General features: G+C 35.4%; 5 protein-coding genes and 1 long non-coding RNA gene across 12 annotated transcripts in view; 4 read left to right on the forward strand and 2 right to left on the reverse strand.

Moving 5' to 3' along the window:
• Window positions 1–5,710: 5,710 nt before the first annotated feature.
• LOC125664060 (heat shock 70 kDa protein 12B-like) lies at window positions 5,711–20,406 on the reverse strand. Its single transcript, XM_048896570.2, has 9 exons — window positions 20,275–20,406; window positions 20,053–20,167; window positions 19,687–19,866; window positions 18,178–18,369; window positions 18,007–18,080; window positions 9,184–9,481; window positions 8,134–8,352; window positions 7,818–7,974; window positions 5,711–7,226 (listed from the first exon to the last, which is right to left on the reverse strand). The coding sequence occupies exons 2-9, from the start codon at window positions 20,125–20,127 to the stop codon at window positions 6,247–6,249; spliced, it is 2,175 nt and encodes a 724-aa protein (XP_048752527.2). The 5' UTR covers window positions 20,128–20,167; window positions 20,275–20,406; the 3' UTR covers window positions 5,711–6,246.
• LOC130051212 (uncharacterized) lies at window positions 18,575–20,855 on the forward strand. The gene is made up of 2 exons (XR_008799617.1): window positions 18,575–18,720; window positions 20,293–20,855. It is a non-coding gene; the product is annotated as an uncharacterized LOC130051212 (long non-coding RNA).
• A 14,367-nt stretch (window positions 20,856–35,222) lies between these two features.
• LOC125664056 (heat shock 70 kDa protein 12B-like) lies at window positions 35,223–52,364 on the forward strand. Of its 5 annotated transcripts, none has more exons than XM_048896561.2 (9): window positions 35,223–35,491; window positions 40,787–40,880; window positions 45,324–45,418; window positions 45,518–45,625; window positions 46,100–46,134; window positions 46,553–46,856; window positions 48,105–48,326; window positions 50,759–50,915; window positions 51,162–52,364. In XM_048896561.2, exons 3-9 carry the CDS (start codon window positions 45,359–45,361, stop codon window positions 52,145–52,147), a joined length of 1,872 nt encoding a protein of 623 aa, XP_048752518.2. In that variant the 5' UTR covers window positions 35,223–35,491; window positions 40,787–40,880; window positions 45,324–45,358; the 3' UTR covers window positions 52,148–52,364. The 5 variants fall into 5 exon arrangements, with proteins under 5 accessions (XP_048752518.2, XP_048752517.2, XP_056008676.1 ...); XM_056152701.1 differs by having other exon boundaries at window positions 35,234–35,491; window positions 45,518–45,991; XM_048896560.2 differs by lacking the exon at window positions 40,787–40,880.
• Window positions 52,365–61,019: 8,655 nt separating this feature from the next.
• LOC125664055 (cartilage matrix protein-like) lies at window positions 61,020–67,955 on the forward strand. Of its 2 annotated transcripts, none has more exons than XM_048896559.2 (9): window positions 61,020–61,253; window positions 61,534–61,558; window positions 63,077–63,658; window positions 63,897–63,959; window positions 65,231–65,284; window positions 65,381–65,935; window positions 66,062–66,094; window positions 66,450–67,013; window positions 67,419–67,955. In XM_048896559.2, exons 1-9 carry the CDS (start codon window positions 61,203–61,205, stop codon window positions 67,424–67,426), a joined length of 1,935 nt encoding a protein of 644 aa, XP_048752516.2. In that variant the 5' UTR covers window positions 61,020–61,202; the 3' UTR covers window positions 67,427–67,955. The 2 variants fall into 2 exon arrangements, with proteins under 2 accessions (XP_048752516.2, XP_056008677.1); XM_056152702.1 differs by having other exon boundaries at window positions 63,897–63,935.
• Window positions 67,956–91,001: 23,046 nt separating this feature from the next.
• On the reverse strand, window positions 91,002–118,031 carry LOC125664054 (uncharacterized). 2 transcript variants are annotated; one of them, XM_056152704.1, is made up of 12 exons: window positions 117,869–118,031; window positions 117,275–117,323; window positions 116,714–116,844; window positions 112,674–112,838; window positions 111,987–112,033; window positions 96,364–96,388; window positions 95,677–96,258; window positions 93,297–94,259; window positions 92,647–93,207; window positions 92,514–92,549; window positions 91,817–92,392; window positions 91,002–91,666 (listed from the first exon to the last, which is right to left on the reverse strand). In XM_056152704.1, exons 2-12 carry the CDS (start codon window positions 117,316–117,318, stop codon window positions 91,659–91,661), a joined length of 3,138 nt encoding a protein of 1,045 aa, XP_056008679.1. In that variant the 5' UTR covers window positions 117,319–117,323; window positions 117,869–118,031; the 3' UTR covers window positions 91,002–91,658. The 2 variants fall into 2 exon arrangements, with proteins under 2 accessions (XP_056008679.1, XP_056008678.1); XM_056152703.1 differs by lacking the exons at window positions 111,987–112,033; window positions 112,674–112,838; window positions 116,714–116,844; window positions 117,275–117,323; window positions 117,869–118,031 and adding an exon at window positions 102,123–102,389.
• Window positions 118,032–127,636: 9,605 nt separating this feature from the next.
• LOC125664052 (uncharacterized) overlaps window positions 127,637–144,179 on the forward strand; it is an 18,030-nt gene continuing 1,487 nt past the window's right edge. Inside the window, exons 1-3 of the mRNA XM_048896556.2 lie at window positions 127,637–127,688; window positions 129,017–129,106; window positions 144,041–144,179. The exon at window positions 144,041–144,179 is cut by the window's right edge and continues 1,487 nt beyond it. Coding sequence (XP_048752513.2) covers window positions 129,019–129,106; window positions 144,041–144,179 — 227 coding nt within the window. The 5' untranslated portion in view covers window positions 127,637–127,688; window positions 129,017–129,018. The remainder of the gene's footprint in view (window positions 127,689–129,016; window positions 129,107–144,040) is intronic.

Here is a 144,179-nt window from a genome sequence, read left to right on the forward strand (position 1 = left end):
GGCCTCAGAAGTATAGAGAAAATGGCGGATACAATGACCATGTGCGCAATATTGTGACCAATTACTGTGCTTCAACATCAGCAGATTTATCTTTTAAATACACGATGCCCAAGGCATGTATCAACTTCGCAGTACTGGACCATGATTACTTGGACCTGCCATTTACAGAGTATTGTATAGATGCAGCTCAGAAGGTAAGCTAATTATGAAATGTACAAAATCTATTTAAATTTTACAATTCTAGTACATATTCTTAAAATTACTGAAATTCTTTATTATGATAAATGCGACCTGAAAACGTATTTGGTGTGTACAATTTTTTATTTATTTATTTATTTTTGAGCAGGTGTCACAGAGGGATATTGCCCGCATTGAGCAAACAACTACGAAACAGAACCTATCAAAAGTCTGGCACCAAGAGAGAGAATGACGTTTGACTGCATCCAGGTTTGGAGATATTTGCAGAGCTACTGATCGCCGCAACAAGCTGAAGCTAGTATTTTTAAACCTGAGAAACTGAAAACACCGGCTGTGTTACATGGCCAACACTATGAAGCTGTAGCTAGACAGACATTTAAGACAAAAATGGGTTTTAATGTTCAAACTTGTGGTCTCTTCATAAACTCTGAAAACAATTATTTGGCTGCTTCTCCAGATGCTATTGTTGGAGAAAATGCTATTGTTGAAATCAAATGTCCATTTAAAGGCAGAGATCGTAAGATTGCTGCAGACAGTTTTTTGTTTTTTTTGTTTTTTTTTTTGTTTTGTTTTTTTTTTTTTACATTTTTGCTGGAGGATGGTGACAATTCCTTACACTTAAAACAGAATCATAGTTATCATCATAGTTATTATCATAGTTATTATCATAGTTATCATTATAGTTATTATTATAGTTATCATCATAGTTATTATCATAGTTATCATCATAGTTATTATCATAGTTATCATCATAGTTATTATCATAGTTATCATCATAGTTATCATCATAGTTATCATCATAGTTATTATCATAGTTATCATCATAGTTATCATCATAGTTATCATCATAGTTATTATTATAGTTATTATCATAGTTATTATTATAGTTATTATCATTACCATAGTTATTATCATAGGTATCATCATAATTATCATCATAGTTATCATCATAGTTATTATTATAGTTATCACCATAGTTATTATCATAGTTATCATCATAGTTATTATTATAGTTATTATTATAGTTATTATCATAGTTATCATCATAGTTATTATTATAGTTATCATCATAGTTATCATCATAGTTATTATTATAGTTATTATCATAGTTATTATTATAGTTATTATTATAGTTATCATCATAGTTATTATTATAGTTATTATCATAGTTATTATCATAGTTATCATCATAGTTATTATCATAGTTATCATCATAGTTATCATCATAGTTATCATCATAGTTATCATCATAGTTATTATCATAGTTATCATCATAGTTATTATTATAGTTATTATCATAGTTATTATCATAGTTATCATCATAGTTATCATCATAGTTATTATCATCAGTTATTATCATAGTTATTATCATAGTTATCATCACAGTTATTATCATAGTTATCATCATAGTTATCATCATAGTTATTATCATAGTTATCATCATAGTTATCATCATAGTTATTATCATAGTTATCATCATAGTTATCATCATAGTTATCATTATAGTTATTATCATAGTTATCATCATAGTTATTATTATAGTTATCATCATAGTTATCATCATAGTTATCATCATAGTTATTATCATAGTTATCATCATAGTTATTATCATAGTTATTATCATAGTTATCATCATAGTTATCATCATAGTTATCATCATAGTTTTTATCATAGTTATCATCATAGTTATCATCATAGTTATTATCATAGTTATCATCATAGTTATCATCATAGTTATTATCATAGTTATCATCATAGTTATTATTATAGTTATTATTATAGTTATTATCATAGTTATCATCATAGTTATTATCATAGTTATCATCATAGTTATTATCATAGTTATCATCATAGTTATTATTATAGTTATCATCATAGTTATTATCATAGTTATTATCATAGTTATCATCATAGTTATCATCATAGTTATTATTATAGTTATCATCATAGTTATCATCATAGTTATTATTATAGTTATCATCATAGTTATCATCATAGTTATCATCATAGTTTTTATCATAGTTATCATCATAGTTATCATCATAGTTATTATCATAGTTATCATCATAGTTATTATCATAGTTATCATCATAGTTATTATTATAGTTATTATTATAGTTATTATCATAGTTATCATCATAGTTATTATCATAGTTATCATCATAGTTATTATCATAGTTATCATCATAGTTATTATCATAGTTATCATCATAGTTATTATTATAGTTATTATTATAGTTATTATCATAGTTATCATCATAGTTATTATCATAGTTATCATCATAGTTATTATCATAGTTATCATCATAGTTATCATCATAGTTATTATTATAGTTGTTATCATAGTTATTATTATAGTTATTATTATAGTTATTATCATAGTTATCATCATAGTTATTATTATAGTTATCATCATAGTTATCATCATAGTTATCATCATAGTTATCATTATAGTTATTATCATAGTTATCATCATAGTTATGATCATAGTTATCATTATAGTTATCATCATAGTTATCATCATAGTTATCATCATAGTTATCATCATAGTTATCATCATAGTTATCATCATAGTTATTATTATAGTTATCATTATAGTCATCATCATCATAGTTATCATTATAGTTATTATCATAGTTATCATCATAGTTATCATTATAGTTATCATTATAGTTATTATCATAGTTATCATCATAGTTATCATTATAGTTATCATTATAGTTATTATCATAGTTATCATTATAGTTATCATTATAGTTTTTATCATAGTTATCATCATAGTTATCATTATAGTTATTATCATAGTTATCATCATAGTTATCATCATAGTTATCATCATAGTTATTATCATAGTTATCATCATAGTTATCATTATAGTTATCATTATAGTTATTATCATAGTTATCATCATAGTTATCATCATAGTTATTATCATAGTTATCATTATTGTTTTTATCATAGTTATCATCATAGTTATCATCATAGTTATTATCATAGTTATCATCATAGTTATTATCATAGTTATCATCATAGTTATCATCATAGTTATTATCATAGTTATCATCATAGTTATCATTATAGTTTTTATCATAGTTATCATCATAGTTATTATTATAGTTATCATCATAGTTATTATCATAGTTATTATCATAGTTATCATCATAGTTATTATCATAGTTATTATCATAGTTATCATCATAGTTATTATCATAGTTATTATTATAGTTATCATCATAGTTATCATCATAGTTATCATTATAGTTATTATCATAGTTATCATCATAGTTATCATCATAGTTATCATTATAGTTATCATCATAGTTATCATCATAGTTATTATCATAGTTATTATCATAGTTATTATCATAGTTATCATCATAGTTATCATCATAGTTATTATATGCAGATTGAAGGCCAGCTTAAAGTGTGTAAGAAAGAGAGAAGTGTTTCTTTGTTGTATTTACATTTGTTGACATTGTTGTGGAAGAATTCAATGTTGAAAGAAATTATTGGTATGGATAAATGTTACCAAAACTAGAGTTGTTTTATGAGAATCACTACAGAAAATTTCTTGCTGAAAAATTGTTACTTGTGTCTGCATGGTAGTAAGGAATCTTTAGAGGTTACATTAGATGACCTTAAAGATTTTAAAGAGATGTCTGGTCTAACTGTCAATTATAGTAAAAGTCACGTGGTATGGATTGGTAGTGAAAGGTATTCAGTAAAAAGATTAGTGGAAGATAAAGAATCGATATGGAACAATAATAAATTCCAAGGTCGTGAAATAGAATTTGATGTTGATTTAGGTGAGACAGTAAAAATAAATTTTGATAAAAAAAATATTGCTATTCAAAATCTTTTGATACATTGGGAAAGAAGGAATCTTACTCCTAATTGCCGTATTACAGTGATTAAATCCTTAGCTATTTCAAACCTGGTACACTTGTTTATTTCACTACCAAATCCATCTAAAGATATCATAAAGTTAAATCAAACATTCTTCAACTTTTCATGAAAACGCCTGTCGCAAGTTAAAAAATCAGTCGTCACACAAGAATATAAGAAAGGAAAATTAAATGAAAAGTGAAGATAACGACCAATGATTAATCTCATAACTCCTGTAAGCAATACAAAATAGATAGTTGGGCAAACACGGATCCCTGGACACACCAGAGGTGGGATCAGGTGCCTAGGAGGAGTAAGCACAGTGAGTGTAACCGGTCGAAAAAGGATGATTAGTTCTCCTAGGCACCGGATCACTCATCTGGTATGTCGAATGACCCCTGTTTGCCCAACTCTTTTTTGTATTCCTTATGGGAGTTGTGAGATTGATCACTGTTCGTTATCTTCACCTTTCACAAGTTGCATGTATATACGACAGACAAGTTTGTTTTTCATAGCAGTTGACTTCTGACCTATGTGTTAACAATTAAATAAAAGTTTTATAATATGGGAAAATGTTTCCAAAATGATATAAAGCTTTGTATTTTATTTAGCAATTGATGCAGGTTTGTATCCTCTAATTTACAACAAGTTTCACATTCTGTTTCCGTAGTATTTCTCAGGAATTTGTCAAAGGTAAATTGGTAAAGTTCAGACTGAGATTTTTGGCAGTTTCGACTGTGTTGACTGATTACTGACTTCGGTACTTTGGTATTTTGTTGACTGATTACTGACTTCGGTACTTTGGTATTTTGTTTACTGATTACTGACTTCGGTACTTTGGTATTTTGGTTCACTTATTTGTTGACGGTGTACAGTCATCCTATGCTGTAAGTTTTCTCCACAACCAGCGCAAGTTTTTACATACAAGATGTTGGAAAGGGTGCATGTAATGGATGATATCACTGTAAATTGACTAAAGATTTTGATCCAGGTGTTATATAAGGACACGTGGCGCACCTTGTTTTATTATATTTGCTGACGTTAGGGATTTCATTGTTGCTAAAAGTATTGGAAAACATGATCTGGTGAACGGATGGGGAAAATATCTGGTCAAACACTCAAACGGATGGTTCGTTCCGAGTTACTTCTCATATTCCCTCCCACATTTTGAAATTGTCGACAACAGGTCTAGTTAAACACAAGATATGGAATACTAGATTTACATTATAATTTTTTCTTCATAGTTAACTCTTACATGTATAGTTTTCTTCACATCAAATAAATCTTAAGAATATAATTATTCATGCAGAAAAATGGTATATTGGTAAACCTATGGATTAATTTATGAACAGAATTGTTACTGAGGTGTCAGCAGTAAATAGTCTTCATATAACCTTCCATTCCATTTCTATTTAATGTGTATTATGAGATGTTTCAGTCATTATTTGACCAGGTTCGCATAAAGTACAGAGTTATTTGAGTAGGAACACACACCCCAGCTTTCTATAGACCTGACCTTCTACGGACCTGTCTCCATACAATGACACAATATATATTAAAGCATCGTTATTAATCCAAGGCAACACTGCAGCTATCTTTGTTTCCATTAAATCGTAACAAAAACATGTCCAGTGTTAAAGCTTATCATTTATTTGAATTGTCGGAAACATGCGAGTCCTAAAGATAAATGCAGAAACGAATGAATTGACTAGGAATGCAAGATATTAATTTAAAAGCGTTCATCCAACCGTCGCTACAAAACACAAATTGCGATAAAATACAATTTGTATCTTTACTAGAAACAAATATCGTGCATAATTTTAAAAAATGATTACAAATAACATAACAAATATTAGAATACACACAGGGATTATCATAACAATAATTGTTTAACTGCTTAGAAAACATAGGTCAGTTTCAACAAAACATAAAAATACTGCTAGTGCGACCTTTACATTTGATGAGTTCGCATAGAATACGTTTTCTCTTTCAAAATATATATTGAGACCTATATTTCGATATTGGATTTCGAAATTCGAATTCCAAATCTCGAAATTCTCATCTGGTATTTTTAATCTCGAATGCTCAATGGGCTTTCATATATAATTCAAATATTTCAACGTCAATATTTTCATCATAGAACAGTTTAGAAATATGTCAATGTCATTTAACTTGAATAACATTTTTTGTTGGACAGAGTATTAGGGTTACAAAAGACGAATATTCTAGCTCCGTTCCTTTGAATTTCACGATAATTCTCAGAATCCTCTTCATGTTGCCTTGGTACACAGGCACTGGAACACGAAGTGAGTGCTCTGATTCCACACCTCTTGCGTCCTCAACATTTACCGGCATTTCATCACCAGAGAAACTCACTTGTTTCACATTGATAACATCGCCTTCAAATGAGTCCGTGATGTAAAATTTATGCTGCAATTTATCTCCAATTTTTATTGGTTGACCCTTTTTAATCACAGGATAGAAGTTGCCTTCATTTAATGTTTCTATAGGAGTAAATTCTGGCTGTATCTGAATACCATACCAGAGTTTACTAATCCTGGATGAAATGACGGCCGGGTTGTGTCCAAAGATGACTGCACCTTTCACAACGACTAAATCAGGATCATGGGGACAGACCAAGCGCTGTTTAGGATAAGTTTTCCTAACAATGCATTGGATTTCCTTACACCCTGCATAGCCACCCACCAGTAATATCGAATTAATGTCATCCGTGACTACCTCGCGAAGGCAACTGAGAATGATTGATACCGAGGACGCAAAAAAAGTTTGAAAAATTTCCATAGGAAATTTGAGTTTGTCTCGCACAAGAGTTATACTAAATTTACTTAATTTCTCGGGTATAATTTTCTGGGCTATGATAGATGGTATTTGAAGCATGACGTATTGTGATTTTTGAGGATCAACTTGCCTCTTCTTGATTTCGAAGCTTCTCCACAAGTCGTTCATTTCAGTCCGGTATGTTTTGTTCAAAAGTTCGAAATCTTTGTGAACAATGCCTTCTATAAACTCTCGGAAACGTTTATTCACATATGTTCCACCACAGTCACTTCCTCTGCAACACTTCAGTTCCCGGATCATACCATTTGGCACAACTTCATTGGTCGTGATATCCACAGTGCCACCTGATGGAATAATAGTGTACATGAAAACAAATCCATAATTCCTACAATATATACATGTAGAAAAGAAGAAAATATATGACTGGACCGATAATTGAACCTGGGACCTCTACATTACTAGTCAGGTGCTTTGAACACTGAGCTACCCAGGCCGATATCCACGATCCATATAGCCCTAGCCATATTTGTTTCCTTCCGCAAACTATCTTTGCCCTTAAAGACACACACTCCTTTCTATTTTGGCCCCTGGCATGACTGCCTACAAGCACAGGTATGGTCAACGGCACCACATGCAATATATAGAAAAGTAAAAAATATATGGCTGGATCGGGAATCGAACCTAGAACTCTTGCATTATTAGTCAGGTGTTCTAACTACTGAGCTACCCAGACCGATACCCACGGTCCATATAGCCCTACCTACCATTACACAAAGACGGAAATGACTAAATTTCCAAATAATAGCGTTTAGAATCTGTCACACTGTTTTAAATAAAGTTCAGATCTTAATTACAGAAGAATAAAATTATGAAAATACAAGGATTCTGAATGGTGAATTTTACCTCCTAGATCAACTACGACGAATTTTACTGACCTCCGAGATCAACTACGACGAATTTTGACCCCAACATGAATGCCATCACTCCGTCAGATTTTGTGTCAATATAATTTTGAACTTTTAACTCTTTACACATCACTGCAGCAGCTTCCGGTTCCAAGCAGAGAAAAAGATCATCTGCGTGTATTCCAGCCTATGACAAAAAATTAAAACAAAACAAAACCAATATATATCTTGTCTCTATCAGAGCGGGTCAGTCAACAATATATTGGGCTACCTTGTTTAATCAGCAACTAATTTCTTTTCTCAAATGTTCAAACACGCATTATAATGTAAATATGTAATGTCAAACCTTAACAGAAGCTTTGATCATGAACTTTCTCGCCTCATCGTTCCATATTGCGGGCACTGTGACCACCCAACGAACATCATCATCAATGACGTCAGATTTTAATTGTCGAATGTGTTCAATGATGCTTCGTTTCAGGTATCTGATGACGTCAGAAAATATAATCAATGCTGGCATAGATCCTCCCTCGTCAGCCTCAAGCATCATGTGTTCAAGGGGTCCCTATAAATTGAACATGGGTAGCTCATTTAGTGCAAGATTAATTTGCAGATACTTCTTTGAAACAAATACGTTAAATATTTTTTGCATTGATTATGCCAGAGTTTTACATTCAGATACTCAAATTCATAGATAAAACATGTTTAGTGTCTGAGAAATAACGATTATATGATGTAATAACTTTCCACTTCTCAAATTCATAGATAAAACATGTTTAGTGTCTGAGAAATAACGATTGCAATATGTAATAACTTTCCACTTTTCTTTACATCTGCATGGTATGTATGCGGCATCGCTTGAAAAGTTTATGCATAAAAGTACTCCGTTAATTTGCGATTCCAACAAATGCCCACGTTTGCCGAATTTAAGTATATATAGCAAATGACTTTTATCACCTATAAAACTTTTCTTCATCGGGGTATATTTATGGAGGATTAGGGTTTCGAAATTATAAAGTACTTATAAAAATGATGACTTTTGAAATAGAAATACAAATAATTTCAATTCAAACGCATCCTGGACCCAAAGTAGTACATTTGAATATTAATCACACAATCAATAAACACATATAATAATTAGATAACAGGTTGTGCTTCATATAACTTTGAAAACACTTTATATTGTTGACTATTTGGAAAATATATACGAAATGCCTATAGTGGTGGTCGTTGTGATGTCATTATGTACAAAGTAATGTAAACAAATACGTCATCAACATTGCCCTTCTAAAATATTCTGTGCGTCGAAATGTGAATATAATTAACTTTTTTATATTTCAGAGGAACAAATAAGACCCTCTGTGAGTAATATCCTCTATGCTATCGTAATACACACCTTTGCATCATATAATTTCATTTTGAAATGTGTGAACTTTAACCAGTGTTCCAGTACGTCTGGGTCGTTCATGGACATTTCGTAATACTTGTTGTCTGCCTCAAATCCAAATGAATCCAGTTGTCCATGGGCATTGTACAGCACACAGGTGGACGTTTTCAGGGACAGGAACGTGCCGTCGTTCCAGTTTGGACTGATGATATCTATCGGATTTCTGTCAAAATGCTCACGACTTGAAAAGGCGTACCCCGAATAAGCAGTCCCTACATCAATAGCAGCAACGTATTGATACTCTCTCCTGTAAATACACAACAGTGTGATATGTGAATTAGAAATGCTCTAGCGCAGTTAAGAAACACCCATACGGATTTTCGATTTAACCTATTATCTCTAACACAGGTATCCAGTAAGCATATTAACCATCTGAAATTCCACTATTGTGTGTTTTCCATTAAGTATCAGTTTTCGCTACGTTAGGGATCCATTATTTGCTAATCAAAAATATGTTTGGGCAACCAAAATGAAATATCCATAAAAGTATTGTGTTCAGAGATCGTTTACACTATTTTCATTTCAGGGCACCATCCCTTGTTTGCCATTGTTGAATTTTAAAAGCAAAGTGCTCATTGATAACGTCTGCAAAGTGAGTGATGTTTTCTAAAACCAAAGAATTTCGTGTCTAAAAATTTAAAGTTGTGTAATGATGTATAATTCTGTTGAATTACGGAATGAAATTAATGTTGGGGCATATCAAAATATAGTCTTCATTCTGTAGTTTTCGCAAGGTCATAATATGATGAAACACTCACAGTGATGTCACAATGCAAGGGAAATTTCCGTGACTGATAGATTTAACAAAGATATCAACACCTATATCTTTCCTTTGAGGTGTACAAAACTTATCAAATTCTACTAGAAGCCACATATCAATAGTCCTAGTAGATTCTATAAAAACCCAGAATTTTATTTTGTTTCGCAGAGAATGAACAGAAAACGTTCACATTCAACAAAACTTGCCAAGGAAAGAAAGTCAATATAAGTGAAAGAATAGTATTTATTCCGACGATGGGATAATTCGTAATTATGGGTTGAATTAGACAACTATGTATCGTTTGAATTTCCCCGATGCAAAATATTCCTGTATAATTTCTAATAACTCTTAATTATTTTCGAAAGGGGTGTTTCCGGATGTACGTTTATATTTCCGTGCTAATAAAATCCAAGAATTTCACTGTTTTGCGGGAAATTGCATAATGATTTATGTGTGTATTAACCCGTAAATTTAACACTTCTATGGAAAAACATGCGTGGAAGATAGAACCGGGAGAAACCCGTAACCTGGGGATGTAGAGTATGCGTAACCAGAAGACATAGCTGTCAAATAATTAAATACGACAATAAAAAAATAGCCGTGACGAAGGAATCCGTAAGTGAGGAAATCACTGATGACGTCCGTGCAAATGTTGAATCCGTATAGGTTACACTCACGGATAAATCTCTTGGTCGAATAAACGGAATTAAAAATAACGGATGGTTCGATGATTCCGTGATTGACACAGTCCAGACATCTTAAAATTATTTCTATATGTATATATTGCGGACTTTCAACCACGTGTTTATGCTGAAAATCCTTCCTTTCTCCCAGTTATGGACAATTTTATCCAGATAGTCAATATACATCCCAAGAGTGATGGTCTACACTGGGTCATGTTCACAACTTCCATATCTTCATCTGTAAAAGTTCATAACAGCGTAATGTCGAATTCAATCCCTTCCGTTGTTCAAATGGGTATTGTAAATATAATGCATTCTCTGGAACAAATCACTACTGTTCACGGAAATATTCATATCTATTGATCGGTCATCCAAAACAATACTTTGTTAAACACCACTCTGATTCCACTCACATGTACTCTGAAGTTGAAATAAAAAATATACTGGAGTTCCTCATTGACAATATCTTTGTTAGGCGATCAGGTCTTCCAACAGTCTGTTGGAATTCCAATGGGCACGAATTGTGTTCCTTTGTTAGCTGACCTGTTTTTATATTTCTATGAAGCAGCATTTATTCAAAAACTTCTACGTGAGAAGAAACAATCTCTTGTTGTGGGTTTGAATTCGACATTTAGTTATATCGACGATGTTTTATGCATTAACAATGATAATTTTAATTCATATGTTGATTCGATATATCCCTGTGAACTCGAAATAAAAGACACCACAGAGTCGCCTACTTCTGCTTCATACTTAGATATTTTATTGAAAGTAGATATCAACGGCAAACTAACAACTCAACTTTATGACAAACTGGATGATTTCAGTTTCTCCATCTTCAACTTCCCATATTTATGTAGCAATATTCCATTATCACCTGCATATGGTGTTTATATCTCTCAACTGATTCGATACGCAAGAGCTTGTTCTTTTTAATCGAGGCAGGCTACTGACAAACAAGTTGATGGTACAGAGGTTTCAAAAGCCTCGTTTAAAGTCAGCATTTTGCCAATTCTATGGTCGTTAACGATCTAGATTGTCAATACAACCTATCATTGGGTCAAGTGCTGTCTGACTTGTTTCGTACCGATTTTTAGGCCGTTCTTGGCACACTTATTGTTACTACGGATAACTCCGTTTACATGATGTAGGGCCCACGGCGGGTGTGACCGGTCGACAGGGGGTGCAAACTCCTCCTGGGCACCTGATCCCACCTCTGGTGTGTCCAGGGGTCCGTGTTTGACCAACTCTCTATTTTGTATTGCTTATAGGAGTTAAGAGATTGATCACTGTTCGTTATCTTCACCTTTCCTTAATGAAGTCTGGTGTACAGGAAAATGGAAATGACTGGTGATCATGTAATTGTAAAATCCTTGGAGTTATGATTTGGTGGACTTACAGAAAAAATACATTTGATACGAAAGCAATGAGACCACAATTAATGGATTGTATAAGCAACACAAGTTTCCATGAACTCCCTTCATCTCCTAGTAAGTGTCAACAGTCAGTAGATGTTATTTAGATACAATTGTTTTATACTTGCAGAATGCCTGACTATGGATTCATGTTTAATTGTAGAAAATGTTGCCAATGGTTTCATCCATGATCGTACAATTTAACGCTTACTAGTATTAAAGAAATTAGGAGTCTCAAACAATCAAATATATAGTTTAAAAGAGTTGGAAAATGATATCATTATGTAATTAAATTTCTTGTAATTCTTTACGTGCATTTTGTGGTCTTTTTCCGGGTATAATAAATCCGTACACATGGATTTTAGTGTATCACGTATAATATATCGCACGGACTGCACTATTTATACTTTTCAAGTTTTTAAATTCACAGAAATGTCCGGAAAAGTTTTTTCACCCATGCAAAACCAATCCGTAATTTGTGCTACTTTTTATATTTCCATATATCCATCTGTCCATGTTTTGTAAATGGCGCGAATCTTACCCCTCGGTGAAATTTCCCAATCCCACCGTGTATAATACAACATGCGGGGACCGTGATCAGTGTAGCGCGGGAATGTGAATTCCAAGCGAAGAAAGTAGGTCAATAAGTATTCAAAGACTGATTGTGTTTAATCCAAATAAATCTAGCTAGATAAAAGTATTGGACGGAAGACAGTGGTTTTTGGCAAGATAGCACTAGTAATTGGGGAGTCTAGAACTCTTTGAAAATACTGAAACATTTCGACAATCTACAAGTAGGGTAGGCGCAGGGTATATTTTTCGGTATATTTAATGAGAAGTCTTCATTTCTACCCATAAAGTCGAAAGTTTTTTTTTACCAGAAACATTTCCTTTGAATGGGAACTCAATATTTGACTGAGGAAACCAACACAAAATCATGACATACCGAGTATTTGACTGAAAACCCCGTGTGGAGTAGAGGGTGAAAATGTTGTGGCTTTGGGAGGGCCGAGACTCCCTTTGTGGCAGAGTTTGTTACCAAAATCCACATCTTAAACACAATGAATATATAAATATCAAATTCAAACTTGTTCAAGGTTCTCTGATATTCGTACGATAAACCGACAATTATGTGTGCGACTTTCTATGCCATTAGATTTTCGTTAAAAAACATTCTCTAAAATATATTACCACAATACCAGATGATTAAGACAGTTTCATATTTTAATGAAATTGACATGAACAATTCATAATTTCAGATAATGCAAGACCAGAAAAAAAATCTTAGGTTAAATAAACACAGACACCTGAAGTATGGATACAACTTAGCCCCCCCCCCCCCCCCCCCCCCACCTTGATATTTTTTTGCACGATAATTTCTCCGAAATGTGTGGATTCCCTATCTATCTCACACTAATATTGATTTATGTACAATCGTTTCACCTTTTTGTAAGCTTTAGAGATTTACATTCTACTGGTATAATAAAATAACAATCTTTAAAGCTTACAAAAAGTATGAAACGATTACATGAATAGAAATTAGAATGAGATAGACAGGGAATCCACAAATTTCGGAAAATTGTCGCCTAAAAAAAATCAAGGGGGTTGGGGTTAAGTAGTATCCTTACTTCAGGTGCCTATGTAAATAAACCAAAACGAGTAGTCGAGTAACACTGGTAAAAAAGAGGATTTAGAAACACTACCTAAATGCGTTACTCCAAAAAGATACAACAATCCTTCTTGATCCATTGAGCGAAAATCCCTTTCAAGAAACTTTACGACCGAAACGTCAACGAATTTTCTATATTTTTGCAGTTACTGCCCTTTCACAGGAAATTGAAGGCGTGCTTAATACTGCGTATCGATGCAGTCCTAAGCTTAAGATAAAATACATGTAGTATTAACAAAGCTTACGGTACCAAAATATTTTTTATGCTGAGCTAATGGTAATAATAATAATAATAATAAAGCCTTTATTTATCCAGGATTACATATTTAGTGATCACACTAGTTTTCAATATGGTCCTGCATATAACATACATTCAGACAGATATTAGTAAAATAAACACAGATTAAAAGAAGTAGAATACATATAAACTTAAGAAATAATTATGAATGTAAGATAAATAGGAACAAAATGAAGCTTAAAAAGTATGGTGATAATCTCTAATATAATTTCTCTTAAAACACGCAACGCTTGTTGGGTTTCTTATATTTTGACTCAAGGCATTCCACACTGTGCTCCCTGAAATGCTGAAAGATCTTCTATAATATTCTGTTTTTGCCCTGGGTATATACAATATATTTGAATAAGAATTTCTAGTTTGCCTCTGAATGACTTCTGATACATATTTAAAAACATTTAAATAATCTGGCATTGAACCATGTAAAACTTTATACACTAAAATGACTTTTCTATAGACAAAGTAATCTGATTGGGGCAACCAGTTAAGTTCTGTAAACATGACATTAGATGGTGTTTCAAAATTTCTGATGTCAAGAATTACCAAGAATTATGGTTGTATCATATCTCTGAAAATACCAAGTTCTAGTTTCTTCGAAGTTATGGATAACACTGTTTACGAAGTACATTTCATCAAATTGAATGAATGGATGGCGGAAGAGGGGGGGGGGGGGGGGGGGGGGGGGGGTCAGTCGTGTCTAATGTTTAATTCTGTCAAAGTTATGATACAATTACATGTAATACCCAGAATTTCAGGAATATCCAGAAATAAAGCAAGATAAAAGCATGTGATGTAAATGTTTTCAGGCACGTAGGATGGTTGTTTTTTTGTTTTTTTTTTTAAAGAGGGGGGGGGGGTAGGAGGTATGGAAAAGTTGACCTCACAAGAGTATGAAAATTCTTGAAAAACAAAAACGAAACAAATATAACAAAATCCAGTTTAAATCCTTAATAGCGGGGGGGGGGGGGGGATTGATCGGTTCCTTAAATTTTACAATTCAAATATTTTAATAAATGGAGGTAGTTTATAGATCAAACTTTGTTCGGAAAATTAACTATGCATGTACACACAAAAAAATCTCTGGCACCCCCTTCTATTGCTACGTTTTTGATAATTATTTATGTGTATATTTGAGTAAGATGATTTACACTCACATTGGTTTTAAAAAGAATGAATTAAACATATTTCAATGAAAAGATTGTATTAGAGACGCGTGTTCGATATAATCAACATTTTCCGGTCATTGACACCTGCTATTTTTGTCCACAGTGTGAAATGATTACAAGATAATAATTACATGCTTTGTTTGCACATGTAATTTCTGAAAAGTAATAATGAATAATTGATGATATTTTAAAGACATCCTTACCCTGATATAAAAATGCTGGGGACTGCGAAAAATTACACAATGGAAACATCAATATAATCAACGACTAAAAGTATTGTACATTAATATTATTTGTCAGTAATTACATTATTCCTTAACTGGCACTTATTTACATGTACAATCAGAAATAGTACATCCTTATAAAGATGCAATGAATTGAGGACCGCAACCAAACTATGCCCAGAGTTCATTCTAGCATGGACCGCAAGCATTCGCTCACCAGAGGGTGCGTTACGCAAGCTTCGGAATCCCTTACGTCTCTGTCAACGCTTGGAATCACGTGACAATATAACCACATGATATAAACAGCCATTCTCGTGTCCTTTCCTTTTAAAAGTTCTGGTAACAGGTGATACATCAGGCTCTTTCATAGCCCACTGGCACTTTGATATGTACATTTTTACCTTTAAGCTGTTTGCCTCTTTTTTCTTACTTTTGATTCCATGTTTACGTTAAATCTCTACCACGTGAATGACCTACATTCAAACGCATATTACGAAGTAGTTCCAAATTTAGGATCAGAAAACCGCGATTTTAAACAATTTACAGTAAGCACCAATTTAATTCCACCAAAAGCATTTCATAATATGACTAAATATTTTACAACATGTAGTCCAAAACATAAATATTTGATATTAAACACTTTTTACAGGATTTCTTTTTAAAAAGCCGATGGCAGAGGTCTAGTGCTCGTAGCGCACGGAACTCTGAGTAAAGAATAGCACCACAGCGTGTTATTCAGGGGGAAATAACTGTGAAAAATGTCGTAAGTTTGATTTTGACGCATATAATATTTCCCGCATAAATCGTATATGTCTGAACAGGGTTCGAAATTACCTCATGTCCGTAAGTCCGAGACTAGTAAAAAAACATGTCGGACTAGTAAACTCTCTATTGCAACGATGCGTACGGACAAGTGAAAATCCAGAAATCAATCTTGAATTGGGTAAGATTTTAGCAAATTTGTCTGAGTCTCTTAGATGTTTGAAGTTATAATCGATTACCTGCATGGTAAAGTGTTTGCGTGACAACAATGATATGTTGATCTTCCAAACACATGGAGTGCGTTCGAGACCGCCGTTCTTCGCACGAGTACAAATTCCTGCCGATTCCGAACACCGAGTACGCATCACGAGAACGGGTTCAAGCTGCAAGAACTCACACCACCTCTGTAAGTAGTGTGGTCGAAGAACACGTTTGTGCGCACGTTCTCGTCATTAGCGACTCTAACACAGGAGTTCATAAAATATAACACTATAGCTCATGACTTGGTCAATCGAGTGAATTTTATTGACTTTATTGATAAAATTTTGAACTCCTGTGACTCTAAGAACTGAGCACGAGAACAACGGGAACGTCGATCTCGAACGCACTTATGGACGTTTATAAAAGGGGTTACGGGATTAATTCGGAGGTTAATGCATGCTTCTGAAGATCGTGAATGCAAAATAAAGCATGGTGGTCTGAATTGTTTGCAAATGTGATGAGTTTGGTTTGATTAAATACTACTCAATAAAATTAAGATAATTTCATATGATATACTGGACGGACTATTGAAATGCTTTGAGGACTAGGGAACATCAATAGTCATTAGTCCGTACGGACTAGTGTTTGAAAAAGTTAATTTCGAACCTATGTGCTGGGTTGGTTGGGATTCCATCATTTTCTCTACATGCTATCAATTTTACTCTGCAAAGCACATAAGTCTAAACATATAGATAACCGTCAACCATGCACTGTGATTTTACTTGGATTCCCATTGAACAAAATGATTTAAGAATTTTCAATATGATTTTGCTGAAGATGTGTATTTTAGTGAGAAACTTTGCTTACGTTAAAAGGATTCCCGGTCCCCCTACGCCACAAAATATTCATCCCCTACGCCACAAAATATTCACCCCCTACGCCACAAAATATTCACCCCCTACGCCACACAGGGTTTTCAGTCAAATACTCAGTATGTCATTGTTTTGTGTTGGTTTCCTCAGTCGAATATTGAGTTCCCATTAAAAGGAAATGTTTCTGGTAAAAATAACTTTATGCAGTAGGAATGAACATTTCTAATCAAATACACTGGAAAATATACCCGGCGCCTACCCTACTTGCATATTGTCGAAGTGTTTGAGTATTTCCAAAGAGTTCTAGACTCCCCAATTGCTAGTGCTAGCTTGTCAATAAACAATGTCTTCCGTGCAATACTTTTGGCTATCTATATTTATTTTGATTGAACACAATCAGTCTTTGAATACTTATTGACTTACTTTCTTCGTTCGAATCTCATAACTCCTACAAGCAATACAAAATAGATGGTTGGGCAAACACGGACCCCTGGACACACCAGAGGTGGGATCAGGTGCCTAGGAGGAGTAAGCATCCCCTGTCGACCGGTCACACCCGCCGTGAGCCCTATATCCTGTTAATCTATCGCGCAGTTCGTTGTAACATATTCGTCTTACCTGTCAATGAAACATAATCTATCGCGCAGTTACTTGTAACATATTCGTCTTAACCTGTCAATGAAACATAATCTATCGCGCAGTTCCTTGTAACATATTTGTCTTACTTGATGTCAGTTCTCTCGTCATCTATCTCTGTGTACACATCCTCTTTTATGTCTTTCTTTTCTGTTTCATTACTCTAAAAAATATGAAATATACATGTAATATACTGTTGACATTCTTGAAATAACATCGTAATAAAGTTTATAGTATCGGAGGTTCATTAAATCCCCTACCTTCGTTTTAAATACTCTGGGTTTTGGAATGGGTCGTTTAACACTCATCTCACGTTCACCATCATCAGATGAGAGGACAGATTTAAATTTGCTCGTTGTTTGCGCTTGAGTAAATCTTGGTTTTGTGTCGGAACGTTGATTCTCAAATTGAGAAATTTTGTCCCTCACAGAAGGACGTAGGCATCCCACCTCCTGTTATAGATAATGACTTGTTTTTCATTGTTCTAACCAGCAAAGGCTTTATACATGTATATTAGGGCTGTGCAATAATATCAATATTCTGGTGTATTGCGATTTGTTGTTAAAAAAAAAAATCGTATTGTGATACGTTTTTCAAATACCGTTATACCGGCAAAAATGCTCGGGCTCGGAATTAAGTTACGAGCTCGGGATTCATAAAATTAAATACAGTAAAGATGTCAGAGGAAACGTTGGTCAACTTTGTAATCGTGCCAAATAAACGTGCGAAAGCTGATGCATGGTTGCATTTTGGGTTCAAGAAAGACAAAAAAAAAAAAAAAAAACCCACAACGAAATAGACAGGTCTGTAGCCATTTGCAGATTATGTAACGCAGAAGTCAAATCAGTAGGGGGACAGTCGGACCCGGACAACGAATCTGTTGCATCACATGTAGATAAAATATTCTATCGTTAAAGTGATAATGTCGTACGGACCCCAGTTTAACGATAAAATGCATCCCATTTACCAGCAATGTAGCAAAATAAAACTTGCACTCAGTACATGTCTTGGTAAAATCAAGTCACCACTGATATACAACCAAAAAATTACCTTTACAACTGACTTGCCATTAATTCCATTTTAATTAGAGTAGAAATAGAACTAAAACCAACGAGTTTGAATTTCGCTGTGTGCAGCTTCTATTTTACCGGAACTTATTGCGTAGGCGAACAGCTTCCAAATATTGAGATATGACCTTTTATTTCTTGTAGTTGTCATTACATTCCATGTTTTTGTTTCAATTTAGGAAAACGTGTCATTATAAGTCAACTGCCAAAGTGCAGATCATGTATAATCACAGGCACCTGAATTTATGTCAATAAGTCGCTCAATAAACCCAAAGATCGAAAATCCTACCCCCTATTTAACTTTTGCTCGAACAATACAATGTTCATGAATCTTCATTTTTGTTCATGTTTATTTTCAATGAAAACTGGTTAACATGCAAGAACTTTTGTTATTTATCAATAGGTACATGCATGTACATTCTGTATGAAAAAGTGAAGATAACAAACAGTGATGAATATAATGGAAGCCTTCAAGGTGGATAAAATACTACATCTCCAATTATTATTGAAAATATTGCAATACACCAATATTTATTGCAATACAATTTAAAATATTGCAATATATCGCAATACGCCAGCCAATACCCAGCCCTAATGTATATCCATTCAAATGTTCGGCCCAAACACTTCAAATTCACATTGCCTTTTCATGAAATACTTTGTATGTCAGATATAAGAAGGGAGAGCACTCGGTTGGCTGACCTTATTTTTGTTGCCACGTTTTTGGTCATCCCCACGGCACGTCCCGCCTGTGTGTGACGTGTCTGGTTCTTCTACCTTCATTTGTGTGATCTTCTGTAGAACTGGCTCACAATTTGAAGGCCATAATGTATCATACTCGTCTGATGTTTGACACTCTTCGCCTGTCAGGTCAAGAGTTCTCTTCAAAGCAAAAAAAAAAAAAAATCAGTGGATTTAGTAGCTACGATATGGATGCAAACGTCAACATTTTTTTCTGATCAATAAAGAATAATTACAGCGTTACATGTCTTCTGCCATTTAAATACCTTGCTTGTGTGGGTTTCGTTTTTACAAGTTTTGACTTGACTACATCTACATGGTAGTTACCTTTGATGCAAACGTTCTTCGAGGTTTAGGAGGTGGGGTCGGATAAGAATTTCTCTTTCTGTCGGACCCTGACATCCTTGTTAAGTTTTAACTTCCCGTCCTTCTCAATCCAATGCTATCAAAAATTCAATAATTGCTCAACATTGAATTGTCAGTAATTTTACATATATTTTTTGAGATTTTATGCGCACAATACTATAATATAATGGTGTTTTTACTTACATGTCGATCTGCAAACAGGGACTGGCCTAAGTTGTACAGATGACTGGTATGTTTACAGACAACACACTTCGTAACAGAATACCGTATAACGCATTGTCTAGGAGTCACCAGGGTGTAGCTACCACGGATCTCGCACAGATAAAAGCCGAGACGTTTTTGGAAAATGCTTCTGACATTTAAATGCAATTGTTATCTTCGAGCTGTATGTTTAACATGTTTTTGTATGGATATTTTTATACCCCCGTAATTTGAAGGGGGGCATATATAATTTTTGGTCAGTCTGTCTGTCAGTAAGACCTTTCACCTTAGCCAAAACGTTTGAGTGGATGGTGAAGGGGCTTTCCGATTTCTCATGTGTATACCTTGTGACAACACCTTTTTTCAACGGAAAAACCCTAACCGTGGCGATTATCAACTTTGCTGCCTTTTGAAGGCATCGGTGTTTCACATATCTTTTTGTATCATTTAATGTTGTTTGTTTGTTTTTCATTCTGTGTTTTTTTTTTCTTCCTTCCTTTTGATTTAAACAGGAAATGTGTAAAATAAATGAAATTTCAAATGTTAGATAAAACGAAACAAAACTAGGACCACTGGTTAGAGTTTGGAAAAGTATGTCCATGATATAGATATATATGAAAACAATTGGTACTGCGTCACCTTTATGAATAACCCCTACCCCACCCATCCATCCTAAAAAGATTTAAATCATTGTGCATAGATCAATTGGAAACAATTGAAATTACCGAAAAAAGAAAATAATACCCAATAGAGGGGTCAAATATAAAATACAAGGTAGTCTCGTATAGATATGCATGTTTACATAATTATTCCCCCAAATTTATAACTTTGATTAAATTTTTTGGAATTATAGACGAATTCTTATCCGAACTTATGATTTGCGCATACTTTATTGTATATACACACGATCTGAAAACTTACTAGGATCTCACCTTAAATCATAACTACATTGAAGTCTTCAATATAATCATATAATTCTTATTGCATACATAAACCTCAATAATAATCAACTAAATATACATGTAATAGAAGCTTGAATATGTTTTTGACAAATGAAAAAAAAGAAGTTCTGTTTTAACTCGATACTTTAAGATTAATCACCCCCAAACAGGTATATGGCAATCAATGCTAACTGAATAAAATGAAGTAGAGTTTTGAAAACGTAATTTTTTGCATGATAATATTTATTATTATACTTTCATGTAAAATACTCGAACCTGATTGGTCGAGAAGCATTTGAAAAAACATATTGTTACCCTCTGAAAACAGAAAACACGCGACCCAGGGTGATAGTATCAAGCAACGGGTAACAGTACTTGACAACGGGTGATATAAAAAATTATCACATGCGTCAAATTTATGCGCGTACGGTTCGCCGCAGATTGCTAGACGACGTCGTTTGAGCGTTTGTAATGAGTACTGGCATCGAAATACGAAATGTCGCACGACAGTGATTGATCAAATGTCAACAGACGTAAGTTTTTCTGCTTTCCAGTTTACATAACATTCAGTATAATAAAACAAATATTGCATGTATTTGAGGGAAACATTGAAATTTTCACCCCTCGAGAAACCATTGTCAACCTCGGCTACGCCTCGGTTGACAATGGTTTTCTCGGGGTGAAAATTTTCAATGTTACCCTCAAATACATGCAATATTTATATATTACGTATTCTGGGTTGAATGTTTTCCTGTATGTTTATACCAATCGTTAGACCGTTCTTTATCCACTGATTTTGACTACAGATTACTCCCCATATATCTGATCAAGATATATGGCTCACAGTGGGTGTTACCAATCAACAGCGGATAGAATTAATCCTCCTAGGCACCTGATCCCACCTCTGATGTATCCAGGGGTCCATGTTTGCCCATCTCTCTATTTTGTATTGCTTATAGGAGTGCCTTAGTTGGTTGTATATTGTTTAACGTCCCACACGAAAAATTTTCATTCATATGGAGACGTCACCTTTGCCGGTGAAGAGCTGCAAAATTTAGACCTATGCTCGGCGCTTACGGTCTTTGATCAGGGAGTGATCTTTTTCGTGGCACACCCTCTGTGACACAGAGCCTCGGATTTTGCGGTCTCATCCGAGGAACCGCCCCATTTAGTCGCATCTTACGCCAAGCAAGGGCTACTGAGGACCTATTCTAACCCGGATCTCCACAGGACAGGTGTCGTGGAGAAGTACAAATACCCTGCCGATCGGTCCCACCCGCCGTATGTCTTATATATCGATCGGGTAAACGGAGTAATCCGTAGTCGGAATCAGTGGGTAAAGAACGGCATCATTGGTATGAAACACATGTCCGACAGGATTTTACCCAATGACAGGTTGTACTGGTAATTTAGATAATTATAACGATCATAACATTTGCGACATGTTGACTTATAGCGAGACTGTTGAAACCCCTGTAACATCAGACTTATTTTTCAGTAGCCTACCTCCATTCAAAAATGACCATACCCCAAAACAACCTCTTGTGTATCACAGGTGATAATGGGGCATTGCTACTTAAATATGGAAGTTGACGATGGAGAAACTGAAGTCGTCATAACGAGGGGTTGTTAGGTTGCTGTTAACATCTAACTAAAAAAAAACATCTAGATATGAAGCAGGAAGTGGATGACTCTGTGGTGTCTTTTATTGTGAGTTCAATGGGATTTATCCAATAGACATATGAATGAAAATGATTATTGTTCATACATAAAACGTCGTCGGTATCTCTTAATGTCGAGTTGAAGGCCACAGCAAGAGATTATTTCTTTTCATGTAGAATGTTTGGAATAAATTCTGCCCCGTAAGATTATAAAACCAGTGAGCATGTTCATGAAGCTATCTTAAGACTGCGATATGTTTCAGAACACTCTTAGGACACATCTTAGTCCTAAAATAGTTTCTTGAACTTATCCTAACTGACGATACATTTTAAAAATTGTTTTAAACTTAAAACAGTATAAAAGCTGTCTTATCTTAACTTGCGAGTGTATGCTCTGGGCAAGAGAGTCTCAAGAAATTTTGAAAACAAAAATTTTGACCAATGCTTTACAAATATCTTAAAGTTATTAAAACTGAAAAGGTTATTTTAAAAAATACGAAAAAATCAAATATTCAGAATTTATTCTTCGTAAAAAAAAAATTACAGAGAAAAATGTTGATAACTTGTAGCTACTTTAAAAAAAAAAAAAAACTTTTTGTTTATCCTCTCTCGACTGTGTTTAAACTTTGGATTGATAGGAAAGGGGAAATTAACTTCAAGGTGGTGTATAAAAATTATTTGAAAGGATATGTTTTATCAAATAGAAAATGAATCGGCTAACAACTATATATATTTTTTTAAATGATTCGGTCTAGAGAGGGCAAACAAACATTGTTTTAAAATACAATCTATTTGAAATGACAGAATTCATATTACAACATACGGATTTTAAGAAGAAAAAAAATAATATTAATAATACATGCAAAAAGAAGAAAATATATATTATAACGCAGTCAATACGACAGCTTATTTGGGAGTTTTCGCTGTCGAGGTGAGCGGCGGAGCTGTTTGGGCTGGGGTGGAGGCGGTGTAGGTTGTTGGAATGGGCGAAGGTCTTCATTCACTTTTCTTCATCGTCTTAGAAGCTTCCCCAAAACGTACGCACATGAAAAAAGTTAATCAGTTTAAAAATCCCGCATTACCGCCGCGTGAAATTCAGTTATGGGCTGGGACTCGTTATCAATAGCAATGCCATTTCCCCGACACTTTCTTCTAATCTTACAGGAAATGAATACCATTGAAGCACTTGCAAATGTCTATGTTAAAATGACCCAGACGGTATAATATCAAAGCAAAATATCACGACAGGGAGTTTTCTGTTATTCATTTACATACATTTAGTTTAAAAAGAGAAACCTTTAATAATTGATGTTCAATATTGTTTCTTCTTTTACATCAACTTATTATTTGGTTTTGGGTTTTTTTAAAATGTAGAATGGTGTCCCAACAACATCAAACATAACACAACCAAATCAAGACAACAAATATGTAACTTAGAACAATGCCCCAACAACATCGAACGCAGCAACATAACAAATTCAAGGCGACAGATCCAAAGTAAAAAAAAAAAAATCTTGAATGCATTTCGTGAATTTGATTGTCTTAGCAAGGTCATGTATCAATCTCCCTGGTGAAACTCTCTCTCTCTCTCTCTCTCTCTCTCTCTCTCTCTCTCTCCATGACATTATCATTAGTTTTTCCTAATTATCGTTTTAGGACGCTCTTTTGGGGGTATTCGTGTCGCTCCTGTCATCAAAGATTTGACTATTGACGAACATTGCACATGCATAAGATGAATGAGCTTAGAATAAACCAAGAATATTGAATCATTTCAAAGCTCCCACCACTGATGCAAATGGCGTTGGTTTGACAAATTTACCACTACATAGCATCTTTGCGGACACTAGTCTATAGTAGACTTCAGTATCACAGCTGGGAACAAACTACCCCTACAAGTGGACATTAGTCTACAGCACACTCTGGACAGTGGCACAGCTGGGAACAAACTATCCCTACAAATGGACATTAGTCTACAGCACACTCTGGACAGTGACACAGCTGGGAACAAACTATCCCTACAAGCCCTACATCGAAACCTTGCTGGCTACATCCGCCGAAAACTACGAAGTGCGTCAATCTCAACTCTACTTTAAAGACACCTCCGATCCCGACGATATGGGCTCGATCAAGGGGGTTAACATTGGTCTGTATCAGCGGTATCAATTCACTAAAGGGGGGATAGTATAGTGGATTAGGAGGTCCCTTAGTCGTAGATAATTTTCAACAGGATCGCACTTTCCCTGAAACTATGGCCCAGTAAGGATCTATTTCAATAAAAGATCGTTACAGGTGAAGAAGATTACAAGAAACAAATTGTTGATGCCAGTTTCAAACTATGCCCACACAGACCCAACCTCGCTCTCACCATGGCGCATGTAAAAGTGCAAGACAAATCCCCTGCCGTGTATCCCTACCTGTTTTCTAATTCTACAACTACTTCCATCGCAAAGGGGGGGGGGGGGCAGTTTGACCATATATGATGTATTTCAAGGAGAAGTTCCATCTTATTCTGGAAATGGTGTCCAGTATTGCTTTAACAGAGATTATAAGAAATCACCGTATAATGTCCGGCATCTCATTTGTAACTTTGTAGCTTTTTATGTGCATGGACAGTCACTTCCATCCAAACCACTACAGCCAAAGAACTGCGAGCGATAGTATTGTTTCGCCACCTACCTTTTCAATTTTTGAAAGTTATCATTTTAAAAATGATTTTTCATGTCAATATATTAGATATTTATATGGATTTACAGAAAAGTTGATTTAATTGACAAAAAAGGAGAGATAACTCTATGATTTGATTAAAATCACGTATTCCACTGTAGAAATCAAAGAAAAGGGAAAATATTTTTGAACACACCCCCCCCCCCCCCCCTGTGAAACACAAATTACTTTTCACGTGTTTTATACATTGTCAAATTTACACCAACATTTTTGTTGTTTCATGGGGGAGAATATATGTTTACAACCCAAACAAAAAGACGGTGAAAATGATCAACTCTGCAAATGAGGTTAATTAAACTATGAAAACTGACGATTAACCATATTTTACTCAATAATGTAAAGTAATTTGACAAATTAAATGGTTATTTATTCATATCAATAAGCATTTTAGAATATATGACATTTTAAAGTCTGATTTGAAGGAACATATTTTTCTACCCCCTAATCAAAAAGAGTTGTAATTAAGAGCAATTGATTCATTAGCACTGGCATTAAAGTTAATAATCAATTACTAATTCATTCTACTAATAATCTCATTAGCAAAATTGCAAAGCTTTTTAAAATATAAAAGTTAAAAATGTAAGAGGGAATCCAGAGTTAATTTGCGTAGTTCTCACAAAGCCGATACGTACTTACAAAATGGAGATTTTTACCAAACCCTTGCACTGGGTACAAAACATGTTGACGTAGAGCAGGGTGAAAATCCCGTCGGAGATGTATATAAAAATAAAATTGAATCTCGCTCTCCTTTGGTAGATATAGTCGAGTAAAAGTTAAAAACTCGTTGATTTCTGAGAAACTTCTGATAATAAAACGTTCGTGTGTTTTGAATATTCACTTACAACACTCAAAATTATCTTAGAAAAGGCGAGATTATCGCTAAGATGATTGTTCAATTTATTTCTGTTGTGAACATCGCATAAAATCGCTGAGAGTAAATTATATTATTTATATAATTACTTTTCCCAAAACAGCGTTTTAAATCTTAGACCCGGTTCTCAGTATCTGAATACCCGGCGTGAAGAAAGACGAACACAAATTTTGAGTATACACAGCCAAGCTCTTCCTACCTTTCGGGGGGGGGGGGGGGGGGGGGCATCCCTTTACGGTCAAAAGGTAGCCGGTGATCAGCAAATTGATTCTGCATAAAATCACGTAGACCACCCAACAATATGTACAGCCTAGCAGTACCGCAACACACCCTGCCATCTCCACCAACCATCTGTCAAAGATGTTTTCTAAAAAAAAATCATAGGCACTACGATATACATGTAGATTAAGAAATAATCGAAAAGTTACTTTAGCTGTATGTGCTCGATCGGCGAAAAATCGGGGAAAACAGCTGGCCGAGGCAAGATATCGACATTCAGTTGAACAAAAAAATCCCTGACTACACGTGCAACAAGTGGCCTTGCGTTGTCTTGCTGCAGAGTGATGTGATTTTGCTGTCTCTGTATGAAGGGTATCACAAGGCGCTGAATAATTTTGTCTCGATAGCATACGCCGGTGAGATTTCCATTGACAATTTGTAGAGGGGTCCATCCACGTGTTGTTATTCCATCCCACACCATAACGCTTCCTTCACCGAATTGTCGACGTTGCACAACACAAGCGTCCTCGTACCGCTCCTCAACACGACGATACACTCTACAACGGCCGTCACTGCTATCCAAATAAAATCGGGATTCATCAGTGAACAGAATATTGGCCCAGTCCTGTATTCTGAATCGCAGATGTCGTCTGTACCACGCTAGTATAGCGATACGATGACGAAGCAGTATTGGGCGAACCACTGGATGTCTTGGTCTGATGTTGTGCTCGCGTGTGTTTGAGAAAAGTAACTACTTTCATTCAAAGTATGGGACATATTCTGTTTCTTCTGTGCGTTCCGTGCGGTATATGTTAGACAAAGAAAACTCTCATTTATGTTGTTTTTGAGAAAAATAAATCGATCGATCGCTTCAAAAATCTAGATACCCTGCGTTACTGAATCTTTTCACTATGGTCACGATGGTCCACGGTGAATTATCAATGAATCAGAAAATAGACTAGAAAACTGACACGGTCAGCAAGGGCCCGCTGAGGGTTATTAGAGGAAATTGACATCTGTATTTGATATAGCAATGTTTGGGGCTGGTATATATGTTAGAATTAATAATATATAATAAAACATTGGAATGCAAATTTGTGAAAAAGGAATCATGAAGCATATTTATGAGAGACTGGTGCAATTTTAATTACTTCTGATTGACACACACGTATCCATTCAAACACAACAGAGTGCAACTAAATCCCATTGTAATAGGGGATTCAAAATGGATAACTGGTACAAAATATGGTAAATACTATTCGAAAAGGATTATGAATTTGACATATTGATGTCTTGGAAAAGAAAATTCTGACATCGGGGCTCTAAGCGTTTTAAAACACATTGTCATTTATTTGATAAAAGTGTTCAGAATCTACATTTTTAAAGATAGAGATTAATAGAATATGTCTTTACATACATTGGTGAGAAAGTTTCCATTATTCCTAGCCGAGACATACCATGTATGCGCTAAAAAAATTCATAAGCAAATATCAAAATACTCACGAAGAAAATGTGGACCGTACCGTCAACAAGCGCAGTGCATCACGCCATTTCGAGATTTTTACCGATGAAAGCTCGGTAACAGTAATGAATAAGGTACACTCATTTTGTACCTACTTCCTTTATTAAAAGAAAGTGTTCTCTAAGGTGTAACGTGCAATTACTACTAAATTCAATATCTTGAAGCAATTTCCCTTTGCAATCGGATATAAGAAATTTTATTTCGTAATCCGATCCCGATTGAAAGTTGTTGACTGGGAATAACGTGTTTATTCTATATGCATGTAACATCAAGCATTTTTTTTTATATCACATTAATATATATATATATACACTAACACACACACACACAATGTTGTAGATTTAAAATTTTCATATATCAATACAATGCATATCATAATTCAAATTGAACTATCTCCCTTAGACAGTGGTAAATAGATACGGTCATTATAAGAAAGGTGGTGACATTCAAACAGACAGACAAAGTTACATGACTCCAAAATCTATAGGTGTCTTCCTCTTATTGTAAAGTATTTCTGTACAAAATTTGAAAACTGTACAATGAAAACTGTTCGAGTTATCGTGTTACCAAGAAAAAGTTCATAATAACAAAGATGATGACACACATACAGACAAACAGACAAAGTGACATGACCCCAGAATCTATAGGTGTCCTCCTCTTTTTGTAAAGTATTTCTGTACAAAATCTGAAAACTGTTTGAGTTATTGTGTCACAAAGAAAGTGTTCATAATAACAAAGATCATGCCATACAGACAGACAGACAAAGTGAAATGACCCCAAAATCTATAGGCTTTTTCCTCTTATATTAAATTATTTCTGTACAAAATTTGAAAACTGTACAATAAAAACTGTTTGAGTCATCGTGACACAGAAAGTGTTGATGGACATACGGACGGACGGACAATGTGATTACTATAGGGCTTCCCGCATTTCATGCGGGGCCCTAAATATCACAAGTCCGATAATCACCAGGTGTTCAATATCACCTTCAGTCACCTCTCCGTCACGGAGATTATCCCATCAAACAAACGGTCAGGAAAAATATAACAATGATTTGTATGATTTAATATTCATCCCAAAAGAAACATTATGAACATGCATTCAAACAACATTGTTAATAATTCCGAACAAAGTAGAAATGATATTGATGCAATATTGATTATCAGAAATGTTGTGTATTTTCGTTGCCTGAAATAATCGCCTTTTCTGTAAATGAATATTTGGCATTAAAGTTATTCATTTCCTAAATCTTTCGGTAAGGAAATATACCACAAATGAAATGTGAAAATAACTAGATGTATACGTTATGCAATATTTTGCCAACTTTGATATCTTAATTTAACTTCCAGAAATTATCCTAGTTTTCCTTCAAAGCTGATGAAATAATTTCAAATCTAAAGTTAAAGCATTATACATATATTTTTCTTCAGTTATCTGGTGGCGCCCAGTTTTTATTGGTGGAAGAGAGAACCCAGATACAATGTACATGTACCTGGGAAGAGACCACCGACCCCTTCTTTCGAAAAATTCGACAACTAGACTAAGTACTCCCTTACACGACAGATTACACCTTAGTGCAGTGTTATTTACGAGCCGTTAACGTGATAACTGGTTTTTTTGTCGATTAAATTTAATCTGTTTATGAAATGGCTAATAGATGTTTTCAAACCCGAGGGCGCATATGACGTCTCACATAATGACGCGTAAAATAGCGAAAGTAAATATGCATATCGCAAGATTTGAATTTCATCGCTTTCAAACTCGAAAACTACGCAAAATCTTTCATTAAAACACATGTAAAGAACTTTTAGGCATGAACATAATTAATTTTGCTGAAAAAATGAAAAAGTTTAGAAACATGCGTTGTGTCCTTTAAAGTCGATCTTTAGAGACAGCGAAACACACATTGCATGCATATCCTACACATAGCTTGACAAACCTTAAACTTCACCTTCAATAACTACGTTTACAATAGTTTGATAAACAGGCTCAGTATTGTTATGAAATACATTGTATGTGTTTGGCCTGTACCTGATATCGGAGGAAATTCAGATTAAACTTAACCTAGTTCCATTCTACCATGTTACCATTGAATGATCGTTACGACAGGTAAAACTGTCATGATATTTAATTATTTGTTATTCCATTTAGAATATCATTTACAAAAAATTGTAATACTTAAGAAATGAAACATATAATTCTTTATTTGATGCGTGTTTCATACCGATTGTTAAGCCGTTCTTGGCACACTGATTTTGATTGCGGATAACTCCGTTTACCTGATCAGGATATAGGGCTCACGGCGGGTGTGACCGGTCAACAGGGGATGCTTACTCCTCCTAAGCACCTGATCCCACCTCTGATGTGTCCAGGGGTCCGTGTTTGCCCAACTATCTATTTTGTATTGCTTGTAGGAGTTATGAGATTGATCACTGTTCGTTATCTTCACCTTGCATGTATCAAACGAAAAATTGGACGGTAAACTTCATCAATGCGCGTAGTTTTATTTCTTATCATTTAATTATATTTTTGAAATAGAACAACAAATAGTTTCTCTCATCAAAAAGCTTGAATTAACGATTTTGAAATGGTGCGTAGGAATACCTATACGTAACAATGAAAACAACAACAAAACTGGCTGTGCGTTCGGGTCGGGTGAGGTAGAGTTACTGTGCAGAATTAAATTGATTATACACCAAATTAAAGGTGCAATGGATAAAAGCTGAAATAAATATAAAGGAAGAGAACAAGTGGTGACTGGATGTATGCCGCATTGCATTCGAGAAGTTGAACACTGGTCGTATCGTAGGAACGGTGGGGATGCGACTCAGCTCGGCTCCATTTCAATATCAAGTAAAAAGCTCAACAACTCTTCATTTGAATTGCCCTCGTTGACTGACCCCACATTTCATTAATACTTACCAGATCAAAAGTTGCTGCTTGCTCCGTCATGTTATCGAACTCGTAAAGCAGACGTTACATAGCCTACCGTAATCTGTCTACTTCTACCAGTCAGTGCCCTACGTCATCAAGTTGACTATTATGCTAGGCCTATATGCGTTGTTTCTTTAAATTGATTTGTATTTTATTCACATCTTGGTTGTGTTTATTTTTTGTAGCATTTCGTTTTAAATACAATGCATGTGTGGAAATTCCCGTTCTATAAATATCGCTAAAATTAGAACGGCCGTTAATGGGGAAGATGCATTCCAGAGAAAAGTAGTACCTCGTGCTTAGTTTTTTGACACAGAAATCAAACGATTATTTCATCCAATCAGCATCGTTGTTAAGTCATCACTTTAAAAGTTATCAAATGATAAGCAAATTTACCATGTGTTGAAAATGCAAACACCGGATGTAGTTTGTTTACATTCGATCCGGAGGTCGTCTCCCACCTTTTACAACGAGCCATGTTAATAAAAACACGCCTAAGCATATAAGTATGCTTACCTATGTCTCTAATATGGATTTTCAGTGTTTTCTTGCCTTTGTTTTGTATAAAGAACTCCGTGTGTTCCTTTTCCCCTTCATACTTCGGGTTGAGTCTACCGCGTGCTACCTTTTTAGTAAACTGATTTCTGATTGGTCAGCGTGATATTTATAAACAGAGAGACGCTGAGAAAGTGAAATGGTTAGAGGAGTTACCTCCCGTTACTTGTTTATGTATTAATACTTAATAATTGTAAATATTGTAATTAATAGGTCAATTGTAAATAGAAATTAGCAAGTAACATTAATAAATGATATCAAGTTAGATGATAAGCATTTTCTTGTCTACAGAGGGCCAGTTTGTCGTAATTCTATCATACATTAGTTGGAAACTTGACTATATTGAAGAAAGTGGAGTATATGGAACATTACAACCAAGTGTTGGGAGATGTGTTAAATGCCATAGTCTATGATTGAGATTTCTGTGTACCCTGTTGAAGTCTAATGGAATTGTCACGTTAGATTCTGGATGTAGACTGTTTAAGTATATCTAGTATTCATAGAGAAATCAGTATATCTACTGTGGTAGTATAGCCACTTGGTAAAGGTACAGTTGCAAGGGATAGGCAACTGGTTGAAAGGCAACTGGCTAACAGTAAGACACCAGGCAAGTGTCGCATATTATTGAATGCTTATTGTCAACAGATGCCAGGCAGGCGTCGGCTGACTGTATATAGACAGTTGTCACTGGGTAATTGCAATAAGGCACCAGGCAGGTGCCATCATTAAAACACATAGGTCACTTGATTCAAAGACACCAGGCAGGTGTCGCACTATCTGTATATTTTGCATAATCAAACCTTCAGTAAACTCAGTAATCTGAGCACGGACCTACTGACCGATAAGGTCCGACACGTTACAAAAGTAAGTAGTTCGGAGTTCTGTCTGTTAGATCCACCATGTCCCAAAAGCAATTGCTGCAGGATCCAGCGAAGGTGCAGAAGGTGATTAATTCTTGATTTGTTAAGGTGTATTTTAAATATTGGAATCCGCACCTTCTCCAGTACCAACCATTCCCTTGTCTGGTGTTGTAACAGGTTGCTCCGCTCCTTCGTATTATTGTTTACATTAGTTACGGTACATACGCACCTTCTCGCCCCAGTGCACTTTCTCTTAATTCATCGAATACAAGGTGGTGCATACACTTACACCTTTACCAGAAACCAACTACGGGATATTTTCCTATTCCTTAGGTCCATTTAAAGTGTTTTTATATTCATTTTACACATTATTCCTGACGGATATATTGCTCCTTTAATCTACCGCACCAGCTGCCGACCAGGAAGTTACCTGTTCGTTTTACATACGTTGTCCAATTAATACAATACATTTGTGTGTAATTAAAATAATTAAAAGGGACTTTGTTGTCTTCTCAACTGATAAAGGTACAGAGCCCACATATCATTTATAACGAAATGCTGTAGAATACAGTAAAAGTCATTACTCATACCAGGTTTTAATGCAAGTATTTAGATACGGTATTTTTCGTTACAGTATAACAAAGATGGTTGCCTTCAGAGCTAGACGTTTCGTCGTGGTTGCTAAGTGAATCATTGCGCGGCTCAGTTGACTTGTATGTTTAAGAATTTATTTCCATTTTGATAAACGAAGGTTAGTACCTTTGTCTTTTGGATTAAAACATAAGGAATTACTTATATTTTAATGCAAGAGACAAAGTTACTAACCTTTGTTAAAGGTTGGGAAAAGTGAAGAGAAAAGCATTGTAAAGTATCGTGAATTTGTCAGTTTTCTTACACTTTGACAAGAGCTCGGTCAATCTGTGACAAAGGTCTCGTGGCCAGTAGATATATTGAATATCATAGATGTACAATTTCATGTGATTATTTTAGACGAAGTTTGATAAATCCCTCATCGCCATAATTAAGCTGCATCTGTCGTCATTCTCTTTTTCTTGCAGGAGACAGTTAGTTCCTGAATTCGGTTACCGAACTGACAAGTGAAACAAACAAAACAGGTTTCTGAACTTTTGGTTTCGGATGACTTCAAATTATAGCAAACATTGTAAAGGGCAGTAACTGATTAAAGTCAGCTCGTGTCCAAAGCATGTCTGATAAGCATTACAAATGTAATGCTTTGGTACCGGTCTTCAGTGGGAAAAGGGTACTTAATCTCCACTGCTGCAACAACTCGTCGAGAATCAATCGGGTCACATTCCTTGTCAAACGGTACCATACTAACGAATGCCCCCCACCCCCCTTGGTGATACCACACTAAGAACTCCTGGCTTAATGTACATGTAACATTAACCTTCTGTATAATTACATCCCAGGAAAAGCACAGACATTATTCTACCGACCAATGCTCCAAACGCGTGATTTTCATTTTCCTTCTTCAGTTCATTCTTTAATACCACCTTCATACTCACGGATTTTTCTTAAGAGTCCTTACGGATCTCCGGCTCGTAGTCAATCGCAAGCATTCGTAAATCACTCGTCGGTATACGTTAATAACTCGTCACAACTCGCACACTCGTAAGGATCCGTGAAAGTAGGGGCTAATTTTTTGACATGTCAAAAAACATTTCACGATTGTCCATGGATTTTATTTTCCTTAAATAACCCGCAAATAACTTGTAACAATCCGTAAGTATCGTAAACTGGTCGCAAGAACATGTAGACTGCTCGTAAGAATCCGTAAAACACTCGTAAAAAGGTCTTATGGTGTGTTTTTTTTTTTTACGAATCTTTGCGGTTAGTTTACGATATGTTACGGATAGTTTACGAGTTGTTTACGGATTATTACGAATGCCTAAGTGATATTTACGATTTCATTCACGTCGGGTTACAATCGCGTTACGGATTGTTCAGTCATTATGAGCGCTTTACGTATAAACACAATTACTTTACGAGTTCATACTTAAACTTTACGATTAAGGAAAGGTATAAAATACGCAAAATCTGCCAGTTTCTTTCAGTAGTTATCAAGAAATCTTGCATGCAATATACATACATACTATTACAAGTAATGTCAGTTGTCTAATTATGATACAAAGCCAAATGCGAACATTTTTGAGTCAAAAACGTAAACAATCGTAACTAACTCCTAACTATTCGTAACACCACGTTATCAACACGTTAACAGGTTGTGGTTTACAAGTAAAAGCTAAACTAAATCGTAAATTTCCGAAATATACTCGTAAAAATCCTTAAAAAGCTCCTAAAATGTCGTAAATTGCTCGTATTTATCAGTGTTCACTCGGAACAAATCGTAAATGTTTTCCGCAAATGCATCGCAAGAACTCGTAATAAACCGTAAATGGCCAGTAAATACTCTTAAAACGTTCTTAAACAGCTCTTTAAAGTGTTTAAATCGTAACATCCGTGTACTTTTACGGATTTGTGGAAAACGTAAGGATTAGTAAGAAAAATCCGTGAGTGTTAAAGTACCGTTACTCATCTGTAATTCAGTTCGTGGTTTTGTTGACGAACTCATCAGGGTATCTCTTTTGCGATTTCAAATCCTAATGCATTATGAGAGTAGTGCCCGACACTTTAGTAGAATCACGACGACGTCTTTATCTGTTCGCTGGTTTTTGTTTTTTTTAAATAGTCTTTCTTTTGTTCATTGTTTACTATCTGAGGATTGTTGAATCTAGCGGATGGATCTTGCATGCTTGACAGTGTACGTTGTCGTTTGTTATCTCGCTCTTCAGGTGATCCTGTCTTTTTCTGAGTAATCTACAATCTATACTTGCATATATCTTGACTGATAAACTAGAGAATTCTGTGTCTAAGGAGGATACATCTTTACGGTCAGTATCAATATTATCCTATATAAAATTCATTTCCAAAATCTTACCTTAAGCTATTTTTTCAAATCAAAAGAATATGATGCTGATATTTATCAGAGGGTCACTAGACCAAACATAATTCAAAAGCTATTTTTGATTAAAATCGTGAGCAATTTCTGAGCTGGGGATGTTCAAGTTTAATTGGATGCGAATCAAAACCACATCATTTAAAGACAATTGATGTATTTCAATTCGCATATCCTCTTTGACATACACATGTACACAGGACCGTAAATTAACCTTCAATTTGGAGGAGGCAGGAAATTAGGCGGGGGTCTGGGCACATTTTGTGCACACTGAACACGTTTCGTGCAAAATCCTTGATTCTAGGGCCTTCTAAGATGTTACTTGACGAACTCATTCTAAAAGAAAGATTTGGAATGCTTTTTAAGGGAGGTATCATGTTCTTAGTTGTTGGAAACAACATAAATTCTAATGAACTTTAAATTTTAATTTTTTTCTGGCTCAAAAGTTGGAGGAGGCAGCTGCCACCTCCGCTCCATGTAATTTACGGCCCTGGTACACGTATTTATAAAAGTATTAGAAAAACCGGTTTGGCTCTTTCGGATGACCTTAAATCGTGTCACGGCAGGCGTTGGCACGTTAAAGATCCCTCAATGCTACGCCGTAAGCGCTAAGCTTTGTGGTATATGTACCTCACATACCGTTGGTGATGTCTCGATATCAGTTAAAAATTTTCGATAAGGGGGGATGGTAAACAAACAACCAGCCCATCAGTAATGGCGTACTTTAAAAATGTCATTGTACATATAATCAGTTACATTTTAATACCGTACAACGAGTTGTTTGCGATAATCCAATTTTCGCTTTCTTTGTGAGTATTTTTAAATCGCAAACAATTAAATTTGCATATCATTTTCATCAATTGTTTACCATATCTTACAAGATGCGTGTAACTCGGTGAGTAGAAACTCCCCACCGCAGGTGTAGTACTAACTATCTTAAACGGTGGTCAGGTGTTAACACTCTCTATACGCAACTATTAACTTGTTGTGTGACAACACACGTAACAGTAATATCTGTTTTGTTCAAATTGAAACCTGTCAATTAATTTTAACTCTAAAATTCCACTCTAAGAAAATCGCAAATAAAGAACTACGCAAATATAAAATAACAGTGTTTTGGGGTAGTTTTGCAAAATTTGTGATACGCAAAAAAAAAAAAAAAAACCAAAAAAAAAAAAAACCCGTTATACGGTGAATCTCTAAAAAGTAATTGGATGTATTTGTAATTGACTTTGCTACAACTGATTGAATGCATTTTAATAGTTTTTGTTACATTCCAAAATAGGCAAGTATTTTCAATTACGTTTCCATTACTTTAAAATTACATTATTTATTCCAACTAAAAACCTTTTTTTAAAATGGTGGAATGAAAGTGTCTAATAATAATGGTGTTAGACTGTTTCCCAGTTTGCCATGGAGTGTCTATGCCTTAATTAAATGTCTCTTTATGTCTATATACATGATGTGGCATGGCTACGGAGTCCAGTGTTTTACATCAAGGCCTACTTTTGTTCAGGTGTGAACCCCTCTCGGTGTGTTCTCATACCTGAGAACAAAAGCAAGGGTACATGTAGATATAAAACCTAAGTAAGAGTTCAATACATTCAGATATATTCAGAACTAAGGTTCCCCTCTGAACTTAAGTATTCCGCTTGACAGTTTGTGTATCTAAACAGTATGAGACAGCGCCTAATTAGCAACAATCACACCTTACCGGATAACGCTAACCGATGTCCAACGGCTAACAAAATTGTCAATCCGTTCGTCTCCGTTCCTTTGCGCTTCTTGTCCGGCGAAGTCCGGTCTATCCGGCGGAAACGACTTTCATCAACGGACAGCATTATGTCACAATTCTTTTAATCTGTGCCACGTCCGTTTATGCCATCCGGTACGGTGTGACTATTCCTTTAATTAAGGTACATGGCAAAGTCCACATAATGATGTGCATGAGAATTTACAATATATATGATGATTGATGATAATATCTAGATATAAACGATTGATTAATTGTATGAAAGGTGAAGATAACGAACAGTGATCAATCTCATAATTACTGTAAGCAATACAAAATAGAAAGTTAGGCAAACACGGACCCCTGCACACACCAGAGGTGGGATCAGGTGCCCAGGAGGAGTAAGCATCTCCTGTCGACCGGTCACACCCGCCGTGAGCCCTATATCCTGATCAGGTAAACGGGGTTTTCCGTAGTCAAAATCAGTGTGCCAAGGACTATCTAACAATCGGTATGAAACACGTCAGACAGCATTTGACCCAATATATATCATTTAACGTCCCTCTCCAGAATTTTTCACTCATATGGAGCCGTCACCATTGCCGGCGAAGGGATGAAAAATTTAGGCCAATGCTCGGCCTTTAAGTAGGAAGGGATCTTGATCGTACCACACCTACCTCGGTTTTTGCGGTCTCAACCGAAGGCCAGCCACATTTAGTCACCTCTTACGACATGCACGGGGCACTGGGGATCTATTCTAACCCAGATCCCCACGGGCCCAATATCAGATTAATTGCATATTGTTTAACTTCCCGCTTGAGAATCTTTCATTCATATGGAGACGTCACCATTGCCGGTGAAAAGCTGCAAAATTTAGGCTTATGCTCTGCGCTTACGGCCTTTAAGCAGAGGGGATCTTAGCGTGTCATGCCTGCTGTGGCACGTGGCCTCGGTTTTTGCGGTCTCATCCGAAGGACCGCCCCATTTAGTTGCCTCTTACGAAAAACAAAGGGTACTGTGGGCCTATTCTAGACCGCATCTCCACGAGTTAAGTTAAAAGGTAATATATCATTCAAAGAATTATGGTAATATAAGGAGCATGATTACTTGATGCATAATAAGCTAACAAATGAGAAATGAGGGTTAATGGGAACTAAGAGGGACATGCAAAAGAAAAAAGATCAAATAAATTAAACATAATGTAAGAAAATCAATAATGTACAAAAGAGGGTACCAACTCAACAGGATAAGATCAGGCATACAAAACAGACGCACCTAATGGTACATGTATTTGATGCATTTTTTTCAAAATCTTTTGCTTTCCAGACTGTACTTCTGAACATATTCAAAAAATTTTATGGTGACCTCAATCGCCGTGGTGGTCTAAAGGTAGAGCGTTCGCCCTGCATGCGGAATAAATAAACCTTATATAATTACCTTTGTCAAGACTCAAAATAATATACTTATAGTATTGTATATTTCAACAAGTTGGCTTGTTGTTGAGTCACCTGGTTGGGACCTAGACTGATATGTGTAGATAATGTTATTGTCTAGGACATAGCTGTGAAGAGGCTTAAATGATGTTTTACAGTAATTTACAGAGAGCTGATATGACTGGTATTGGCCTATAGTTGTTTACGTCTTCTGCACTACCTTTATGTTTATAAATAGGTGTAATATGAGCTATCTTTCATAATCTTGGAAGTTTGCCAAGGGACAATGATAGATTAAATAATTTTGTAAATGTTTGAATTCAAGGTCAGTAGTTGATCGGGTACTTCTTGTTCAGATACAGCGATGCCCCGTATCACAGCAGGTGTTACAGCGAGGCCCCGTGTCACAGCAGGTGTGGCATGCTAAAACTCCCTCCCTGCTCAAAGGCCGTAATTCGAGCGCCGAGCATAGGTTAAAATTTTGCAGCCTTTCACCGGCAATGGTGTCGTTTCTATATGAGTGAAAAGTTCTCGGGAGGTGGGTTAAATAATATACAACCAATCAATCTTCCCGATATGTAGGCCGTTAACAACAGTCCGCCAGAGTTCTCAGTCCCGGGCTGCCCTCTCTAGCTGTTTCAAGGTGTACCCCATCTCCTTGCTGTCTGCCTTAAGGTCGCATCGCCAGGTGTTTGATAATCGTCCTCTCTTCCGTTTTCCCTGGAGATTCCATTAACATACCTGATTCTATCGATCCAGGTTAACACACTTGATTGTGAATCGGAATTGCGCATGCATCTCGCCGGGTAAGCCAATTGAGCCGGAAAATTTTGATAGGCGAAGGCGGCTTCAAGCTGGCGTCCATGGAGACCGTAGTAACGAGAGTTGCTTATTCTAAGACATAATGTTCTAAAAAAAAAAAAAAAAATTACGCTGGTGAAATAACATGATTTGTAAATATGTTGATCATTTCTATGCCGAATAATGTCTATGCAATAGAAGGTCAACATTTTCAATACTGTATTGTAGCCGGGTCACTGGATTCTTAGCGCGTCGCTGGGTATACCCGGCTTAGTTCGATTCGGCCGGATTTTTATGAGAATCATGTATGGTATATGACAGCGCTTGTCTCACAATTTTATTGGCTATTATTAAAAGTAACTGCGAGTAATTAATTTCATTGGTTAAAATCAATGTAACTGACAAAATTATCAATGTAATTGAAATCTCTGTGTTTTTATTTCTCATATTTTTGAGATTGTCTGTTGTTCTTCGTAATTGTTCTTCTGCTACCTCTTATAACGTATTACTATTATGTTTATTTATACATACAGTGTATATTATGTTCCCCAATGGTATCTAAGAAAGTTGCATTGTTCCATATATGAACCTCTGACGATTTTTTTCTTGCATGTATTATGTTTCCTGTACCTCATGTACCGTGTAACATGGTTTGAGCGAATAAATTGAATTGAATAGTATTTAATTACATTTTTAATGTAATTGATCCCAACCCTGCAATTCATTACAAAGCTTTATACACGTACACACCCGACAGTATTTATTTTCGTTAATTTGTTGCTTTCATATCCTCCTCCACTGTACAGACAGATCTTATAAAATCACCCCTGCCCTTTTCAAAATATATATTTAAACATCCGGTATTATATTCTTTTCCTTTATTATTTCTGTGTGCACTCTATATACATCCATATGGAAAAACTCCGAAAAAAGAAGATAATGATGTAGAAACAGTTATATTCTGCAGATATTTCAAGTCCCAAATAAGATTGGTCGAATAACAATTATCACAGATCAGGGACTTTACCTTTAATATTTCACAATAATGTCTGTCAGGTTAATATCTCCTGGGGGTTTTACCTGATGAGGCAATCCCCTGTATTTCGTTATCATTCAATCCCTAACAATGCTAACAGGAAATTTAGCATCCTTTCATCAGAATTGAGGTGGAAATTTTGCCTTTCGCGTAGCACCATTCCTACAGAAGTAAAGTATTTAATTTCGAAAAGGAACAGGGAAATAAATATTGCATCCCACTTTGTAGATCGAGATCTTTATTATACTGTTAACATCCACCCTGTTACGCCGAGTGTTTGAAAATTTGACAAGGAGAGAAAATTATTCCATTCATACCGAAGGTATTGAAATTTATTTATTTTTTTGTTTTTGTCTTTTTATCATTGCTCAGTGTTTCATTGTATACAATGCAGCACTATATGCAGCATTTATTTGACAATTTAATATACATTGTACGAACAAGTCGCAGTGAATCGTACATCAAACGAAATAAATATACAATTTACAATTACTGTTTGATGATTATACGAGTTGTGAAGTGGTTAGCGTCTGGTAATTTGAATGTAGGGTAGTTTGAGTGCGTGATAGTTTGAGTGTGTGATAGTTTGAGTGTGTATAGTTTGAGTGTGTGATAGTTTGAGTGCGTGATAGTTTGAGTGCGTGATAGTTTGAGTCTGAGATAGTTTGAGTGTGTGATAGTTTGATTGTGTGATAGTTTGAGTGTGTGATAGTTTGAGTGCGTGATAGTTTGAGTGTGAGATAGTTTGAGTGTGTGATAGTTTGATTGCGTGGTTGGTTGTTAGTTTGTTTAATTTGAGTCGTCATCGTCTGTAGGTGAAAACGTACCAACGCCTGCCGTGATGCGGGATCTCCGTTTGCAGGTCATATCCGAAAAAAACCTGTTATTGGCGATGGAGTAATCACTACTTATGTTTCACGGGGCTCGAACTCATGACCTCGATCGGATTACGAAGCCGCGACCACTTTGATTGTTAGGTAGTTTGATTGCCTGTTGGTTGTGCGTAGTAATTTGAATCTTGATTGGGTGGTAATTATGTTAGTTTGATGTGTGATAGTTTGAGTGCCTGGTAGTTTTAGTGTTTGGTAGTTTGATTGCGTGTTAGTTTAAGTGTGTGGTAGTTTTAGTGCGTGATAGTTTGAGTGTGTGATAGTTTGAGTGTGTATAGTTTGAGTGTGTGGTAGTTTTAGTGTGTTAGTTTAAGTGTGTTGTAGTTTTAATGTGTTAGTTTAAGTGTGTGGTAGTTTTAGTGTGTTAGTTTAAGTGTGTGGTAGTTTTAATGTGTTAGTTTAAATGTGTGGTAGTTTTAGTGTGTTAGTTTAAGTGTGTGGTAGTTTTAGTGTGTTAGTTTAAGTGTGTTGTAGTTTTAATGTGTTAGTTTAAGTGTGTGGTAGTTTTAGTGTGTTAGTTTAAGTGTGTTAGTTTAAGTGTGTTGTAGTTTTAATGTGTTAGTTTAAGTGTGTGGTAGTTTTAGTGTGTTAGTTTAAGTGTGTTAGTTTAAGTGTGTTGTAGTTTTAATGTGTTAGTTTAAGTGTGTTGTAGTTTTAGTGTGTTAGTTTAAGTGTGTGGTAGTTTTAGTGTGTTAGTTTAAGTGTGTGGTAGTTTTAGTGTGTTAGTTTAAGTGTGTGGTAGTTTTAGTGTGTTAGTTTGAGTGTGTGGTAGTTTTAGTGTGTTAGTTTAAGTGTGTGGTAGTTTTAATGTGTTAGTTTAAGTGTGTGGTAGTTTTAGTGTGTTAGTTTAAGTGTGTGGTAGTTTTAGTGTGTTAGTTTAAGTGTGTGGTAGTTTTAGTGTGTTAGTTTGAGTGTGTGGTAGTTTTAGTGTGTTAATTTGAGTGTGTGGTAGTTTTAGTGTGTTAGTTTAAGTGTGTGGTAGTTTTAGTGTGTTAGTTTAAGTGTGTTGTAGTTTTAATGTGTTAGTTTAAGTGTGTGGTAGTTTTAGTGTGTTAGTTTGAGTGTGTGGTAGTTTTAGTGTGTTAGTTTGAGTGTGTGGTAGTTTTAGTGTGTTAGTTTAAGTGTGTGGTAGTTTTAATGTGTTAGTTTAAGTGTGTGGTAGTTTTAGTGTGTTAGTTTAAGTGTGTTGTAGTTTTAATGTGTTAGTTTAAGTGTGTGGTAGTTTTAGTGTGTTAGTTTGAGTGTGTGGTAGTTTTAGTGTGTTAGTTTAAGTGTGTGGTAGTTTTAGTATGTTAGTTTAAGTGTGTGGTAGTTTTAGTGTGTTAGTTTAAGTGTGTTGTAGTTTTAATGTGTTAGTTTAAGTGTGTGGAAGTTTTAGTGTGTTAGTTTGAGTGTGTGGTAGTTTTAGTGTGTTAGTTTGAGTGTGTGGTAGTTTTAGTGTGTTAGTTTGAGTGTGTGGTAGTTTTAGTGTGTTAGTTTAAGTGTGTGGTAGTTTTAGTGTGTTAGTTTAAGTGTGTTGTAGTTTTAATGTGTTAGTTTAAGTGTGTGGTAGTTTTAGTGTGTTAGTTTGAGTGTGTGGTAGTTTTAGTGTGGTAGTTTGAGTGTGTGGTAGTTTTAGTGTGTTAGTTTAAGTGTGTGGTAGTTTTAGTGTGTTAGTTTAAGTGTGTTGTAGTTTTAATGTGTTAGTTTAAGTGTGTGGTAGTTTTAGTGTGTTAGTTTGAGTGTGTGGTAGTTTTAGTGTGGTAGTTTGAGTATGTGGTAGTTTTAGTGTGCTAGTTTAAGTGTGTGGTAGTTTTAGTATGTTAGTTTGAGTATGTGGAAGTTTAAGTGGGTGGTAGTTCGAGCGTGTGGGAGTTTGAGTGTGTGGTATTTCAAATGTGTAGTAATTTGAGTGTGTGGTATTTTGAATGTACAGAAGTTTGAGTGGGTGGTAGTTTGCGTTTGTGGTAGTTTGAGTGTGTTATAGCTCAAGTGTGTAGTAATTTGAGTGCGTGATAAGTCGAGTGTGTGGTAGCTTAAATTTGGTAGTTTGCGTGTGTGATAGTTTGCGCATGTGGTGCTTTGAGTGTGTGGTACTGGGAGGACGTGGTAGTTTGAGTGTGTGGACTGGTAGATTGAATACCGTATAGCGGGGTTTTTTTCTGCGGGGTGATCATTTTGGCGACTAAATAGCTTTCCATCAAAATTTCATTTGCCAAATATGCTCCCAATTGCGACTTCAGTATTTACAAGATAGATAACTTTTCCTTATCCGCCAAAATTTATTCCGTTAAAATTATTAGCATTATCCCATACCTGAAAGTCAGGAAATCGTCAAATTTTAGACCCACGAAGAAAACAACCGCTATACGGTATGTGGTAGTTTGAGTGTGTTTTAGTTTGAGTGTGTGATATTTTTAGTTGATTGACTGCATTTTCTTTAACGTCCCACTCCAGAATTCATCTCTCATATTGAGACGTCACCATTGTCGGTGAAGGACTGCAAAATTGAGACCTATGCTCAGCGCTTACAGTATTTGAGCAGGAGGATCTTTATCGTGCCATACCTGCAGCGACACGGGACCTCGGTTTTGCGGTTTCATCCGAAGGATCGCCCTATTTAGTTACCTATTACGACCTATTCTAACCCGGATCCCCACGGAAAATGATAGTTTGGACGTGTGGTAGTTTGATTGTGTGGTAGTTTAAGTACGTGGTAGTTTGGCTGCGTGGTATTTTGTGGTAGTGGGGGTGGTATTTTGAGTGCGTGGTAGTTTAAATATGTGGTTTTTTTTGGGTGTCTGATGATTGTCGGTCATTGATCGGGAGTAGGTTTTTTTTTAGCAATGGTTGAACTGAAGAAAATTGTCGTACGTCAAAAAAAGCATCTAACATTTGCCCAAACGACGGCCAATGATCTTAAGAAGATCTGTAGAATTTCACAAGAAAAGTCCAATTAGCCCTAAAATCAGTCAGCTACAGATCGTTTTTGAAAATGTGACCTAAGCATTACAATTTGAACACCAGAAAAAAGATTCGTAATTTGACCAATTAGACATAAATTTGAACCCAGGTAAATTCCTCTGTCATACCTAGGGGGATAAATAAAGAAACAAATAAAAATAGGTTAGGATTATTACCCTAAATTATGCAATAACAAGAGGTCTTGTGAGCAATGCTCACTAAGAATACCCCCGCTTACCCCAATCTCCCAAAGGGTGTTGTTAATAGGTATACATTACATCTTTCCCGATTGAAAAAAAAGAAAAGGCATCACAAAACCTTGGGTAGTCTCTTCTCTGGGAGTGCGCTTGACCTTTTGACCCCAAAATCGATAGGGAACATCTTCGTCCCATGGGCAGTCCATAAGTATGATATGGTGACTGTAGATGGAAAGGGTAACGCTTTAAAGCCGGGAAACCATATTGCTACTTCGATGTCCAGTGCGCTTGACCTTTTGACCCCAAAATCGATAGGGAACATCTTCGTGGCATATGTAGTTCATATTTATGATATGGTGACGGTAGGTGGAAAGGATAACGCTTTAAAGTCCGGAAACCATATTGCTACTTCGATGCCCAGTGCGCTTGACCTTTTGATCCCAAAATCGATAGGGAACATCTTCGTCCCATGGGTAGTCCATATGTATGATATGGTGACTGTAGGTGGAAAGGATAACGCTTAAGAGCCAGGAAACCATTGCGTCTATAAACGGACAGACACACGGACAATCCGATTCCAGTATACCCCCCCCCCCAACTTTATTGTGGGGGTATAATAATACCATAAAGAAAACCCTCTATATTATTGTTAAATTACCACCAACATTGTATATAGTACGATAATCACGTATAAAAATCAAATGAGTAAATACTAATGTATAAGTATTTTGTCAGGACTGTTCAAGCCAGACTAGTTGTGGTTGACGTTGATGAGAGATACGATTGGGATGGCTGATGTTGAGAATTCACGTACAATTGATCTAAGTGAGGTAAGTTGGGTTTTTTTTTGTAGAAATGGAGACTGAAGCGCCTATTTAACACACTATTACTGTTTTCCTCTATATTTTTCATTGTGTATTTGATAATAGATCAAAGAACTAAAGAGGGTGTATTGTGGGATCCAAAAATTTGAAAAAGCGTCAGAAGTAAAAAATGAATTAAAGACAGATGAAGACGTTCAACGTGAACAGGATGAGGTACATCAGGGGGTATAACTCGTGTATTACAGAAATAAATATACAACGTGAACAGGATGAGGTACATCAGGGGGTATAACTCGTGTATTACAGAAATAAATGTACAACGTGAACAGGATGAGGTACATCAGGGGGTATAACTCGTGTATTACAGAAATAAATGTACAACGTGAACAGGATGAGGTACATCAGGGGGTTTAACTCGTGTATTACAGAAATAAATGTACAACGTGAACAGGATGAGGTACATCAGGGGGTATAACTCGTGTATTACAGAAATAAATGTACAACGTGAACAGGATGAGGTACATCAGGGGGTATAACTCGTGTATTACAGAAATAAATGTACAACGTGAACAGGATGAGGTACATCAGGGGGTATAACTCGTGTATTACAGAAATAAATGCACAACTGTATTAATCTAAAATAACATTTTCATTTTACTTTGAATTTGTTCATATTTATGTTTACAGGGTGAAGATTTAGAAATAAATCAAAGTTTTAAAGAGTAAGTAACTGTTGTTCAGGTGATTTATGTGAGTTTAGTCAACGACTTTGTCGGAGATAACTCGCTGTAAGCTACGGAAGACTGACATATTTTCAAGATATTTTTGACCGATGCAGATTAGCAAAGAACAAAGGTGAAATGTTTGTAATATCCGAAAGGTCTCATCTCGAGGTAATTTCGAAAGCTAAAATTTAAGATACTATCTCAAAATTGAACATTAACAAATTGCAATCAATATAGAATTAATGATCCAGAATGAAAATGATACATATTGGGTCGGTATTTACTTAGTCTTTGTATCATAGCGAAACGCATCACTGTCCTATCTCAATATATGAAAAAAGTAAGTACTTCAAGGTTTTTTGTTTTAAAAAATTAGCAAAGTACTAGATTGTAAACACATTGTATTTTTGTTTAGGAAAGATCATCATTATCTATATGTCGCAGCAATTGACATAGGAACAACATACTCCGGTTTTGCATTCTCCAGTCACAAGGACTTCATGAAGGACCCCCTAAAAGTGTACTCCCCCATCTGGAACAGTGGTCACAATATCTCCCAAAAGACTGCAACGTTCATCCTCTATGACGCAGACGACAATTTTCATTCATTTGGATATGAGGCAGAGAACACGTACTTAGAGCTGTTGGAGCATTCTGAAGAAGAGGCTTTGAATTGGCGGGCTTTTTACAACTTTAAGATGAAGCTGTATGAGCACGAGGTATATACAGGGTGTTCTATATTATTTGATACTATTATATATTTTATGACACCCAGTGAGTTATGCAAGTTCCTCCTCCTTTGAAAAATGGCTGAGGTATTGCAAGTACCAGTAAGCTCTGCTATCGATTATATACATGTAGTCTTTGAAATATATGATGTCAGGATATACACCAAAATTACACCAAGTCATTCCCGAATACATACGAACTTAGCGGAAGCATGACAGAAATAAAGAAGTTGTTACGTCGAGTTAATTGCATGATGTATTCAAACAACCCATCAATCTTTATTTAAATATAATTATTCACTTTTAATTATTCCTCTCTCTCTCTCTCTCTCTCTCTCTCTCTCTCTCTCTCTCTCTCTCTCTCCATCTCTCTCTCTCTCTCTCTCCTACCACCGTAAGTTTTGTTGCGGTTGATAATTACTTGGTTTGAAAGAAGAAGAAAACGCAGCGAAGCTAAATATGACGTCACAATACAAAGTTTACATCAACTGAGGTATGAAAGGTGAAGATAAAGAACAGTGATCTATCTCATAACTCCTATAACGAATGCAAATTAGAAAGTTGGGCAAACACGGACCCTTGGATATACCAGAGGTGGGATCAGGTGCCTAGGGAGGAGTAAACATCCCCTGTCGACCGGTCACACCCATCGTGAGCCTGATCATATTTCGTCTGCGTTATATCTCCCGCGTTAAATGAATAGGCGGATCAAATGTCTAAAGTCGAGTTGCAAGATGTTACGGTTCTTCGCTCGTCTCCAGTCACACCGTAAAACATATTTCCTGTTTTGTTGAACGTTGCTAAGATGAATATATTGTAATGTAACTATGTATAAATGAATAGACTGTTCACCATAACTTTAATCGTTTTTGCTAAGAACACTAAAATTCTTTTTTCACAAACCATAGAGAACAATCTGGGTTTTTTTTAATTACCTTGACAGCTGCTTATGAAACAATATCAATACCCGATTACCTTTCACTCAATGTGTACCGTCACGTGCTACCCTGATGAAATAAAGGTAGAGTCATCAAGCTAACGTTTTTTCATAGCAGCCGGTGAAAATATACACTTGTGCATGCGGAAGCTGACTTTCCCCATAGCATCCGATTTATTTCCTGCGTGGACCTCAGTTGAATGTTGATCAGGTTTCTCTTCCCTGGGGTATGCAAGGTAGTGAATTCTTATCAACATTACAAGTACGTTCTTGACAAATTGGGTTTGATATTCACATTTCAGATTGATGATCTAGAAGAGCTCAATTTAAAAGACGACCAAGGAAAAACAAAGCCTGCGGTGACCATTTTTGCCGATTCCATCCGTTATCTCAAAAATGAGATGTTAGCAGAATTCAAGAAGCAAGGGTTGAGCACTTTGTTAGACGAAGTGCGATTTGTTGTTACTGTTCCTGCAATATGGGATGATAGATCACGTGGTTTCATGATTAGTGCGGCCGTTGAGGTGAGCTGGCTCTATAACCATAAACTGAGAATACACTCAAGTCAGAAACACGAATACTATAGCATGTCAAACGTTGCAATATTTGATCTTTTCCATTTGTATTGTATAATTTTCCATTTGTATTCTATATTTTCCATTTGTATTGTATAATTTTCCATTTGTATTCTATATTTTCCATTTGTATTATATATTTTTTCGTTTGCATTGTATAATTTCCATTTGCATTGCAAAATCTTTCATTTGTATTGCACCCGAGGGATTGTTTATTTTGATTTGTTACGAAGGATTTGATTAGTTTAGGTCCCACTTATATTTAGCCGTCACCAGCTGCAGGTGACGTACCACAAATATACTTACTATGCTACAGGTATGGGCACAGTGACATAGCATTGGGGGTACTTTAACATGTCAACGCCTGTCGATATTTACGTCTAAGGTTTGATGCAGCCATGACACGAGTAGAACTCGAACATGCAACTTCACGGTTACGAACCAAAGGGCATATCACTGAACTACCGCGATGCCCTGGTAGGGGTCCAGGGGGCGAAGTCCCCGGAAGTTCCTTGATTTTACAGATTTCATAGGGCTTGAAATATGTCATTTTCAATAAAGTGAAATTAGTAAAATGACGCAAATTTTTAAGGGTTTCTGGAAAAATTAAGTTCTCTCAATAAAGTACTTCAAGAAATCAAAAGATTTTGTCATTTATTTCTCCGGGAATGGAAGAAATTATTGCTTCTTTTATTGTTGAATACATTTTTCTAAACAATAATTTGGAAATTTTGAGGGGGGGACGCCGGCTGCGCCCCCCTTAAATCCGCCACTGACTTCGCCCTCCCCCTGCAACCCCCCCCCCCCCTCCTCCACCAAGGCGTTGCACTGGACTCACTAAGGATCTTAAGACAGTCCCCAGACATCTAGCAGTTTGCTGCATCCTTTCTTTCAGAATTATCTAGATCAGCCAGTGGTTAAATAGGAGACTAGTTTGAATATGCATTAGACGCATAAAAGCGATCAATTAAGGGGGGGGTACGCCATTACACTTAGCAAATACGGTACATTCCTTCGAAACGTGGCTCCTGAACTTTACCTCTTCAACATCTCACGCATTACCAAATTCGATAAACGATAACTTAAGATTAATCCATTGCATAGTTGTAACAAACCAAACTAGATGTTAACAATTGGTGTGGACCCAAGGGCCGAATTAAGTCCCCCGAATCTACTGAATTCTGACTAAATAAAAATGTGCATGCTTTTCTTGACAATTCTATTTTCATTTATTTTTTTTAAATGATCGGGGGGGGGGGGGGGGGTCGTTATTACTAGAGCTAGCTACGTATTTTAAAAAATAAGTAGTCCAGAACCTGGTCGAGGTAGCTCAGTAATATATCGCTTGGTTTGTGGGCGAGAGGTCGTGAGTTCGAAAACCGTTACTGTCATTGCCGTATCAAACCTAAGACATAAAGACAGTGATTGCTCCTTTGCCAAACACTCGGCATTTAAAAGTGAGAATCACAGGTCTTTCCGTAATGACCTTAAAAACAGATATTCCGTATCGCTGCACAGGCGTTGGCACGATAAAGAACCGTCATTGCTACGGCCCTGTCATCGTCGGTTACCCACGGGTGCTTCTATTCGAGCGTGAGTGGACTCAAAACCGTGGTTTGCGACGATGCGGCCCTGTGTGCTAAGCACATCTACAGATGTGGTATATCAGTGATGTTAACTAATGAAATCCTTCGTAACAAATCAAAATAAACATTCCCTGGATACAATACAAATGGAAAATTATACAATACGAATGGAAAATATAGAATACAAATGGAAAATTATACAATACAAATGGAAATTATACAATGCAAATGTAAAATTATACAATGCAAATGGAAAATATAGAATACAAATGGAAAATTATACAATACAAATGGAAAAGATCAAATATTGCAACGTTTGACATGCTATAGAATACGTATATGTCTTTGCCTTGTTAAAATAATCGCGAATATTGTATTGTCATTTTGAATCAAATTTAAAATATCATCTCAAAATGAATTTCATTGACTTATGAATATCAATATTTTATAAATCAAATGAATTTGAAAATTGGACGTACGTATTTGCTCAGTCTATGTCATTGGGGCCTAATATTTAAGAAAATGTCCGAAACTTGTTCCAAACAAATTGTATTACATACATTGTTATATATCTAGAAGATTTTCCAACCTCCATCATACAGACAATGCTTATTTGACCGTAATACTCCGAGTATATTACACTTACAAATTTGATTTCGAGTTTAAATCAAATACACCAACGAAATTTTCAGTAATTTTTGAATTCATTATCATATTACAATTTTTAGCTTGAAATTACAAATATTGGGAAATCTATTCATGGACTGATTATACGTGTATGTTAATACTGAACAGGCTGGAATTCAGCAGGACCATCTCATGCTTTCCCTGGAACCAGAAGCTGCAGCTGTACTCTGCAAAGAACACCACGTGGCTGCATATCACGAAACAAATTGTGAAGACATTCTCAACTTTGACTTTGGATCCGAGTTTGTTGTTGTCGATCTTGGAGGTAAGTGTAGAAAATTCTCTCCCTCGTTCTTTTTTGTTTTCTCTCTCTCTCTCTCTCTCTCTCTCTCTCTCTCTCTCTCTCTCTCTCTCTCTGTTTACATACCATAGTGAAGTAAATGAGATATGTTATTTCCGATGACATCAGAAAAAACCTTCATGGATTGTCTCACGGCAAATTTTCACGTATTTGAAAAAGCAATATTGTCCATCAAACGATGCGTATTATTCATGTATATTGTATTTTAAGGTGGAACTGTAGATATAACAACAAACAAGGTTTTGCCCTGCGGGAGTCTGAAAGAATTGAAGAGTGCCCGAGGTGGAGACTGTGGTGGAACTACTGTTGATAAAAGATTCTTCGATTTCTTGAAGAGTTGCATCGGAACAGATGATGAATATGAAGTATTTAAGCAGGAAAACCTATCTGATTTTCACGAACTTCGACAAGTCCTTGAAGTAAAAAAGAGGCGAACAGGAAAATATAGTTCAAAATTTGTTAGCCTCACAATTTCACCCGCGTTTGCACAGAAGATGGATCCGTCGAAAATGAAAGAATACGATAATCGCATATCAATATCCAGAGGGAAATTACAATTGCCCATCACGTTTTTCCTTTCCTTCTTCGAGCAACCAATACAGGATGTATTGAAGTGTCTTGATGAAGCAGTTACAGACGAAATAAAGTCCATCCTGCTCGTCGGTGGATTTGCCAACTCTGAAATACTTTTCCAGGCTGTAAAAGAAAGGTATCAACACCAACATGTCTATTGCCCTCCTGATTCCGACCTCTCTGTCCTGAAAGGAGCCGTCATTTACGGACACAACACCGATCTCGTGGCCAGTAGAATTTGCAGAGCTTGGTATGGAATTATTCCCGATGATGATTTTTTCCCAAAGAATTCAGAATCCATGCGACACAATTTCTATCCGCTTACACAGAAAGGTCAACCTGTAACTGTTGATGCAAGAACCATTCATCGTTTCATCATCAACGAGAGATGCGACAAAGACTCATTGTTTCTGTCTGTTTTTTCCACTACGAGCGATAGCATACCTACTTCAGATTCCAAGGATTTAAAACGCACAATTACCTTTGAATTGGGAATACCGCCACGCACAAATGCACAGAAAAGGGTGATTGAATTAGCCGTAAAACTTAATGGAACCGAATTTGAATTCAAAGCAAGAGTAAAATCAAGGAGTCTGGCGGCTGCAGTTTCGATCAAGAGTTGATATTGATAAACACCTTGTTTGTTTAGGTTATTCTTGATAACAATAGCTTTAATAAGCAGCGAGAAAGTGTACGTTGTACAGCCATAGTCCCAGATTGGCAGCCGCAAGAGAAAAATGACCTCGAATTTAAATAATAGTTCTTTCGCACTCTTATTGTGACAATGCCTTTGCAAGAAATAAAGATGTGTAATTAAGGAATAAATTCTATTTCACAAATTTTAACAGTCGGAATTATACTTACATGCAAATTCATTATAGGTAATCGAGCCTGAGTTCAAAATATTCTTAATAAACACATTTAAGGTGGCTCACTACACCCAAAAATAGTTTCTCAAATCAGTAGAATTGATTTAATTATAAAATATATGATGATATACAATGAATATATATGCCAAAAAATATACAAATTTGGAGGAAAACATGATTTTCAAGAAAACTATTTCAACAGATATGAATAAAAGACTCTGGGGATTTGAACTCGAGATCTGCGGTTCACCTGCCCAATGCTTTAACCAATGCACTACGATGGGAGACAAACAAATTGATCGATACAAATAATTTCACAAAACATTCAAATCGTCATCTTGTGACGTGGTGTCATACAGAGTAGCTTTAGAGTAGTGAGCTACCTTAATCTTTTCAAAAACTATATAGGATAATATGACGAAAGACACATATCAACAGTGACGAAAACAGATAGGCACAATTTCTCTTCTGAATTGTAAGCATTAATTAAGCCCCGTATATACCGTTGCAAAGTACGAAATTTCAGCATTCTGCAAATTCTATTGTCGTTACAGTATAATGATCGACTTTGCCAATACATGTTGTCACTGGGTCAAATGTTGCCTGACGTTTTTCATACCAATTGTTAGACCGTTCTTTACATACTGGTTTTGACTACGGATTACTCCGTTAACTTTATCAAGATAAAGGGCTCACGGCGGGTGTGACCGGTCAACAGGGATGCTTACTCCTCCGAGACATTTGTTCCCACATCTGGTGTGTCCAGGGGTCTGTGTTTGCCGTTTTCTTAATTTTGTATTCTCGTATTATTAGATTGAACACTATTCATTATTGTCATTTATTTATTAAGTTCATTTATAAACAAAACACCTCATTAGTATGTGATCCCGTTGGGAACCGGGTTAGAATAGGTCCTAAGTACCCCTTGCTTGTCGTAAGAGGCGACTACATGCAGGTGTGTCACGATACGATAAAGATCCCTCCCTACTTAAAGGGGGTAAGCGCCGAGCATAGGCCTAACTTTTGCAGCCCTTCAATGACAATGGTGATGTCTCCATATGAGTGAAAAATTCTCGAGCGGAACAGTAAACATCATGCAACTAATCAACCTCATTCTTGTGTAATTCAAAGTATCAAAACGATAATTATTTCCCCTTATCTTTTTATCTTATTGCACTGATTATGAAATTCTGTGTAATTTGTAGAAATATTCTCTTGTTAACAAAGGAACTATATGACGTCGGTAGGTTATGCTACTTCTGGAGGTGCACTCCGGCTGTTTACATACAAGTGAAAAGCACATGGATTTGAGAGATTTATTTGCTCGTGAAAATAAAGTGTCCAGGTGTTGCTCTTCCGGTGTCGGTAGAGGTGACATTTTTCATTGAACTTTTCCGCAGAGTTATTTAGCATCAATTTCATAACAAATTTAATGATCTTTTTCTTGTATAGGAAAATGATTATCTGTGTGGTGCCTTGTAATAACACACGACCGCCCTGCCTTCACGAAGTCCTCGGCATACGGAAAACATCCGGTGTGGACGGAAATCTTTAAGTTTCCCGAAGACGCAGCCCTGTCCTCTGTATTGTTTGAGCAGTCAATGTTGTAGAGAAATAATAATTATATTGTTTTTGATCAACTTTAAAAATAGTTTTGGCCCTTTCTTAATAATTATATAGGTGGTACTTGGATATACCAAACATTTTTTTCTTCTTGAAGGAGTTATTCATAGTTTATGTCTAATTGCTACTAAATGGGTACTAAGAACTGACGAAACGAGGACATGGATATCTTATACATGTAAGGTGAAGATAATGAACAGTGATCAATCTCATAACTCCTATAAGCAATACAAAATAGATAGTTGGGCAAACACGATCTCAGGTGTTTTTTTTACCTCAAACATTTGCAAAATGATCATGATTCCATTGTACAAACTAGCACTTGTCATCAATACATGTAAATCTATAAAGTGTTCACTGTCAGATGAATGCGATTAAATAGTACGGCAAACGCATCATTCTGGTACATGGAAAGGTGGACATAACTAACGGTGATCAATCTCCTAACTTCTATAATACAAATATAGAGAGTTAAACTAGGCACACGCAGACCCCTGGGTGTAACAGAGGTGGGATCAGGTGCCAAGGAGGTGTAAGCATCCCCTGTCGACCGATCATATCTGCCGTGAGGTTAAGACTGATTGAATAATGTTTAACGTCCCTCTCGGGAATTTTTCACTCATGGAGACGTCACCATTGCCGGTGAAGGACTGCATAATATTCAGGCCTATGCTCGGCGCTTAAGGCCTTGAGAAGGAATGGATCTTTATCGTGCCACACCTGATGTGACACAGGAGCTCGTTGTTATATGCTTTTTGTTGTTTTGTTGGTGTTGTTGTTCTTTGTTGTTGTTGTTTTTTTTGTTGTTTTTTTTTGGTGTTTTTTGGGGGGTTTTTTTTGCGGTCTGAAGGACCGTAAGCTTAAGAGGAAAACAGGTACAGCAAAATATCACGACGGTACATGTAAAAGGAGAGCAGCTTTGGATCGAGTTTTCCGTTGGTTGAGAAACAGATGACAGTTGGTCTACAATGCCCGAATGAACGAGGGATCACACAATCGCTTCCTTCACCAGATGACAATCTATCATAGGTAATTACCCTTAATAATCCCAACATTCGTATCTGTAAAGTTTATTTCCTCTTTCAGCTGAATCTATGCATCTGCTACTATGTACATTTCAGTCTCTCCGAGTTTTCTGTACCGCTACAGCTTACCTATATCAGTTTGCAATGTATTGGAAATCCCACTGTCAGGATACATGGAATAAGATGCGAATATGAAGAGAGACAACATTGCAAATTGGTGAATATTGATTTATCAACATAATACGAGTTGCTTCCCTTACATCGATAATCTACTGAAGATGCTTTCGAACATTGCTGTCACTTTGTTAAATGGAAATGTACTGAAACGATATGCGTTACAGGTACGTGAACGTTCAGCTGCTGTTAGATGCGAAGAACTTCAAAATAATGCTTCCGTGTGGTAAACAACTATTTTCTATAGTATTACATCTTCCAATGAATTTCCTTAAAATCCTCATGTTGCATGTTAATTCATTTTATCATGAAAAATCTTTTTTCCTTCCAAACCAAAGCAGCAAGCTTGTTTGAAGCGGTATATGTTCATACTCCTACGCTTCAAAATGCACTATCTGTATAACTTAATAACACCCATTCAATGGTAGGGCGACATAAACAGTTAGAAAATGTTTCAGGCTTCGTATACAAGGGCTGGGGTTCAAAAAGTCAGACTTGTGTGAATATAAACGGACAAAAAGTCTACCTCTTGATCTGTTTTAATACTTAACATGTTATTGTGATTCTTTTAATACAATTAGATTAGTGATCAAGTCTTTGTGTTGTGTTACAAGATGTAATATATTTAGTTATAGGCAGGCATCAAAATTTAACGTGCTACACGGGTGAATTACCCGCGGTGAGAAGAAGCACTGAATTTTGTACCGAGATTCCGAGAACGATTATTATCGGATATCAAATGTGTCATTATTTCATGTCAATGACCGGGGAAACGTTTATCATAAATACTTAACATGTACTAACAGTTTGAGTAATGATTCATGTTCTAGGGGTTTTGGGGGAGTTGGGTTGGGGGTTTTTTGGGTTTTTTTGGTGTTTTTTTTTTCGTTTTCTTTTTCTCTTTTTTTTTTTTTTTTGGTCTCCAGAACATGTTGTGGAATAAAACAGATGCCGGTTTGTTCTTCCGCGTGTCCGTGAGTCTACCCAAAGTTAAAATCTCTTTCACTTCCTCATAGACATTTGGACAATATTTGCATATGATCGAACTTTCGGACAGCTGTTTTATTTGGGTTTATGTTTAGGGCCTAATTATAGGGTATGGTTGGTTGCCTTCACTAATCAATCCGTTGATCTGAATGAATCGTAGTTAACAAAGTTGTTTCTTTTCATGAAAGATGAAGATAACGAACAGTGATCAATTTCAAAACTCCTATGTATGATTAAAATGAGTAGACACAATGCTAAACGCTACACAGGTGGTAGAACATTCGTTTAGTAAGCGGGAGGTCCTAAGTTCGATCCTCGCTCGTGCCATGGTCGCGTCACATTTAGGACGTAAACGTTGGGTAGTGATTGCTGCTTCGCCAAACACTCGACATTTAGAAGTGAGAATCACGGGTCTTTCGGATATGACCTTAAAAACGGAGGTCCCATGTCGCGGCAGGCGTTGGCATGTTACGACGCTAAGATGCTTTACAACTGTTGACGTCTCAATGTGAATGAAAAATTCTCGACGGAACGTAAACAAACAACCAACCAACTAATCTCACTAAAATAACCCTAAAAAGAGAGTATAGAATGCCTGGTATATTTTTTTCTGAATCGAAAAATCTGGGTTGTTTAAACCTTGGTCAAAATCAACCACTGACAAGGCTGACCGAGAGTTTAAGCAATCCAGTCCTGATCTTTGATGTACATGTGGGTGTGTTGTACATATTGAAGGTTTTCAGTCATTTTACATAGCAATGACCCTTCTCAACCAAAAAAAACAAAAAACAAAAAAACCCACTGCTGGACAGTTGTTATCATCCACCACCTCGTCTATCATCTTCGCGCTTGCGCGCTTATACACATACCTATTGATATTGTGTTTCCACTACTTCTTGTAACATTATTAAATGTATTTCAAATTCAATTTCTTGGGTTGTTTTAAATTATCATTTGTATTCTTAATAATCAACTTGGTGGTTTTTTTTTTTTTTTTTTTTTTGGGGGGGGGGGGGGTCTTCATTTTTTCATGAATTGTTTTTTAAATCATTATTTCTATTTCTAATAATCAGCGTGTTGTGTTGGGGGGGGGGGGGGGTCTTGAATTCTTCAAAATAAATCATTATTTCTATTTTTAACAATCAGCGTGATTTTTTTCACCTTGAATTGTTTTAAAACATTATTTCTATTTTTAACACACAACGTCAATTCACGGTACATTACGGTCGCCCGATATAAAGATTTGGTACATCTAGATAACCTTCTCAATTTGTTAAATGTGTGCCAGAAACATTCATCTGTTTTGCTTATGATGTCAATTGTGTTGTCTCCTAAGCAGGGTGATGTGGAGTTCCAAGACATAACGAGCATGACATGTTTTATTATTTCAAACCTGCGATTTTACAGACAGTAAATCTAGGGTAGATAAAAAGTCCCGATATTAACCACAAATAGTGTAAAAACGTCTCTGGGAGCGACATAATTTTTCAAAAAAGTTCAAAGTTTCAAACATGTCACGGGTTTTAAATCAAGCTCTATATCTACATATTTAACCATTAAACAGTGTGTGGTACTCCAGAAAATGTGATGAATTAATCAAACCTAGCCAGCCCTCTCACTTTATCCATTTGCAAAAAAAAGAGCGATATCTTTATACACAATTAACTGCGCATGGTATGCGGTTTACGAGAATATTTCTATGATTTCGATATATTTATTATGTTATTCAAAGAATTTGATGGATGAATTGAAAATTAGAAAATTAACTTGATATTCCAATAACTGTATTGTGGTGACATCCCATTATATTAATGTACATTAAATTCAGAAACTGGGTGAGCATGTTAACTACTTAATTGCAGACACTTTTTGCTGGAATTTAATCTAATGATTGGAATATTCCGAAGCTAAATATCAGCATCAGAATATTTCAATACTTTCAACCATGCAAACAATTTTGAGAGGAAAGTCAAACCCGAAAATAAGCAATATTTTTTTTAAATCATTATAGCTGAAAACATGTCTAAGAATAGTTGTATGATGAAACCTTTGTATGTAGAAAATATATAGAAAAACTTTGACGACAGGTGACAATCAATAATAACACAACAAGCAGACACATTTCTCCACACAATAAGGGATGTTAATGGCATCTGTTTCAATAAAGTATAAATACACATTATCTATAAAAAACATTATTATGGATTCCTTGACATACTTCATTACGTAAACACTGTATCTGGGATAACATCCCCCTATTTAACAAATATCCATTTGTCATCTACGGATTTATTTTAATCAATGTATTTTTTTATGCCATGTGGTACAGCTGTAAAGTTTGCTTTGCAACACGTCAGCCATACCCGCATGGCATAAAGCAGGAAGGAAGTTTTTCTACCATATCTTGCATTTTAGATGTTTTTCTTGTTTACGTAACTGTACTTTTTCAAGAATGTGTTACATAAAGCTCTAGAATATGTTTGTTCATATCTATCTCTAATCTAAGGCAGAAAGAGAGCATTTCATATCTATCTCTAATCTAAGGCAGAAAGAGAGCATTTCATATCTATCTCTAATCTAAGGCAGAAAGAGAGCATTTCATATCTATCTCTAATCTAAGGCAGAAAGAGAGCATTTCATATCTATCTCTAATCTAAGGCAGAAAGAGAGCATTTCATATCTATCTCTAATCTAAGGCAGAAAGAGAGCATTTCATATCTTGAAAAGGTTTCAATACGACAAAAACACAGTAGCAGCTTGAAATAATATTTATGCGTGACGATTGTCTTGGATACAGAAAACCTCAGAAAAACCGAGAACCTTGCGTACAGTACCTGTGACACAAAATGAAATTGTGTGAACTTTACTTTTCTTGTCATATATATCCCGTGGGGATCCGTGTTGGAATAGGTCCTCGGTTTCCCATTCTTGTCGTATGAGGCGACTAAAGGGGGCGGTCTTTCGGGTGAGACCACAAAAACCGAGGTCCCGTGTCACAGCAGGTATGGCACGATGAAGATTCCTCCCTGTTCAAAGTCCGTAAGCGGCGAGCATAGGCCTAAATTTTGCAGCCCTTTACCAGCAATAGTGACGTCTCCATATGGGTGAAAATTCTCGAGAGGGACTTTAAACAATATAAAATCAGTCTTGTCATATAAAGCTGTCTAAGATTTAATGTCGGGTACCTGTTGCTACATGTTCTTGTAATGATACAATTTAAGTGGTTTGTTGTTCATTATGTCGCCCCGGATGTTTTCATAATTAAAGAAGTATATGCATTCTTGTCATAGTTTAATAAGGGGCCTGTCTCATGTAGTTTGATTTAATATTCCAGGTGTTCCAACACCTTAAACAATCAACTGTGAAATAATCTGGGGGTGTGAATAAAGATCACCCCCATGAGTGCCGCAGCTCTAAATAATTCGATGCATCATAAATTTATCATTAATGTATAACATCCCAGGAATCTACCTCTTTAAAAATATCCCCAAACGAATATAATGTCTCGAAAAATACCCGGATGACTAAGAATTCCTGTAAGAAATTAGTTAATGGCAGCATTGAAAATATCAGTATTGTGAAAATCACTACCAACAGTAGCATGGGTAAAAATATTAATTAGATTACAATATAAACGACTTTTCTCCTTAGATATACTCTATTTTTACTTTCATATTCCCAGTTAGTCATTTCTACAAACTGTATTGATTATTTATGTTTGGAAGAAATTATAAAGCATAGAAAAGGCGGTTTTTTTGGCATCGCTGACTTTTAACAAATTTCATTAAAACTCTAACTTAATGCAGAATTGTATGTGCACTTTTAACATGGAGGTGAAGACGAAGTTAGACATTCTTTTGCTAGAAGTAAAAAATTGCTTAAATGAATTACAATACATTAACCACTTTGTTTCTTGCCTTTATAATAGAAGATTGTCACTCTTGGCACTTCATATTCCACATTATTTTTAAGCCCCCGCTATCGGAGATTCGAGGGCATATAGTTTTGGGTTTGTCCGTCTGTCTTTCTGTCCGCAGAAACTTTAACCTTGTTCAAATCTTTTGAACGGATGGTGACAGGGCTTTCATATTTCACATGTGTATTTTTTGTGACAATGCCTTTCTTCAGGTAGCTAATAATTTGACCTTGTTACCTTGACATGGGAGTTTGACCTATTTTGAAGAAATGTACCTACGCCGTAACTTTTGCACGGTTAGAGTTAGGGCTTTCATATTTCATATGTGTATTTTCTAGAACACGACCTTTCTTTTGGTACCAAAATGTTTAATCTCTTGACCTTGGAGTTTGACCTACTTTTGAAAACCTTTAACCTTGGCTATAACTTTCGATTGCTTAGTGATGAGGCGTCCGTACTTCGCATGTGTATTCCTGGTGAAAAGACTTTTCTTTGCGCTCTCTCTCTCTCTCTCTCTCTCTCTCTCTCTCTCTCTCTCTCTCCTGCCTAAAATCTATGAAAAACAAATGTTGATACTATATTACATTAGTTAATCGTATTACTTCATTAGTAATGATTTTCTGATCTGTTCGCGTTGAATCCTAAGTATTCCAAGCATGCATTTTCGATAAACAAGTTAATTTTTCGGAAAGAAAATACATTGAAGATAGTTATGTTTGCGTTAATTTTTCCGGAAAGACAACATATAAATAAGAAGGTGAGTAATGAGTTTAGAATTAGACCCTTCTTATCGCTGCAATCACAATGAGTGGGAGTCACATCTCATCCAGAAAGCTTTAGACCTCTTCATACGATTATGTGCCTTCCTGTCAAAAATAGCAATTTTCGTCAAATAGTTTGTCAATGACATAACAATGTTGACTCTTTACTAGAAGTTGAAGGTTGACTGTAAATCACGTAAGGCTGGATCGTAAGACCGCCCCCCTGCAAGAGAATATTCACCAGGAAAGTATATTTAAAACCCATTCAAGCATTGTCGTTTACAACAAGAAGCGACGATACATCAGCGAATACAACAATCACGATGAACATGGGGTTTATATATTTGGTTTTTACTTTAGCAATATTTGCAAAAGTAAGTATTTCGTATTTTGTTGTGTAAATTTAAATCAAACTTTATTTTACATTCATGATCATTTCAATGGTTGCAACACGTTGCAGAAACCGAGAAGCGTTTATCAAAATAATTTTCATATGCAAAATTAGACGCTCGATGCAATGTTAAAGTACACCAACAATTATTTTTACTCCAATTCGAACTACGACTTCTATGTGGAAATGAAATTATGTTATATTTAGCTTAATCTGGATACTATCATTATCTGATGCTAATTTCTCTTTTCAATGTTTTTCAGGAAAGTTTGGCCCAGACTCTTCACGGTAAGTATCATTAGTACTGATAATTAGTCACATAAGTTCTCTTTTTCTGTGATTGTGAGATCAGAAAATACAGTGTTTTAAACGTACAAACTCCTGTAATACAACTTTTAACGTCACATTGTTCCACTTCCTTATTTCTACAATAGCATGCATACGAGTACTTTTATAACATTGACTTGCGATCAGATCTACATGCAGAAATACCTGATTTTGATCCACCGCTGCCGTGAATAATTTTTGGAATGTAGTGCGATTTCTACATGAAATGCTGGGAATTTTATATCATTTCGTGGATTTCATCCATTTGTTGAAAAATCGCAATACGTAATTAAAGCAAAAACAAATTAAGTGAAGTATTAAAAATATACATCGTCATTCTTCATGGAAGCGTGTATTGTTCTTTGTACATGGAATTACATCACTTTGATTTTCTCAGTAATAGAGTGAATTTATTGAAGATTTTCATCATGGAACTTTCATATCTTATAAACATAGCTCTAGGTCATTTAACGATTGAATTGTTTCTTTATGTTGATCATTTTCCCGGTCCATGCATACATAAAAAACATTTAATTGGACATTGTCTCAATGCTTTACAATTTGGGGTAGAAATATTTTCATTTTTTGGGATTAAAACATTTCCTTAACATGTAAAATACACACAAAGACTATTTATAAACTTTGCTGTGAATCCTCAGCTTCAACTTGTCACAAGCTTGTAATGCTGACAATTTATATTCCTACTGTTTCATATTTCACTTGATATGAAGAACTATGTACATATATTCATATTCTTCTTCATTCTGTTGGCTTCTCGTTCTCTGATAATGTCAAACAGTACTCTGTACTGTGAGATGGAAAGCAGACCCAGAAGTTATGGACTCCAACAAAATTCCTTTCCTGATCGAATTGTTATTAAAATGGTAATTTTATGACTGCAGATGCAATTAAATATGTACTTCTGTTGTGTCTGCAAATCGTCGAAATAAGAGTTAAACAATTCGTCCGTCTGTAAAGATAATGCAAATAAAGAGATGAAAACACCTTCTAATTCATCAGATTTCTAACTGCAATTTTTTAATGACGGGTTGGGACAGCTTAGATTCAAAGGTTAACTGACAGACTGTGTGAAAATTTACAGAGAAAACTTTCTTCTTTCAGCAGAAAAACCTTTATATGCAGCATGATAAATGTTCTTGTAAACTGCGTCCCGTTTTGATTTATTTAAAGTTGCATCTTCAATGGTATCATATTATCTCTCCACTAACAACCTAATAATATCTCATTAAATCTTACGTGCGGCCAAGCTTCTGAATTATGTTTAGCAGAGATAGGGACGTAGCAATCCCGAGCCTTAATTGACAATATTTAGCTTATAGTATAGTAAGTTCATGTCACTGAACTTTGCACAGGTTATATCAACAAACAAGCCACCCATGGTTTTTTTTATATTCTTTGTACCTTTAAACTTCACTGTATAGGATATCAATTTAGTTAAGTACATGCTCATTATTGCAGGCAATGAATACTACTGCGGAAATAAGCCGGCAGATGTAGTTTTTCTACTGGATTCCTCCAACAGCATTTGGGGACCTCACTTCCGGAAGCAACTTCAGTTTGTCAAAGATGTGGTTTCAATGTTTGAGATCGAAGAAAACACCACCAGGATCGGTGTGGTGACCTACGGATCGAACATCCGCCGAGAATTCTATCTAAACGAGTTCAGTACAAAGTCTGGTGTTTTATCGGCCATCAACAGAATTAGACAGATGCGGGGTTACGCGACCCATACAAACAAGGCATTAAAATTCATGAGGGAGAGAATGTTTTCAGCCACCCATGGAGCAAGAGAAAACGTGGCGCGGATCGGGATCGTGCTGACGGACGGACAATCCAGTAATATGCTGATGACAGTATGGGAGGCATCCAAGGCTAAGAAAGTCCATATCAATTTATTTTCCATCGGGATCGGTTCCAGAATCAACACAAGAGAATTAAAAATGATGGCAAGTCGACCAGCCAGGGAGCACTTCTTTAAAGTTACCGATTTCAATGCACTTCAGAACATAAAAAACATATTAGCTGTCAGAACATGTAGAGGTAAAGCTACATCAATTTTAATACTTTTGTTTATCCGGTGCTAAAGATTCGTCGACGTATGTCATCATTATTAGTTTCCTTTCATTCCGAATTCCTTAACAGCTTAAAATTACAAACCCAATGTGGATGTCGACAAAATAGTTTCGATTTTTAGTACTTTCAGAATATTACAAGTGAACAAATGGGTTTTACATGTTTTATTAATTTTTAATATTAGTTGTTCAATTTATTTCTTCAGTCACACCAAAACCAACAACAACAACGACAACAACAACAACAACAACAACTACAACAACAACAAGTAAGGTTTTCTCAACACTAGAGTGCTCTGTGAAAGATAATTAATACATCACGTGACAGTCTCTCAAATCGCTAGCCTACGCGGTGTAACAAATAAGCATTGGTTCTTTGTGACTGCGCGAAGTGCTTGCATATTTCTTAGGGGCGATGAATAGATTCGTGAATGTCTCCATGCCTTGGAATCAACGGAATTCATGGTGTCATTTTACAATATTACCGAAACCCTTTCAGCAGCCGTCGTAACTTTAACATTTCCAATTTTTTTTAACGAAACGAAAAATATCTTCACAAACTCAACACTGAGACGGGCTGACTATGATAGCAGACAAAGGAGTTGGTAAAAATGTATATGCCTCTTTGATCTATGGAAAATATTTCCCGTATGCTTCACAATAACACTAGAAATATAAAATTAATTTGACACCTACACAGTATGTAAATCTAGATTAACAAATGACTGTTATGTACATTTTTAAATGTAACACGACCACAGTTAATACAAATTATTGGGATAAGATGAGATATGACTCAAAACGACTAAAATTATTGCATTGTAGACTGCATACTGTAAACCGGATTTAAGTTGCAATATTGCATAGGAATTTAAAATTTACAGACTGTATAATTTGTGTTGAATATGATTTGCATTCTGTGTACACAAACGACCGTCAATGATCACGGTGAAGGACGTACAATTAATACCATTGATCGAAGTTAAATAGATCTCTATCGAGTAATATACATTTCAATATATTGGTTGCTGCAGCGAGATAACTTTTAATTTGAATTCTTTTCTCCCATACATTCCATGTTAGGTAAATTATCTATAGAAAAACTGCCCCTCCGGTATTGTCACATGAAATGATAACACTGGGCGATACCATGCACAGGTGGGATACGTTAGGTAAAGGGGATCACACCTTTAACCCCAGCGCACTATTAATTCTATTAAATCATCTTAAGCTCGCGTAAATGAACTAGAAACCTGGATTAATGGTGTATTTTATCCATTCAATAAACAGTGTAATAAAACAGTCAAAACACCGGGCCTGGTTCAAGGAAGAAAGGAAGCTGCAGATCTCCATAAATCCTTTAATTTGCTGTCATTTGTTGATTTATATAAACTAACGGTCTGCAGTATATAGGGGAGATATACATGTAGGACACTCGATTAGAACGACAGGCAAACAAATCCCTCCTTTTCTCTACCATGGTTTATACGTACGTCCTTGTAAAAACGGGAATGTTGAGAGGGTCTTTTTTATTTTATAGCCACCACAACACCGGCCCCAACTACGACATCTTTACTTGAAGTGGCACAAAGAGGTAATCTTTTGTACAGTTTATCTGAAACCTTATATCACCCCATCTAAATCAAAATTTATTCTTTTGTAACGAAAACATCTTATTTGTTTTATGCAGTGTGTAAAGATGGAGTCAGTGACGTCATATTTGCGTTGGATTCTACAACATCTGTCTCTGATGCCGACATCGAAAATCAACTGTCCTTCGCAAAAGAAATTGTTAACTCCCTGAATGTACAGGAAAATGGAACAAGAGTAGGTGCGATCCTATATAGTGACCAGGTAGTCAATGCTTTGGACATGAATGATCTCTATGACCGCAATGACGTCATAGCAACTTTAGAAAAAACCAAGAGGACCGCAGGAAGTAACAGATTAGATTTAGCCATTAAACACATCCGCACCAAAAGCTTCCGTCGAGGTCTAGCTAGACGAAATTCCGCGCAGCTTGCCGTTGTCATCACGGGATCCCCATCGACGTACAAACAATATACAAGCCAGGAGGCCAAGAAGGCCGAAGAATCTGACATCACAATTATTCCAATTGGAGTGGGAAATTTTGATCTAGAAGAGGTAAAGTCTATCACAAGAAAAGGCGATGGGTTCTACCAGGTGCCCTCTTTTAAAGAATTACCGTCCTTGATTGCAGAGGTCACTCTGGAGGCATGTAGAGGTTAGTCCTACTTTGTTCGATTTAATAGCATTGAATAATGAAGTAAAAACTTGATGATTTATTGGCAATTCCAATCTTATCCATATACATAATTCTTATAATTCATATTTCACTTAATGTTTTCAGTTCCTAAAGCTCAGACGCCTATACAAGACCAAGGTAGGATTTCACTTCGTAAAGTGCACTCAAATAGTCACTGTGTCTAAATAGTTTGGCATCAACATCAAATTCCGTAAAACCTTGCTCTACATTTATCTTTCTGATTCATAGATACATTTTTATCTTGTTTTAATATGGGATAGGCTTAATCAGCTTCAGCGGCTGTATGCATTCCATGATTATAATTAAGCAAAATTTGTAATGATCAGAAACCATTGCAACAATGTTATTATAGCGAGGATGTATAGTTCATATCTGATTAGTAACAAAATACTGCAATAAACATGGACGTTATTCAACAATAAAGATATAAATATATGATGATTATAACATATATATCTCTCTCTTTTTGCAGCATGTGGCTCTCGTCAGGAAGCAGATATAATGTTTATATTAGACAGCATCAACGCCGGTCGTAAAAATACCAAACGGGCTTTGGCTTTCATAAAGGACCTAACAGAGGAACTCGCCGTGGACAGTGACAAAATCCAGGTCGGACTAATGTCCGCCGAATGCCAAGAGGATAACCCAGGGTTTTCATTGAACTCCAACAAAAACAAAGACGGAGTGAAAGATGCTCTTACAAAGGTCAAGACTGTGGACTTTTCAGCTGTGATAAAACAGATGCGACACGGAGCATTTAGTCAAAGCCGTGGAGGAAGGCGCGGGGCTAAAAAGGTGGCGGTACTCGTGATCGATGGGAGTTTAGAGAAACCTCTTCGAGCTCTCACAGAGGCACAAAGAGCGAAACTTCATGGAGTGGAGGTCATTGTGGTTCAGGTGGGAGAGGAGAAGCCGCAAGAGGAGGTCCTAATGATGTGTGACTCGCCTTCAAATGAAAAGGAAATGTTCTTTAAAGTATCAGATTACAGCCAACTTTCTGCAGTTAAACAGAAAATCTGGGACAGTTTATGTGACGGTAAGTGAAGGATTATCTCAAAGCGTGATGCAATGTATTACTGTCTGTCCACGGTTAGTGTTACATTTAGATGTTGGATCCGCTCGCATGCACTGTTATGTATGCAGATCTAACGTCTAATTCCAATTAGATTGGTTCGTTCTCGGCGTTGAAGGAATCAATCGCTCGCAACATAGAAGTGATTTTAGTTTACATAAGCAGCGAATTCAGGGTCAACATACCAATTTCAGTTATGCCTTGATCAATGTATGTGGTAGGAGCGATCAAAACATTGTATACTTTTAACGAGCAAAAGATGCTCTAGATCCGGACGGGCAGTAACACAGTAAATTGTTTCTTTGCTTTCGATCGTGAAATGTTACCAAATATCACATGTTTAATAGATAAATGTGTATTATTTTGCAGAACTTTGAATTTGATTGAATGGCTTCACCAGAAATCCAGAGAGAATGCTTCGCAGAGCTACAGTCTAAATGCGACTCTTTTGATGAACGAGTGCTAATGACGACTCCCGAGTCCCGTTATGATTTGTGAGAAACGCGTGTGAAAGAATGGTTAACATTTTGTAGCAAATCTTACTAACACCAAGTGAGTTGTCAAATGAAAACAAGAATCTCAATCTATCAAAAAGTATTTTGTATAGTTTACCGGGTATACAATGTTGCTCCATTTAAAGTTTGACATCGGTATTGCATAATACCGTAATTTATTGTTACGGCTTTGATTCCCCGACAAAATAAAATGTTAAAAATCTAATGACATAGCATCATTACCAATTCATGAATCACGTCTTACATTTTCTCTTGTCCAGCATCATCCGATGTGGTTGTTGATTATCCTTTAATGCCATGTTATATATTTTTGTACAATTGTTGTTTATATATTTATTGTTTATATATTTATATTTGAATGGTTATTCGATTAAACTATAAGAAAATCCTATTGACAAAAGTTTCGTCTTTTTTTCGAGATATTCTGTTTGGTCTCACTGATGTCAAATACATGTATTTCACTTCGAGAGCTGTGGTTAGGCTATTCAGGAACATATGCTAAGAATTCGACAACGATTCTGTAGTAATGATTTAATATCAATTCTGCAATTGAAGTTATTTCCCTTTTATGAAAGCAGCGTAGAAAGATGATAATTATTTACATATTGATCAACGCTGATAACGGGGATAATGATTTGAGTGTATGTGGTACATAGTCACGTAAAATTGGAAGGCCAAGTCGTAATTAGATAATTGTTCTAGTAACACACTGATATGACCAGAACTTTGCGGCCCAGTAAATCAATATCAAATCCGGGGTCTCAGTTTCTGCGGTCTCATTCGAAAGACCGCCCCACTTAGTAGCCTCTTACGGCAAGCAAGGGGTACTGAGGACCTATTCTAACCCCGGGGGGGGGGGGGTACTGAGGACCTATTCTAACCCGGGTCCCCACGCGATTACCTCCATACTGAGCTAACAAATTGCAGCTTTTGTGTTTTGCAGTCAATCATGTTTTATTTTTTTGTTCACAACGAAGATATTAGGGTAAACTGCCTGCGGAGTTATCATTACATTCCTCACCAAAGATTTTAAAATAGTTCACCTGCATATTCCTATGAGAGTTTCAGCCCACTTCATTTGATGATCTCATTGTGAGTCATGGGCTATAATATAATGTATCATCTGAACAAACTCGAATCTACATTTTATGATGATGCCTCAGCGTAAACTTAATTTTTTTTTTTAGATCCGATGGTTCAAGGGAAGAAGAGTTTTAACCAAGTCCAATGGCTCATTCTCGTAGCGAGTTTTAACGATTAGGACAGAGAAAATTCGAGCTACATCCAAATACTATTCGACGTCGAAAAGAAACTTCCATATTCCTTGCGACTGACATTGTTTATCTTGTAAAGATCTCAAGAGTACGAACTTACGTGGATTAACTCAATATATGGAAATAAGTATAACGAAATGTGATATCGTTCGTAGATCAAATGGTCCTTTGACACCTTGGCCAGCAAATAAGTCTTACAAAAATCAAGAATTGAGATTTAAAAACCTGTATTCACCAATAGGTTTGAAGTCACCGTTTTTCTTTGAGGTCATTATACAGATGATATAGTGAAAATCTAATTCAAGCGATTGTTTTGTGCAACAGAAAATACAACTTAAGCTACATGTATGGGTTTTCTTCATCTGAACATAGCAGACTCTGACGTTTCCAGTTTGAACTCCTTGGCTTGCCTGATAATGGGAAACATGGTCACTATCCCCATCACGGCTGCAGAGTTAGAATAACATACATGTGCACGCATAAGATGAAATTCAACCTTGGCGCTTACTATGACAGAAAAATTATATTCAAAAAATGTGAACTGTACGATTGATATTAAATGATCGTGTTCAGTTTGATTGGTTTAGAATGGATTTCAATGTATCATTACCACAACAGGGATCTAACATGTAGACGCGCGATTCTACATTCGTTTACTGTATTGAAATAATTAATCATTGTGTTAAAGGATTTTGTTCAGTGTGGTATTGTTCTAATTTGCTCTTCAAAGAAAACATAAATGCTACACGGGAATTAGTATATAAAATTTCAGGATTTTACCGCCTTGCTATTAAATACAAATTCTTCCATATTTCTTTTGTTCTGTTGTGCAATCGTCATTACACTACAAATCGTCTCCGTTTTCTTTTGAATAGAATATAGTATCTGACTTCCATTGGTAGAGGCTATGTCAGGCGCGCATATAGAAATGGAATGGACAGGGGGTCCGAACCCACTAACCCCCACCCCCACGAGCTTACTAGAAAATGGTAAATATTTGCCTATCTTTATGCACTTCTAGTCGTAACATATTAAGTGTTAGTCCCTAGTTTCGATTGGGTCCTTGAAAAATATTGCATGGGGTGGAACCCACTCCCCTAGAGAAAATATTTCTGGATCCGCGCATGTAGCTGTAGTTGCTCGAACGGTAACACCATCAACGTACTACGTATATTTGGTGTGTGACGAACTATCAAGCAAAGCAAAATATAGATAATAGAGGAAATATTAGCCACACATTTAGATGTTAGATGTATATTATTTATAACAGGATATCGTAAATTTCAATCCCATTTGATTTCCATTCTAAAAACTGTGAAAATTTTAACAAATACTTATCTTGCCCATTATCATAAAACCTACGCTAGTGATTGACGTAAATGTAGAATATATTCAAGTCAGTCTCCTAATCTTATTAAAAGGCTGTTGACATCATATGCAAAGTGCTGTTACTTTACAAGATAATGTGCTTTTTGTAATGTATATAAATAAGGTACTGCATTGTCCCCAAACCACCCACTGCAAACTGTGTAATTTTTCTTATTCGAACCAATTCATGAATTCATATCGTTACATCTGCAATCACAATGACGTTCTAATATACGCATCAAAATTCAAGAATATTGCTGTGATATAATCAGTATTTACATTTCCAATATATTTGCTTTCGGTATCTTTACCAACTTTAATGATAGCCATTTCCTCATGAATGCAAAGCAGGTGCGCGTATGAATCTTGGTAAATATAGTATGTCTATTTTAACGACCGGGGATTGCGACAGAAATGAAAGTAGAATGTAAATATCAAAGATAAATTTCATTTTTGAAAATGCATGAGAGTATGAACTCCAAAGCTTCAAGCCGGCATAATTTTCATGAAGCGCACATGCGCTTCGTGAAGGATGATAGCGTGAGGCGTCGTAGTACTAGTTAATGCCCTCTTGTAATTTTAAAAATGAAATTTATTTCTTAAATGTCAGAATGTGTCTTGTCCTACCTGCACATCGGAAAACTGCAGATGTACGGCATTGGGAGCCCCCCCCCCCCCTCCATCAGCAGAAATTCACATTTCGCGGCGTCTGAGGGATTCTAATACAATGACAGCTATGATGGAACATAGTCAGTCACCCTCAGTTTAGAATTTAGATCAGATTCATTACCGATATATCCATGCCGGAAACTTGTCGTAATCTATGTCGTAACTGGTTAACCATTTTGTAACGCAACTTCTCTATAGTTTGATAACACCGGGCTAGTACATCAATTGAAACCTATGTGAATTAGATAAATCACAGTCAACGGTTATTTTACAATAAAAATTTGAAATCCGAATTTCTACGAGTATCTAAATAATTTAATTAGGTTTATTTGTATGTAAATTTATATTCAGTTAATTATTTTTGCAGTAATTAGTTATTTTGATGGATGAAGTTATAATTTGCATAATATAGATACTACTTTACCAGGTATCCGTTGTCGGTCACTCACCCCCACCCTCCCTCCAGCTTCTACATATTTTCTACGTTTGCTAAATCTAAGATAAATATGCAAATATTCAAATGTAATTTTCTTTTTATGTCTGATCATCGTTTTACAGCAAAATTGTAAAATAAATAATATGCAGAATTATTTGTAGTTTTCTAGTATGTGAAAATACTTTAAATTTTCTATCCCAATTCATTCCTCCACAACACTATTTTATGTGACATCAACAGTCTATAGGAGTTAAAATAGTTTCAGTATTCCCTTTGGCTTAATTGAATTTAGTAACACAGAATTTACGGTCGGAATATTCATTTTCCGGGAAAAGAATATGAACACTGGACGTGATTACGTGACGCGGTGTTCACATCCCCCGCATTGCTGCTCCCGTCGTTCTTCCAAAATATGATCTGTTGCATGTACATACACTAAACGTTCTTATTTCTTTTTCGAATATTTCAAGACATGAGGTGCAATTTCCGTTCACCAAGAACTCTTAAAAAATCAAATTTAAAACAAAAACAAAAACAGTCGCCTCTTGCCGCGTTAACATTGAAAACGTGATGTAGATGCTTATCATTGATATAGGATAATATTCATATTTCCGATGTTTTTGCCTTTGATATCTTTACAAATTGTGATGATAGCCATTTTCCCAGGAATGTACTGCGGTTGTAAATAATGTGCGTATGAATTCAGAACTACATGTATATAGTTTGTCTATTTCAACGGATGGGAATTCCGACATAAATGAAAGTAAAATGTAAATATAAGATTTTTTTTTCATTTTGGAAAATAAATGAGGGTAAGAATTGTAACGCGTCACGCCGGCCTACTTTTCATGACGCGCTAATCCACTTCTTGAAGTTTGCCGGCGTGAAGCGTCGCGGTTCATGCTCTCACGTATTTTCAAAACCGAGGTTTATTTCTTAAATATTTACATTTCCAATGTTGTTTGCAAATTGTAATTCCCCGGGAATGGTGACGTCTCCGTATAAGTAAAATATTTTCAAGCGGACCGTTAAAACAACACACAAATTAACCAATCATATCCCCATATAGGCCTACATGTATGTGAACAATGCCTGATACAATTATTTCAACGACTGGGAATTCCAAAATAGCTGAAAATAAAAAGTAAATACAAATATATTTTTTTAATAATAGCTTGAAAATGAAATTGCATTATACAAATTAGATATATAGTTGAGTTTAAGGCCTAACCATGACTGTAACAGAACAGAAACAACAAGTTAAACCGGTTTATAATTGACTTGAGCCGAAGGTCCACATGAGTATTCCTCCTTTGTCCATCGTCTCTCAATGTAGTTGTTGATGTTAAATTTTCATATTGTTGACCTCATCTCAAAAACATTCAGACCAATTTCAACGAAAGTAGGCGGATCACACGATTCACGTTTTGTTTAGATGTAGGGCCACATGAAACGTGAAAATATGATGGGTGATTATATAAAGGAATTCTTCCCAGAATCCACTGAAAAGCTTCCTTATCTCGAGAAGATTTTATTCTTACTTCAAAGCATGACCCCACCCTTCCCCGCCCACCCGTCGAGGTAAGAATGGGATTGTATTATTTTTTATTGTCCTCTCTGTAACAAGAGAATTGTTATGTAATACAACAAAACAGAGAAATTGACAAGTTTTGTGTGTATCTTGCATGACCACACGGTGAGAATAGACTCGCTGAAATTGATCCAATCCATTTAATATTGATATAAGCCCTATAAAATTTCATGTTGAGATTATATTTTATTAAGTGTCAATAAAGTTGAGTAGTGTGATTTTCATTTACCAAGAATGTACGAAATATAATGCTTAGGCCCGTTCTCAGTTTATGATTATTAGGCCCGGGGTGTCCAAAAGTGCACTTTACTTTCGTTCACACCTATAATGCTCGCCTGGATTTACGTTGTATGTTCGTTTACCCCTAGAACACTCGCCTGGATTTAAGCAGCACCTTGCTTTAGCCCTACCACAACGCTCGCCTTACCTTTCTTTTTAGCAATCTCTCTCTCTCTCTCTCTCTCTCTCTCTCTCTCTCTCTCTGAATCACTCACTTATTGAATTGATTCCAGAAGATTCAATCTACAGGGATTCGAAAGATCACGGTCAGAGCGAATGCAATGTACTGGAATTTTGCATATGCAGCCTGAACGCATTGACTTCAGGAAACTGAAAGACTTGATATTGATTTGGAAATAGCAACAAGCTGACGAATTTCTTCAGAAACGATAGGCAAGTCAACGTTAGATCTGCCGAACTACAGGGTAATTCAATCTTTAAAAGATATATTCTCTGTGCACATAGATACAATGAACAAAAGTGGGTTGTACCAAAATGTGTGAAATTCACATTTCCTGTTATTTAAAGTGAAGTTTCAGGTTCCAGGGTGGAACTAACTGTGGATGATCATATACTGAAAATATACTATTTTTCTACTTAAATACCCAATATGTATTTGCGTGTATATTATACATGTTGTAAGCAAGGATATTTTTAAATCCATGATCCCTTGGTTAGGGGTTAAGAACACCGGGGGCCTTTATGGACCGCACACTAAACCATATGAACTGATGATGCATATGCTATAAAACAACTCCGACATTTATAGAAAGGGTGATCTAATAAATCAAACCTAAGACGTAAACATGGATATTGATTGCTTCTTCACTTGGAATTTAGAAGTGAGAATCACAGGTCTTTCAGAAGTGAACTGGGGAGAAAAAACCGATTGATTGTTTAACGTCCCTCTCGAGAATTTCTCCCAGATTGCCGGTGAAGGGCTGCAAAACTTAGTCCTATGCTTGGCGCTGACGATCTTTGAGCAAGGAGGGATCTGTATCGTCCCATACCTGCAGTCACACGGGGCCTCAGTTTTTACGATCTCATCTGAAGGACCGCCCATTTAGTCACCTCTTACGACAAGCAAGGGGTATTGAGGACCTATTCTAACCCGGATCCCCACCAGACACCTGAAAAACGAAGGTCCCATGTCGTGTGGGCAGGCGTTGGCACGTTAAAGAACCCTCTCTGCCACGGCCCAGAGTGCTAATTGTTTTTATTTTGTTTTGTTTAACGTCCCACTCGAGAACGTTTCACTCATATGGAGACGTCACCATTGCCGGTGAAGGGCTGTAAAATTTAGGCCTACGCTCGGCACTTATGACCTTTGAGCAGGGAAGGATCTTTATCGTGCCACACTTGCTGTGACACGGCGACTCGGTTTTTGCGGTCTCATCCAAAAGACCGTCCCCATTTAGTCGCCTCTTACAACAAGTTAGGGGTACTAAGGACCTATTCTAACCCGGATCCCCACGGGACCCAGAGTGCTAAGCATAGGTCTAAATTTGTGGAAGTTCACCTGCAGCTGCTGAAGTCTCAATATGGGTGAAAAATTATCGGCGGGACGGAAAACAAACAACCATTTATCATAAAAGGTATAATACAATTCAAATTATTCAAACTTTAGGTGCGGATGGCTGACAAGTGAAATCACCTTTAAAAAGAAATGTTTAAAAGCACATAACTAGCACAGTTGGAAAATGGGTATCCCAGGGATAAGGGTGCGATAAGTGAAGGCATTCAGTAGAGAATAATACATGTAGGTATGGCATTCATTGACTGGAGAATTTGAAAATCTGGGTAAACAGGAAACAAAGTATATTAACGATTCCAATAATCGTCGTTATTAGACAGGACAGTTTTATCTTCCCTGTTTACTAGCAGGCTTCATTAGCTAATGGATCAGTTTGGAACAGAAGAGTGGTTATTTCTGGAAACAGTCGAAGCAGCTTGATTAAAATCAGATCTAGGATCCAGTCTTGATGTTGCTAGGTATAGTGAACTACTTGTCCTAATTAAAGAATCTAGTTTCACTTAGATTTCGGCTGGAGACGTAACATTCTATTATGAAATACATTGGTTTTTATTCATTCACAATTTTGTAAAATGAAGCGTTAAGTGCTCGCATCTGACGCAAAGGTTGAGCATTCAAAGAAGTAAAAATATCACGTGGATAAAAAGCTTTAAAATCATACGAAGACATAGTTCTTCTATGAGAGATACGAAGACATAATTTTTCTATGAGAGATACGAAGACATCATTTTTCTATTAGAGAAAAAAAATCACCATTCATACTTGACTAAATTTTGATACAAGGTCAAGGTAAAATATAAGAAAGTTTGTCATGTCAATAACTTTGTGATACAGGAATTGTAGACATTCCTAAGATACTGGGGATTCCTTATTTTACCCAGTACTTAATAACACGAAATGACTCGTATATGTCAAATCGCGGAAACATGAATTCGTGTGGACTGAACTGATCAAGAGGGTTTACATGTACGTCAGCAGTATGAAAATAAAATGAAGTAATTTTATTTCGCGAGTGGTGGTTTTCGCTTATTAAAACACGCGATGATAAATTTATCTTGTAAATATAGGAATGTACAGTATACAGTATTTCTACAATGCTAATGAACCTAACGGAATCTCTTAAAGGGACTGATTCATGAGTTCCCATAAACTTTTGTTTTTCACTTTTAATGGTCAAAAACTACTGCCTAATGTGTTTAAAAGATTTCACGTAAAAATTAAGGTTATACATTATCACAGAAGCTCATTTTAGAGAATTTATGATTTGTTCTGTAAACAAAGATTGCAGTATGTTATTGTTTACGAAATTTTCAAAAGAAATGGAAATTGGTCTAAGTTTATTATATATTTCACATTTCAAGCATTCTTTGGGTAAAATGTGTCACATAAAAGTTAAAATTTGTGACTATGTAAAATTAAGATGTTTTATATTACAAAATTAATATTTCACTGGTTTGTTTGTATACATTAAAAGACTCGAGTCTTTATTTACATAACAGATTTAAGGCTAAAATATTGCTTTTATTCTTGCATTCAGAAGGTCAGAATTTTGGCTGTCAATAGAAAGTTAGTTATATTTTTATGTTTAGCATCAGAAATGAGAAATATTTTTATCAAAAATCGTGAACCAGTCCCTTTAAGATGAAGAAGAATTTGTATAGATAAGGACTACGAACTCGAGCTGAAGAAGAACAAAACACCAATAGATGTTGTGAATGTTACAACCTGTTAGTGTAAGTGTAGACTGGTAGCTACGACTTGTTAGTTTAACTATATATTAAACTTCGGAAACAACAATTGAAATTGACACGCCAGATTAATTTATCATTACTCACTTTGAATTTTTTTTGCATTACTTGTGAAACGAACCTGTGTGAAACGAAGGCCACTTTTACCGTCAATCCAAGACAAATTAACTTGACGAGACGCCGTAAAAACGAATTGTTTCACAAGAATATTTAGTTGCCACCATTCAAAACATCTGCGCCAATGCATCAAAACAAAGATTATTTATTACATGTATAGTCCATTTATGCAGAATGAATTACTGAAAATATTTTAATGAAATGTAGTTTTACACGGTTCTTGCATAAAATTGCGACAATGGCAGAACGAAATTTAGCCTTTTGCTTTCGTTACCAGACATCAGAAACATATATACATTTATCAGATAAAAGGACGATTTTCAGATCTTGAAACACTTTATGCCAACAATTTCTTGCTTGCTGCATATTATGTATGTAAAATAATAGTTGCCAAGAATCCATGTTTTATGCTTTATTGAAGACACCTGCAGGAACCATGAAATTCTATCGATCGTGACAGGTCTAACTGCTTGTTTCTTCCCTAGCTTCTCTGTAAATTGCATGTTTCGTATGGTTTCTATTATCTCCTCGTGTAATTTCCACTACCACTGTTGAAATCATTGCGAAGCATTAGATAAATCTAAGAGCTTTGGTAATGTAAAAAATCTCGGCACTGAGAGTAATTTTGGCAGCGTCCCTTAAATAATGGATGTTATTGTTGCGACTGATTACCTTTATTTGAAACTGTTATAAGGGAGATAATTCATAGAAACCACATCACATTTCATTATTCAAATGGTATGTATGGTATTCTAAACTAGAAGCTATGGTATGAAGCTATTACTAAGCACTGAATTGGTAGATAGACAGGAGTTTACATACCTTATGAGGGACGGTGGAGTTTGACGGCATCGCAGTCTTCGTGTAATTAATCATGATATCAACGGTAACTTTTCATCCAAATAATTTCATTGACAACCTGTAATCTGAAATTGGCCGGTAAGTTAAAAACATTTTAGCCACTTAATTTGGTTTCTCTATGAGCCCCAATTATTATCACGAACACAATTTCGAATCGTACGAAATACACATTGAAATACGTACATGTAGAGCTGCTCGATAATGAAGATTTAGTTGTAAAATTGAATGATTTTTTCCTTAATGTTTTCCCATAAATCATGGAATACGACAAAATCTTTTACAAAAAAATAATTCTCTGATTGAAAAATTTCTGGATAAGCTGGCATGAATTTCATATTGTATTTTATAAAATATGTGGGGTTATCTTTGTCGTATCATAAAGGAAAGTTTCGAAACGAAATGTATCGCCACGCCTTAAATCGATAAAAAGAAATCAAGTGCGTAAAATACCCTTGACCCTCAACCTTGACCATGAAACCATCAGCTATACATTCACTAATCAAGTGCATATATGTATATTCAAACCAAGTTTCATTTTTAAAAGGGGTAATGTGACACATGCTAGTTTTGGCCATTGAAAGCATTTCGCAAAAAAGACATCGTTAAAGAAACTGTTTCTGTAGCTTTCTTTCTTTTTATTTTTTGTTTGCCCATACAAAAAGAAAGAAAGACAGCAGTGATAACCCCACCTTCATAGATGAGGGATGTATGGAGCGCCAGATTTACATATGTTCTAACAATCGAAGATATCTTTAATTATATGAAGATGTCATCAATTAAATTATTGCGTGCAATAATCGAAGTGATGTGCGCATCAATTCAATTATACTACTCTTATCAACTGAATTGATTCACGTATCCATTCATCTAATGCGCGCAATAATTGAGTTAATGCGCGAATCGATCCAATTGATGACAGTAATAATCGGTTTGATGTGCGCACCCATTTAATTATTGTTTCATCAATGAAATTGAAGTGCTCACCAATGTGGTTGAATTATTGCTCGCAAAATTTAGCTTGGAGCTTGGTGTAAATTATTTGATGACTTCTTTAATTCAAGCATAATAACTTTATTGCGAAAGACATACATCTTATAGCATTATAACAAAATTGAACATGGATAATAATTACAAAGCTGAAAATAAACGGCCAATTCTTACAAAGACATCTAGCATACAATAGTACATGTATATAGTAAATACAATAGTATAATGATAGTAAAAAAGGATAATGACGATACAAATTACATATTATGGACTGTTCGTAATCCAAGAGCTATTCTTAATTAAGAGCTGTTCTTAATTGAAGATCTATTAAATTATTTACAACGTTTCGTATAAGTAATTGATGCGTGCATCAACTATTTTAAAGAGAGCAACTATTCAATTAAAGGGATCATTAATCAAATTGTGTATATGTTGAATTGAAAATATTTCTAATTAATTAGTAATTATGTCATTGCTTTCTCCAAACACATTGCTGCGCGCATCATTTGAATTAATGATATCATTAATTCGAATCCAGAGAGCAATAATTCAATTGTTGTGTGTATTAATTGAACAATTGTTCTCTTCAATTGAATTTTCAGACTGTGTCTTACTTCAAATACGCTAAAACAAGTACAATATCTATAATGGCATTTTTAATTTTGATATTGATTTCTTTAATCTCAAAATTTCAGGTACAAACAAAAGTGCATGTATATTTGAAAAACTATATACATCTGTACTTTCTAAATTCTTTGAAAATTGTAAGATTTGTCTGCAGAGCGGTATAAATAAGTGTAAGTCAATTTCATAAAATCATCCAGTAACAACATTTTATATTTAGTTTTCCGCCTATAATCTAAATCCCTTGCTTGTTACATGCATTAACAACTGTGAAGACGTATTTTGTTTCATTCTATAAATTAAACTAAGTTAGATCCGGTTTCCAAGAGCCGTTTGTCCGCTTGTGAATATATATACATTCCACGAACTTCTCGACCTACTTTGCGGCATTGCTGAAATAAATTGGTGGAAAATTTGTTTTCTTGTTTATTGTATGTAGTGTGTTTAGAGTTTCCCATTATCATCGTTCAAATATGGAAATCATTACCAAATATGGAGACAAGTCAAGGTCAGGGGATTTTCAATCTTTACGTTTAAAACTTACAGGTCAATGATATTTATATTTTACGTACAATGTATTTGAAAGTATTTATATATTTTTTTTAAATACAGAAAAATATGATTGATATCTTCATTGTCTAATGTCTTTCCTTGTCTTGTTAAACGGAATTGAAGGTCGCAAACATTGCAGAAAAATCTGCACAACCCGCAAATGCCGGTGTAGAGGCAAATTTTGACTCCCATAGAATAATGACCGGGGGTCATTTTTCGACGTCGAAAAATGACCCCCTAGTCGTTAAAAAATTGGATAATTTTGTAGAAAGAAGACCCAGGGGTCATTATTTTGCGTGTCATACCTGAAAAATAATGACCCCCCCCCCCTCCCTTTCTTAGCAGATTGATTTATTTTAAAGGAGTTGATACGGGTTTTCAGGTCATTATTTACCCAGAGTTATCGTTCCTGCTGCTCCTTTTATCAAAGTTATTCCACGTGTAAATTTTTTTCACGGTTTATAAAATAAAAGTAAGAACTAGTTCATTAGATTTTAGGAAAATCCACTGTAGGTTCCATGACCAATTACAACTGGGAAAACCCCCGCATATTTCAGGGACGGATTCAGGAAATTTTCAAAAAGGGGTTCTACCATAAATTTTAGTTTTCAAAAGGGGAGTTCCATTCTCAAAATGTGTTATTTTTACCTCATTAAGCAACATTTTGTAACGATAGGCAGAGGTACAACCTATAAAACCTCCACACCTCCCTCTGAATCTACCAATGTATTTATGTTATCTATTTACAGGTATAGATCTTGTGTAATCAAACACACACATAAAGAAGAGCTGCGTCTAAATACAATACTTCTTGTGTCACAGAGAGGCGTGAAATCTTCTTAAACCTGATGAATTGACATCCATTTTTTGCAACTGAAGTCAATAGCTTATTTCATGTACACATCATTATCGTTTTTCAAGAAATTTGAAAAATGAGTAAGTGTTGATAGAGGTATTAGTGAGTATGCGAACGATAACTTTGGGTAGACTATAGCATTTCACTGGATAATTTATGCCTATCAGGGGTGTAGGAAAAGGGGACGGGGGCACGTGCCTCCTCACTTTTGGAAGATGGGGGGGGGGGCACAAGTGCTTTTGTGCCCCCTCACTTTTTTAACACAAAATTAACATAGATTGATCAGATGAAAATATACCACGGTTAAAAAAATACTCAATTCTAATATGCAGGTTCTCAGCACTCAAAGCATTATTTCTTGCATGTACATAACCTATTCTCTCCGTACTACATTTTTTTTTTGACAGATCGGTAAAGTTGGCTACTAGTAACCAGCTACTAGTAACTGACTACTTAAAATAAGAAAAGTTGGCTACTAGTAGCCAGCTACTTGAACCAGGAAAAGTTAGCTACTACACTCTAAAAATGGTGTTTAGATCCTAAACACAAAGTTAAACACATTTCTTGTGTACAGTTTTGAACGCATTCTAAATCTGAACATGTTTAACACTTTCTGTGTTTAGGTTTTAAACATGTTTGACACTTTTTACGTTTAGGTTTTGAACATGTTCAACCCAATGTGTTTAGGTTTTGAACATGTTTAAATCTCTTTTGTGTTTAGGTTTGGAGCACGTCTAACTAATTGTGTTTAGGTTTTGAACATGTTTAATTCTTTTTATGTTTAGGTGTAGAACATGTTTAACCCTTATGTTTAGGTTTTGAACATGTTTACCCTTATTGTGTTTAGGTTTTGAACACGTTTACCTCTTTTGTGTTTAGGTTTTGAACATGTTTAGTTCTCCTTGTATTTAGGTTTTGACTTTGTCTCAATTACAAAATGATTTGCTAACCTTCTATTTAAAACTCAATCCACAGCATTAAAGAGTCTCAAATAGTAGCTTTCTCTTCTATTATAGGAGAATAACATTGCAAAATCTAGCAAGAATATCCCTTGGATTACAAACTGTGTCTATGGGATCCATGATGTTTCAAATCGAACAATGCGGGTAAAGTGATTTCCTACACACAAAGAACACCGGAAAACACTTATAAACAGATATATTCACAAATACACAGAACAACTTACAAGGGGTTAACAAATACAATAACTACACTGCTGCACTTTCTAAAACACGTCCGATTGCCTAGATTTCGCGGGTAAGAGAGAGAGAAAATCACGTGCAGGCTCAGAGGACTCCGAGCCCGACCAGAAATACTAAAAATCCACACCCCCCCCCCCCCCCCCCCCCCCCAAATCACTACACGGGTTTAGGCGGTTCTTCTCAAATTACATTGCAAGTCTATTTCTATATTCTAATTGCCGAAACAACACGGTTGACATTTCCGCGATACATGTTAAAGACAAAACCATTAAAAATCACTTATGCACATTAAAGAAGTAAACTATACATGGTTAAATATCATCCGGCAAGTACAACTTCAACAATTTTTTTGTCTTTGATATGCTAGTTTTCGCATAACAGGCAATGTCACATGTTGAATTAAAAAAAAAGGGGGGGGGGCATCAATTGCAACTGATGTTCTCTTTCACAAGATTTAAATGAATTTTGTTCCAATGCAAAGTAAGAGTGATGCATTGGTTTAAATTAACACTAAAGGCACGTCTAATACCAGAGACAATGAATTACACTATTTTTTAAAATTCAATATGTATGTGTCCAGACCTGTTCAAGTTGAAATGGAATTCCAGATTAAAATTTTCTGGATACTCCTAAACTCTGCTCATTTCCAACAGGAAAGGGTTGAAGCCCATAGACGGCTCTTCTAATGGTTCCATCAATTTTGGATATCGACCTCGACAGTGTATACTTGCAATACGGCGTATGATGTACACTATGGTCACTATCGGGACCTGGTACACTATAGCAGTTTGAAGTATGGCAATTCTGACATGCAATTTTTTCTGCAATTCGAATTTCATTTACAGAAGACAGGAATATTCTACATGAAGACTGTAAAACTAATGTCAACAATGTTACTAAGCTTATTATGTTCAAAACTTAAACGCATAGACGTTTAGGATTGTGTTTAGACGTTTAGGAATGTGTTTAGCAAGTGTTTAGCATGTTATTTTGTGTTTAGATACTGTATTTTTGCATAGCTAAACATGTTCTCAGTCTGAACATGTTTAGGGTAGAACATGTTTATTACACTTCGCGTTTAGGATATAAGCACAATCCTAAACACGTTTAGACCTAAACACGTTTAAAAAGTGTTCCAAACCTAAACATTGTTTTTAGAGTGTAGTAGCCAGTTACTAGTAGCCAGCTACTAAAGGTAAGAAAAGTTAGCTACTCGTAGCCAGCTACTACAAAATATAAAAGTTATAATTTCTGATAGCTCGCTACCAGATAAAGGTTAATGAGTTTGAAAATTATTATCTATCAGATTTATTTCTAAAGAGGACGAGGAGTCGTATGAAATTTCATGCTCAATTATATCCCCAATTACATAACGTTGCAATGCAAAATACGAATAAACTTTTTCAACTGAGTGTTTACTTTAAAAGTGATACAGATTGAATTCAGACCTTCAATCATTTGATATACCATCCATTTTGAGATATCTGCTACTTTTACAATTTGATTCGAGTTACCATGAAATTTCAACATAAGTGTGAATACCGTAAGAAACTTTATGTTTGTATTAGATATCTGACGAATTTACGACTATACATATGACAAGAAGTGATAGATGGTGTTTTGGTACGCCACGAATTTTCAGATATCGCTCTTTAGGAAATCAGTTACTTATACATTTTGATTATCGGTACAATTAAATTTCAAGATCCGTGTGAATACCTTAAGGAACTCCGTGTTTATATCATATATTTAACTAACTTACAACGATACGTATGGCGAGTAGTGATATTGGGGGTATCGTGATATGTCATCAATTTTCAGATATCACGCTTAAGGAAGTCAGCTACACATACCTTTTGATGGCAGGTAAACTGAAATTTCAAGTTTTTCGAAAATATCTTAAGGAACTCTGAGATTGTATTAGATCTGACTAGTTTACGACTATCCATGTGAAGTGAAGTGGTACTAGGTATCTTTATATGCCATTAGTTTTGAGATATTACGCTTAAGGAAATCAGCTACTTATACCTTTTGGTTGCAGGTAACATGAAATTTCAAGTTTTTCATAAATATCTTAAAGAACGCCTTGTTTGTATTAGATATCTGACTAATTTACAACTATCCATGTGAAGTGGAATGGTATTAGGTATTTTGATAGGCCATCAATTTTCAGATATCACCCTTAAGGAAGTCAGCTACTTATACCTTTTGATTGCAGGTAACATGAAATTTCAAGTTTTTCGAAAATATCTTAAGGAACTCTGAGATTGTATTAGATATCTGACTAATTTACAATTATCAAAGTGAAGGAAATTGATATTAGGTATCTTGACATGCCATAAATTTCCAGATATCACGCTTAAGGAAGTCAGCTACTTGTATCTTTTGATTCCTGGTAACCTGAAATTTCAAGTTTTTCATAAATATCTTAAAGAACTCTGTGCTTGTATTAGATATATGACTAGTTTACGACTATCCATGTGAAGTGGAGTGGTACTAGGTATCTTTACATGCCATCAATTTTCAGATATCACCCTTAAGGAAGTCAGCTACTTATACCTTTTGATTGCAGGTAACATGAAATTTCAAGTTTTCTACCAATATTTTAAGGAACTCTGAGTTTGCATTAGATATCTGACTAATTTACGATTATCAAAGTGAAGAAGAGTGATATTGGGTATCTTGACATGCCATAGATTTCCAGATATCACGCTTAAGGAAGTCAGTTACTTGTACCTTTTGATATCTGGTATCCTGAAATTTCAAGTTTTTCATAAATATCTTAAAGAACTCTGTGCTTGTATTAGATATCTGACTAGTTTACGACTATCCATGTGAAGTGGAGTGGTACTAGGTATCTCGATATGTCATGAATTATCAGATATCACCCTTAAGGAAGTCAGCTACTTATACTTTTTGATTGCATGTAACATGAAATTTCAAGTTTTTCATAAATATCTTAAAGAACTCTGAGTTTGTATTAAATATCTGACTAATATTAAGTTTTCCCTACACATCTTAAGGAACTCTGCGTTTGTATTAGATATATCATTAATTTACCAACTCACATATGGCAAGGAGTGATAATACGTATCTTATTATGCCATCAATTTTAAGATATCACGTTTAAGGAAGTCAGCTACTTATACCTTTTGATTCCAGGTAACATAATGTCACATGGATAGTTGTAAATTAGTCAGATATTTAATAAAAACAAGGAGATCCTTAAGATATTTATGAAAAACTTGAAATTTCAGGATGTCAGGAATCAAAAGCTATAAGTAGCTGACTTCCTTACTCGTGATATCTGAAAATTGATGGCATATTAAGATACTTAATATCACACCTTGTCATATGGGAGATGGTAAATGAATGATATATTTATTACAAACGCAGAGTTCCTTAACATATATACGGAAGACTTAGATTACTAGGAATGAAAAGGTATAAGTAGCTGACTTCCTTAAGGGGATATCTGAAAATTGTTGGCATGTCAAGATACTTAATATCATATTTCTTCACGTAGATAGTTGTAAATTAGTCAGATATCTAATACAAATACAGAGTTCTTTAAGATATTTATGAAACACTTGAAATTTCAGGTTACCTGGAATCAAAATGTATAAGTAGCTGACTTCCTTAAGGGTGATATCTGAAAATTGATGGCATATCAAGATACCTAATACCATTCCGCTTCACATAGTTAGTTGAAAATTAGTCAGATATCTAATATAAACAAAGAGTTCTTTAAGATATTTATGAAAAACTTGAAATTTCAGGTTGCATGGAATCAAACGGTATAAGTAGCTGACTTCCTTAAGGGTGATATGTGAAAAATTATGACATATCAAGATACCTAATACCATCTCAATTTACATGGGTAGTTGAAAATTAGTCAGATATCTAATACAAACTCAGAGTTCTTTAAGATATTTATGAAAAACTTGAAATTTCATGTTACATGCAATCAAAAAGTATAAGTAGCTGACTTCCTTAAGGATGATATCTGATAATTCATGACATATCGAGATACCTAGTACCACTCCACTTCACATGGATAGTCGTAAACTAGTCAGATATCTAATACAAGCACAGAGTTCTTTAAGATATTTATGAAAAACTTGAAATTTCAGGTTACCTGGAATCAAAAGGTACAAGTAACTGACTTCCTTAAGCGTGATATCTGGAAATCTATGGCATGTCAAGATACCCAATATCACTCTTTTTCACTTTGATAATCGTAAATTAGTCAGATATCTAATACAAACTCAGAGTTCCTTAAAATATTGGTAGAAAACTTGAAATTTCAGGTTATCTGCAATCAAAAGGTATAAGTAGCTGACTTCCTTAAACGTGATATCTGAAAATTGATGGCCTATCAAGATATCTAGTACCACTCCACTTCACATGGATAGTTGTAAACTAATCAGCTATCTAACAGAAACATAGAGTTCTTTAAGATATTTATGAAAAACTTGAAATTTCAGGTTGCATGGAATCAAAAGGTATAAGTAGCTGACTTCCTTAAGGGTGATATCTGAAAATTGATGGCATATCAAGATACCCAGTACCACTCCACTTCACATGGATAGTTGTAAACTAGTCACATATCTAATACAAACACAGAGTTCTTTAAGATATTTATGAAAAACTTGAAATTTCATGTTACTTGCAATCAAAAGGTATAAGTAGCTGACTTCCTTAAGCGTGATATCTGGAAATTTATTGCATGTCAAGATACCTAATATCACTCTTCTTCACTTTGATAATTGTAAATTAGTCAGATATCTAATACAAACTCAGAGTTCCTTAAAATATTGGTAGAAAACTTGAAATTTCATGTTACCTGCAATCAAAAGGTATAAGTAACTGACTTCCTTAAGGGTGATATCTGAAAATTGATGGCTATCAAGATACCTAATACCATTCCACTTTACATAGATAGTTGTAAATTAGTCAGATATATAATACAAACAAGGAGTTCTTTAAGATATTTATGAAAAACTTGAAATTTCAGATTACCTGGAATCAAAAGGTATAAGTAGCTGACTTCGTTAAGTATGATATCCGAAAATTGTTGGCATATCAAGATACCTAATATGATACTTCTTCACGTAGATAGTTGTAAATTAGTCAGATATCTAATACAAATACAGAGTTCTTTAAGATTTTTTGAACAACTTGAAATTTCAGGATACCAGGAATCAAAAGGTATAAGTAGCTGACTTCCTTAAGCGTGATATCTGGAAATTTATGGCATGCCAAGATACCTAATATCACTCTTCTTCACTTTGATAAATGTATATTAGTCAGATATCTAATACGAACGAGTTCCTTAAGATCTTTGCGAAAAACTTGAAATTTCAATTTACCTGCCATCAAAAGGTATATGTAGCTGACTTCCTTAAGCGTGATATCTGAAAATTGATGACATATCACGATACCCCCAATATCACTACTCGCCATACGTATCGTTGTAAGTTAATTAAATATATGATATAAACACGGACTTCCTTATGGTATTCACACGGATCTTGAAATTTCATTTTACCGGTAATCAAAATGTATAAGTAACTGATTTCCTAAAGAGCGATATCTGAAAATTCGTGGCGTACCAAAACACTATGTATCACTTCTTGCCATATGTATAGTCGTAAATTCGTCAGATATCTAATACAAACATAAAGTTTCTTACGGTATTCACACTTATGTTGGAATTTCAGGGTAACTCGAATCAAATTGTAAAAGTAGCAGATATTTAAAAATGGATGGTATATCAAATGATTGAAGGTCTGAATTCAATCTGTATCACTTTTAAAGTAAACACTCAGTTGAAAAAGTTTATTCGTATTTTGCATTGCAACGTTATGTAATTGGGATAATTGAGCATGAAATTTCATACGACTCCTCGTCCTCTTTAGAAATAAATCTGATAGATAATAATTTTCAAACTCATTAACCTTTATCTGGTAGCGAGCTATCAGAAATTATAACTTTTATATTTTGTAGTAGCTGGCTACGAGTAGCTAACTTTTCTTACCTTTAGTAGCTGGCTACTAGTAACTGGCTACTAGTAGCTAACTTTTCCTGGTTCAAGTAGCTGGCTACTAGTAGCCAACTTTTCTCTTTTTTAAGTAGCCAGTTACTAGTAGCTGGTTACTAGTAGCCAACTTTACCGATCTTTTTTTGACCGAGTTACGTTTTAAACTGTCATAAAATTGTTAGTTACAAGAAAAGTGTTCTCACGGTGAAAATAGTTATATCTCATTTATATTAGATGGGGACCCCCCCCCCCCCCCCCCCATTGCAGTGTTCAAAAGTGCAGTATGTCGTACACAGTACAGGGGAGTAGGGGAAGGTAGTAGCTACTTTGTGTATATCAAATCAATTACGCACTCTGTTTGCATGTTATGGTCCTTAGTGTAGAATAAACTAATGCATGCTTACAAATATAACTATTGAGTCCCCTTCCACGCCTGAACCCATATTCCCTTTATGACAAGACGATTGCATGTATCTCGATATAACTATGCATGTATTTACTCATAATAACGAATATAACTCGTTGTGACTAGACACTTATTTGGTACGAGTCACTATTTTGTTAAAACAAGTAAATTCTTATTTTTGAAACAAAATTACAATTCCTAATATGTTTTAATCTGGTTACGTTTCATATGAATGATATATTTACTTATAATATGACAATGTTGGACTGCCTCCCTTAGGCATTGCCAGAGAAATAATCCTTAATAAGATTTACAAGCCTAAGGGGGTCATTATTCTACGGGGGTCATTTTTCTTAACGTGAAATGGACTGATTTTTTGAAAAAGACGTTTTTTCTACGGGCAAAAGGGGTCATTATTCTACGTCGAATAATGACCGGGGGTCACTTTTCGACGTCGAAAAATGACCCCCGGTCATTATTCTATGTGAGTCAAAATTTGCCTCTACACCGGCATTGCATTTTCGGCTAAGTTTGCAACCTTCATTTCAAAGAAAGCATTTTATTATTCAAATAAATATCAACACTTAAATGCAACATCCTTATTTTGTGGACAATACGATAGTGACGTAATTAATGTCCGATTGTGAGTTAAGGACTGTGTGGTGTTATGGAATACCTGGTATGTTTTCACTTTTTGGAACCACCTGCCTCAGTACAATGTTGCAAGGGACGAATTGTAAAGTATGGTTTTTACAGAAAAAAGGTTGTTGTTGGAGTTCAGAAGATTGTTTTAATCCGGTAAAATATTTTCCTTTTAAACTCATTCCTGATCATTTAATTTTTCATAAGATAATTACGCTTTTAACTATGATTTGAAATGAATCAAACAAAATCTTCAAGCGGTATTAAGATCGCAACCATGATTTACGTAGCTCTTTATGGCGCTGAAAAATATGTTGCTAAGCTTATCAAATCGCTTGTTACAAACAAAAATAGATTCTGAAGACACAAGAAAATAAATTATGTTTAATTTCATATACCTACGTCATAACATCGCACTGGTCCTTTTAATGACATAGATATATATGTACAATTAAATGTCACTCATTTTCGAATGTTTACAGGATATAATTTAACATTATTTACGTCAAATACAACGCCTTGGTCCACGATCGTGGACGCCACGTGTAATAGTGCTCGCGTTACAATGGAGGAAGGGGCTGAGTTTGATTTTCAATCCCAGCCCTGCGCCAAGTCCAGGCTTTACAGTCCAGCATTAGTAAACGTCGCTGCAGACACTGGGCACGATAAGGAACCCTTACAGCTACGGCCCTAAACGTCATGCATGATACAAACTTTGTGGCACTTCACCTACAGTTGAAGGCGTCTCTGCATACGAACAACGTTTAGGTCCAGGTCAAGTCATCATCTTAGACAGTCAGTTTATCAGACCATTAGTTCTTTCATAATGGTTCTTACAGTACATATGTAAGATGTATAATGAATATTTATATCTATCTATTTACATCTATTCTCATTTAAGAAAAGTAGCTTAATGCACATTAACATGTTACTTCATTAACAACCTCACGAAATGATGAAAGCTGGAAAATAAAATGGGAATGTGCATGTTGTAAGTTTAACGAGTGGAATTCCCCTCCTATGTCTCTGCAACACATCTGTTAGCAATTAATCATGGAAATTATTTGCTGAGAATAAATTCTCAATTTTAACGCTATGTGCAAATTCATTTTTGTACACTTTACAGACACTGTAGATATGCTCCGATTGCAATCATAAAGCGCACGTGGCAAATAAATTTAGATGAAATATTTCAAAACTTCACTGTAATTTTGACTGAAGTTTTGCACCATTAATATCTCCTTTTACCTGATGATAGCTAGTCTAGTATTCTTATACACAGTATATCTTGTCAGAATCTGATATGGCCAAATAATACTGTATTCTGTGTGTGTATATATATATATATATATATATATATATATATATACAATATCCAACGATGACTAGGTACACATGATTCACATGATCCACAATTTAGCGCTTTTGACGTGTGGATCATGTGTACTTAGTCATCGTTGGATTTTTTATATCTGCTTATCACCTATACCATGGAGTTTTCTGCAATAAATATTATTCTTGAACACAAATATTCATTTGATTACTACGCACTGTCAGCAAACTTGCTGGTGTTGGGGTAAATATGTGACGGGTGCTTACTCCTCCTCGACACCTGGCCACAAGACCATAAACTGAGAATAAACTTCAGTCTAAAATTTGAATCCAGCTAACTTTTCAAATGATTTTCATAAATAAATAAACTTTTTCAGTATATGTTTCCATGTTATTTTTCTTTATAAGCCAGCAATTTGTGTTATTAAACAGTTATGCTAGATAAATCCTTCGAAGAAAGGTGAAGATAACGAACAGTGATCAATCTATTAACTCCCACAAGGAATACAAAATACACGGGCCCCTGGACATACCAGAGGTGGGCTCAGGTGTCTAGGAGGAGCAAGCATCCCCTTGTCGACTGGTCACACCTACTGTGAGTCCTATATCTTGATCAGGTAAATGGAGTATTATTGAGCCAAATCAGTGTGCCAAGAACTGCCTAACAGTCGGTATGAAACAGATATATATAAGTAATCAAAAATTTGACTTAAGTCTATTCTAAGTTTATGGTCTTGAGGACTGATCCCACCTCTGATATGCCCAGGGGGCCGTGTTTGCCCAACTCTTAATATTGTATTCGTTATAGAAGTTATGATATTGATCACTGTTCGTTATATTTACCTTTTATTAATCACTGTTCGTTATCTTCACTTTTTCATTGTATAGCAACAAAATACGAGAAATAAAGTCAATATCAAATATTTGTGATTTTTTTAATTTTGATAAACATTTGTAATGAAATTATAAAAACACTTTGAAAACCATAGAACATTTTTGTAACCAGAAGGTATAAAAATAGCAACATCATATAATACAACACAAGTATCCACACTCAAAGTTAACATATCGTTACGGAATTCTTACATACAGTATCATTTATACAACACATTCTTACATTATTTAGATTCACACTTTCATTTGAAGCTTGTACTATACCACAACAGCTTCAAATTAATCCGTATACCCAGAATGCAATATCACAATTTGCATAGAGTCAAGTATTTCATACCCATAGTCTATTTCCCCAGAGTTCAAAGTAATTTGATTTTTTGATCTTACATGTATTGTTGATATGAAAATAATCGTTCTAAGGAGCGGACGCATGCGCAGTGTCCTTACATAACCGTTTCGTTGACCAGACTATTTCCTCCTCTCCCCGGTAGACTATTATCAGATAGCTGTTGCACATGGCCCTGGGCTATTTATAAGCGCACTGTATCAAATGTGTTATTGGGGAAGTGGAATAAAAAAGAAAACATCAGCCCTGGAACATCTCTGTCATGCCAAGTGCAAGGTTTCCGTTCTGGTAGATACCATTGGTCCCGATTCAAGAGTGCATCTCAGATCTCGATCAGAGCTCTATCAAAATGCCAAAATTTTATACAGGGTGATATCAGGCATTTTTCAAAACATATTGAGTAATCCATTAGAACTTATTGAAAATGAAAATTGCATTCCTTTCTCCCCAAAGTATTATTTTAACAGTAATATAATAAAATATTGACTTACCATCACAGATATTGTACCAAATCTTCTGTTTGATGTTGGGAAGGTCATCGTAATTCGAGATATGGTAGACGTTGTTCTGTTTAAAACCCTCATCACTCATTATTTGTTGGAGCCTATCGCTTTCATATGCAAGACCTTTGCCAATTTTCACGACGTATACTTCTATCCCCTGAATGCTGGCTCTATTTGCTTCTAAGAAGGCTTTTACCGGGTCCTCCAGACCCTCATCTATAAACAAAATGGCAATCTTTTTTGCTCCTTTTCTTCCACCTTTAGCTCGTGAAATCATAGTTTTTCTCAATTTTTTCAACACTGCTGATACATCAGCACCTTTGACCCTTTCCAAAGCGCGGTTAATTTTCTTATTGTGTTTGTACGTGTTAAGGTTAAATCCAGTGAAGTCCTTCTTGCACTCTGGTTCGGTTGACATGACACCTACTCGCACCTTTCGTGGGCTTACATCCACATCCTTCAATAAGTCTTGTATAAAAGCTAAAGTTTTCCGGGTGTTAGTTTTCCCGGCATTTACACTATCCAACATAAACATGAAATCCGCCTCCTGGCGTGAACCACATGCTGAAATTTACAATACATCTACATATTATTTTTTTTTACTTTATTATTCTTATATACATGCATGTATATACTTTAATCTTTCAATCGGTCAAGTCTTCTGAAGAATGTAGAATTTACTTACATTTATCCGATAACGCCTTAACTGAATTCCTATCAACTGAAAGAAAATAAGATCATGTAACTAAACATTTCTCACTGCAATAATTAAGAGACAAAACATATCATTTATACCGAACTGTCTATAAAGAACCTACTTTTGCAGATTTCAAAAGCTAGATTTGCCAGGTTTCCAAACAGGTATCTTGCGGAAGGAAGGTGGTACTGTAGACTTCCGTCCGACGTACCGGATATAGCTTTTAACTCTTCCACTTTGATGTCTCCTAAACCAACAGCTATCAAAATAATCCCAGTGTCCCTTGCCTTTGTTGCCTGCCTCTTTGTTTTATGGATGTATGTTCCAGGACTAGCTGTTATGATGATTCCAATTTGTGTGGCGTCCTTTCTGATTGAACTTCTTCGGAAACCTTTTGTCCTTATGTATCGGATAGCCTCGTTTACTCTACCTCTACCAAAAGTTCTGTTCGTATTATCTAACTTTCCTTCGATATAATGGATATTTTGCGATTCGCCAAGACTTACAATATTACTTATGGCATTGCTATAGGATATTGCACCTATATGGGTACTGTGCTTTAAATGGTTCATATTTCTCGCTAAGGCAGCCACGAATTTAAGTTGTAAATTGAATTCGTAGTTCCGAACGTTGTTTGATGAATCGATAGCTATCATAACATCGTTTTTGTCACCGGAACATGCTGAAACGAGATCACAATATGCATCATTCATGTTTTTATCATCTGTATTTCTGGAAATATCTTTGATTAAAAAACAAAAACCATGATACCTTGTCTCACATATTGTAGTAATGAGGTCGTTGTTGTCGTAGGGATTGTAGTTGTCGTAAGCTTAGTTGTAGGAGTTTCCGTAGTCGTTGGTGTTGTAGTAGGCGTGGTTGTTGTAGCAGGTGTGGTGGTTGTAGTAGATGTGGTGGTAGTTGTAGGTGTGGTGGTTGTAGTGGGTGTGGTGGTTGTAGTAGGTGTGGTGGTAGTAGTGGGTGTTGTGGTTGTAGTAGGTGTGGTGGTTGTAGTAGGCGTGGTCGTTGTAGTAGGCGTGGTCGTTGTAGTAGGTGTTGTAGTTGTAGTAGGCGTGGTTGTTGTAGTAGGTGTTGTAGTTGTAGTAGGCGTGGTTGTTGTAGTAGGCGTGGTTGTTGTAGTAGGTGTGGTGGTAGTTGTAGGTGTTGTGGTTGTAGTGGGCATGGTTGTTTTAGTAGGCGTGGTTGTTGTAGTAGGTGTTGTGGTTGTAGTGGGTGTTGTGGTTGTAGTAGGCGTAGTCGTTGTAGTAGGTGTCGTGGTCGTAGTTGGTGTTGTCGTTGTAGTAGGTATTGTTGTAGTTGTAGGTGTAGTGGTTGTTGTAGTAGGCGTTGTTGTAGTAGTAGGCGTTGTTGTTGTAGTAGGCGTTGTTGTAGTAGTAGGTGTGGTTGTTGTAGTAGGCGTGGTTGTAGTAGTAGGTGTGGTTGTTGTAGTAGGCGTGGTTGTTGTAGTAGGCGTGGTTGTTGTAGTAGGCGTTGTTGTAGTAGTAGGCGTGGTTGTAGTAGTAGGCGTGGTTGTTGTAGTAGGCGTGGTTGTTGTAGTAGGCGTTGTTGTAGTAGTAGGCGTGGTTGTTGTAGTAGGCGTTGTTGTAGTAGTAGGCGTGGTTGTAGTAGTAGGCGTGGTTGTTGTAGTAGGCGTGGTTGTAGTTGGTGTAGTCGTTGTAGTAGGTGCTGTGGTTGTTGTAGTGGTTGTAGTCGTAGTCGTGGTTTCTGGTATTACTACAACATATCAAAATACACAATTAACTTACTTGTTTTAAATATTTAGGAAGTTAGTAAAGAAAAGCTTATACAACATATCTGTAGACGATCGATGAAAAGACAATTTCCCCATCAAACCACCTTCCTAAGTTACCTTTGTGTAAGCAATAATTGGTATTGTTTGCAAACATTTTGGACATCCCTTGTCGACCGGCCACACCTGCCGCGAGTCCTATATCTATATCAGATGAACGGAACAATCCCCAGAGTCAAACCCAGTGTGTAAAGAATAGTCTAACAATAGGTAAGAGATACGTCAGACAGCATCTGACTCTATGACAGGTTGTAAGAGTTTCAACAATCTCGTTTAAAGTCAGTATTTCATAAATTTAATGGACGTTTTAATGATCTGATTTGCAAATGCAACTTTTCATTAAGTTAAATACTGTCGGACGTGTTTCATACCAATTGTTAGACTGTTCATTAGATACTGATTTTGGTTACGGATTATTCTGTTTACCTGACAAAGATATAGGGTTCACGGCAGGTGTGACAGGTTAAAAAGGGATGCTTACCCCTCCTACCTGATTCCCACCTTTGGTATTTCCAGGGTCCGTGATTGCCCTACTCTTAATTTTGTATTCTTATATTTCTTTATAGGATTTATGAAATTGATCACTGGTAGTTATTATCAATTTTTCACCATACAGATTGGTTAAAATGACTTCCTTCCTTATGATTTCAGTTTTATAAACTTTTGATGTAATTCTATATATTAGACACGGAAATCTGAATTAAATGTAAAGGGAAGCAATGGTGACGATGTCAGCGGACGTTGGTAGGCGAAAGTAGCAATTCAGTCCATACGATATAAATTGGTATTAGTAACGATGATCAACCGGTCAATTTGCATTACAACTGAAATTAAATCTCAATATGCAAATTTTTATATGCCTCCAGGTCACTCTTATTTCGCTGTAGAGAAAGTAAGGCGAGAAAAAAATATTTACACAAAGGGTGACAACAAATGCATATAATTACAAAATGTAAAATCACTGATTCTTGTTGAAACACAAATCAAGTAATTGAGGTTAGAGAATAATGAAAGATATTGATATTGTATTATTTCACGGTATTTCGTTATTTGTTCGTAACATAAATAGGTTAGCTAAAATGACATTGGTTTTGTTATTATTATTATTCTTTTAAAAGCAAAACATTGTACTGCTTATGGTATTCTCAAATGTTATATATCTACACAGAAAGCGCTTATCATATTTTTCATCGTCTTCTTCACTGAATGTATCTTTCACACAGAAGAGTTCGTAACTCGAAATTATGTATATATCTTTAATAATTACATCGTATCAGTTTCCTTTTCAGGAGAATGAATACTTGGAGTACTATTTTAATTTTTTTTTAAATATATTTATACCTTCACAGGTACGGACCGCCAATATCTGTTTGATAGACTCCAAGGCTCCAAAATTGTCGATTTTGAAAACATGGTCACTTTCAGGTTTACTAGCAATTCCTTTAAGTTCCCGTGGATTGGTGTTATAACCAATACCAATGGCGAACAGACGGATGCCCCTCCGCTTGGTTTTTGCAGCTTCCCACACAGTCAATAGAACGTTAGAGGACTGGCCATCAGTGACAATAATTCCTATTTTGGCGGCGTGCCCTCTCTCTCGGAATGTGCGTTTAAACATACGTTTGCGCATGTATGAAATTGCTTGAAATGTGTTTGTATCGTACCCCTCCCTTTGTTGTATGTTTTCTAGGGCCAGTAAGAGATCTGTTTTGTCAGTGTAGTCCCCTAGTCCTATTTCCTCTACGACGTCCGTATTGTAGGTCACGACACCAACGCGAGTTGTGTTGATTCCAATGTCGAACATGGCGGTCACATTTTTCACGAAGTTAATCTGTGTTCGAAAATTTGGATTCCATATGCTGTTGGAAGAGTCAAGTAAAACAACGATATCTGCTGGCTTATTTCCACAAAAATACTCATTTTCTGAAAAGAAAATTTAAACAAAAACATTTACATTCGGAAATGGGAAATTGTTTATCTTGTGATATTACTTTATTTCATTAGAAAGTATTTTTCCAGGAAAGTTACCTTTTAAAAGAGTCACTTGACAGATCTGAAAAAAGAACGTATTCTCATAAATCAAAAACAGATATATTAGGGATATATTGTTATCAGATTTCCTTACGTTTCTTGTAATAAAATATAACAAAGAAAATCCATATCTGATTACTTGTAACATTGACGCATGGTGAGTACAATATATTTTAAAGGGGTTACATTTCATTTTGGTTTCAGGGTGTCCTCGTAAGCCTTGGGGCTTTCATGGGTTATCCTTGGTACATTGTATGTATTTATGTATGTATGTATGTATATACCGAATAAACATTTATTTTATTTATTCCGTTTCAGTATACACTCGACAGAATTTATCAAGTATCTTTTCCAGATTTACGTAAAGAAAATACCACTGTTTTACATGTATCCATCTTTCTTAAACAGTTTCTTTCTTTTTTTTAAATTCATTTCAGCTTCATTTTTGATTTTACAAAATATTCAAAGGTAAATTATAACATTCATGGTCATTCGATATCTCATTATAGATTCAAAATCTGATAAATTACATTGTAATTGTATATTTCCATAAATCTTTTTCAATACTTATATGCTGCACATCATTGTTTAAATTATACAACTACCTGAAGTAAAGTTTAATATCATAGTCTAATGCGTGTGAAAATTAACAATTCAATAACATTGTAAGGTGATACTTTTGTATCATTTAAGGTCGCAATTAACTTTAATTGGAATTCAGATAATTCAATAAATATTATGACTTTAATTTTCATAGTCTAATGTTTCCTATTCGTTATAATCTCATAATTCTGGGTTTCCATACAGAAGTTGATTCAGTACTGAAGGCCTTGCTCCACTTTGATTGACTATTTACCGCGGATATTTTTAGAAATACTGGAGATTATATAATGAGTGTGAGCACTCAGACTATAATACCTCATCGTTTTCGATAACATGGCGATACCCCCTACTCATTTCCACCTATCTACTTAATGTTGCTTAAAATAAATATACTAGTATACCACAAAAATTCAGAAGTGTTAGATGATTAATGACACTCAACTTCACAACTTTATTGATGTCAAAACAAACAGTCAAAAAGAAAATTTCGATAAGGTTTTTCTGTTGCACACGATATTATAATATTTCTCTTCATTGAACGACTCAATGGTAAATAAACTACGGCACCAATGATTGGATTTAGCAGTATACACCTGGGAAAGACAGCCGGCGTTTAACACATTTTTGCGCACAGATATTGTTTACTTACTGAATATTGACAAATTTATATATCTGCATAATTTTCATAGCCAGGGTATAAATGTATCAATAATCGATATCTGAAATTGATTTGGGCTCTCCATGTGCTACGCCGTTTAACGCAAACTTCTGTCTTGTTCCCACTTTTCACAAAACCAACAACTTGTTCTCATACACGTGTACATAAGTAAAGTAGATCTTTTATGGGTTTTTTATCTATTTGTTATCAGAATAACCCATTATTTATCAAAATTATCGTCTTGAAAAGTTGTCGATCTAGATCAGAAGGACATGGCGGAGACTGATATAAGATATTGGTAAATAAATCCAATGAACCTCGAAAACCTAGCGCTCATTGTTAAAATTCAAAGTAACAAAATGTTATCTTTAGAATGTAGCATAAACGTTCCAGGGCTATCAGTTCAAACTTATCATAAAACTAGTCGAGGAATTACTCATAGAATTTGTATAAAAATCCAAGGATTTGTAATTTCATCATTTGGCTTTGCAAGTTCTGCGTAATTTAAGTCTTGGCAGTTTGAAAACATATCATTGAATTGGTGCATAAGCATGCAAATATTCATGAATATCACCTCAGCTATCTTTAAAAAAAAGGGTTTAGTGCAGTATGATCTGATCCATTAGTCCTTTAAAAATGAGGAATGTTCCAGGTGGCTCAAGTACACAGAATGGCTCGAGTACACAGAATGGCCTAAGTACAAAGACTACATAGTAACGCGTGTATCAATGTAATAAATACATAATGGGGCGTGTGTCAATGTAATAAATACATAGTATGTGTATCAATGTAATAAATATATAGCATGTCAATGTAATAAATATATAGTATGTGTATCAATGTAATAAATATATAGCATGTCAATGTAATAAATACATAGTGTGTGTGTGTGTGTGTCAATGTAATAAATACATAGTGTGTTTGTCAATGTAATAAATATATAGTATGTGTATCAATGTAATAAATATATAGTATGTCAATGTAATAAATATATAGTATGTGTATCAATGTAATAAATATATAGCATGTCAATGTAATAAATACATAGTGTGTGTGTGTGTCAATGTAATAAATACATAGTGTGTTTGTCAATGTAATAAATATATAGTATGTGTATCAATGTAATAAATATATAGTATGTCAATGTAATAAATACATAGTATGTGTATCAATGTAATAAATATATAGCATGTCAATGTAATAAATACATAGTGTGTGTGTGTGTCAATGTAATAAATACATAGTGTGTGTGTCAATATAATAAATACATAGTGTGTGTGTCAATGTAATAAATACATAGTGTGTGTCAATGTAATAAATACATAGTGTGTCAATGTAATAAATACATAGTATGTGTGTCAATGTAATAAATACATAGTGTGTGTGTCAATGTAATAAATACATAATGTGTGTGTCAATGTAACAAATACATAGTGTATCAATGTAATAAATACATAGTAGGTGTGTGAATGTAATAAATACATAATGTGTGTGTCAATGTAATAAATACACAGTATGTGTGTCAATGTAATAAATACATAGTATGTGTGTCAATGTAATAAATACATAATGTGTGTGTCAATGTAATAAATACATAGTGTGTCAATGTAATAAATACATAGTGTGTCAATGTAATAAATACATAGTGTGTCAATGTAATAAATACATAGTATGTGTGTCATTGTAATAAATACATAGTGTGTGTGTCAATGTAATAAATACATAGCGTGTGTGTCAATGTAATAAATACATATTGTGTCAAAGTAATAAATACATAGTGTGTCAATGTAATAAATACATAGTATGTGTGTCAATGTAATAAATACACAGTATGTGTGTCAATGTAATAAACACATTGTATGTGTATCAGTGTAATAAATACATAATGTGTGTGTCAATGTAAGAAATACATAGTGTATCAATGTAATTAATACATACATGTAGGATCTGTATCAATTTAATAAATACATAAGATAAAATAAATAAACAGAATTTATATAGCGTCTTATATAAAACAAATTACTCTAAGGCGCTTTACAGGGGTAGCGGTGAGGAATGCAACAATAATAAAAAAAAAAAATCACAATTAAATGACAGTATGACATAGAATCTTAAATAAAAATGATGTGTGTCGATGTAATAAATACACATAGTTTGTATCAATTTAATAAATACATAGAATGTGTATCAGTTTAATAAATATATAGGAAGGTAGATTTCGACTGGAGACAGGTGCTATGCACGAGAATTGTCCTGGTACATGACGTTGGATAATGTTGTCGCTCGTTGTGCATATCGATGACGGAATTTCTTGCAAGATATGTTCAGTCATCCACCTCTCCGGAACCCCTCTAGATTATACCCCTCATTATATATCTCTATGACGCCAGCGGTAGTAAAGACGCATTATGATGTCACATTTAAATGTCAAAATACTTAAACCAGTATAAAACTCAGTTGCAATTGAAAAAAATTCGAGAACGAATGTGGAATTGGTTTTATAAATAATTTACTCCGGTATTGTTCTGGACAAAGAAAGTTTAAAGAAGGTGCTGTCCTGGAGGTGGGGTTTTAATGGATGAAGCTTCATAACAGTCATAATTTTAATGTATAAAATCCCTGTATGAGTGGAAGTCGCGCCACACAGGATGAAGTTCTATTACAACGGTAATATGAATAAATGACGCGTAATATGTCTTACAAAAATACAAAACGCAAAATACACGCATAATATCATTCGTAATATCAGTATGGTGTTATTTGAGAGTTTGAAATCGAACGAGATTTAGAATATTTAAAATATATTGCCCAACTATCTATTTTGTATTGCTTGTAGGAGTTATGAGATTGATCACTGTTCGTTATCTTCACCTTGCATTTCCAAAGATTAACCAAATGATAAAATGAATATAGGAAGTGTTTGTCACACTCGAAGACTATCGTCAAACCCAATTAATTAGTACTGCCTTAGGTCGACAATGATTTTCGCGGATAGTAATTTTCAATGTTAGCCTCCACTACATTCAATGTCTATATAATATACACCAATTGATAACTAGCTGCAATTAACAAAATCATACACATTAGACTGATGTTAAACAAGGCTGAAGTCAATGAAAACAAACACTCTTTTTACGATTTTGAAGATGAATGGCTGTTTGTGAACAACTTGTCTATGGTGGTCTATATCATTAGAGAGAAAACAGACAAAACCCACAGGAATGAATAACAACTACACGAGATGAACACTTAAAACATTAAAGAAGAATAGCTGTCGTGTAACTGCCTCGCAGCTTCGCGCTGCTTTTTTTAAACGTATCACCGCCTCGTAGCAATTAACCTCTAAAAACGATAAGAAACCAGATACAGTTTATATAAGTATGTTTTCAGCATTCCAGTCTTAGAGAGATGTCTGACAAAAAGAAACATGGTAGTTGTCTTTTTAATCAAGATAAGCAACACATTATTGATGTAATGATGATATGATATGCCCTTGACATACATGTACAAACCACTTGGCACTCAGTAATCTAGTTTATATATAATATTTATAAAAATGTAACCACAGAAAGGTCGTTTCTAACCATTGCAATTATTTTGAAGTTCTTATTCCAACAGTGTAAAACTTCTCAGATAAATAAAGTTGGTACACACTGTTATAATTAAATTATCATTTGTGATAGTAATCTGTTAATTAACAATATAGAGTTCAAAACGTTTGTTGCATTACTCGGTGAGCATTATATATAATATCACGTCTTAAAAACTCTGCAACAAAGACCAAGTGGACTTTGAAGTTGTTTGCCGAAGGATAAAAGGTATGTATCAAAAGAAACGAAATCGGACTACCTAATTCACGTCAATTTACGTAAACTTTCTAACCTGTATAAACTGTCAAAATCTTAGATGTTTGATTAGTTGCATGATTATTTCAATTTATATTGGAAATATCCCTTTGGTTTTTAAAACAAAAGTAAAATATCATTGCAAACAAAGCTAACAACACCCTTCTTATGAAAATTAAAATAATATATATACATGTATATACACATTGGTGGTACTAAATCGATCAATTTGTCTTAAATTCGAATTGTTTTCCATTCCAGCGAAATATTATGTTTTAATTAATTGTACATTTGTTTTAGAAAGGAATAATTTACGAGTATTTTTAAGCTAAAGCTTACAAGTTCGTGTTCAGTTGTAATTCTATTTGCTGTAGTTTCACAGAGATAGACCGAAATGCCCGTATACAGCAAAAAATTAAGAGACTTTTTTACGTTTGTATTTTATTTTTAGACAATCATTGTCAACAATGAATAAAATACGACATTAATCTTCCTAACATGAATCTTCAAGTAAAATCTGTTACCTAATAATCACTTTTATCATAAGGTCTGGTATCTCAAGTTAGCATGATTAATATAATTAGCTACAGTAAAACAATTATATGTACATTACATTTGTTGTGCGTTCTAACATAAAAAATAAAACTTACCGCCACAGGAACTAGCAGGACCAGCAACGCTACTGGTCTAAGATGTTCCATTGTCAAAGATGACAGATATCAACTCATAAGGTTTATTAATCAACGAACGAATTATCCAAAAACTCTCCGTTTTGAAGCATCTCTCTGGCCTGTCATGTACGAGTGACTTCATTAATGATTAAGAAGTAAGACAGGTGGCCGTAGGCGGAGAACCAAGATGAGGCACCGCAAGGATTCGTGCTGTATCCTCTCTCTTATCACGAGGCTCCCAAGACTGAAAATTTACGAGTTGTTGAAATATGTCAATATTTTTCAAACATTATGTAGTAAGTATTTCATATGCGAGGGAGGTACAAAGCTTTTAATGAAGGAATGGAACTCTTATCACGGGGATTATAATAGGAATTTTTGGGCCATTTAGTCATCAAAAATCATTAGGCATTCACGACTTCAAACTCAAAAACAGCTCTTGGGAGGAATTCCTTAAGATGTGGTTACCTTCAAGAGTGGGGTCTGAGGGTTTGGAATTATGTATCTTAATGAAGCTGTTTGGAAAGCTAAGGAAACATCTGTAAGCCATAAGCGCCATGCCGACAAACTACTGTCTCACCTTTCTGTTTTTTATATTTCGATTACATATTTCGTTATAAATAGAAAATCCGATCTAAGAAAATAGGATTTAAATTGCTAAAAATACGTTGATCAGAAACACAGTATTCCTAGATCGTAGATTTCTGCTGTATTTCGTTGTCCTCTTTAATCTTTGAGTAGTCAAGATTCTTCTTTAAGATAATCTATAGAAAATGTGAATCCTAATGGGTTTTTTTCCTCGACTTTATCAAAACATAATTGTTAATGTACCTTTTGAAAGGACTGGACACAATTTATTAAACAAAGGAAGTTCAGTAATACCACACTTATATAAAAGATAAGTATGTTATAAAATGAACGAGATTTTGGGGAATTATTTTGTAAATATATATAAGTCTATTTTTTCGCAGATCAAAGGAATACCACGGTCATTATTCTGCGATATGCCTTCATACGTAATAACCGATTTATGAGAAATTGATACAAATCTCACTTGCAATTTATACATGTATTTTGCCAATACGTGTACAACAATAGTCGATAACTGATGATAATGGAAAATAATCAATATGGTTGCAAATCAAATTTATAAGCGACTGAAGAATATTTGTCATTCAATATTGATAAATGAAAGGTGAAGATAACAATCAGTGATAAATCTCATAAATTCCATAAATCAATCGTCTGCATTCCGAGATCGATACACATGTAAACAAGCATGTCGCTGCACAGACAGGTCAATCAACCCTCTATCACGTCGGTATAGTTGTCTTGGACTGTGAATTCAACATCAAACTAAATACTTGAAATATTTTTAAATCTCATTTTTGCTTTTCCTCTCACCGTTTTCGTCGGGCAAAAAAGCATGTAGGACTGGTACGTTTCGGAAACTGCTATGGTTTCACGAAGTAACTTAATTTGTAGTTGTATAGCACATGCAGTCGACGTTTTAGATATCTATGATAAAAATGTCTTCCTATAAACAAACTATTCACAAGGTATATCACGCCGAAATCTTGTTTTATTATTATTATTATTATTATATACTAGCTGCAGCGCTTGCAAGTTTCGGCTATTCCAAAATTATGTCAACTTCCGCCCCCCTTTTGCCGAATTTTCGCATTTGAGAGGCAGTAGGCAATGTTTGGTGGTTGATTATAGTCGATAAATAGACTTTATTTCCAGTTCACCATGACGATGCGAGTGGTATGACCTTGTCAGAGTTGCTTCTAAACGGAAAGGGTCTACTTATCAATACATCGAACTTTTCGCCGAAAATTGCACCTGGTAAAAGAGAAAACCAAGACGAGGACGTGATCTACGTGTACAATGTGAATAGTTTGTTTATAGGATTAATGGACTGTATATTGTTTAACGTCCTTCTCGAGAAACTTTCACTTATATTGAGACGTCACCATTGCCGGTGAAGGACTGCAAATTTAAGCCTATGCTAGGCGCTTATTGCCTTTGAGCAGGGAGGGATCTTTGTCGTGTCACACCTGCTGTGACACGGGGTTTCTTTTTTTCTTTTTTTTTTTCTTTTTTTTTTTTTTTTGGTCTCATCCGAAGAACCGCCCCATTTTATTATAGATATTTTTTAAAACGTCGACAAGCTGTGTGCTTTGTAGGTAAATGATCGGATGTGTATTTCTGAGCCATACTAGAATAAAAATGTCATGGCTGATGCAGGATAACCTTCTCAGTCTCGAAACGTTGTTTAAAATACATGTATAAAAACCTTGGCTTTTGCATTTCAAAACAAACATTTTTCGACCTCGAAGCTTATCCTGCAACATCCACGAAAAGGCGAGCTTGATTTCTTAATTTAATTTTACTTCAATATAACAGATAATTCAATATATAAGCGGCTTAAATAGATGTGTAGTAGACCACAAATATATACCTTTGCTATGAAAAGACTATAACCTTGACATAAACACAAGAACTGCGATACCTACTTTTCTGTGTATTAAAAGTCTCTAGTTGTTGCATACAAAATATCACAGCTCAGCGTGTTCAATGAATTCGAGAATAATTTATCATGAATTGATTTTTTTTTACTTCCACTAATTCGTTTTGAGTTCATTGGTATCTAGTTATTTGAATATAGTAAAGGAAAAAACTTCAATTGAATTCATGAATGTTTTGAGGTCCATGCAAATTGTCTTTAAAGATCATTCGTGTAACATTATCGTGTCATGTAACAAAATTTTGTATTTTTTTTTTCTATGAAACTCAATGATATATGGAATTTCTCCTGTGAAAAAGAATTTGGAGGAATTTAAAATGAGAGTCCTCATTCTAGTACCTTCGCGCAAGCCCGGAACTCGGTATCCACAGGACATGGATTTCATAATAGTAGAGACAACAGTATACCCGGAACTCGGTATCCTCAGGACATGGGTTTCATAATAGTAGAGACAACAGTATACCCGGAACTCGGTATCCTCAGGACATGGGTTTCATAATAGTAGAGGTGACAGTGTTTTAAAATTATTTTTTAACGCGCTTCATTGAGCATGATGGCGTGAAACGTTGCAGTGAATATCATATTTTTAACGCGGAAGTTTATTTATCAAGTGCCTTCATGACAATTGTATCGATATATGCTCTCTGGGAGAAGAATCCGAAAAGTTTGTTGCTGTTTTTCATTATTAATCTAGTTTTTTTCGCATCCTTTTGTATGTTTCTATATATTTACAATTAACTATTTTTAAATCGATATATATATATATATATATATATATATATATATATGATCTGTATTGATATGGTTACATGGATAGTCTTCATAATATTTAACATTTCCCGCTTTTTTCTTCAGAAAGAAATGAGTTGCTGTTGAACTCTTTATACACACTCACTAACGTATAAATAACTGGGTTATGTGGGGGTGTGGGGGTGTCAATAAATGTGAAATAATCTTTTTTTATTCATTTTAATTTTTATTTATTCATAATCATACGAAAAAAACAATTTGGTTAAACGTCTTGATTTTATTAGTAAGATATTACTAGTATTCATCTCTCAAATATACAAGTAAAATATGAATGATTTGTATCTTTTATCACCTGTATAGGATAGAGTCCTCGAGTATATTCCTTTCATTTGTGTTCTGTGAGTTTTTATTTATTCATTTACTAATTTGCTTTGTTTTGTTGGGTTTTTTATTGGGTTTTTTTTTTTTTTTTTGTTAATTTCTTTCTTTTTTTTTTTCTTTTTTTTTTTTTTTTTGGTTATTGGTTATCTTTGTTTTTCTTTTTTTTTTTGTAAGATATGTACAAATTATAAATTAAACATTTCCTATCAAATTTATGTAGGATAAGATATTCTTTATTTCCTCCAATGTATTGGAAAGTTATGAGTAATTGATAACTAGAATTGAACATTATACAATTGAATACGAATACGAACAGATATAAACAAACATAATTGTATATGTACAAAGTTATATTTTACGACAATCAAATATACAGAGATTGTTTAATTTGAAAACATAATTTGAAACAAATTGAATTACCGTACATGGACCTTTTTCCATTTATCATGAGATAAATTCCCAAACCTAGTACCATTGATGCATCCCAAAAGAGAAATATATTGTGTTTCAATACTTTGACTTTCAAAATTAACATATTCTTCAAGGTCTAACAAATCTAATATATTTTCTAGTAGATGTTCTCTTCCTGATAAAACATTGAAGCAACTGAGCATTACATGCATGTTATAATTTGAAACATTCTTACCACACAAAGTACATTCTTTTGAAACTGTTTTTATAGAGGTAAGTTGCAAGAGACAATTAATAAACAATCGTTGACCAGGATTTTCATTAAGGATACACCAGCTATGACTTGGTCTTAATTTACAATGAATTTTCATAAACAGTGACATGTGTTGACATTTTGCATTATGCCATATTCTTTCTTCTACCAAAAATACACTTGTACAAACTAATTTTGAAAATGATTATTTATCAAAAACAATATCAGCATAGTCAGAAAATACATTAGACTTTTCGTATTTTGTCAGAGTATCCGTAATAATTTTTGTCACGAGAAACTTTTCAGCAACATAGACATCTGAGATAAATCTATATAGGTTATTGTGAGTAGAGTTTTGATTTGCTCTATCCAGTCTACCGAAAAATAATTAACTACATTTATCAATATAATCCTTTTATAGTCCATAAACCTAGGTTTGCAATACACAAAAAAGATGGAGAATACTTTGAAAACCATTATATTATTCTAAAAAAAAAATGTATTTGGATATATTCAACTTTGTTCAGGTCTTCTTTAGATAATGCTCTCCATAACTCATAAGAATAGAATGCCGACGGTAACACAATCCTTTTCCAAATTTTAGCTGAAACTATTATAGGATGAATCTGAAAACTGTTCACACCAATTGTATACAAGGAATGTATTTTACTTCTTGCAGCCTTGCACGCTCGATCTGTCAATTTGTCACATTTCATGTTTGCTTGAAGCAGACAACCTGCATATGACATTATCACTATACGGTATATGATCATTGAATAATTTCATTTTATATTTTACAAATGAAAGTGGAGACTCATTTAAAACTCTAAAAACACCTTTACATGGATTGTAATGAAGTCTCCATTTGTATGCATAACGCTCAACAATAACCAAAAGACTTTACAGAGAGCGAGGCGAATTAGCAAAACGGTGCCATTACAATGGATTATGAAACCATACAAGAACTGGTTAGTTTATATATATATATATATATATATATATATATATATATAATCCAAATAGAAAGAGTTGATATCACACAGTCAAAATAATTCAATAAAAAAATCAGGAAAATATACAGTTCCAAAATATATTTAAATCACTAGCGCTTTCTGGATTTTAACATCCATCCTCAGGTGAATACAAATTTTAAATAACATACAAAGTTGTTTATCTTAGAGACGTCTATTGTGACGTCATGATAGTCTTTGCGAGGAGGGAATACATACATGACGTCATAATACAAAAAATTCGGGAAAGGTGACTTGGACAAAATAAGCATGAACATTAACATGATAAAAGTTGATGAATTAAAAGGTTTAACAATCAGAATTGATTAAAGTTTGTTTAGTTTAGGAGAAAACAGTTTAATGAAATAATTTTCTTTAGCAAGTCTCATGGATGTTGATTCTGCTTTAAGTTTATAAAATGGAAATACGCTGTAGTTGCCTCTAGCACAGTTGTCAAAGTGTTCGCTGCATGGGGTATTTCTTGTACTGGGATCGTTAATTTGTTGGCGATGGACACGCATCCTCGCTGTTAGTTGTGTTCCGGTTTGTCCAATATATTCTTCGCCACACCCGTTGCAAATAATGCAGTATAGTAAGTTTTTCGACTTGCATGACATGTTATCATTTACAGTAAAATATTTTCCGCATTTAAAAGTAATAGAAGGTCCTGTTTTTATCATGTTAATGTTCATGCTTATTTTGACCAAGTCACCTTTCCCGAATTTTTTGTATTATGACGTCATGTATGTATTCCCTCCTCGCCAAGACTATCATGACGTCATGACGTCACAATAGACGTCTCTAAGATAAACAACTTTGTATTCATTATTTAAAATTTGTATTCACCTGAGGATGGATGTTAAAATCCAGAAAGCGCTAGTGATTTAAATATATTTTGGAACTGTATATTTTTCTGATTTTTTTTATTGAATTATATATATATATATATATATATATATATATAATTATATAATTATGATATATTCAATAGTGAAAAGGATTGGACAACAGGCTATAAGCCTATAAACTATCTCGACATAATATGAATAATTACAAAGTTATTATGAAACAGATATATATAGAGAGAGAGAGAGAGAGAGCAGAGCATATATATATATATATATATATATATATATATATATATATATATATATATAATCCAGATTGAAAGAGTTGATATCACACAGTCAAAATAATTCAATAAAAAAGCAAGAAAATATGCAGTTCCAAAATATATTTAAAGATATTTTGGAACTGCATATTTTCCTGCTTTTTTATTGAATTATATATATATATATATATATATATATATATATATATATATATATAATAACCGTGGTTTCATCATCCATTGCAATGGAAGAATGCACTACATGTAGCCGCCTCGGTGGTCTAGAGGTTAGAGCGTTCGCCCCCATGCGGAAGGCCGGGATTAGAATCCCAGCCACGATAGACCTAAGTCGTTAAAACAGGTAATGACAGTTCCATCGCCAAACGCTCGACATCAGGTGTGAATGCCACGGGTCCTCGGAGATGACCTTCAAAACGGATGTCCCGTGTCACAGTGGGTGTGGCACACTAAAGAATCCTCTCTTTTCAATGGTCGTAAGCGCCAAGCAAAGGCTTAAATTTGAAGCCCTTCATCGGTCTGGGTGACGTCTCCATATGAGTGAAAAATTCTCGAGAGAGACGTTAAACAAGATACAATCAATCAATCGATCAATACATGCATTTTCAAAGGGCACCAAAAAAGAAATACAGTGTTATTTTTAATATTGGCTTAAAATATGTTTGAAACCACTCTTATCAAATATCTTAAGATTTTGGGTAAAAACAATATGAAAACAACTTACCGTTTTCCATTACATTTCAAAATGGAACAGAATTTCATAAAAACCTTCCAGCATTAAACTTGCGTTTCTATCATTTTTTTTTTTTTTTTAAATGATTTAATAATTTATCAAAGATGACACTTTCCCATATCAAATTTTCAACAAGATATCGGATTTGAACACATTTGCTTGATTTTGACGAATAGCAATCAGTTGGGACGGATTTCATGACTAATATATTACAACGGACGGACATGAACTGCTTAAGATCACGTGGACGTGGGTGCTTGATAACACAGAAAAAGAACACGGTTTTGAATTGCTTTTAAAATTTTGATTTCACGATTAATAAGTATAAACTTTTCAGAGAGCAGGAAAAAATCACAAACCTAATATACAGGAATAATTGTGAAAGCCTGCAATTCATCTAATATAATACTAATGGGTACAAATATCAGAAACCCCATAGATTTTATAACATATTTCTTGAATTAACTTAGATGAACCACGGTATGTTGATCACAATTATGAAGGCGGAAGGCCGTATCTTAATTCACCTTGTGCAATCGTGTATCGATCATTACAGGTTTTATAATATAACTCTGAAATTCTATAACGGATTGAGAACTCTGTTAATCATAAAGAAAAGCACAACCATGTGAAAACAAAGCATATTTCAGACTCTAGCTAGGCAATATCTATGGCAGATCTGAATGTTGATGTCTATAAATAAAACATCGGATATTCTGTTCCCACTAATACCGTGCCAAGAGGAAATGCAGGAAGTCTGGAACAGTATAACAAAACCGCAAAAATTTGAAATTCAATAACAGCTCTCATCTCATTTATAAAACAAATGCATACACAGAATGTTATCAGAGTATCCTTGCAATTTAAAAACATAGGCTCTCATGCCTGCTTTTATAACACTGAGTTGGTCGATGTGTAGATGATACAATTCAGATTTCTGTTTCTCGAGAGAAATTGAATGAAACGAAATATAGATGACATATCCCGGGTGACGGTTGGGGCCAGGGTCCATTATAATTATATGGAAATGCGTGATTAAACTGTTACAGTAGAGAATTTCTTACCTTGAAATTTCGATTATTTGATATAAAATGTAAACAATTTTGGAGGTTTTACTGGTTCTTGTCAAATTAAAAATAAATTTTTGGCGGTTTTTTATCGGTTCTTGTCAGATAAAGAGTATATTTTCTGTTGCCTTGTCTTCATTGTTAATAAATGTCGAGTCTCCTCTATTCTGGGAATTCCTGATTACTCTATTCTGGGAATTCCTGATTACTCTATTCTGGGAATTCCTGATTACTCTATTCTGGAAATTCCTGATTATGTCGAGTAATGATAACTCAAGACTTTCCATTTGAGATTTGAACCATCTCTTTTATTTACTTCCGTTGTCAATGGTGATTGTGATGACCATGCCCGGCAGCGTCTGGGTGGACCTGTATGACATTAAAGAAAAACGGTTCAAAAAAAATTAAACACTACATAAAATAATTTTATCATTTTATCCCGAAGCAAGAATACGCCAATCGATTGTAAACCCTGCTCAACAGATAAGAAAGTCCTGAATGGAACACAATTGTTTGACCTTGAGACAAAGTTGATAGATTAAAACATACATGCTGTCTGACTGAGATACATTCACATACCAAATTCATTTAGGTGAGGTCAAGAGATATTTACGTTATGGAATAGATACAATGCATAGTATGACATACAATGTTGATTTGACCCTAGTTACGGGTCAAGATAGTACACAACAAACCAACTTGCGATGTCTTCTCAAAACATCATACCATACAAATGAGAGTGCATGGCGTGTAGTGTGTCAGATTAATAGAAGTTGGAGTCCTTCGGAGATTTAAAACAAAAACAAAAAACAATTTGTTTACTATATTCGCAAATTAAACTCAATTTAAATGTTGCAATGGTGTCTTCATAAAACGTAGGTTTGATAACTTGCAAGAGGGACTTGTTCATGAGAGCAGCTGCAGACAAAGATCTATTGGGCACCTTGGTGGTGGATGCGTTCTCGGAACACTCTTGCTCTCTTAGAATATGTAGTCATGGAAACATTGATGAACTTACATGATGTAGTCATAGAAACACTGATGAACTTACACGATGTAGTCATAGAAACACTGATGAACTTACATGATGTAGTCATAGAAACACTGATGAACTTACATGATGTAGCCATAGAAACACTGATGAACTTACATGATGTAGCCATAGACACACTGATGAACTTACACGATGTAGTCATAGAAACACTGATGAACTTACATGATATAGCCATAGAAACACTGATGAACTTACATGATGTAGCCATAGAAACACTGATGAACTTACATGATGTAGTCATAGAAACACTGATGAACTTACATGATGTAGTCATAGAAACACTGATGAACTTACATGATGTAGCCATAGACACACTGATGAACTTACATGATATAGCCATAGCAACACTGATGAACTTACATGATGTAGCCATAGACACACTGATGAACTTACACGATGTAGCCATAGAAACACTGATGAACTTACATGATGTAGCCATAGAAACACTGATGAACTTACATGATGTAGCCATAGAAACACTGATGAACTTACACGATGTAGGCATAGAAACACTGATGAACTTACATGATGTAGCCATTCGGTGAATTCCGCAGAAGTCACAGTGTTATCATCTGTAAATAATGTAAATCTGTTACACAACAAACTTTGGACTAGAGTTCAAACTGAAACTTACTCGTAAAGATGAATGAGGAAATAGCACGTTTTTCTATTTATACTTCTCGTATGTCCAGGAATACATGTTTTCTCGATTTTTAAATATGTATTCTTTATAGGACTTATTATATTCAGTGTTTTAATCAAGGCAGGCTACTGACGAACAAGTTGATGATACAGGGGTTTCAGCAGTATCATTTAAATTCAGCATTTCGCAAATTCTGTGGTCTTTATAATGAATATAACCTATCATTGGGTCATATGCTGTCTGACGTGTTTCATACCGATTGTTAGGCCGTTTATGGCACGCTGATTTTGACTACAGATTACTCCGTTTACCTTATCAAAATATATGGCTCACGGCGGGTGTGACCGGTCGACAGGGGATGCTTACTCCGCCTAGGTACCTAATCACATCTCTGGTACAGCCAGGGGCCCATGTTTGCCCAACTTTTTATTTTATATATGAGATTGATCACTGCTCGTTATCTTCACCTTTCATTGATCACTGTTCGTTATCTTCACTTGTTCAATAACCATTACTATTGAAGATAATTGCCATGTCCACTACGACTTGGACCTGTGTCGGTGACTTACTGTTAATGTCCATTGCCATATGATGCATCACTAGATCGTCTTTACTCAAGCATTGGTCACTAGTTATGTCCAGGTGAGAGAACATGTTCTCTGAAGCATGATGGTCGTCATGGTAGTCATGACTCCACTGGTGCACAAACTCATGGCTGCTGACACAAGAGTTTCCTGTAAAGCAAATTATATATACCAAGTTGCCGTACATGGATACAAACTCGCAGCTATGCATTTTTATGAGAGGTAAAAGGCCTCGTTCGCATTAATCCTGTAAAAACATTCCATAGAGGGTGTTCAGGGTTTGTCAGATAAAATGTGGGTTTTTTGTGAACACATGTATATATCTATTAATTTGTTAATTGATTTTTCATTAACAACCTTATTAGTCATCGTGTACTTTTGTCTAGTGATGATTGAATGTGGATTATTTATGTAGCAATATTCTATTGTCACCTGCATATGGTGTTGATTTGATACCCAAGAGCATGCTCTTTGTATAATCAGTTTTTAAAATCGAGGTAGGCTACTGACAAATAAATCGATGTTACAGGGGTTTTAACAGTATTTACAAATACAACCTTTCATTGGGTCAAATGTAGCTGTAGAACTGTAGCTCTCTGAAAAAAATATTTTGACGGAACAGAGAGCTACAGTTCCACCCCTAATAAAAACCTTCGATTTACAGCGCACAAAAAGCTGTGCACGGTTGAGACCTGATATCGTTGTATTCTTGTGTTGCTGTCTCATAAATTTAATATTTAAAAAAATTCTTAACATATCTTCCTACTATAGTTGTGTCCAAACATACCTTCAAATATTCATTAAAGCCCCATACGACCCGAAAACTCCCAGCTTCAAATAATTTCGTTTGTTGACGTAGCCATGTTAGGTAGCCTGGTCAATACAGTTCTGCAGCTAGGTCAAATACTGTCTGGCGTGTGTGATACCAATTGTTAGACCGTTCTTTACATACTGAATTTGATAACGTATTTCAGCGTTGACCGGTCGACAGAGGATGCTTACTCCTCTTAAGCAACTGATCCAACCTTTAGTATGTTCAGGGGTCTGTATTTGCCCTACTCTTAATTTTGTTTTTATAAGAATTATGAGATTGACGTTCGCTCTTTATCTCTATCTTTTCATGTAGTAATGCAATTAAATATATTCATATGGAAATGATATCAATTTCAATTTCTTGAACATCTTTTGATCTAGAAGGCTGGGTGTCGTTTCGTAAACTCTAGTAGGCAGTTTCGATGTTTTGAATTTATTATTCATATAGCTAAACAATTACTGACATTTTCTTGGTTATTTATGACACTTTAACTATTTTCGAATACAATATTTACCACACCCTCTCTGCTCGGTCAATATTCTACTTCTCGGGTAGCTAAAACATCATATTCACCTAAAATTGCCAATTGTACGATATTTTTGGTTTTGTTATACCACGACAATTTTGCAAAAAAAAATATACGAAACGGAACTTTGCATTCAATAAAGTAGGATTATCAATTGGAAAGATGATATCCGAGGTGTGAACTAATACATGATGATAGCACTGAAAATGGCAGTTTTGTGCCAAATAAGTTTTGCTGTACTGAAGGTTTCTAAACGATTACAACAGAGTTATACAACTGTAAATCATAGTTGAAATCATTAACTATATCAAGGGTCTACCCTGTAATTCACAATCGTAAACTATTCGTTATGCAGTTGTATATTTCATCTGTATGTGAATATTTCCTATGCATATGAATTTCTCTATGCTGTAAAAGTGGTATATTTACGCTTGGGGGAAATTTACACTAATTACACGTTCACGTAATAAGCACTTAAATTTCCGCCACGCGTATAGTTATAAATATTTGATATAATATATATTATACACTGTATTCAGTTACCGGGTATTTTCCCACACGCGTAATGTTGGACGTGGAAAAACGCATACTTAACCCCAGCGTAAATAATTACTTTTACAGTACATCCTTTGAACGCTGCATTGTAGGTTATGGATGACGTTCTGCACCATGTGACAAAAACATTACATCTTTACGTGTTCTTACTGAGCACAAAACGCTATGTGACTGTCATCACTACTGGACTGAAAAAAGTACTGAGCGTATCATGTTTGCTGATAATTACTTCATTGTATTGTTGGTACTGCTAAATTCTGATAATTACTTATATTTATACTGTTGGTACTGACAATTTATGTTGGTGCTGAGAATTGCTGATATTTACTGTGGTTAGTACTCTAGGTTCTGATATTTACTGATAAGTGATGAGGAAAATACTGTCGGTACTGAGAATCAATGATATATCACTGTTTTATATACTGTGGCTATAAGTCCCCTTGCAGGAGGTTAGAAAATGGACCGGGGCAAAGTAAACATGATAAACTTGGTGTTGAATGACATTCTATTTTCAAAAATAATTTTCATGATATGCATGTTGTTTTTCAGAACAACGATACCTAACACTAATGTATGTTCATGAGAAAACCTGGATTTGAATTAGTGATCTAAAAAAAAAATATTATTTTTTTTTATTTTTTTTTTTTTTTTTTTTTTTTTTTTTTTTGCATTGAATACAATAATTTTATCAACTGCAGTCTATAGTTTCTGTAATTTGATTTATGATTGAAAATATTTACATTTCTAATGTCTTTTCTTTGATATCCTTACCAATTATAATCACGACCATTTCCTCATAAATGCGCTGTAGTTGTGAAAAATGCGCGTATGAATCTTGATAAATATAGTTCATTTGTTTTAACAGCTGGAAATTCCGACAGAAATGAAAGTAGAATGTAAATATTATAAAAAAAATATATTCCAATTCTGAAATAGATTATGGTTACACATTTGATGAATAATGCCAGCGTGAAGCGTCACAGTTCGTATACTCATGTATTTTCAAAAATGAAATTTATGTCTTAAATATGAATAATTGTTCACGATTCCAGGCCAGAAAAAACGACTGGTTCATCAAAATTTTATTTTGCGGTTCAGATAAGCTGGGATCTCGCATCTGGAATGGCTTTGACTCCTTAAATACAAAACTATAATAAGTGTATTTTTATGGGATATAAGATAGTTTGTGTATGGTGAGGATTTAACTGATTAAATGACAACACGTTATTCTAAATACCAACAGCTGTGATTGAAATAAACTACATGATTTTTCTATGAAGCTATTACTATACCTAAGTATAATACATTTTCTAAAGTTGTTATCATTATTATGGACATAATGCATCCAACACCTTCAATTATTGCCTTGAAAGGGTTGTTTTACAATTAATTATTCATGTTTGGTAAATATGATGCTAAACTGAGAAAAATATCACTAATTGTTCTATTACATGATTGAATGATTTAACTACCAGAAATTTTCGAGTTTTCCTTCAAAGCTAATGAAAAAATTTCTAACTGAAATTAAAGCATTGTTTAGTCACATTTTCATTATGTAACCTATATATATATCCTGAAAAGAAAAATCTTGAAGTTGTAGTTATAATGGTCTAGGATACGATACCTGACCATCCATTTTGTATATACTCGTAGATGCAAACCAAAAGTTATTATAGACGCGAGTTTTTGTTATGACTAAATGATTTTAAACATGGAAGCCGGCTACTAGAACATGTAAACATACGAAACCTGATCGGTCATCTTTAGATCGGGTTCAATGTTAATCTAATTCAACATTACTAAAAAGTTCGTGATAGAAGCTATAATACAATAGGCCTACCAAGTAGCATAGACATATATGAATATTTTATATGTGTCTCTACAAGTAGAGACAAAGGTTTCATAGAACGACCAAAAAATAATAATCGTATCAATTTGGGAATTCCTGATTTATTTTTAGCCGGATGTTTTGGAATCAAATATATTCAACTGGATGGCACGTGCAGGTCAAAATAACATTTCAATTTCTCTAGTTTGTTGGACCTCAGCCAATCTAAAGCATCATATATATATATATATATATATATATATATATATATATAATGGTACTGTTTTGTAACGACAACCTACCGTCGTGGTCATAGTGTACAACAAATTCGTTGTTCATTTCGTCTACAGTTAAATTTCCATCAGCGTTTTGGTCCATCTTTGCGACGACCATCTGGGCGATCTGGTCCAATGTCAGGCCATGATGGTTAGCCCTTAATAAGCATAAAAAGGCATGTGCTAGGATTTGATTCTATTGTATTTAGGGGATATTATTACTAGAACCATGGGAGTGATTTATGTCATTGGCGAAGCCGATTTTATAAAAATTAAATAATTATTTATGGACATATGTTATTCACTTTAACCCACTAAGCTAATCAAATACTGTAGGCAATTGATACATTTGACAATCACGTGTTTACAGCGTGGGTTGTCTCTACCAAAATGAATGTGATCTACAATATGTCCTAATACAGTCACTAAACAGAGAGTGGTAAATATTTTATTAACACTTCTCTCATACTGGACGTGTTTTAATGATATATGACGAGAATCCAATGACAAACTGCTAAATTGATAATAACATATATCCTGCTGAAATCACCTAGTTGTGCATCATGGAATTATATTAGAATTACTCACGCAAATACTACTCCAAGACACAAAACTGCCAGGCAGAACTTCATATTGTCTGCCAAAAAAAACAAAAAAACACTTGATATTTTACATATGACAAATTTACTATATAATTAATCTATTTGATAAAACTTTGAACGTGACGTGAATGCTCTCTTATATATATTTTTCCATTCTATTTTTTTTTTAGGTTTTCTCACTTGTTATTTGTTCTACAAACACTAAGCATTAATTTTTATATACGTACATTAATTTTTATATACGTACATTAATTTTTATATACGTACATTAATTTTTATATACGTACATTAATTTTTATATACGTACATTAATTTTTATATACGTACATTAATTTTTATATACGTACATTAATTTTTATATACGTACATTAATTTTTATATACGTACATTAATTTTTATATACGTACATTAATTTTTATATACGTACATTAATTTTTATATACGTACATTAATTTTTATATACGTACATTATTTTTTATATACGTACATTAATTTTTATATACGTACATTAATTTTTATATACGTACATTAATTTTTACATACTTAATATTTTCTTTGGAAACGTATTTGAACTACCTACCTTCCTATTTAACTAGAACTAGAAACCTATCACTCTCACAGTCTGTAAAAGAACTTTATAGTCTTGGAACCTATCTGTAGTCACCTTCTACAACGACAGATGACCTGTTGCATGACTATCAGTTATGTCGACCTTGTAATCAGTCACACCTTCAGACGTGTGCGTACTCTACTGGTAAAAGTGACACTTTATAATAGAGAGTCCTATAGAGCATTTAGTAAGGCTTACAGAAACACGCACGTTATTGTTTTGGCAGTCCAATATGATACGAGAGAAGATACGACATAAATGAAAGATAGATAACTCGACCTTGGTACAGTGAAGTCGTCGTCCATTAAGAAAAACTTCTGAGTAAAGACCTCATTTTCACACCACTACCACTAATCTTACGATCACACAGAATACTATTCATACGCCATTTTAAAGATAGTATCTAAATACAACATAAAGTTCTTAAAGCTGTCATGATGCTATGAAAACCTCATAATTTTGTTTTCACGCATACCTATAACGTTTCAATCTCTACCCAGAGTTGAGAGCAAGGAACGACAACTCTGGATAGAGATTGATAACGTTTACGTCGGTCATATATATTTTTTAAAACTGACATGAATTCATACATGTAACTATACGAGAATTCTCAATGTCTGCTATATTTCGCTATTTATCGGTTTCTATTGTTCTATGTATCGAGTATGTATAGTACATGTATACTATTTATCTGTTTCTATTGTTATAAGTACATTACATGTATACTATTTATCTGTTTGTATTGCTATATGTATAGTACGTGTAAACTATTTATCTGTTTCTATTGTTATAGGTATAGTATATGTATACTATTTATCTGTTTCTATTGTTATAAGTACATTACATGTATACTATTTATCTGTTTGTATTGCTATATGTATAGTACATGTAAACTATTTATCTGTTTCTATTGTTATAGGTACATTACATGTATACTATTTATCTGTTTCTATTGTTATATAGTACATGTAAACTATTTATCTGTTTCTATTGTTATATAGTACATGTATACTATTTATCTGTTTCTATTGTTATAGGTACAGTACATGTATACTATTTATCTGTGTAGTACATGTATACTATTTATCTGTTTCTATTGTTATATATATAGTACATGTATACTATTTATCTGTTTCTATTGTTATAGGTACAGTACATGTATACTATTTATCTGTTTCTATTGTTATAGGTACAGTACATGTAAACTATTTATGTTTTTGTATTGTTATAGGTATAGTATATGTATACTATTTATCTGTTTGTATTGTTATAGGTACAGTACATGTATACTATTTATCTGTTTCTATTGTTATATGTATAGTACGTGTAAACTATTTATAATAATAATAATAATGTGCGGCATTTATATAGCGCATTATATAATTTGTAATTACTCTAAGCGCTGTAACAATGTAAAATGTAAAACATGATAAGATTTATCAGAGCATAAAATATAACATCCAAATAAAATAAAACAATTTAAACATTAGGAGTTCATGCGACAAACCAGCCTTTACTTTAAAAAAAGAATATATTACAAAATATGGTTATAAGATTTCCTAAAAAGATATGTTTTGAGGTTTGTCTTAAAACTTTTGACAGTGCCACACGAACGGATGTCTATCGGTAAACTGTTCCATAGTGTGGCAGCTGTTACATCAAACCTTCGATCTCCATAGGTCTTTGTACGAACGCGGGGTTTTTCTAGCAATCGTGAATTGCATGAACGCAGAGATCGTTTTCGTTCGTACACAGTGATGAGGTCGCTGATATAGGCCGGTGCCAATCCGTTTAGTGCCTTGTATGTGTGTAGTAAAATCTTGTATTCAACACGAGAATCAACTGGAAGCCAGTGCAAGGACACAAGCACCGGTGATATATGGTCATGCTTCCTGACCCGGGCAACAAGTCGAGCTGCTGAGTTTTGGATTGTCTGTAGCCTGCTGAGATCTGTTTGGGGTAGCCCTTTAAATTGTGCATATCCATAGTCTAAGCGTGATAACACAAGAGAACATACAAGTGTCTTGCAGGCGTCATCATTGATGAAAGAACGAATCCGTGCAATATTCCGTAGATGATAATAACAAGAACGAGAGATGGAACTAATATGATTTTTAAAAGAAAGTACACTGTCGAAGAAAACACCAAGGTTTTGAACAAAGTCCGAATTGGAAATAATGGTATTTCCAAAAGACAGTTGAAAAGATGGTGAAACGTTTGAATGTTTCGAAGTAAACACTATAAATTCAGTTTTTTCTTCGTTTAATTTCAGCAGGTTGACGTTCATCCAAGATTTTATATCTGCTAAGCATTCCTGTAGCCGCGATGAGATAGCATTCCATGTATCTGTAGGTCTAAAAACTAAGTATGCCTGGGTATCGTCAGCATAGTAATGATACATGATGTGATGTCTGCGACAGATTTCACCAATCGGTTTTGCAAACATTGCATAAAGTCTTGGTCCCAGAACTGACCCTTGGGGCACTCCATATGGAAGCAGAAAGTCCTTAAACTTTGCAGTTCCTACAACCACTTTCTGACTACGACCAGTTAAGTAAGATTTGATCCATGTAAGTGCTGCACCAGTAATACCAAATGATACCCCCAGTCGCTTAATGAGAATTTGATGGTCTATAACATTAAAAGCTGCTGAAAGATCTAGCATCACCAAGGCAACACAAGAACCTTTATCCAATGCTGTCACAATATCGTGGTGTACCCTTAGAAGAGCTGTTTATGTTGAGTGACAAGGACGATATGTAGACTGGGCCACGTCATTTAGGTTGTTTGAATATATATGGTGCCCTATGCGAGCTGATACCACTCTTTCCAAAATTTTGGAAAGAAATGAGAGGTTTGAGACAGGTCTGTAGTTCTTTAATAACGGACGTACAATGGCTTCTTTGAAGGAAGATGGAAATATACATTCATTCAAAGATTTGTTCACTATTTCTGCAAAAATAGGTAGCACAGATTCTAAAATGGGTTTCAGAAGTGTTGTAGGGATGGGATTAATTTCACATGATTTTGATGAAGCTGATGAGATGATCATGCGAACTTCAGATTCTGTTACTAAACTGAAATTGCATAGCCGTTCTCCATCAAATTGAACATCAGCATAGAATGGATCCATTGTATTCATGCTGTTGTTATTGCACAAGTTTACCCTGATGGTTTGGATCTTATCCGAGAGAAAAAGGGTTCCGGAACAATGATGTACAGGCAAAACTCTCTCAGACCCATTGCCCATTAGGCTGTTGGTAATGCGGTACAACTGCTTTGGGTCATTGCATGTTTCCTCAATCCGTGTTGAGTAATAGGATTTTTTGCACTGAAGAAGAAGGTTGGCTGCACGTTTACGTGTTTCTTGGTAAATCTGTCTATGAACTTCGAGGTTTGATTTACGCATGAGTCTTTCAGCCTTCCTGCGATCTACTTTGGCTTCACGTAGTTCATTAGTGTACCAAGGACTCTTAGGGTGCAGTCTTATTTCTTTCTTTTGTAAAGGGACAGTCTTATCCAAAACAGTGCGCATTTTCTTATCATAGAACTGAACTAACTCATCGACAGGTTTGCTATTATCTAGTAATGCCAGTGAAACACTTACCTCTGTCTTGAGTTCATTTATGTCAATTTGACGAAGCTTACGATAAGTCACTACCTTTTTTTTCAACCATTGGTTTGGCAATCTGAAGGTCAGTGTGAATCGCCAGGTGATCCCCCGCTACACAACCACTGTTATCAAAAAGACATGGATCGAAAATTGTTGGTTCACCACGAAGAACAGTAGAACCTTCCCTAACTATCACAACATCAAGTGTATGGCCACACACATGTGTGGAGTCTTGGATACGCTGTGATAATCCATGATCATCTAAGATTCTAAGAAATTTGGTGGGTCAGCATCATTCACATCATCAAGATGAAAATTCAAATCGCCGATTATTATAAACTCACCAGGTAGCAATACTAGTTTTGCAATGTATTGCGTCCATTCATCAAAGAAAATAGTTTTCTTTAAGTTTTTTTCCGAGATGGTGGTGGGCGGTAGATGACGCATAAGCGTACTTGAGAATTCCTAATACTCACTGTACACTCCATGTGTTCAAAATGTGTGAACTTCTTGTACGGTCTTTGTTGTTTCACATCAATCTGTCTTTTGTACATTACAGCCACACCGCCACCCCTTACCGTCTCTCTGGGTTTCTGAATAATCTGATATCCTGTTGGTAGAAGATCACTGATCACGCATTTGTCAACATCAGTTCCTAGCCACGTTTCAGTCACTGTTAGTAGATCTACGTCGCTAGACACCAGAAGATCATGTATGGAGTTTGTCTTATTTTTTACCGACCTACAATTGATTGAATAGAGACTAAGGGGTTTTAGGATGACAGATTTATTTGTTGTCCTAACAAGCGAGCGCAAATTTAACAAGTTTGCTCTATTTGGTTGTCATTTTTTCCCCACGATTTGTCAACTTCTGCTTTGAAAACTGGTCCACTACCGTTGGAATATGGACATATGTTTGTATTGTTATAGGTATATTATATGTATACTACTTATCTGTTTCTATTGTTGTATATATAGTACATGTATACTACTTATCTGTTTCTATTGTTATATATATAGTATATGTATACTATTTATCTGTTTCTATTGTTATAGGTATAGTACATGTATACTATTTATCTGTTTCTATTGTTATATGTAATTAGTACATGTATACTATTTATCTGTGTAGTACATGTATACTATTTATCTGTTTCTATTGTTATAGGTATAGTACGTGTATACTATTTATCGGTTTCTATTGTTATATGTACAGTACATGTATACTATTTATCTGTTTCTATTGTTATATATATAGTACATGTATACTATTTATATGTTTCTATTGTTATATATATAGTACATGTATACTATTTATATGTTTTTATTGTTATATGAAATTAGTACATGTACACTATTTATCTGTTTCTATTGTTATATGTAATTAGTACATGTATACTATTTATATGTTTCTATTGTTATATGTAATTAGTACATGTAAACTATATATCTGTGTAGTACATGTATACTATTTATCTGTTTCTATTGTTATATGTAATTAGTACATGTATACTATTTATCTGTTTCTATTGTTATATGTAATTAGTACATGTATACTATTTATCTGTGTAGTACATGTATACTATTTATCTGTTCCTATTGTTATATGTAATTAGTACATGTATACTGGTTTTACCCACAGGTGCTTGTGGACAGGACTTCCGGTACCCCCCTTCTTTTATTTTTAAATGTTCAATTCCTTGGGTATTTCGGACCTATTATTGATAAAATATGTAACTTCAGAGGTTATCTATTTCAATGGAATACACAAATCTCGCATAGAAACCGTTTTTAAAAATGTCATATCACCGATCATAATATATGAACAAGGTGTGCAACTCAGCCAGCGACATGTTGAAAAAATCTACACCTCGCTGAGAAATCCTATCGAAAAAACACCAATAATGCACATACCAACTGAAAAGAACGGTCATTCTAAATCTACTGATGATTCGTGGATTAAATGCATCGCTATTTGGAGCGCAATAATTACTTCACATCGCTCAATTTCATCGTTTTAACCTCGCTACTTCTCATTTCTGACTATAACGAACGGAAGTTGTGATGTTGGAATATTTCTGTCGCAGCCAACTATTTTTAGAACGAGAAAACCCGAGACGAGGTCTTCCGAATACCATTAGCTACACGAAAAGGGAAGAGAATACCGATCATAGTAATCAAGTCTAGCTACATGTAAATTCATTTAACTGGTCAAGTCGGTTGTGGAAAGACTAGCACATCCACAAATATAATTAAAAACCTCATAGTGTTGGGTAGGTAATTTATCATGGAAATCAGAAAGAACCATGAAAGCACAATATATTGACAATGTTCCACATTTCAATTATAAGGCCAACTATATAGCATTGGCTAACATTCGTTTTTTAAAAAGAAACAAAATAGTTTATCAAGCCCCTTACATATGATCAGATCCAAATTCGATTAAAAAGATAAAAAAGTAGGGGGGGGGGGACAAATCAATTGATAAAGGAATGTCAAAACTCCATGTTATAACTTAAATATAAGATTAAACAAATATCAACAACCAGCACTTGTGCATGCATCGCACACATATTTTGTGTATAGTTCACATCATGATAAAAAAAAAACTACCCGCTTCTACCCCTACCCCACTCCCAATATCATTTTAGATAATTATAATCAAAGATCGATCTGTTCAGTATGACCTAATCACAGGGGTTCAGGTCCCCACCCTTCTCCGAAGAACATACATGATTCGACTTTTTGGTTGAAACTCTCTACTGCTTATCAGCAATGTCTTGCAAACACAATAAAGTCAACTCATGTAGGTTATTCGGGGGGGGGGGGGGGGGGGGGGGGGGCATTGTGTCAACACCATTATGATCCAAATCATATCGTATAGGGTTAAGAGTTTACAATGATAGTATATTTGGATATATTAAAAGTGGCATGGTTCCAATAATGTGTAAGTGTGCATGTCTTTAAAGTCTTTCCACAACCGATTTGAAATATTTTGATCGGTATTCTCTTTCCTTTTCCTGTATCTAATGGTATTCGGAAGACCTCGTCTCGGGTTTTCTCGTTCTAAAAATAGTTGGCTGCGACAGAAATATTCCAGCATTACAACTTCCGTTCGTTATAGTCAGAAATGAGAAGTGGCGAGGTTAAAACGATGAAATTGAGCGGTGTGAAGTAGTTATTGCGCACCAAATAGCGATGCATTTAATCCACGAATCATCAGTAGATTTAGAATGACCGTTCTTTTCAGTTGGTATATGCATTATTGGTGTTTTTTCGATAGGATTTCTCAGCTAGGTGTAGATTTTTTCAACATGTCGCTGGCTGAGTTGCACACCTTGTTCATATATTATGATCGGTGATATGACATTTTTAAAAACGGTTTCTATGCGAGATTTGTGTATTCCATTGAAATAGATAACCTCTGAAGTTACATATTTTATCAATAATAGGTCCGAAATACCCAAGGAATTGAACATTTAAAAATAAAAGAAGGGGGGTACCGGAAGTCCTGTCCACAAGCACCTGTGGTTTTACCTGGTCACTGTACAAAAAGTTATCACAGCATTGTTCAAAGTATTACTGAAAATGAATCATGTTGTATGGGGATTTTTTTTTATTATCTTTCCAAAGCTTTCGGTATATATTGTTTTTATCTCAAACACATGGTATTCCCGGTAATAATTTACAACGGTGTAAATAACTTTTAATCGACAAATATCTCTCATGGGGTACGGAAAGGGGTAGATTGAGTTGCAAGCCTTGTTATATCTTATGAATCAGTGGGATAAGACATTTTTTAAAACGTGGATAAATTAGTGTTTTGTGATAATGACACGTGTATTTAAGCTTCCGGGAACATGAAAAAATGTATAAAGAGACACCATATACCAGAGAGAAATATTTATTCGTGGTTCGAATTTCCTCCATTGTTTACATATACAGTTTATAGAACAATATCCTTGACCCAGGCGCCTATGGAGGAAAGCGAGTATGAAATCTGCATGTTTACATGGGATCGCTGTCTAAACTCTATTTGGTAATGCTATTGCTTTAAACATCTGTAGGCCTAATTAGCTTTGTTTTTATCTAAAATAAACACTGCAATTATTATCAAATTTATTTTTGGATAAGTTAGGCCTAAATTATGATACGATGTATCATTGACAATTAGGCCTAGGCGTACTGTCACGGGTGCATTTGGGGAAAAAATTAAAATAAAATGATCAAATTTAAAGTAAAAATCACAATACGTTTAGATTATTTATCATAATTTTTCTAATCTACACGTTGTTAGGAAGCTGTTGTTACGTACGCGTGGGCCGCGTTCCTTAAAAAATGAAAGCATTATAATTCAATTCAAAGATAGGAAATATAATTTTTCATTATTCATAATTGAAAGTTCAATAATTTTTTATCTTTAATTTTTTTTTAAAATACCAGTTGGTAGAAACTGTTCTGTGTATATGTTGTTCAAAGGTGAAGGTCAGTTGGTGCGAGTGTGTATTGAATTTGAAGAGCACAACGGAATGCATATGCCGTAGGCCTATATGTAACAGTGCGTAGCTTCAATAGAACCATTTTTTCGCAGTTTATGTACGTCTTTGTCCAAGTGCTTTTTTGAAAAAGTACAGGGACAAATGCTACTGGGTTTTTTATGGCAAAGTCGTTGTGCCGACAAAAAATATTCACGTCTTTTCCCTCATTCCGTCCTTCTAAAATGAAAAGAAAACCAGTCTAAATCCTCTCTACTGACAGCAAGTACACTCTTAAACGGCACAAAACACCCTAATGCAGTGTTATTTACAAGCCGTTGGTGTGATAATTGTTGTTTGTTTTGGGGGTTTTTTGTGTCAATTTTTAATCTGTTCATGAAATGGCTAACAACAGAACATTTTCAAATCTTCTGCTCGAGGTCGCATATGACGTCACATAATGGCGCGTAAAATATCGAAGAAAATATGCATATCGCAAGATTTGAATTTCATCTCTTTCAAACTCGAAAACTACGCAAACTGCTTCATTCAAAACACATGTAAAGTAGTTTTAGGCATGAAATGAATTAATTTTGCTGAAAAAATTTAGAAGTTTAGAAACATGCAATGTGTCCTTTAAACACCACTCTGATTCCACGCACACGTACTCTGAAGTTGAATTAAAAAATATACTAGAGTTCCTCATTGACAATATCTTCGTGGTCTTCGGTGATCAGGTGTATCCAGGGGTCCGTGTTTGCCCAACTCTCTATTTTGTATTGATTATAGGAGTTATGAATTGATCACTGTTCGTTATCCTTACCTTTGATAATGTGGTATGTTTATGGATAAAACAAATGGAACAAAGTTGTAAAGATAGAAGTAATGTCTGTACCTTTGCATTTCTGTTGTGTAAGTTGTGGCTAGTAATCAAGAAATGGAGGTCTATTTTCAAGATATTAATGATTTATTAACTTATATACAGCTATCATTGGTATTAGATGTTTTAGTGATATATGTCTTTAAGATTTTTGGTAGTATTCGTGCATCATTTTTATGTCCCCTTAATCGGAAATTCGGTGGCATGTACTTTTTGGTCTGTTTGTTTTTCCTCACAAACTTTAACCTTGGCCATAACCTTTGAATGGATACATGGCGATAGGGCTTTGATATTTCACATGTGTATTCTTTGTGACAAGATCTTTCTTTTCATACCACTTTTGTTTTACCTCACTACCTTGACCTTAGAGTTGGCTCATACGGTGGCATCAGTGTTTCGCAAACACATCTTGTTTTTCTTCAACTCTCAGTCTCGGATTGAGAACAAATATCATGGTCCTGTTTTATTTTTCGATTAGTGTGATGCATACACGGATTTAGTCTTGAATAATTTGTAACTACGTCTTCTTAAGGATGAATCGAACGACGCAGCATTTCACAGTATCCATTCAAAATTGGATTTAATGATGGATAAACATGGCATCTATAGCTGTCCTTTAGACTTTTCACTCTGTACAATATGCGTACTATACTCTACACATTTACATGTAAATGTCGGTTGTTTATAACGAGGATTCCATTCCCTGATATAAATGTCAATCGATTCAGCATCCAATGAATAGCGACCCATCTTCACGTCATTCGTTGGTCTATAAAAGACTGGATCGCACACATGAAGAGGCCACACAAAAGCCGACAGTAAGGTAAGCACTTTGATATTTCTAATTTTGTACAAGAAATATTATTTATTACTTTCAGAATGAATTTGAAATCATTGAGCCCATGTCCGCCATCTCCAGTAACATCCATCTACAATCATAGACACCAATTTTAAAAAAAATAAATTAATTTATAGTATTTCCAAGATATCAAATTAAAATTGATTGTTGTCAACAAACAATCGAGTAGGACTCGTGGGCATTAACAGTTTATGGTATCAGGGATGGACATCGATAATGGTTTTGTGATTTTATTTTCTTACAGTTTTTTTTTTAAATTTATTTATTTAAGGACGAGATTCTAATTTCGGAAATTCACATCAAGGTGTATCTCGGAAATAGCTAATTAATTACATGATTGTGAATTTCCGGTTCAAAAGAATATATGCAAATGAACTTGTTACCATACATATGGGAGTTTCTATTCGCATCGTACATGGCTTAGGTTCTAGATAGAACAGCAAATCATGCGTTGTTTTTAGAGTCCAATGTAAATGCAGACGAAAAACATTCTTGATTAATGCTAAAGTTGTCGTTTGAAATCAAAACATCAACTGCGCAAAATACGATATTCTGTGGAAATTTAATCATTATCAAACTTGTCTTGAATTGGAAATAATGCATTGAAATCATGCATGTTCATTAATAATAACGAATTCTTCTTTGATAAAATAACAGCTATGATTTTTTTTTTCAATTGGATTTCCCAATGGCATTACAACGAATACAAGAATCTCATAATAGACTTACTGTAAGTAATTGCAGTTTTATGATACTCTCACAAGGCCGACATTATTAAATTGGAATTGCTTCCACTTGTATATTCAAGAAATAAATTTCATTTTTGAAAATACATGAGGGTATGAACTGCAACGATTCATACCGATATCATTTTTCACGAAACGCTAGTTGAACGCGCGTCATGAAGTCTGCTGGTGTGAAGCGTCGCAATTCATACCCTCATGCATATTCAAATTAAATGATGTTTATTTTCATATCTGCAGTCTACGTAATATGATTTCATCGTTAAAATTTATGAACTATATTTATCAAGATTCATACGCGCATAGTTCACATCAGCAACACATTCATGACGAAATGACTATCATTACAATTTGTAAAGATATCAAAGACAAATGCATTGAATATGTAAATGTACGAGTATATACAAAACGTTGTCAATTTCTTACTCATCCAAAATTATTCACCCAAAAATATAAGATTTCAGACTGTGACTTATAGCAGCAGGTATATCAATGATTTGGAAGTAGTACGTATGTTTTGTAACAGGTTAGTATTATTTCCTGCTGTAGGTATGGTCGGAATACACAAAGATCTCCTAGTACTCCTATTCCTCTGCAGTTCGTCTGCTTCACGGATTCACGTCCGTCCTGTTGCATCGGGTAAGTCCTCACTAAAAGGATGAATCGTCTGATATAGAAAAATAGATATCAGTTACATACTTCTTGTCCTTTTAACCAACATTATCTAGCCAGGGAGTTCAGTGAGTTAATGGCGGTAAATGAAAGATATAAGTAAAACAAATAAAACAAAACAAAATAAATACAGAATAATCTAAAAAACATAATAATAATGGTGACGATTTGTAGGTCGTGAGTTCGAATCTCGCAAGAATTTTTAAATTTTTGACCTGATTACTTTTTACTAAAACTGCATTCCTTACCATAGATACCCCCCCCCCCCCACCCCCATATGTGCGCGCCTATATGTACATGTAACAATCTGATTAGAACGATATCCTTTGATCCACTCATGCACAAGGTACATCTACGTGAACATACGCGGATCAAAGGATCTTATTTTAATCCGATTGCACTTATATATGGTCTCTGCCAATGAAAGTGTTAATTTTAAAGATATCTTATTATGAAAGTGTGAATGAAGATCTTACAATAGAATTTTTAAAAACTCTATTTCAATATCAAAGTGATGATATCTTAAATTTCAGACAATATGGGTTTTTTTCATAAGCAAATCAAAATGATATCGCATTATACAAAGTCCTGATCGATGAAATATTTTAACACTTGGAACTTGTAAAAAGATATGATTTCAGTTTGTTATATAACAGGACCCCTCCCCTTTTTCATTAGTAATGATACAATAGCTTTGACCAGGTATTGTAGCGATAATCAGGCTGAATAAAGTATACAGCAAAATTAAGCTGTAAATCCATTCGCAAGCGCATACAAGCCTGTTGACTCGAGAATATAGATTACCAAAGTTACTACATGTATATACGGCACAAATGAGAATAACGCAAATTCCTCTTTATTCCCGTCAACCCCACCCCACCCCACCCCCACACATCTGTAGTCCTCATTTGCGGTGATTTTTCGAATTCGGATTACCATTTAAGAAGTGGAGGAGGTGGGGTATTTACCTTTTTCTTTAAATGTAATTTATAAAATAAAATCTAAAGTAGACTACGGACCGGAAACGGGAGATAGAAAGATATCCGAATACCAATTGGCTGTCTAAGGAGACCACAACAAATTGTGAACACCAGTTGGTTTCTAAGAACAAATCTCAGAGATAGTGAAGCTTAGTTTGGTGAATTTTTTCTCTCACTCCAAATCATCTTATTCCTTTCTAATATAATTTAAAAAGATATATGAATGATATTTTTAAACTTTGAAATTACTGCAGTTTTTTTTTTTTTTCTTTCAAAATTTACACTTGCAGCCAACTTGTATAGCAGATTCAATTTTAGTCAAGGAAGACAAAATTCAGTAGACATAATTTGAAGATTATAGTCATTTTGAAGTAGGATATAAATGCATAAAATTGTTATATTTTACAGAATATGACTTGTATGAATCATTTGGACTCAATTCAATTAGTTTAAAAAATTGAACAAAACTACCTTTACTATCCCTTTGACGCAAACATGAAAACGATATTTTGATACAAGTATATATCGAGAATATATTAAGTCGTAATAACGACATATTTTCTCATAACAAGATCTTGTAAATTTTCTTGAACATCCTTTTTCGTAAATTCGAAATCGTCTCTTAAATTCGAAATATATTCTAGTAATTTCAAGATTTTTTCTTGTAATTTCGAGATCTTTTATCGAAAATTGGATGTTTTTTTCTCGTAATAACGATTATTTTTACTAATCGAGGTATTCGTACTTTACATTCACATCTACTCATTTAACTCTAAGTTTGTTACTTGCATTTTTACGATGAATATTATGTCGAATGCGTTTAACGCTTTGGGTAACCCTGTAAAACCACACACATGGATCATTTTAATACTGCTTCTACAAATGTAAGAATCTATATCATTAAATAAACTACTACTTAGTAAGCAGATATTTTGTGTATCAACCGCGGTAATTGTCCAGGAAAAAATACCCCTAAGCAGAGGATGTGCTCAGTAAGATTTAGTCTCCCTGCACTAGGTCTGTTTCTGATCTGGTGGTTGATAGAAGGCAGAATCCACAATGGGGTATTAAACTCTGTAAATGAAAAATTATTAAAAATCATGTACAAATGTACATGTCAATAAAATTTCTTGATTGAAATAAACAAAACTTCCCTGCCATCATGAACAATAAACATGCTACAAATTTGCGGTTTTATTGCTCCATCTACAGCGAACGTGAGAATATTTCAGCTCATTGGAAGTGAAATTCTCACAGAAACCGGAAATTATGTGTTATTGAAAATCACCAAATCGGCATGATGAAAGAAAAAACTTACACGATATTACTCGTAGTTACGTAACGAGCACGACCGACAGTCGTATGTACGCGAATGTAATGTGTTCTGGGGAAATCGAAATATGCTTTACATTGTCTGATGATGAAAATGGGGGTTTCAGTAATTCAATAGATGACAAAGCGCGGGCTTACAATACCGACATTTTAAAATTAATAATGTAATATAATCAATTAATTCGATATAAAACTGCTGCAGGTCACATGATGTGGAGTGTGTGAATTTTCTCATATTATCCACTTCTAATTAACTTCTCACACAACGTTAATAACTCATGATATCGCGCGTTACCAAAAAACATATACCCACAGTATATGAAGCTACTGAAAGATAGAATATGATAGTTATGAATTGAAAATTCTTGAGGGTATGAACTACAAGCCTACACGTCGGTATATTGGTGTGAAGCGTCACAGTGAAGTTTATTTCTCATGTTTAGATAAACGTACATGCATTGAATTTATCAAGATTCATACGCGCATTGTTTAGATTTGCTGCATCATAACATCATAATTGGTAAAGCTATCAAAGGCAAAATAGTGGAAATATAAATTTTAGTACGTGTCTAATAAGATAATCGAAAGTATGAGGTACAGTTTTGATATTTATTGCCATTTAGTGATATCGCCTATTTGAATGAGCATAATATTCTACCACGTTTATTGCAAAGACGAAACGAATGCTGCGGTCATTATTCTGCGATATACCGTCATAGATAATAACTGATTATGAGAAAATCTCACTTGCTTTACGTGTTTTGCTAATACAACAATATAGTGGATGACTGATAATTCAGTTTTATAATCATAAAGATTAATCAATATATGTTGCAAAACAAATTTATGAATGTTTGAAGAATATTTGTCATTCAATATAAATCAATCTTCTGCACTCCGAGATCGATAGACATGTACACAAACATGATGATGCATAGACAAGTTAACCCTCTTCCTTTCTTGGGCTGTGTATTCGAAGCAGTTGATGTAATTCGTCAACATCAAACCAAATACAAGGTACTTGAATATATAATATACTCTACCCTCTCACCTTTTTCGTCTGCAAAAAAAATAAAAAAAAGTAACACCTAGTCCGTTTCGGAAATTGCCATAACGTCAAGGTACTAATTTCGTAGCTGTATAGGTAAACGATCGACTTCATATTTCTGAGCCGTAGTAGTGGGAAAAATAAAGTTCGCTTTCGTGGATGATTCGGGATACCCTTCTCTGCCTCTAAAATGTTGTTCGAAATATAAAAGCCTCGGCTAACGTTTCGGCTTTTTTTCTCTTCAAAACATTTCTCGACCTCGGGGGTTATACTGTACCATCCACGAAAACGCAAACTTTATTTCTTAAAGACCACTTACTAGTAATGAATAATCGATAGATGTATCACTTATTAGAATAGGTAATATCACTTATATTAGAATGGGTGGTATCGCTTATCAATGTTTGCTTACTGCTCCCTGTGATAATTAAATTTTTCTAAAACATAGAGACACGTGACTCATCAGCCTCCAAATGACGTCAGTCATCATGCATCGCTGTGCAGGAGACTTGTGAAGTTTTGTATTTACGTCACTGATGCTGACATTTCCAACACATACAAACAAGTCTATTTTTATCAAATTTGTAAGGAATGAATGTTTTCCATTGTTTACAAGTATTCAAATACAGATAATAATCATACTTTATATAATTATATCTGACCCATAAGTTGACAGACAGCCAGACAGACAAATTCACTGCACCATGAAAAGGTGAAGTTAACGAACAGTGATCATATTCATAACTCATACAATGTATAAGGAATAAACAATTAAGAGTTTGGCAAACAAGGACCCCTAGATATACATGTACCAGAGGTGGGGTCAGGTAGTAGGAGTAAGCATCCCCTGTCGACCGGTCACACCCACCGTGAACCATACATCTTGATCAGATAAACAGAGGTATCCGTAGTCAAAATCGGTGTGTAAAGAGCGGCTTAGCAATCGGTATGAAACACGTCAGACATAATTTCACCTCGATAAGACTTGTTTATGACTGGTAAATAAAAGGGTACCAGTTGATAAGGTACCAGTTGAAAGGTAAGAATTATCCACCTCTAGTACGTGAACAGAAAAATGCGCCCTTTTTGTTCAAATATGCTTTTATAACTTTTTTCCTGATTTGCCTTTATCTCACTTATTGACATATTTAATCCTTCAGATATTACTTACTGAAGTAACTAATGTTGTTTCTCCGTGTTCATTTTATTAATGAATCCCATTATATGGTGCCTGAAATCCGTATTACCCATACATCATGATCACTTGCTATAATTTATCAGTAAACTCCTACATGTAACACTGCAATCCAAAAGAGTTATATGATCTTTTTACCGATCATATCTATTCGTTGATTTTGCAAGGTTTACTATTCTCTATATTCTGGTATTATAAAGAGGTATGACAGAGAACAGATACATGAAATAAGAAAATCAACATAGAGACAGGAGCAAGTCTAGATATCCCCTATGTGAAGTGATAGGAACGTGAGCCCAATACAAACAATTCACAATCATATTGAGTGCGTGAAAAAAGTATGAATTATTCAAAACGATTTTCAAATTAAAACTAAGACTTGAAAATATTCCTTTATCATTCAGGTGCTTGTCTTACACGACTATCAATGTATAGTTGAATACGTCACAAATATTATTGTATAGTTGAAGACGTCACAACTATTATTATATAGTTGAAGACGTCACAAATATTATTGTATAGTTGAAGACGTCACAAATATTATTGTATAGTTGAAGACGTCACTAATATTATTATATAGTTGAAGACGTCACAATATTATCGTATAGTTGAAGATTGATTGATTGAATGTTGTTTGACGTCCCTCCCGAGAATATTTCACTCATATGGAGACGTCACCACTGCCGGTGAAGGGCTGCAAAATTTAGGCCTGTGCTCGGCGCTTATGGCCATTGAGCAGGGAGGTATCTTTATCGTGCCACATCTGCTATGACACGGGACCTCGGTTTTTTTGCGGTCTTATCCGAAGGACCGCCCCATTTAGTCATACATGTCCAAGATTGTTTAGCAATACTGATTCGATATCGACACGATATCGTCAGTAAAGGTATGTGATTATTAGAGTGGTACATATCGATATCGGTACAATGTCATGTTTGGTTTGTCGATATCGTATCTGCATCGTGTCTTGGACATAACTCCATTTAGTCGCCTCTTACAACAAGCAAGGGGTACCGAGGACCTATTCTAACCCGGATCCCCACGGGATGTATAGTTGAAGACGTAATATATAGTTGAAGACGTCACAAATATTATTGTATAGTTGAAGACGTCACAAATATTATTGTATAGTTGAAGACGTCACAAATATTATTGTATAGTTGAAGTCGTCACAAATATTATTGTATAGTTGAAGTCGTCACAAATATCATTGTATAGTTGAAGACGTCACAAATATTATTGTATAGTTGAAGACGTCACAAATATCATTGTATAGTTGAAGACGTTGCTAATATTGTTGCCTAAATGTAGCGTCGTCATGATCGACGTGATGGACAACAACCTCGGGTGCAACATATGGTTGTGGAGGCATTTGTTATTTCAAATCTGTCAATACGAATAGGACGATATCACCTAATGGAAATTAATAGTTGATATTACGAATGAAAACCTGAATATCAATTATTCGATCCTCATACAAGAGCCACAATATTCTAATGCAATCATAAGGAGGATCCCATCATATTTCTACAACTGTATTGTCTTCCGGGTCTACCCAGACAATTTTGTCCACCCGATTGTTTTCTGTCATTTGAAAAGATTAATAATTTCTCTACATATTCGTATTCTATGTTACAATTGTAACGTGCAAGGGAGGTCACTGCCTGTGAACCCCCGCGGGCTCGTACCCGTGATAGAAACGGATAGCCCTGAGATGCTGCAAATATGTACAATGCGCAGACTTAATCAGTTGTACTGCGCCTATATAGGATCTATTGACTGGTGGCAGGGAATTCCACACACCAGCGCACTTCCACAAGGACAAGCAGGGATGTCCGCACACCTGCCCTTGCGCAGTGATAGGCAGGGATGACCGCACACCTATCACTATATAAATAGCGGTTCTAATCAGAGACACTGGCAGGGATTTCCGCACACCAGAGCTCTACCACAAGACAGGCAGGGATGTCCTCACACCTGATCTTGCGCAGCAACAAGCAGGGATGTCCACACACTTGTAGCTATGAGATGCCAAATCCAGAGCAGGGATTGACCACACACTCTGGCAGTAATAAGCAGGGATGACCGCACACTTATTACTAAGACGTACAATATAAGTAGGGAAGTCCGCACACTTAAACGTACCTAACAGGGTTTGTCGAGTTTTACCTCTAGAACCGTTCTCCCCCGCACCCATCGTATAGAAGAATCCTATATATCCGCAGTACCATAATGATCCGTAGTGTATAATTACTTAAAAATTAAAACAAAATACTAATCATACCCAAACTGGCTAATCTTTATAGAATCTACTATAGAAACACACAATGATTATAATAGCATGTACTTAATTCAAAACTAACCATCATGAAATATTTATTTGAGTATGTCTAATAAGCAATTAAAATGACAAGGGCGATAACTCTCGCAATAAAGATAACATAACAAATACATCTTTCCGCTTCATCACCCCCACCCCAGCTTTATGCGTCCTCGCATAAAAGAACATACAACAGCAAACACAATTCACATGTACAAAAAAAAAATTAAAGATCTTTTAAACAAGCTATTTTGCTTCCTAAATAAAGAATTGCACACGCGTCTGCATATCCTTGTGTGTGTCATCCCGTGCACAAATAACATTTTCTCTTAACAAGTCTGTCTTTACCATTGCGCAAAACAAAATACTATATTTTATTTAACACAATGGTAAATGGAGCCAAACATGTTAAACGTGTATCATAAGACGTAGTCTTCATGCTAGCGAGGAGGATTGCGTCGACGACCACCTTCACATTCATCGACAGTATGACCTGTGTTTTCGTTCTTTGGGCACTCTGATTTGGTATCATCCGCCTCCTTTGTACAAACTGCGTCATCTTCTTTCTCAGTCTCCCCGAACAGAACTTGTGGTTTTTGCAGACGGTAATCAACACAGAAACGAGTACTACCATCTTTTTTTCGTACCAAGACCACCCCTGCTGCCCATGGGCTAGAAGAGCGCTCTATGACTCCATCCTTCAGCATATCATTTACATGTTTATCTATTTCCTCGGCAGCATGGTAAGGAACGCGCCGCAAGGGTTCCTTAATGGGGTGTGCGTTGCCAACATCTATCTCATGCTCAACCACGTTCGTCGCACCCAGATCAGAGTTACTTAGTGCAAACACATGAGAATATTGTTGCAGAAACTCCCGCACTTTGGATTTCTGATCCTCTGTGAGGTCAGTGCTACTGCGCCTTAAGAGATCTTCAAGTTTTTCATGCAACAAAGAACTATTCTTTGTCTTTCTCTCTGCCTGGACCGTGCAGACGGACGACATTTCAGCAATATGAGTGCCACTGTAAATGGTTCGACTTTCTGGCCCCATATTTAATACTCGAATTGGTACCACACTATCTGCTTTGACTAAGGTCCTTCCTACCAGTGTACCTGTGGACACAAACTTTTCATTCGGCTCCACCAGACCATGAATCAGCGGGATGCTTTCACCCTCTGGTGCACATACTCTCCCCTTTATAACTACCTCTTGATTTGTTGGTATTGTCACAGTGTTTAGCGCTACAATTCGGTAGCACCCATAGCTCCCTTCTTTTATAAGGTTATATTGTTTTCCTCTGATGCACATTTTCTTCTTTGCCACATCAATCGTGCATCCATTTTCTTCCATGAAATCAAGGCCAATGATTCCATCATTGCTCAGTTCTGCAACCACACCATCCAGTGTACAAGAGAAGGCACCTATCTGTGCTGGAAAGGTTCCCGTGCCACTTATCTGGAGACAATTGCCACCAGCATCCAGTATATCTCGACTGAACGAGCTCAATCTAGGTCGGTCTTTCTCTGGAATTTTACGCAGCAGTTCAGTGGAGATTAGACTCACTGTTGCATCCGTATCCACTAATAGCTTCGCCTTCACACCACAGACGTCCATTTCAATGAACAAACCAGCTTCTAATCCGACTGGACTTGCTCCTATGGAAGCGTTCTCGCCGGTCTTGATACTTCTGCTAGAAGCCTTGGTGTCGAAGTCCTTAGTTCTCCCACCATGATTTTGTTGGCGTTCCGTAGTAGGGGACTTAAATGGATTCTTAGCTTTCCTTTGCGCCTGATACGCTCTACAATCTTTGCGCATATGCCCTGGCTTTCGACAAAAGTAGCATATTTTCTGTGTCCCAAATGTTGGATTTGATTCCATTTGCCTTGATTGGGGAGAACCTTCATTTCGTTGTGCTTTTAGTTCCCTCATCTCTCTCTGTAATGTCTCAAACTTTGCACATAATTCTTCAAACATCGAGGCTGTTTTCCCATCCACGGGTTCAACGGTAGTGGGACGCGCATAGTTCTTTTTCTCAGCTCTGTTGTAAGCTTCTAATTCGACAGCCAACTGAATAGCGTCATTAAGGTTTTTAGGACGTGCCTGTTTAATGCGGATGCGCATTTCCGAGTCAACTAGTGCGTCGACAAATTGGTCTTTTGACAGTGTCTCCCTGATCTCAGCTGACGCAGTAGGGTAGGCTAAATTGGCAAGTCGACGAATGGCTTGTCCCAACTCCGGAAGAGACTCCCCTGCCCTCTGGCGACGTTCACGCATCTGCACCCTGTATAGCTCTGTTTGACTTGGAGGTGCAAATCGGTCTTCCAGGGCTTTTACAAGTGTCTGATAATCGGGTTTTGCCCCCTTTGGCATGTTACCCAATACACCCTGTGCACTTCCTCGAAGGGAAACTGCTAAATACAATCCCTTCTGGTTGTATTTCCATTCACTTATCTCTGCACAGGCTTCAAAATGCGCATGGTAATCTAACCAAGGACCACTGCCATCATACGTTGCTGGCTTGATCGTTTGCCTCGATACTGGAAAATCCGCCAACGCATTGTCATCACTATGGGGACTGGTGAATCTTACTCTGGATCTCCTTCTAGTTATCCCAGGGAGAAGAGAATCGTCTTGGTCGTCTCTGTAAGGTTCTTCGGGAGGAAATCTAAGTCTAGGTTTATCGTTACGCGCAGCCTCTCCTTTTTCCTGGTACAGATCAACTTTGGGAGTAGATTCTCGACCACTGTAAACGCGGGGTCGTGCTCCAGCGTCTCTATATATGTCCATGAGAGTTTGCTCAGCAGACTTTTCTGTAAGGGCTGGCGCACTGTCAAGGGTTGGTGACTTTTCTTCTGTCTGTTGAATTACTCCTGAGAAACGGTACGCACCAACGCCCGAGTCTCTCACTTTGTCTTTCATGCGCGTTGTGACAGGCGTTGACGACTGGAAACTCTTATTCCTTATGCTCTCCTCTTTCAGCTCCGCGAGCTTCTCTTCTATCATAGAAAGCTCCTTGTCTATGTCGTCCATCGTGCAGCTATCTCAAGCTATCCCACCGCTGCCACCAAATTTTATGTAACGTGCAAGGGAGGTCACTGCCTGTGAACCCCCGCGGGCTCGTACCCGGGATAGAAACGGATAGCCCTGAGATGCTGCAAATATGTACAATGCGCAGACTTAATCAGTTGTACTGCGCCTATATAGGATCCATTGACTGGTAGCGAACAAGTGCACTGGCAGGGAATTCCACACACCAGCGCACTTCCACAAGGACAAGCAGGGATGTCCGCACACCTGCCCTTGCGCAGTGATAGGCAGGGTTGACCGCACACCTATCACTATATGAATAGCGGTTCTAATCAGAGACACTGGCAGGGATTTCCGCACACCAGAGCTCTACCACAAGACAGGCAGGGATGTCCTCACACCTGATCTTGCGCAGCAACAAGCAGGGATGTCCACACACTTGTAGCTATGAGATGCCAAAACCAGAGCAGGGATTGACCACACACTCTGGCAGTAATAAGCAGGGATGACCGCACACTTATTATATAAGTAGGGAAGTCCGCACACTTCTACGTACCTTACAGGGTTTGTCGAGTTTCACCTCTAGAACCGTTCTCTTTCGCACCCATCGTATAGAAGAATCCTATATATCCGCAGTACCATAATGATCCGTAGTGTATAATTACTTATAAATTAAAACAAAATACTAATCATACCCAAACTGGCTAATCTTTATAGAATCTACTATAGAAACACACAATGATTATAATAGCATGTACTTAATTCAAAACTAACCATCATGAAATATTTATTTGAGTATGTCTAATAAGCAATTAAAATGACAAGGGCGATAACTCTCGCAATAAAGATAACATAACAAATACATCTTTCCGCTTCACAATTACATACCCTTTCTTTCCACCGCAACATTCTGAATTTACACGACATAAATATCTTGATTATTTTTACAAACTTTTTTCTTTGCTTTTAAGATGATTGATTGATTGAATATTTTTTAACGTTCCTCTCGAGAATCTTTCACTCATATGGAGAGGTCACCACTACCGGTGAAGGGCTGCAAAATTTAGGCCTATGCTCGGCGCTTACAGCCTTTGGGCAAGGAGAGATCTTTATCGTGCCACACCTACTGTGACACGGGACTTCGGTTTTTGCGGTCTCATCCGAAGGACCGCCCCATTTAGTGGCCTCTTACGACAAGCAAGAGGTACTGAGGACCTATTTTAACCCGGATCCCCACGGGATCTTTTAAGATAAAGATTTTGAAAGATCCATTATGTTTGTACATAGCTTTACGTCCCATTTCAGAATATTTCACTCATGTTGAGACGTCACCAGTATTAGGTGCTGGCGCAAATTTTGACTCATGAATACCGTTCAAGTCTATATCAGTGAGGGTCCTTGCGACTAAATGGTGTAGTCCTTCAGATGAGACCGCAAAAACCGAGGTCCCCTGTCACAGCAGGTGTGGTACGATAAAGATCCCTCCCTGCTCAAAGGCCATAAGCGCCGAGCAGAGGCCAAAATTTTGCAGCCCTTCACCGGCAGTGGTGACGTCTCCATATGAGTGAAATATTCTCGAGAGGGACGTTAAACAATAAGCAACCAATCGAATGTTACACGGGACATCTCCTTTTAAGGTCATATCCGTAAGACCAGTGAGTTTTACTTCTAATACCGAACACTGGTGAAAAAAAGTCACTGCAGATGATTGACGTGGCGTGGGATGGAAAATCACATCCGGGACCTCCCGGTTGTTAACGCGACGATTTTCCCTATTCATCCCTACTTGGACCAGTGAAAGGGACCATGGAGTCAACACCTCAAACTAGATGAAAATACGTGCACATTTTCAAATTGTTAAAAGAGGTCAATGGTCTTCGATTCAATTGACTTTAAAATCATTGAATATGTACTAGAAACTGTATGTTAAGATTTATCTTTAATCAAGTAGATATGTAGTCTTCTTTAGAAGCTTTTACCGGTCGCGGTAGCTCAGTGCGCTCGGCATTTAAAAGTGAGAATCATGGGTCTTTCGGATATGACCCTAAACATGGGTCTAAATTTGTGGTACTTCACCTACAGCTGGTGACGTCTCGGTATGAGTGAAACATTTTCGAAAGGACGTAAAACTATTCAAACCATCAATTTTTATAAATTTCCTGTGTACTCTTGCTTGTGAATACGATAATAACATTTGCTATACATGTATATTAATCATCTGTGCGTCACTATGAGCATTCATATTGTAAAGGTCTTGACGTCAACTCATATTGGAAATTTTAAATGTTAAATCTTTGATGTCAAGATTCGAGCCTTTGGTGGTAAAATTCTTTGGTGGTAGATCTCTCAATATCTCAAACATTCTTTTACGTCAATAGCCTTCAGTTTTATATCCATGTCGTAGATAGCATTGCATCATAACCTGCACGTACAGGTTAAACATCATACAACTACATAGTTATTGCTTTAATATTGTTTAACATCCCTCTTGAGAATCTTCACTCACGTGGAGACGTCATCATTGCCGATGAAGGGCTGCAAAATCTAGGCTTATGCTCAGCGCTTACGGTCTTTGATCAGGGAGGGATCTTTATCATGTCATACCTGCTGTGACACGGGACCTCGGTTTTTGCGGTCTCATCCGAAAAACCGCCCCATTTAGTCACCTCTTATGAAAAAGCAAGGGGTACTGAGGACCTATTCTAACGTGGATCCCCACGGGAAACTACATGGTTAGAAAGGAATTTCATTTAGCATCAAGAAATGACACACCCTTTTCCAATAATCGCAGTGGATGATAACTTGATGATAGTTTCTAGTGCTAGATAGAAGCATGTGATGTTGTTTTTTTTTTTTTAGATAAAGCTGAATTCGTACTCATCCATTAATGTATCGAGTCTTCAAAACCTGTCTCTGTGGTAGTTGACTACCTTATGTTTATCTAGGATGTGGATTGCTGCTTCACCATACTAAACATTGTACAGAAGTATGAGCCGAGTCCCTTCCTGTGAGTTTCTAAAGTTGCCCAACCAAGTGGCTGTAAAATGTTAGTCACAGTTTGTGGGCACAGTTAAAGATGTCGGTCGCAAAGTAGACGGTTCTGTAGCGTTTAACCTGTTCGAGGTAGTGTACATAGTGTTTTCTAAATAGATACCACACTGTCATAGCATATCAAAGACGCTGTCTAATTAAAGGTCTCTATGTTCTGTCCTTCATAGCTTTCAAATATGTTGAGATTTTCTTCATAGAAATCATGTTTTGTGAGTATGTGGTGTCATCTTGGAGGTGTGTCTCCATTGCATGGCCCAATTTGTGGTAGTAGTGGACAATGACCGCTTTTTATAACCCTGACTGTGGAGTACTTTGTCAGAATGCAATATCCTCTTAAAGCAACTAGTTATGTGCAAACAGGCAAAGAGAATCACACTTGAGTGTTTGGTGGTGAACTAACTTTTCGTATGGATCACACTTGAGTGTTTGGTGGTGTACTAACTTTTCGTATGGATCACACTTGAGTGTTTGGTGGTGTACTAACTTTTCGTATGGATCACACTTGAGTGTTTGTTGGTGTACTAACTTTTCGTATGAATCACACTTGAGTGTTTGGTGGTGTACTAACTTTTCGTATGGATCACACTTGAGTGTTTGGTGGTGTACTAACTTTTCGTATGAATCACACTTGAGTGTTTGGTGGTGTACTAACTTTTCGTATGGATCACACTGAGATGTTTGGGCGAATACCCACTTGTCATATGAATCATACTAAAGTGTTTGATGATGTACCTACTCGGACCATAGAACACATTGAAGTGTTTGGTGCTGTGCCCAATTGTCAAAAGAAACACTAGAATGTTTGGTAATGTCACAAAAACCACTGGAATGTTTGGTGATGTTCACTCTTGTCGCAAGAAACACTGGGATGTTTGGTGATGTTCAGTCTTGTCACAAAAACCACTGGAATGTTTGGTGATCTTCACTCTTGTCGCAAGAAACACTGGAATGTTTGATGATGTTCAGTCAGGCAGGCTACTGACAAATAAATTGATAGTGCAGGGGTTTTAACAGTCTCGTTTAATGTCAGCATTTCGCAAATTCTATGGTCGTTATAACGATTTAGTTTGTTAATACAACCTATCATTGGGTCAAATGCTGTCTGACGTGTTTCATATCGATTGTTAGACCGTTCTTGGCACACGGTTGTGACCGGTCGACAGGGGATGTTTACTCCTCCTAGGCACCTGATCCCACCTCTGGTGTATCCAGGAGTCCGCATTTGCCCAACTATCTCTTTTGTATTGCTTATAGGAGTTATGAGATTGATCACTGTTCGTTATCTTCACCTTTCATAAGGGACAACAAAAATAAGTTATTGGAAACTAACAGAACCGTTCATTAGTTCGAGTGTGGGATTGGGAAACTCCGCCAAGGGGACAAGATTCGCAGTCTATGACGAGGCTTTGTTGAGTCCTAGACAACGAATATTGTTCCAGGGGTGGAATTTCCCTATCCCACACGAGTGAATAATGAAAGATTATTTTTCTTACATTTAACCACAATTTAGTGGAAAAAAGTTAGGGCTTTGAGAAAATTATTAAAATCTTCATTAGAACTTTTACTATAATAAAAATGGCGGGCTGGTAAAGTGCTTCAACATTCAGGTCGTCCATTACCAGGTTAGTTAGTTTCGGATTCACACTAAAATTCGTTTTAATCTGGCTCTTTCAGCATATCTAATTTTGGATGTACCAAACTTTTGATGTATGGTTTTACTAAAGAATGGCAGAAAATCGGGGGAAATATTGAACTACGATAAGTTACTGTGTTTAGTGAATGTGCATTTCCATCACAAAAATTTGAATACTTTAGATGCACTGAATAGATAGGGAAGTAAGAATCTCCTGAATCCTACTCCATTGTAATTATTTGCAATCTGTGCATCAAGATAAACTAGGTGTGAAATATCACAATGCTTCAATAACGTTTCTATCATGTTACAGAAGACGATGCACCTTTACCTGGGAACTACAGATCTCATCTGAAGAGGCCGTTAGGGGGCGTGTACGGAGGGCCGTTCAAAGTTGGAAGACGTCTCGCCGAGTCACACTCCGAGAACATCCATGTCGCATCAAAAAGACC

Source organism: Ostrea edulis, chromosome 1, assembly GCF_947568905.1.
Source record: "Ostrea edulis chromosome 1, xbOstEdul1.1, whole genome shotgun sequence".
Classification (NCBI taxonomy): domain Eukaryota; kingdom Metazoa; phylum Mollusca; class Bivalvia; order Ostreida; family Ostreidae; genus Ostrea; species Ostrea edulis.

Coding starts and splice junctions, on each gene's coding strand:
- LOC125664060 (XM_048896570.2), bottom strand. CDS start 20,127: ATGTCAGGGTCCGACAGAAAGAGAAATTCTTATCCGACCCCACCTCCT. Junction 18,370..19,686: donor AACGTGGCAACAAAAATAAG/GTCAGCCAACCG, acceptor TATCTATAACAG/GAGGTGGGATGCCTACGTCC. Junction 8,353..9,183: donor TGAAATTATATGATGCAAAG/GTGTGTATTACG, acceptor TTCAATTTATAG/GGACCCCTTGAACACATGAT.
- LOC125664056 (XM_048896561.2), top strand. CDS start 45,359: ATGAGAGATACGATTGGGATGGCTGATGTTGAGAATTCACGTACAATT. Junction 45,419..45,517: donor GTACAATTGATCTAAGTGAG/GTAAGTTGGGTT, acceptor ATTTGATAATAG/ATCAAAGAACTAAAGAGGGT. Junction 50,916..51,161: donor TGTTGTTGTCGATCTTGGAG/GTAAGTGTAGAA, acceptor TTGTATTTTAAG/GTGGAACTGTAGATATAACA.
- LOC125664055 (XM_048896559.2), top strand. CDS start 61,203: ATGAACATGGGGTTTATATATTTGGTTTTTACTTTAGCAATATTTGCA. Junction 61,254..61,533: donor CTTTAGCAATATTTGCAAAA/GTAAGTATTTCG, acceptor AATGTTTTTCAG/GAAAGTTTGGCCCAGACTCT. Junction 61,559..63,076: donor TTTGGCCCAGACTCTTCACG/GTAAGTATCATT, acceptor TCATTATTGCAG/GCAATGAATACTACTGCGGA.
- LOC125664054 (XM_056152704.1), bottom strand. CDS start 117,318: ATGAAGTTCTGCCTGGCAGTTTTGTGTCTTGGAGTAGTATTTGC. Junction 93,208..93,296: donor ACTACAATATGTGAGACAAG/GTATCATGGTTT, acceptor ATCTCGTTTCAG/CATGTTCCGGTGACAAAAAC. Junction 92,550..92,646: donor AGCTTTTGAAATCTGCAAAA/GTAGGTTCTTTA, acceptor ATTTTCTTTCAG/TTGATAGGAATTCAGTTAAG.